Raw genomic sequence first — 144,179 nt, 5'->3', positions numbered from 1 at the left:
GTTCAATTAACGGGCAGAACCGAACCGTTACAATAAAACCATTATATACATAAAAATATGCTTCTGAAATACAAGCAGAGATGTATACGCTAAGCTTATAAAAACATACACTCCAATGATATGGAATAATGCTCAGGGAAGTAAGGGTGCTTAACTATATCTAAACCCTAATAAAAGATTTTCTTCAAAAAGGTATTTTGATGAAAATATAGGAGAACCTAGGGTTTTGCTCTTTCAATGATTTTTGCACAAATAAAATGTGTATGAAAAATGTGTACTATGTTCTCCAACAAAGATTTATGCAAATGAAAAACTACTTGGAGAATCTAGGAGTTAAGCCCAAGATATATATTTGTGCACTAAATAAATTCTCCCAAAATATTTATCATGAAAATAATCAGGAGAAATCAAAGTTATGCTCTCAAAAATATTTTCAAAAATAAAGCATAAGTGAGAGTATGCATGTGAAAATAAATGCCCCAAAAATAAACTTGCTCTCTTCAAGAGTGATTTTGAGATGAAAAAGTGGAAGAGAGTTGGAGAGGTTTGTTTAAAATATTTTGCCCCAAGAAAAGATTTTTGCAATGAAAAATTAATTTGGGGGAACTTTGATAAAAATTAGCCTAAAAGATTAGAGAGAGATATTTGGCTAATCAAAGTTGCTAATCTGAGTTGTGGAGGGGGTATTTATAGATTTTCAACAAATCTGACCATTGAGGGACACGCTCGGTATTTTGGAAAAAGTTTAATTAAATTTAATGACATTTTAAACACTTAAAAAATATTCCAACCCAAGAGCACCAGTCGACCAGGACAAGTTCGGTCGACCGAAGTTCTTGAGGTTTGGTCAACCAGGCATGAATTGAACTAAAGGTTTGGTCGACCGAACATCTAAGTCCGAAGGTGATTTTCCAATTTAGCGCAGTTCGGTTGACCGGGGCATTTTGAACTGAGACGTTCGGTCAACCAAGTAGATGGGGCATCTCCCGATGACCCTCGATCGACTAGAGCATTGGAGTACATTTTGGACTCGGTCGACTAGGTGGTCAAAAAGTTGACTCCAAGGGAGTTCGGTTGACCGGGTTTGAATGAACTGTCCAGTTCGGTCGACCGGGTCGTGGTCAAACTGTTGGCCTGGATCGGGTTCGGTCGACCAGGGCCAAAATGAACTACATAGTTTGATTGACTGGGTTGTAGTCAACTAGTTGACCTGGTCCGGGTTCGGTCGACCGGGGCATTTTGTACATGGTAGTTCGGTCGACCGAGTGTGCATATTTTGTGCATTTCGGTCCTGTTTGAGCCAACGATCACCCTATTTCAAATGACCAAGTATGGGTATGCATGAGTGAGTGTCCTAAGGTCATTTCTAGGTCATTTTTGAAGATACCAAAAAAATATGGTGTTAGTCAACCTTTGGTCGACCGAAGTTTTTGTAAACTTCGTTTTAGCCCCGATTTTGACCCTAAAGCTATCCCAAAAACTCTGTATGATTTTAGTCTTTTTAGAAAAAGGTTTTTGGTGAGATGTACTAGTCCCTAGGGTCTATCTACAGTCGTTCTGAGCATTCAAACACATCATGCAGATGTATGCATTATTACAGACCAAAGATATAAAATTAAATGCAATTACATATAAAACACAAATGTCTTCATCTTCTTTTGCTCTTCTGACTTCATGGAATGCTTGATTGTATAATATTTAAGTCCTGCAAGCTTCAATCACTGTTTCCCTATGTGTGTGTTAAATTAATGGACCTGTTCACATGCTAAATACACACATAAGAAACATGTGCTTTGTCAGCATCAAAATAGGGATCGGATTCAAAAAGTCAACAAATGGGCTTAATGTTGTTTTGAAGAAAAGTACGTATATTGATATATGTGATCCACAGGTTACAATGGAATTTTTATTATAGAAAATATATATGGTCTTCTATTTATAAATATGGTTTTAATAGTTGAATTATTAAATTAATTATTTTTATACCATGACTCATTTTAGCCACACACTGATAATAATCTAGTCCTTACTTACTGAGAGGTATCTCACCCAATTATTTTCATACATTTCACATACCTTTAGAAGCCTAATCGAAATCAGAGTAGCATAGCGAAAGTGTGGGTGGGATAGAAGAGTTTTTTAGAATAGATCTTAAATTAGCTGTATTTTTAATGTTTTAGAATTTTAAGGATGATAATATTTGATATTGGAGATATTGTTGTAACAAAAGGTTTTTAGTACTCTGGTAAATATATTTGAGATCTTCCGCTGTGCAAATATTCGGGTCGTCACAGTTGGTATCAGAGCAAATTTTTGGGTTACTACAATATATCTCCTATCTCCAAGAACATTCCCTTCCATAGGAAAATTTTACCAAATCATGATTAATTTGGTAAAGAATTTTTATTGCAGCTCAAATTTTGAGCATACCTTTAGTTTTAAGGGTACCTTCCCATTAGTGGCTAATCAAGATAACATGTAACCTATTACCAAGAGCATCGTTCAAAAAGCTTCATATACTCCTAAATTCTCATTGCCAAGTAGTAAGGACATACTTGTCATGCTTAATTCACAAGCATGAAACCATTGTGCTTATTTGGAAAATGTCCAATTATGAATATACTGAATTAGCAAATAGCTCTCTGACTATTCTCAAATCTGATAAACATCCCATGCCAAGGAATATATGACTCATTATTTGAATGCTGATCTAGAATCAATACCATAGTAATACAAGGAGAGGTTATCTTAACATAGGGCTAATCTACCTCTGGAGTAAGATCAATTTTAGTAAAACAAAATGACTTCTTTGAGAATTAAAAATAAAAATTCATACGTATTAAAGTTGACATGATGAAAAGAAATTACATATGCCTTTCAATTGAATAAACTGGTAATTCATCTTATCTTTATCTCAAAGCAATAATAGGTTCTCTAAATGAACATTAATGATTGACCAAGAACCTACTTACCCACACTCAACCATAAGCATTAATGTGTTTGTGCAATGCGATTTAGTTTCGAGCATTTGTAAACTTATGCTTGACTAAAAATTAAAGAAGAAAAATTTCTTCTTACACTCTTATACTCTTTTCTTTTAGTATCCTTTGTAAAAGAGTATCTATCCTTACTCCATTTATATGCTCTCAACATTTGATCAATCAATTAGAGCTTTATATTATTGAAAAAGTATCATTGATTATTCATGAGTAAGGAAGCCAATCTAGGCAAAGATGGTTTGGTTCTGCACTAAACCATCAATAGTTTGTCAACTGAGAAGGTTGATGCTTAGGTTTAGTACCATGGTTTTTGTCAGAGAAGTCACTTAAAACACACACAAAATCATCTTTAAGACACACCAAAATGAGCTTCAATTTCAAGTACCAATCTAAATCTTAAAGGTGAACACCTGCAATCACATACGAACACAAGCTAAATTGGGTAGAGTTAAACTTAGCCAGAAATCACCTCTTCTCTTCCCTCCTCCTTTCTTCTTGTCCTAAGCTCCTGGGGGATCCGCCTAGAATGTTTGGGAGTTTTGGTTATGCTTTTGAGTCTCTGGATGTTGTAGGTTCTTATTCCCTTGCTCTGGATTTCCCTAAGCGTCTACCTTGGGTGTCTTTCAATGCCCTTAAGCCGCAACGATTCTTTATTCTATATATGGTTTGGTGTAGAATTCTCCTCGGCTCTCAGCTAAGCAGAACCTCCACCTCTCTTTCCAATTCACTCTCTATGTTGGTAGAGTTCCTCTACTCTTGCTTGCTTTCTTTTCGCTCTTAATTTTTGTAGGGTAATTCTATGCTCTTTTTTTTTTTAGTCCTCTACAGTGCCGAGAACCTCTCTATTTACAGGGAGGTGGGGTGATCTTCTTGGTGCCAAAATCCTCAGCGTGGCCTTCTCCCAATAGAATTCCCCACCAACAGACTATCAGGAATAATCATACTCTCTTCCACGTGTTTTTTTGTTTTTTTCATTTTCTTTTATTTTTGGATTTCATCTGCTAACTAACTGTATCAACTCTCCCTTTTGTGCACAGGTGAAAATCCAAGTGTCCATCTAGGGTTTGCGAGCTTTTTGAATGGTTCTAGGTGGCAACACAAGGATGGTGGGTAGGATATCTGTTGCCTGCATTTTGATTTTTTATTTTCCTTTTTCACGACTAACTAACTTCCCTTTTTCTTTCCTCTATGCGCAGATACTCCAGATGGTGGCACCAGAGTGGAGGTCTTTTGGGAACCCCTAGGTGGCTGCCCCAGGATTAGAAGATTGAGCATCTGCCCTTTCTTTTTGTATATATTTTTTATTTACCTGCTAATGTATGTACCCTAAGTGAATTTCCTTGTAACATCCCTTCATACATTTTATGTAACATCCCACTACTACAACTCCCCTTTGGTATGTTCAAATTTGTATGTGCACACAGGCTCTCTAAGCGTGGTAAAATGATGTACCCATCCCTAAGTCACAAATCTCAGTGTTGACTTATTCTAGAATCGACAAATTTTGACCCGATCAATTGACTAATTTTGATCAGATTGATTGACCCATTTTGACCAAGTAGGTTGACCAATGTTGACCAAAATGTTTGACCAATTTTGATTGGATTTGACTAAAATGGTTAACTGATTTTAACTAAATTTCAACTAGTTTTGACCTACTCAAATAGGATATGACCTTATTCATCAAATGAAACCACCCCCCTTTTAAATGAATTAAGGTTTTAAAAACTTAAACCCAAATTTGGAAGATCCCGAACTCATGGAGATTTAAAAGCACCCAATTAACTAAGTTAGCTCTTAGAAGATTGAAATCAGATTTTAAAGGATGAGATCAGATTTTGGGTTTAACAGACCCTAATTACTATAAAGAATTTGAACTTTTGGGTTTAGAAACTAAAATTCTAGACCTTTTAAGAAAAACACGGGCTTTGAAATGAAACGACCCTTTTCAATCATGGGATTCTAAGTTAGACCTCGGGACTTTGAATTCAAAATTTATACACTTAGAACAAGAACTAGGCTCATTGTGAAGGATAGTCAACCCAAAACTTTTAAAAATTAAGTATTGGCTTACGAGCTTTTAGGTGTAGACTAAAACTTTGCGGGACTCAACTTCATGCTCCCCCCCCCCCCCTTTTTGGCTGAGATTCAGAGGACTCGAATGAAAGGTCAGGGCCTTAGTTTCAAAATTCAGGGTCACTCGAGGCTTAAAGTCAACTTTCTGTTTTGCTAAATCTCCTTGGAGTGGCCTGGTTAAAATTGGGGTGTCGACAAGATACAATTGAATTGGTTCAGACTGGAGTGGATTAGGTCAAATTAGGATTTAGTTTTATTTCTTTGAAGAAACATCTAACATGGAATATTACAAGTGAGATTGAAATTTCACAAACTTATCTAAGTGCCTTTCTTAGCTCTTAGGGATAGATCTTCCTCCCCCTTCTATGTACATGGGCACAATAAGTCTAATAGTGTAAAACTTAACATATAAATATTATTATCTATTAAAGATGCAGTAGAATCATATGTCAATGGTAGTTGCAAATACCTGATGGTATATGATTTAATTTCATCCAACATAAAAGCTACGATTACAAACTCAATTTGGAGGTATAGTGGTTTGCACGCTAAATCATCTTGACTCGTATATTTAGCTTATATAATATTCAATCAATCACCCAATCAAAACAGTTTAAAACTATTATTGTGGATCGATAGATTCAATGGTGTAATAACCCCAAAAATTGTATGCATGGAAATGTAAACAAATAATAATAATAATAAATAAATAAATAAATAATAGTAAATAAATAAATAAATAGATAAATAAATAAATAAATTATTATTATTATTAATTAAATAATATAATAAGATATAATGTTATATATATATATATATATATATATATAAGGATATACTAAAGTAAAGTATAATATTATATTAATGTTATATATATATATATATATATGTTGGTTACCTCCTGCAATTTCAAACTTGAATTATAGAGAGATCATCTCTCTCTCTCCGCCTCACTCTCCGTCTCTCCTCCTCTCCTCTCTCCCACTCTCCTCAATTTCTTGACAAATATTCAGCCGATCGGAAAATCGAAGATACTGCTGGGTTCCTATCTCCGCCACCGATATTCTTACCATAGCGAATTTGTCGTGGGAGTGACGTAGGCCCCAATCCTGGGGAAAGGTATACTCCCTCTCTTTCTTTAATTTCTCCTTTAATCTTCGGTTAAATCGACGATCGGGCACCAGCACGAGGTCCTAGTCTCGATCGTCGTCATTTTGCCTAGAGTGAATTTTTAATTTGGGGGTCTTAGGTACCACTCCAAAGCGAGAGTGAGATTTAGAGAATTAAGGAAATTGGTTGCTTGCGGGGGTTTAATTGTTATTTGAAATTTATAAGCTTAGGAAATGTTAAAATAATATTTTATTTAGGGTTGATTTGATTAAATTAGGATATATGATATGTAATTTTGTATAAATTGAATGGTGGATATATATAAATATATATATATTTATATATATATGGGTGCGTTTAAATGTGAAATTGTGTTGCAGATGATCTGAATGAGTTGGAAATTATAAAATATTGAATCGTTTGAGAAATATTGGAAATGCTTGCAAAAATATTGGAATTGTTTATGAAATGCAAGAGTTTGAAATAACGGCCAATGGCCGGGTATTGTTTGATTGGCCAAGGGTCAAGATTATTATTTAACGGCCGAGGGACAAGTTTTAATTAACGACTATATGTTGGGTTGTATTTTGTGGCTAGGGGCTAGGTTTTTGGAATAACAAGAAATATGAGTATGATGATTTTCTAGGAAATTCAATGTTTTACTAGGAATTTGTATATATGTAATTGTAGGATTTTGAGGTTGGTACGCCGAGGGTGTGAGGGTTGAATTGGAGGCAAGCCTCCCAGTCAGATAGGTAAGGGAAATATGTTATGCTAGCAGATTTAGAAATACTTACCAATAAAATATGATATATGATTATGGGTGTTCTTAAAGTGAGTAAATTATACAGTTCTACAGATTTCAGTACATGTGTTTTGTTTAATTAATTGTGTGGTATGAGAAATTATCAGTATAGTACAGAATTTATACAGCTTTCATGTTATTAGAATTTATGTAATTTTACATAGTTAAAATATTCAGTTTTCTCAGTACCATGGTTATACAGTTTATACAGAAAGCACGATATGCAGTATTAGCCAAAATTATGATTTGTACAAATTATGATTTTTACAGCTTATATAGAAGCATAACATTCAGATATATCTGTTTATTCAAATCAGTTTACTACAGCGTTATGGTTATTTCAGTTAAACAAAATCATGGTCAATCAGTAAGATAGATATATCTGTTATATATATATATAGTATTAGACCATGATGGACCAGATCAATTTTCAGAGCACGGTATCGTTGCTATTTCAGTTTATAGTGCAATCACATATCTCAGATAGTATATGGATTTTTAGCAGTCGATCGTGCCTTTGTTGTGGACAGGCTCCCCGTTAGTTAGGGTTGAGGTAGCTGATCTGACTATCGGAGTTCAATTGACTTATTCTGGTCAGTCAACCAGTGTTAAGTCCCGTCTATGGGCCGCACAACCCTGTCATGAGGGGCTAATTCATGACTTTCAGTTATCCATCCAAGGAAGTTTTCTCAGACATTATTATATATCTAGATTTACAAAAACCGCAATCATACCTGTAGATATTAAAGTATTTCAAATAGAATATTTAGGAAAACAATTTATAGTAAGCAACATAGGTGTGAGTTATACGGTGTTTTATTTATATGTGTTTTCTTATACTTAGTTATTTACAGCATACAGTATTGTTGACCTCATAGGTCACACCCAATTTTGATAATGACAAATACTCAAGTATTTGATGGCTATCTAGAAAATCAAATTGATGGCACATGAAGTAGAGCTTGAAGAGTCTGAAGACTATATTATGTTGTATTTCATTTCATTTCTTAATTGGATTTGTAATAGTAAATAGGAAATGGTTTGTAATAATCAATGCATTACAAGCATGATTAGATAGATAAGCTCAAAAAGACCTAGACTGACCTTAGGTCCCCCATGCATGCATAAAAGAGTGCCTTATTAAAATTAAGTTAATCATCATATAAATAGGGATAGCATTTTAAAGAGAAAATGACCGAAAATGCCAAAATTGGCATGCTCGGTCGACCGAACTCAATTACACTAAGATCTTCGATCGACTGAATCTCACTGGGTCAACAATTTAACCCCTTCCTCGACCAACCAGAAACATATAGCAACGTCCTAGTCAACCGAACCTCCATCGAGTCAACAAGTTGACGGCTCGGTCGACCAACTAGAAACACATAGCAACGCCCTGGTCGACCGAACCCCCACATGGGAATTTCCAATCGCCTGATCGACCGAGTCGCGCAAATTTGGAAAATTGCCTTTGAAATCCTCAAGTAAGGTCGACCATCGTTCTAGTTAAAAATACTCCCGGTCGACCAAACCCACACTCGATCAACCGAACCTTAAGTACGTTCAATCGGTGCCCTCAGGTTAGCAAATTTTACCGAGGTTAAAAACGATGTTATTTTTATTAACCTCACTTAATATTTTTATAATATGTCCTGAATGGTTATACTTCTGGGGAATTCACCCCTTCATTTGCAAAAATTAGCAACTGATTAGCAAACTTAATTAGCAAAAATCCTTTGAAACTCAAAAATTTCTACTCTCATTTTCAAGCATCCTACACTCATTCTTACACACTCTTATTGCTAAATTACTTTGTAAGTGTGCTTGATTTTTCTTCTCATTAGGTTTAAGCTCTCTCTTGTTCTTGTTGATTGAGATTATTTTATAAGATACCAAAGTTTTAAGTATCCCTAGGAGACTTTGTTAATAAGTCTTCCTTAGGAATATTTCATTGAGCTTTTGGGTTTTGCATTGTCATTGCAATACTCAAGGAGTTCACATTGTGTTTTAGTTGCTAAAAATATTTTACAAATAATTTTCAAAATATCTCTTGTGCTTATCTTTGAGAAGTACATTTGGAGATATTTTCTTAAGTGTTGAAGATCTTTGTTGCTATATCTTTTGATTGAGATTATCATCTTGATACAAAGATTAAATAAATTTTTACAAACCATTTTTGAATATCTCTTGTGGTTTATTTTGAGAAAAATTATTTGTTAAGATATTTGAAGTGTGCTTGTAATCTTTGTTGCTGCATTGTAATTGATACTATTATTTTGACACAAAGATCCTATCATATACACTCTCACGTACTGATTGCAATATTTGCATAAATCTTTGAGAGTAGACACTAAGACTACACTGAGCTTATCTTATCATATCATTCGGTAGTGTATTGATTACATTGGTACATAATCTTCTAAGTTAAGAAGCATATTGGTTGTACATAAATTTTATTGAGAAATCTGTTATATTCTAGGCATGGCCTGAGGGGGTGGTAATTCAGTCCGGTAAGGATTGGTTGTAAAGGTCAAGGTCAGCCCTGTGCTAATTGACCTGGTTGTTTAGGTGCTACTCCACCCATTAAGTGAGTTTATAGTGGTAATCTTTGTACTTGTTAGCCATGGCGAGGATGTAGGCAGTTTGCCGAACCTCGATAAAATTTATGGTTGTCATCTTTATTTACTACTTTATTGTGCATGTTTAGCTAAATTAATTGTGCAGTTTAATTTTCACCATATATTTATATTGATTTATTTTATCTGCACTAGATTGACCTTAGGCTTACGTAATACTGCTGTTAGTGGATTGACCTAGGAGATAAAATTTTAAAATATCAATTCACCTCCCCTCTCGAGATTACGGTAAAGCTAACAATTGGTATTAGAGTCACGTAGCATAGACTTCATAGTTATTTTGCAAAAGATCTAGGATGGCTCATAGCACCATGACCCCTTTCCCTAAGGGACCCTCTTCCACTTGACCTTCGATTTTCAGTGGTGTTAATTACACTTTCTGGAAACAGAGGATGCGCATCTACCTTCAAAATATAGATTGGAAGGTGTGGAGGGTTGTCTCTAAGAGAAATTATGTTCCTATGAAAATAAAGGGTGAGACTAGAGTTCCTAAAACTGAGGAAGAATATAATGATGATGATATGATAGTTGTTAGTTTGAATGCCACTACTATGAATAATTTGTATTATGGTCTTGATGTGAATGAGTTTAATAGAGTAATGGCATGTACTACTGCAAATGAAATCTGAGATAAATTAGAAGTCACATATGAAGGCACTAGGGATGTAAAAGATAGTTGGATAGATATGTTGACTAGTGAATGTGAGGCTTTTAGGATGAATGCAGGTGAGTTCATTCAGAGTATGTACACTAGATTCACACACATTATAAACTCACTACATGCATTAGGTAAGAATTATCCTATATATGAGATGATTAGGAAAGTCCTTAGAGGCTTGCCTCCTATTTGGGAAGCTAAGGCTACGGTCATTTCTGAGGGTAGAGACCTTAAGGCCATGACATTAGATGAATGGATAGGTTCACTAATTACCTATGAAATAGCTATAAATGAGAAACTCAATGAATATAATAGGGTGAAAAGGGTGACTGCATTAAAAACTTCCACTAATTTAGTGAATGCAACGAACCTGATTTTGAGGATGATATGGTCATGCTAACTAGAAAATTCAGCAGATTCTTCAGGAAGAATAGAAAGCCATACAAAAGATATAGGGAGTCTACATCTGATAAGGGAGAGTCGAGTAAAAGAACGGAAAATTCAAACGCTCCTACGTGCTATAACTACAACAAGGTTGGGCATATCAAGTTAGATTGCTCGCTACTGAAAAAGGATGCGAGGAAAAAGAAGAAAGCCATGAAAGTTAGCATTTTATGGGATAAACTAAGTAGCTGTGACTCTGACTCAAACCACAGCGACTCAGAGGTTGTTAATCTGTGTTTGATGGCACATCATGATGAGGTATCATCTTCTTGCTCTTTATCTTCATATTATTCTTCTGATGATTGTGAATCTGATAGTATGCCTACTTTTAGAGAATTGCAATTTGAATATATTCGTATGTCTAAACTGTTGAATAAAATGACCTAGGACAATGATGTTTGAAAAACAAATGCCAGAATTGGTCAAAATTATTTGAAATGGCAAAAACTTCTCTTGCTTCGATTCTTAAAGAAAAGGATTTGAAAATTGATGAGCTTGAAAAAAAATTGGAGGATAGTTCCAAAATTATTTTTAAATTCACCAAGGTTCAACGCAATTTTGAAAAACTACTTGGAGCCCAAAGAAATTCTCTTAGTAAAGAGGGTCTTGGTTTTAATGGCATTGAGAATGTTAGACGACCTAATCTTTACTTGGGACATTTCACACGTGAATCAAAATCTCAAATCCCACCTAAAGATCCTAAGTGAAGAATGAAATGTTTCAAATGCAAGCAAATCGGTCATATTCAATTTGATTGCCCACTTAGAAATAGACATGTAAAAATTAGAAAGGTGTGGCTAGTCAAGGGTGATCTAGTCACTAACCCCCATGGACCCAATAGAATTTGGGGACCAGTGTCAGTTACTTAGTCTATCTTGCAAGTATATTTGAGATCATCCTCCTCCAAGGACAAGTGGCACCTGGATAGCGGGTGCTCACGGCACATGACTGGCGACAAGGCAAAATTTGCTTTAATCACTCCCAAGGATGGAGGGTACGTGACGTTTGGTGACAATGCAAAGGGACGCATCATCGGCATAGGTAAGGACGATAAGGATCCTTCCCTGACTATTGATAATGTTCTATTAGTTGATGGCTTGAAGCATAATTTGTTGAGCATTAGTCAATTGTATGATAAAGGCCAGAAGGTTTCATTTGAAAATGACAAATGCATAATTGAAAGCAAATCAGATCATAAAATTCTTTTCACTACAGATCGCCATGAAAATGTATATACTACCACTTTTGAGAATTTAGCTTCACGACAAGTAACTTGTTTTTTTGCAATAAATGAAACTAGTTGGTTATGACATAGACACTTAGGACACGCTAGCATAGACTTGTTGTCAAAACTAGTAAGAAAAGATTTAGTGAAAGGCTTGCCTAAAACACCATTTGTGAAAGATAAAATATGTGATGCATGTCAAATGGGTAAGCAAACAAAATCTAGCTTTAGGAAAAAGAAATTTATATCTACCACTAGACCACTTGAAATGCTTCACTTGGATTTGTTTGGTCCTAATTATGTGCAAAGTCTTGGTGGAAAATCATATGATTTTGTTATTATTGATGACTATTCTAGGTTCACATGGGTGCTAATTTCTCTCACATAAAAATGAATCATGTGATCGGTTTACTAAGCTTTACAGGAGAATTCAAAATGAAAAAGGCTATAAGATAACTCACATAAGAAGTGATAGAGGCACTGAATTTAAAAATGAAGATATAGAAAATTATTGTGACCTAGAGAGTATATTACACAACTTTTCTACACCTAGGACCCCTCAACAAAATGGTGTGGTAGAAAGAAAAAATTGGTTATTGTAAGAAATAGGTAGGACCATGTTGAATGAGCATAAGCTACCTAAATATTTTTGGGCTGAGGTTATAAATACTGCATGTTATGTCATGAATAGGGTGTTGATTAGACCTTCACTAAATAAAACCCCTTATGAATTGTGGAACAACCATAGACCTAATATTTCCTATTTTCATGTTTCTGGTTGTAAATGCTTTGTGCTTAGGAATAATGAGCATTTAGGGAAATTTGATTCTTGATGAAGGCGTTTTCCTAGGTTATTTTCTTAATAGTAAAGCATATTGAGTTTTCAATAAAAGAACCTTAACTGTCATTGAATCTATTCCTGTTGTATTTGATGAATCTAATTTGTTTGCTAAGAAAAATGATGAAGATGACATTGACATTAGAAAATGTTTAGATAAGTTATCTATTGAAAACAATGCAAGTGAGAATTCAGAAATTAATGATAAATCATATGAAGATAATAACAATGACAATGAAATTTAGGAGTTGCCTAAGGATTGGAAATTCATTAGGAACCATTTTATAGATCAAATCATAGGTGAACCTTCCCATGGTGTAGCCACAAGATCTTCCTTGAAAAACCTAGTGAGTCATTCTACTTTCTTGTCTCAAGAAGAACCTAAAAATATTAAAAAAGCAATAGAGGATGAATCGTAGGTAATGTCTATGCAAGAAGAACTTAATCAATTTGAAAGAAGCAAAGTGTGGACCCTAGTTCCTAGGCCTAATGATCATACAATTATAGGAACCAAATGGGTATATAGAAATAATAAAGATGAAAATGAGGTAGTAACTAGGAATAAGACTAGACTAGTTGCCCAGGGTTATAAGAAGGAAGAGAGAATTGATTTTGATGAAACCTATGCTCCTGTTGCTAGGATGGAAGTCATTCGTATGCTTCTTGCTTATGCCGCTTTTAAAAACTTTAAATTATTTTAACTGGATGTTAAAAGCACTTTTCTTAATGGCTATATTAATGAAAAAGTCTATGTAGAACAACCACCCAATTTTGAAAATCATAGATATCCAGATCATGTATACCGGTTGTCCAAGGCTTTGTATGAATTGAAAGGAAGCTCCTAGAGCTTGGTATGAGAGGCTTAGTGGTTTCTTACTAGAAAATGGGTTTACCCGTGGCAAGATTGACACTACACTCTTCATCAAATCCAAAAAAGATGATATGCTTTTAGTTCAAATTTATGTTAACGATATCATTTTTGAAGCAACCACTGATGAGCTGTGTAATGAGTTTGCCAAATGCATACAAAGTGAATTGAAATGAGCACAATGGGTGAACTTAGTTTCTTTTTAGGGCTACAAATTAAACAAGCTAAAAATGGAACTTTTATATACCAATCTAAATATGTCAGGAACTTGCTAAAGAAATTTAATATGGAAGATAGTAAAATTCTTGGTACTCCTATGAGCTCTTCCATCAAACTTGATAAAGATGAGCAAGGAATCCCTATTGACGTGAAATTGTTTCGTGGCATGATAGGGAGTCTTCTATATCTTACAGCTAGTAAGCCTCATATTATGTTAGTGTGTGCATGTGTACTAGGTTTGAGGCCGCTCCTAAGGAATCTCATCTATTAGCAGTAAAACGAATCCTTGGGTATCTAGTTGGAGCCATAGAGTTAGGATTATGGTATCCTAAGCATACGACCTTTGAGATTGTTAGCTACTCTGATGTTGACATTGCCAGTAGTGAGGTTGACAGGAAAAGCACTAGTGGTACTTATCACTATTTAGGACAATCTCTCATTTCTTGGTTCTCCAAGAAACAAAACTCATTTGTCTTATCCACAAACAAAGCAGAATATATTACGGCTGGTAGTTGTTGTGCTCAAACTCTTTTTATGAAACAACAACTTATGGATTTTAGATTGCACTATGATGTTGTACCAATTAAATGTGAAAATACTAGTGCAATAAATATCTCTATGAACCCTCTCTCACATTCACGAACTAAATACATTGAGATTAGAAATCATTTCCTTCGTGATCGTGTGCAAAAAGGTGATGTGGCACTTGTGTGATACCCCGTGGAAGAAAGGCTTAAAAAAGATTGATGTTACTACCCATATCAACAAGGTGCACCTTTCTTTTCAAGAGCCTTCCTATAAGAACTCCACGGTTAAGTGTACTTGGCTTGGAGTAATTTTGGGATGGGTGACCTTTTGGGAAGTTTTTTCAGGAAATGTGTGAGAGGGGACAAAACACACTGAAAAAGACATGTGTTACTTTGTGGGGCCAGTCATTAGTCTGATAAGGCCCGTCTCCTGTTGTCTGGTCCAAGTGGAGGAGGAGAGATGCAGTGCTCCCTAGAAGACCCAAGTTGGGGCATTACAACTTGAGTTTGTGTGCATAAATGAATAATGGGCTGACATTTTCACTAAACCACTTCTAGAAGAAAAGTTCATACAAATTAGATGTGAACTAGGTCTTATGCATAGTAGAGATGCTTCCTTGATATTTGATGGAGTGCGTCAACTTAGGGGGTGCTTTCTAACAAATCTTAAGTCTAACAATTGATATCTTTTATTGGTTTGGACTTTATGAACTTGTTTATGTTTTGCAATGCATAATTCTTATATCTACTGCATGATAATGATTGTATTTATGTTTTACGTCTTGATCATACAGGAACTGTTTGGGTTAAGTAGTTGTGGATAAACTGTTAATTTTAAAACTCAAAACAAGTTATTTTTATACAGGCAGTTTTGGGAAAATGTCCTATTGTCAAACGGCATGCTGCCGAAATTTTTCAAAATTTCTCAAATTTATCTTGTGCATTAATGTATCATTCCCAATGCCTATGGCTATTTACTTCATAGCCCTTTTTGTTGTTGTCAAAAGAGGGAGATAGAGATGAGAGGCAAAATTTGGGTAGTAGTACTTAGTCCTTGAAAATTTTTCTTACATTATGCATACTGTCAGGGGGAGCCTTTTAAGGCTATACCCACTTTTTGCATGGTGTATTTATCATCATCAAAAAGGGCGAGAATGTTGACCTCATAGGTCAGACCCGATTTTGATAATGACAAATACTTAAGTATTTGATTGTTATCGAGTTTATGTGCAGGTATATAATAAAAAAATCAAATTGATGGCACATGAAGTAGAGCTTGAAGACCCTAAAGACTATATTATGTTGTATTTCATTTCACTTCTTAATTGGGTCTGTAATAGTAAATAGGAAATGGTCAGTAATAATCAATGCATTACATGCATGATTAGATAGATAAGCTCAAAAAGACCTAAACTGATCTTAGGTCCCCAATGCATGCATAAAAGAGTGTCATATTAAAATTAAGTTAATCATCATATGAATAGGGACAACATTTTAAAGATAAAAGGAGTAAAAATGCCCAAATTGGCAAGTTCGGTCGACCGAACTTAGTTACACTGAAATCTTCGATCGACCAAACCTCACTTGGTCATTCGGTCAACCGAACTTAGTTACACTGAAATCCTCAGTCGACCGAACCTCGCTGGGTCAACAAGTTGACCCCTCGGTCAACTAACCAGAAACATATAGCAATGTCCTGGTTGATTGAACCTCCACTGGGTCAACAAGTTGACTACTCGATCGATCGACGAAAAAACATATAGCAACGCCCTGGTCGACCAAACCCCCACGTGGGAATTTCCAACCGCCCGGTCGACCAAACCTCCTAGTTCAAAATGATCTGGCCGACCGAACCGCGTGGATTTAGAAAATCACCTTTGAAACCCTCAAGTACGGTCGACCATCATTCTAGTTCAAAATACTCCTGGTCGACCAAACCCATACACTCAATCAACTGAACCTTAAGTACGGTCGACTGGTGCTTTAGGGTTGGCGAATTTTACCAAGGTTAAAAATGCTATTATTTTTATCAACCTCACTTAACCTTTTTATAAAATGACCAATATTGTAACCTCCCCCTTAACTTATCACATAATAAACATAAATAATAACAATATCAAGCTGAACCTGTGGGTAAAGGGGACACCTGTCAATCACAGTGGTAACCTATGCAGCAGTAAGTATAAAATCTTAATCATCCAACCATAAAACATAATACCAGAGTCTATTTACACCAAAATAGCATACATATATTTTCAATCTCCCATAACGTTCCAATACAACTAGGACCTCATAACAAAATAATCCTGATCCTAGAACAAAATCTTACCCTCCTAGTAGGGTAACTTAATAAGCTCAACGGCGGCCACGACCCGCCGATCTCTCATGGTCTCCTGAAAAATATATTAAGTTTGGGGGTGAGACACATCTGAGTAAGGGAAAATAAACTAAATGCAATTGTGTGACAACATGAATATATAATGCAGTTATACATATACAATACATTTCATATATCTATAAACATTCGTCATAACATACTGAATCATCATATACTTTCATATTTTCTAGTAACTCATATCATTCATAAATTGTCTGTTATATCTCATAATACTGAAAACATACCCAGGATGAATAGCTAGCTAATGTCATGTATTACCCCCCATGACAAGTTGTGCAGCCCGAAGGCAGGACCCAACAATGGCTGGCCGACCACTACCAAGTCAAAAATGTCTGTAAGTACGATGGTCCCGCCGCACCCTGGTCTGAACTACTAGGTGGACGTCTACAACTCTACATTGAAAGCAACATTGACTATCCATCTCCCACCCCCTCGTGGGGTGGTTAGCACAAGTCTGAACATAGATATCTGATCTATATAGTTACGGTACCGAGCTCCTGAATCTGAACTAAACTAACATCCGAGTTCTGATAACATATAATATATGATACTAGAGCATCTTTCATAGTTTCATAATTACAGCCTCGTGCTGAACATTTCATAATTACGGCCTCATGCCGAACATTTCATAATTACGACCTCGTGCCAAACATTTTCATAATTACATTCTGAATATAAATCAATTATCATGTATTTCAAAATCATCATATACAGCATTATTACGTAATTCTTGAAAACATGCTTATTCATAAAATTGTCGTAACATAGTACATTTCATGAAAAATAATATTCATGCCACACAATGTACGTTTCATTCTAAAATCACAATCCGGTATAACAGTAGTATTTTCCCAATGACATACATTTTCTCAATATATTCAAATATAATACATATTCCCTGAAAATTACTTTGCAGATAATAATAATAATACGTGTGGAAAAATAACTACATTAGTTTATTCCCTTACCTGGCTACTGAGAAAGCCCCTAAAATATCCTAGTCTAACACCCGTAGAATTTCCTGATCAATACCCTGAAAATGAAAACTCTCAGTATTAAACATCAATATTTCCATGTGTATATCATTTCCTATAACTACCGCAAGACTAAATTTGGCTTAAAAAGCCTTACCTCAACTTAGGGATGAATTCCAACTTGTTTTCACCAACGATCCGCTCCGGCAGATTTGGAGAGAACTTCCCCAGGAGCATCGTGGTGGCTTCAGATTGTCGAACCGACGTAAATCCAGCCCAAAATCGAAGAAAGAAGGAGAGGGAGCCGAAGGGAGGAGAGAGAGGGAAAGAGTTTGCTTGATTTTGAAGTTAAAATCCAGATTTTTTATATTTATAGGGCTGGATTCGTCGACGAGCCACGTCATCTCATCGATGAGTCCTTCAATAATTTCAACCATGAAATCCACTCCTCGTCGACAAAATTCAGTCTACTCAAAAACCTCTCTCAGTATTTCCTCGTCAATGAAATTTGGCTTCGTCGACGAGGCCTCTCATAATTCTCCTTTCTCGTTATTATTTTAAATATCATTTTTATTCGGGTTGTCACATTCTCCCCTCCTTATAAAATTTCGTCCTCGAAATTTACTATTCATATAATTCATCATCCCTTATTGAGCAAAATGGTCTACTTTTTTTATTACTTACCCTCACTTATGGCGGAGGAATACCGTGGGTACATTTCAAGCTCTGGGAGATTACATATACTAAAAGAAACTTCTCCCAAAACTAAAATATCTCATACTACCTAAAACATTACATGTACCTGCACAAAAAACATTACATATTTACTCACATTTCTTATTTACATATGGACTTCTTGGAATAATTGTGAGTATTTCTGTCTGATCTGCTCCTCGAGCTCCCAAGAAGCCTCTTCTACTGCATGATTCCTCCATAGAACCTTTACCAGAGGAATTTTCTTATTACGTAATTCCCGTTCCTTTCGATCTAGAATCTACACTGGTGCTTCCTCATAGACTAGCGAGTCACTGAGCTCTAACTCACCATAGCTGATAATATGAGAAGAATCTGTGACGTATTTCCTCAACATAGATGCGTGGAATACGTCGTGTATCCTGGATAGTGTAGGTGGCAAAGCTAGCCTATAGGCCACCGGTCCCACTTTCTCTAAAATCTCAAATGGACCGATAAACCTAAGGCTAAGTTTACCCTTCCTTCCGAATCTCATAACTCCTTTCCATGGAGCTATCTTCAGAAACACATGATTACCTATATCAAATTCTAAATTCCTACAATGATTATCGGCCTAACTTTTCTGTCGGCTCTGAGCTACACTGATTCTTTCCCTGCTGAGTCGAACTTTATCGTACGCCTTCTGTACCAGTTCTGGCCCCACAACTCGCCACTCACCCATATCGTCCCAATACAAAGGAGATCGACATCTCCTACCGTACAGTGCCTTAAACGATGTCATGCCAATACTGGACCGGTAACTGTTATTATATGCGAACTCTACCAGTGGCATGACAAGTGTCCAGCTACCCCCAAAATCCAATACGCACGCACGGAGCATATCCTCTAGTATCTATATCGCCCTCTCAGTCTGCCCGTCTGACTGAGGATGGAATGTCGTGTTGAAAGATAGCTGAGACTTCCTGCAGACACTTCCAAAAATGTGACGTAAAACGTGGGTCTCAATCTGACACAATCAAAACGAGCACTCCATGAGAACAAACTATCTCTTGAATGTAGATCTCCGTTAAACAGTTAAGGGAGTAGCTAATCTTGATAGGTAAAAAGTGGGCGGTCTTAGTCAAACGGTCAACAATCACCCAGATGGCATTTTGGTCATGTGATGTCGTCAACAATCCTGACACGAAGTCCATAGATATATGATCCCACTTCCACTCTGGGATAAATAACGGCTACAACTGCCCTGCCGGCCTCTGGTGCTCAGCCTTTACCTGCTGGCACGTCAAACATTAGGCTACATACTCTACGATCTCTCTCTTCATACCACTCCACCAATATGACTCTCGTAGATCTCTGTACATCTTCGTACTACCGGGATGAAATGTATACAGAGATCTATGAGCCTCCTCTAAAATAGTCTTCCTGATCTCAGTATCGGCAGGAATGCATAATCTGGAATGGAACCGTAAAGTTCCGTCATCTGAAATGCAGAATTCCTCTCCCTGACCATCCTGCACTCTGTCCATTACCTCTATTAATTTTGGATCTTCTATCTGAGCAACTTTTATTCTTTCTTGCAGCGTAGGCTGTACCACTAGGCTAGAGATACACACTGGAGTATTAGACTCTATCAATTCAATGTCGAGTCTCTCTAAATCCATCATGATTGGGTGCTGGATCTCCATAGCTGCCAATGCTGGGCTCGCGGTCTTCCTGCTCAACGCATTAGCTACCACATTTGCTTTACCTGGGTGGTAACTAATAGTACAATCAAAATCTTTAATTAATTCTAACCACCTTCTTTGTCTCATATTCAATTCCTTCTGGGTGAAGAAATACTTTAAACTCTTGTGGTCGGAGAAAATCTCGCACTGCTCACCATACAGGTAATGCCTCCAAATTTTCAACATGTGTACCATTGCAGCCAACTCAAGATTGTGGGTAGGGTAGTTCTTTTCATATTCTTTCAACTGTCTAGACGCATACGCCACTACTCTGCCATGCTGCATCAACACACAGCCAAGTCCCTTAAAGGATGCATCATTGTAGATAGTATAACCCTCACCCCCAGACGGGATGATCAATACAGGCGCTGTGACTAACCTCCTCTTCGGCTCTTGAAAACTTTGCTCACAACTGTTGTCCCATTCAAATCTGGCATTTTTCCTAGTCAGTCATGTTAAAGGCCCTGCTAAAGCTGAGAATCCCTCAACAAAACGATGGTAATATCCATCTAACTCCAAGAAACTCCTGATCTCCGGGATGTTCCTCGGTCTAGCCCAATTCACTACCGCTTTAATTTTACTAGGATCTACAGAAATTCCATCTCTTAAGATAACATGCCCCAAAAACAGCACTTTCTCGAGCCAAAATTCACATTTACTGAATTTTGCATACAACTTCTTCTCCCTAAGCATCTGCAAGACCTGCCTCAAATGTATCTCGTGCTCCTCATAGCTCCTCGAATAGACCAGTACATCATTAATAAAAACAACTACAAACTGATCTAAATATGGATGAAAAATTTTATTCATCAAATCCATAAATATCGTAGGAGCATTCGTCAGATCAAATGACATAACAAGAAACTCATAATGCCCATATCTAGTCCTTAAAGCTATCTTCGATACATCCTCTACTCATACCTTTACCTGATGGTAGCCTAACCTGAGATCGATCTTGGAATACACTCGTGTATCCTGGAGCTGGTCAAACAAATCATCGATACGAGGTAGAAGAATCTTGTTCTTTATTGTCACTTTATTAATCTCCTTATAGTCTATACACATCCTTATAGTCCCGTCTTTCTTATTCACAAATAAAATTGGAGCTCCCCACTAAGATATACTAGGTCGTATGAAACTCTTATCAAGCAAATCTTGCAACTGATTCTTCAATTCTGTCAATTCTACTGATGCCATCCGATAGGGCTTTTTAGAAATTGGCACTGTACTGGAAGGTAGGTCAATTGGGAAATTTACCTCACGATCAGGTGGCAAGCTTGGTAACTCGTCTGGAAAAATATCTGTAAACTGTTTTACTACAAGTGTGCTAGCAAGTTTCAATTCCTTCTCTAACTTCTCCTTCACAATAGCTACAAACCCCTGACAACCACTCAACAATAGTCTTTTGGTCTGAATAGCTGAAACTAGCTGAGGCGGGGATTGCACTTGCGACCCTACGAACTTGAATTATGCTTCCCCCGGAGATCTGAATATCACTTCTCATGCACGACAGTCTATAATAACAGAATTAGCTACTAGCCAATTCATGCTGAAGATGATGTCAAACCCGTGCATATCCAACACCACCAGCTCAGCAGATAAAATTCTCCCCTGAACATTAACTGGACAACCACGGAGTACCCTACTACATCTCACCGCTTACCTGATCGATGTAGCCACTAACAGTTCAACATCTAATGTTTGCATTTCCACCCCACATAATTTAACACAACCCAAAGACACAAACGAATGTGTGGCACTTGAATCAAAAAGTGCGATAATTTTAAATGTAAACATGTTAACCGTACCTATCACCACATCGCCGGCCGCCTTAGCGTCGCTCGGTGTCAAAGCGAAAACCCTAGCTGGGGCCATATTCCTCTGCTGGCCTCCACGTGGTGCCTAGTAGCCTCCTCGAGCAGGTCTAGGAGTAGGAACAGCACCAATCTAAGTTGAACACTCCCTCTTCACATGCCTTGGCTCCCCACATCGATAGCAAACACCTCGCCCGACACGACACTCCTCTAGGTGCCTCTTCCCACAAGTCGGGCAAATGGGAGGTGGTTGTACACCCTGAAAACTACGATTCCCGATCTCCTGTCTCCGGTCTCTATAATAGCCACCTCTCTTCCATGAAGCACGACCGACTCCTTGCTGGGAACTGGAAGGTGCGGATCTCTTCTTCTGCCTATGCTCCCCAGCCTCCAACCAATCACCAATTTCTGCTATAGTGGCCCGATCAACCAACTAGTAGAAGTCCTGCAACTTCAGTATCGATACCTACTTGTATATTTCTCTCCTTAGGCCTCTTTCAAACTGTCGTACCTTCTTCGCCTCATCTGGAATGATGTACGGGACAAAACGAGATAGCTCGATGAACCTTGCCACGTACTGCTATACTGACAGCTGCCCTTGCTTCAGATTCAGGAACTCCTCGATCTTAGCCTCCCTGGACGAGGCTGGAAAATATCTGTCGAAGAATACTTCTTTAAACCGCTCCCACGTCATCTCCACAGGTACAGTCCTCTGCTGCTCTAATAGTCTCACTGCCAACCACCATCTCTCAGCCTCTCCACTTAGTTTATATGTGGCAAATAATACCCTCTGCTCCTCCGAACACTGCAGTACTGCAAACACTTTCTCTATTTCCTGCACTCACATTTTAGCGACTGTAGGATCTATCCCTCCTGAGAAAACTAGAGGACTTATCTTAATAAACTTCTCGATCGAGCTACCGTGGCCTACCGATGGACCACCCTGTTCCTTCGAACTCTTGGCAATTTCTTCCATAACCTGTTGTGCAACGCTGCATAAAACGGCATCTGAATCACTGCCCACAACACCTGAGGGTCCAGCACCCTCACTCCCACTAGCATGGGCACTACTACCACTAAGGTCCATCCTGAAAAGCAAATAACTTAACTCAGAATCCCCCTCCTTGTACATATCATCCAACTCATATAATATATTCTCCTAATTAATTCATCTCTCCTGATCTCAAGTCAAGGTTCAATCCTACAACCTAGATACCCAACCTAACGATAGTTTACAATGACTTTCCTGAAATCGTTACCCCAGGAAAATCACTTAAAACCCCACGAAAGTCCTGCATCTAGACTTCAGAACCAGACCTCAAATTCCCTTATCCTATACTCTGGTATTATTACTGCTGCACTCTAGAGTCTATAGAACCTAGAATCCTAAGCTCTGATACCAAACTGTAACGTCCCCTTTAACTTATCACATAATAAACATAGATAATAACAATACCAACCTGAACTCGTGGGTAATGGGGACACCTGTCAAGCACAGTGGAAACATAAGCAGCAGTAAGTATAAAATCTCAATCATCCAACCATAAAACATAATACCAAAGTCTATTTACACCAAAATAGCTTACATATATTTTCAATCTCCCATAACGTTCCAAATACAACTAGGACCTCACAACAAAATAATCCTGATCCTAAAACAAAATCTTACCCTCATAGTGTGGTAACTTAATAAGCTCAACGAAGGCCACGACTCGCCGTGTAATAACCCAGAAAAAAAAAATTTAAATAATAAAAATAAAAATAATTAATTAAAAATATTAATCAACTAATTAGTTAAACATTATTAATTAATGTATTAAATAAACAAATAAAAAGAAATAATATGAAAAAAAAAATAATTAAGACTAATTCTTAATTAATTAATTAAGTATTATTGAATTAATTAATTAAATAAATAAAAAGGAATAGTAAAAAAAATTGAAATAAAGATATATATATATATATATATATATATATATATATAAGGTTATTGTATAATATAAGTTTAAGTAAATATATATATATATATAATATTAAAATAATATATATTAAACGTAATAAGATGGAATTGGAATTTGAAATCCAATCAATCATCTTCTTCCTTGCATTTCTCCAGCTTCTCTTTGCGAGTCGCCGTCTCTGTCTCCGCTTCTCTTTTTCTCCTTAATTTCATCTGCCTAACGAGCACCAATCGGAAAACGGTATATTTATTTATTTAGAATTTATGGGTTTATGAAATATTAAAATAATATTTTATTTAGGATTAATTATATGGAACTAGAATTTTTAATTTAAGGGTTCAAGTGAGCACCACAGGCATCTTTTTGGGGTCCCTGTTGGCGTAATTCAAGAAACCAGGTAAGGGAAAATATATATATTAAACTAGAATTTTTATGAATTTAATAAAAAAATAAATTGTGTTATATATACGTGTATATGTTTCGGTATGGGTAAAATCCCAACGGTTTAAATTATATTTTTTCGAGTTTAAGGTTGTTTATTAAATATGTATATGCGAAAATGAACTGATGAAAGTGGGAAATATTTTCAGGATAATTATGTAAGAAATGAAAGGTATTTTCAATATATAAATATTAAATTTTGGTTGGCTTATTTTACAGGCAATGTATGAATTTTATTACTAAACTGTGTGACATGAGGTTCTGTGCAAATATATGTTAAATGTATGAGATGCAGGTTAAGTAAGTAATGCATTGTGAATAAAACATGATATGGACTATGCTACTTGTGTGTGTTAATGCAACCATGTAAACAGCTGAAAAATGTTGGGTAAACAGCTGAAAAATGCTGGGTAAAACAGCTAAAAGATGTTGGGTAAATGTATAACAGCTGAAAAATGCTGGGTAAAACAACTGAAAGATGCAGGGTAAATGTATAACAGCTGAAAAATGTTGGGTGAAACAGCTGAAAGATGCTGGGTATGAAATAAAATGAAACGAAATGAAAAGGGAAATGAATGGAATGCAAATGAAATATGAAATGTGAACAATGTAAAATGGGAAAGAGTCACTTAAAGTGAAATGAAATGCAATGTTTAAGCTATGAACATGAACGGATGTGTATGATTGAATAATGACAGAAAAGAATAATGTATTATGATATTAGAAGTATTTATGTATGTAGAACATGTTACGTTTGGGCAGGACGTACTCTTCGCCTGAGGGCTTGCTGAGTAAGGCGAGTGCACTAGTAGCTTAAGATGTGGCAGTAGCTGCATCACATACTAGGGCAGAGGGAACCTACTTGTATGGGCGGGTAGATTTCCCTATCCTTAGGGCCTTTGCCGGTAAGTTATTGTTAATCGGTGTGAGTACGAGATCAATCTAACACTTGAGGGCTTACTGAGTAAGGTGAGTGCCCTAGTATGCTTTATTAGTGACCTTAGGGTTACCTAAATATCATAGCAAATGGATGCTACTTGCTTGGGCGGGTAATCACCCTTATCCTCGGGTAATCTCATGGGTTAAATCTTTTACATGTGTTTGATTAGGATCAGAGAATGGTTTCAAAAATTGTCTTAACGATTTTTAAATGTTAAATATTATGAAATTAACATGAGGTTCTATGCAAATATATGTTAAATGTATGAGATGCAGGTTAAGTAAGTATTGCATTGTGAATAAAACATGATATGGACTATGCTGCTTGTATGTGTTAATGCAACCATGTAAACAACTGAAAAATGTTGGGTAAAACAGTTTAAAGATGCTGGGTAATGTATAATAGTTGAAATATGCTATGTAAAACAACTAAAAGATACTGGGTAAATATATGACAGCTGAAAAATGTTGGGTAAAACAGCTGAAAGATATTGGGTAAAATAGCTGAAAGATGCTGGGTATAAAATGAAATGAAATGAAAAAAGAAATTACTAGAATGGAAATGAAATGTGAAATGTGAACAATGTAAAATGGGAAAGAGTCACTTAAAGTGAAATGAAATGCAATGTTTAAGCTATGAACATGAACGGATGTGTATGATTGAATAATGACAGAAAAGAATAATGTATTATGATATTAGAAGTATTTATGTATGTAGAACATGTTACATTTGGGCGGGACATACTCTTCGCTTGAGGGCTTGCTGAGTAAGGCGAGTGCACTAGTAGCTTAAGATGTGGCAGTAGCTGCATAACATACGAGGGTAGAGGGAACCTACTTGTATGGGCGGGTAGATTTCCCTATCCTTAGGGCCTTTGTCGGTAAGCTATTGTTGAACGGTATGAGTACGAGATCAATCTAACATGTTGGCCTAATAAGGTGTTTCAATTGGTTTTGGCGATAACAAACAAAGGATGACTTAACTTGAAAAGGTTGAGTTTTGGTGTTTCAGGAAATATGGATCAAGTGTGGTTTAAGCAAGTTCAAGTATAGCTCAAGTATGATTTAAGAGGAGATCAAGTATGAGTCAAGAATAAGACAACTTCTCAATGATCCAAAGAGAGTCCAATATATTTGAAGCTCAAGCAAATTTTTCAAAGAATCTCAAGAGCAAAGCATGAGAGAGAACTCAAGCATGTCTTATGAAAGCTTAGGAAACATATTTGTAAGTATTTGAAAAGTTAAAATATCATTTGAATTATATTTTGAAGCTTTTTCAAGAGATTATAAAGATTTAAGGACCTATTTAAGTATATTGAATCAAGTTTTATACAAATCATAAGAGAGCAAAATAGTTTTTTAAAGAAAGATATTCTAAAAAACATGATCTTGGTAGTTCAGATGACTGAACTTCAAGTTCAGACATCTGAAGAATTACTTTAGATGTCTGAAAATTAAGTGCAGACGTCTAAAGATTTTATGAAACAAGACAGAAAGAGGTAGTAGCAGTTCAGACATCTGAACTCGCAACTTCACACATCTGAACTTGGAACCTCAAACGTCTGAACCCTAACTTCAAACATCTGACCCTATATCTAGTTCTATTTTTAAAGGGTTTCAGGAATTTCAGACGTCTGACCTTGAATCCTCAGACGTCTGAACACTATTCAACGGGCAAAATTTTAAAAATCTTATTTTTTAAATTATAGTCGTTTGAACCCCAAATTTTCTAACAACTTGGGAAACTCTTTAAGGAAACTTTTGCAATAAGGTTGTTTAAAAGCCTATAAATATATGTGTTTTGAGAATAAACAAATCATCCCAAGCATTGAAATTCTCTCAAAGCTCTCTTGCTCTCAAAATCTCTTGATCAATCTTTTGCAAAGTTGAAAGTACTATTGTTCTAATATTCTTGCTCATTAAATCCTGAAGAATTACTAATTTCTCATCTGGAGAAAAGGATTTTGGTGAATTCTTTGAATTACCAAGTGTGCATTTTGGTCCAGTTTTGAAGCATACAAACCCTATTCAGTTGCCTAACAAATATATGTGTAAATATGTGTGTTCTAGCGTCACTTGGGGTCCAATTTCAAGACACCGAATAAGTCTGGTGTCAGTCGACCGCCCTAAGGTCTTTCTAAGGTCACTTTTAGTTCGCATCTAATTTGAGCTTACAAAATAGATCATACATGTGATGTGTGTGAGCTTATTACAAACCAAATGTCCTAATTACTATTACAGACCAAATAGATATGAAATGCATTACAAAAGGAGATTTGGTCTTCAACTTCACTTTCTCTTCGTGCCGTCAATGTATCTGCTAATATAGACCTGCACAAGAACTAGACATTCATCAAATACAAGAGTATTTGTCATTATCAAAACTGGGCGTGACCTATAAGGTCAATAGAAAACATATTCCAAAAGAAAAGAAAGACATGACCGACTTAGATTATAAAATGTTTCAAATAAATGCAAGTGCTATAAATGCGTTATATTGTGCATTAGATGCTAATGAGTTTAATTGAGTTATGGCCTGCAAAACAGCTATGAAAATTTGGGATAAAGTAGAAGTAACTTATGAAGGAACTATTGATATTAGAGATAATAGAATAGACATGTTAACAAGCGAATACGAAGCATTCAAAATGAATTCTAATGAAATGATATCAAGTATGTACACCAGATTTACCCACATAATAAATTCTTTAAATGCCTTAGGAAAAACATATACTACATATGAAATGATTAGAAAGATTCTAAGAGGCCTACCCTCTATTTGGGAACCAAAGGCCACAACTATCACGAAAGGTAGAAACCTAAAGACTACTTCTTTGGATGAACTTATAGGTTCACTTCTTACATATGAAATGGCATTGAAAGAAAGGAATCCTGAACCAAAGCATAAAAGATCCATAGCTCTAAAAGCATCTAGCCATAACACTAGTGAAGAAGAAAGTGAAACAAGTGACATAGATCAAGATGAGTTGGCATTCAATACTAAGAGACTATGAAAATTCTATAGAAGAAATAAAAGGTTTCCTAGAAAATTTAATAAAAATAAAACTGAAAAGGAGAGACAAGTAGGAAAGAAAATAAAGGTAAGAATGAACCACCAATTTGTTATCATTGCAAAAAGTCAAGACATATCAAACCAAACTGTCCATTATTCAAGAAAGACAAGAAGAAAAAGAAGGAAGCAATGAAAGCTACTTGGGATGACTCAAACTTCAGCGAAACTGAAATTGAATCAAGTGAACAAGAGATGACAAATATATGCTTCATGGCGAACGACGAAGAGGTAAATTCTTACTACTCTTCAACCGAATCTCAAAATGAATCTTGTGATGAGTCATGTGATAGCTTATCTTCTTATAAGGAATTACAAACTAAATTATTCTCACTACATAAAAAATTTATAAAAGTCTCTAAAAGAAATATAACTTTAAAAGATCAAAATCAAGAACTAGTAAAGCAACTTGAATCATTCAAAGTTATTGAAGAAGAAAGAAATACTTATATTAAAAAGTTGGAAGAAGAAATAAACATAGCAAAACAAGAGTTAGATAAAACTCATAAAGATAACTTGAATAAGAAGGATTTAGAAATAAATGAACTCAAAAAAATAGTTGAGGATAAAGAAAAGATTGTCTATAATTTTACTAAAGGTAAAGAAAACTTTGAAAAAATGATTGGACAGCAAAGGCTTCGTGGAAACAAAGAAGAAATAGGCTACAACGGTAAAGCAAATAAAAGGAATAAAAAGCTATATATGGGATATTTTGTTAAGGAAGCTAAGTTCTATGCTAGCACTTCATCAAATAACAAACATGAATACATCACTTGCTATATGTGCAAGACTAAAGGTCATGTGATGTTTAATTGCTCATTAAAGAAAAAATATATTAAAGTACAAGGAGAATAGAAAACAAATAGTGGAACTAACAACAAAACAGAGAAAGTCAAAAGAATTTGGGTTCCAAAAACTAACACATAGTGTCCCTCATTGTAGGTTTGCCTTAGGTTAACAATGACAACGGACAAATGGTACTTGGACAGCGGATGCTCAAGGCATATGACCGGTGACAAGACCAAGTTCACTACCTTAAAACAAAAGGATGGGGGATACATCACCTTCGGCGACAATGCCAAAGGTAAAATTGTTGGTATTGAAAAAATTGGTAAAGAACCTTTGCTCACAATAGATAATATGCTGTTAGTGGAAGGACTAAAACATAATCTTTTAAGTATTAGTCAACTAAGTGATAAAGGGTTCGAAGTAATTTTCATGAAAGAGAAATGTGTTATCCAAAATCCTAAAAATAAAGAAATATTGTTTATTGCTCATAGAGTAAATAATGTTTATTGCATAAATCTTGAGAAATTAGTCCATCAAAACATAACTTGTTTATCCGCTATAAATGAAGAAAGTTGGTTATGGCATAGAAAGCTAGGACATGCTAGTATGGAATTACTATCCAAAATATCTAAGAAAAATCTTGTAAAAGGATTACCAAATACTAAGTACATAAAAGACAAGATGTGTGATGCATGTCAAAAGGGAAAATAAGTAAAAATAAGTTTTAAAAAGAAAAAATTCATATCCACCAAAAGACCCCTAGAACTCTTACACCTAGACTTATTTGGTCCAACTAGAACCTTAAACTTAGGTGGAAAACAATATGTTTTTGTAATAGTAGATGACTATTCAAGATTTACTTGGGTAATATTTTTAGCAAACAAAGATGAAACTTGTAATCAATTAATAATCTTATGCAAGAAATTACAAAATGAGAAAGGCTATAATGTAACAAGCTTTAGAAGTGACCAAAGGAGAGAGTTTAAAAATAAGGAAGTTGATAAATTTTGTAATGAACATGGAATAACTCATAATTTTTCAGCACCTAGAACTCCACAACAAAATGAAGTTGTTGAAAAGAAAAATAAAACTTTACAAGAAATGGCAAGAACAATGCTCAATGAAAATAATCTACCTAAATATTTTTGGGCAAAAGCTGTAAATACATCATGTTATATTGTAAATAGGGTATCAATAAGATCAAAAATAGATAAAACTCCATATGAACTTTGGAAAGATAGAAAACCTAATATTTCCTACTTTCATGTATTCGGTTGTAAATGCTTTATATTAAATACTAAAGATGATCTAGGAAAGTTTGATGCAAAGTCGGATGAAGGTATCTTCTTAGGTTATTCTACAAATAGTAAAGCTTATAGGATTTATAATAAAAGAACTTCTACAATCACGGAATCAATTCATATATCTTTTGATGAATCAAATAGTTATGACATTAAAGATATGAATGATGAAAAAGAAGTTATTTCTTAAAAAGAAAAAGACCTTGAAATAAAAGAAGAAAAGGATAATGATGCTTCAAAAGAAAACTTTTCAGAAAATCTGAAATTTCCTAAAGAGTGGAAATATGACAAAAACAACCTAAAAGAACAAATTCTTGGTGAAACATCAAAAGGAATAACCACTAGAGCCTCACTAAAAAATATTTGCAATCATTATGCTTTTTTATCCCAAGAAGAACCCAAAAATATTGAAGATGCTTTAAATGATGATTCATGGATTATGGCTATGTAAGAGGAATTAAATCAATTTGAAAGAAGTCAAGTATGGGAACTTATACCAAAACCCAAAGATAAATCAATTATAAGAACTAAATGGGTGTTTAGAAATAAGAAGGATGAAAATGGAGTTGTTGTAAGAAATAAAGCTAGGCTAGTAGCACAAGGATATAATCAAGAAGAAGGAATTGATTACGATGAAACCTTTGCTCCTGTGGCAAGGATGAAAGCAATTAGGATGCTTTTAGCCTACGCATCTCATAAGGATTTTAAATTATATCAAATGATTGTGAAGAGTGCATTCTTAAATGGATATATAAATGAAGAAGTATATGTTAAACAACCTCTAGGTTTTGAAAATTCTAAAAATCCAAACCATGTATTCAAATTGACAAAAGCCCTTTATGGTTTGAAATAAGCTCCAAGAGCTTGGCATGAGAGATTAAGTAAATTTTTACTTAAAAATGAATTTACAAGAGAAATGGTTGATAGTACCTTATTCATTAAATCCAAAAACAAAGATATGCTAATAGTTCAAATATATGTGGATGATATTATTTTTGGAGCTATAAATGAAGATCTATGTAAAGAATTTGCCACATGTATGCAAAAAGAATTTGAGATGAGTATGATGGGGAGCTAAATTATTTTCTAGGATTACAAATAAAGCAAGCTAAAAATGGAACTTTTATAAATCAAACTAAGTACATCATGGATATGCTTAAAAAGTTTGATATGGAACAAAGTAAACCTATAGAAACTCCTATGAGTACAACTACAAGTCTTAATAGAGATGAAAAAGGAAAACAAGTAGACATCACACACTATAGAGGAATTATTGGTAGTTTACTATATTTAACTGCTAGTAGGCCAGATATTATGTTTAGTGTGTGTATGTGTGCTAGATTTCAATCAGCCCCCAAGGAATCTCACTTAACAGCCATCAAGAGAATTCTTAGGTACTTAGTAGGATCACTTGATCTAGGTTTATGGTATCCAAAGGATACCGATTTTAATATGATAAGTTATTCCGATGCTGATTATGCCGGATTTAAGATTGATAGAAAGAGTACAAGTGACACATGTCACTTTTTAGGGCAATCCTTGGTATCATGGTTCTCAAAGAAACAAAATTCTATAGCTTTATCAACTGCCAAAGCTAAATATGTGGCAACGGGAAGTTGTTGTGCACAAATCTTATATATGAAACAACAATTAAAAGATTTTAATTTAGAATATAAAACAATACCAATAAAGTGTGATAACACAAGTGCCATAAACATATCTAAAAATCCAATTTCACACTCAAGAACTAAGCATATAGACATAAGACATCATTTTTTGAGAGATCATGTTCAAAAAGAGGATATAATCCTTGAATTTATAAATACAAGTGATCAATGGGCTGATATTTTTACAAAACCTCTAAGTGAAGAAAGATTCATACATATTAGGAGGGAACTTGGGCTTATCCATAAGAGAGAAGTGTATTAGAAGTAAAAATTCAGAATTTTTATGCACTTTAGACGTCTGATGTTCACACCCCAGACGTCTGAACACTATAGCAGAAGGGTTCAGATGACTGAACCTAGGACTTCAGACGTCTGAACTCATACTGACTTTTAAAATTTTAGGTTTTTACAACTTCAGACATCTGAAGATAATCTTCAGACATCTGAAGTCACTGGGTTTATATATTATTCGTACACTAAACCTTAACTTCATACTTTTGAAGTTATTTGCCTCATTCATTCGAACACCTTCCTCTCTTTTTTCTTTCATTCTCATTTCAATCCGAGGCCTTTATCTTAAAGAGATTTATTCTACGAAGCCTAGGGTGTTCACAATTTCGTGTTTTCATGCCTTGAACCAAGCAACTGCAAACAAGGGTTCTTCATCAGGGAGGGAGACTCAAAATATTGACAGATGGTTGGTTGCTTCTTGAGCTCGACTTCGTATCATAATTCTCTAAGCTCTATAGAACCACTTCTAGGAAAAATCTTGGATGTAACTTTCTTCACCACTGAATTCCCAAATATCCTTTCATTATTTCATGACATAGGTTGACTTGATTTCATCACTCAACAACCCAAAGGTTGTTTTCCTCATTTGGTGAAAATTTTCTATGCAAATATGACATGAAGATGAGATTTTTTCTTCAGAAGTTAAAGGAAAGAAAATATTGCTGAATTCTAAAATATTGTCTCCCATTTTCAAAATTACTCCAGGAGAATTTAATTGTCCTATGTTTGCTCAATCTTGGATCCTATAACAAGGATCCACTCTTGAAGCTTTTCTTCCACTAATCATGGAAAAAGAACCTGTCTATTTTGCACATCCTCCGTTGTATAAGCAACTGAATTTAAAAGGCCAAATTCTCCATAAACCAGTTTCAAACAATATTATATCAAAAAAAGGCTCTTTTGATCATCTTTCTTATATCAAATGCTTTGTTCTTTGGTGTCTGCTTAAGGGCAAGAACTAGACTTGGTTAGTTTGATTGTCCGCTGGATGTGGACCAAGTTGGAATCAAATCGAGTCATTCTTCCTTATGGAGGAATTCTTACTCTTCTCTTTACTCATCTTAACATTACCAATATCTCTGAGTTTTTCATAAAAAGAACTAGATATGATCTTTTTAATGAAACTTCTCTCAAGCAAATGGGATATGACAAGGGAAGTTCCGGATGGTATTTGAAAGCTTCAAGGACTACACATGCACCACCTACAACTGCAGCAGCTTCAGCTTCAGCCTCAGCCTCAGCCTCTGCACCAGTATCAACAACTGCTCAATCTTCTTCTACACAAGAACTTGGCTCATCTCCAGATACACCCTCTTGGTTCTTATCCTTTCAAAAGGATTTCTCTAGTTTTTCCTCTGAAGTATGCACTGGACTTCAGAATATCAAAGAAAATGTCACATCACTTGACAAACGGGTCACTCGTATAGAACAATATCATGCCAAATCCTCTAAGGGAAGTGATCCCATGGACATTAGCTCTGCCCCTCAGAGTGGAGATGATGATTCTGCAAAAAAAGAAGGAAATTCTAAAGAAGAAGAATACTAAAGAAGAAGGTACTCAAGAAGAAGGAGAAGAAGAAGAAGAGAAAGGAGATGACTCTAAAGAAGAAAACTAGGAAAGCTAGAAGTTATCTAGTTTAGGTTTTTATGTAACTTTTTGTTGGTCATAAAGACTCAAAACTTATGTACCTCAAGTTGTCTGTAAACATGCTAAAATGTAACTTTTTGTTGTATGGAACATATATATATTATCTCTTTACTAATGTTTGATGGTTCTTTATAATTGTATTACTCTTTTTGACTAATGACAAAGGGGGAGAGAGAGTGCTTATGCTTAGTCAAGATAAAGAAAAAGTAAAAGTAAATGAACTTTCAAGCTAATGGATAAATGACACATGTGAACTTGATCTTGATGAATGAACTGCAACATATCTTGATAAACCATATGTGAACTTGATGAATTTGATATAAATTTTTTTAAAACTAACACATATGGACATATGTGAATATTTGAATTTACATGAGAACTTGGTTCTTGGCGATATGTGAAAAATTAACATGGATATATGATAAAACTTTCTATGGCTTATAGTAAGGGGGAGTATTTTTCTTTGCTTGTTAATATTCATAGTAAGGGGGAGTAATTTATTTCATATAAAACCTTTATCTTTACTCCTTGTTTGTCATCATCAAAAAGGGGGAGATTGTTGGCCTAACAAGGTCTTTTAATTGGTTTTGGTGATAACAAACAAAGGATGATTTAACTTGAAAAGGTTGAGTTTTGGTGTTTCAAGAAATATGGATCAAGTGTGGTTCAAGCAAGTTCAAGTATAGCTCAAGTATGATTTAAAAGGAGATCAAGTATAAGTCAAGTATAAGACAACTTCTCAATGATCCAAAGAGAGTCTAATATATTTGAAGCTCAAGCAAATTTTTCAAAGAATCTCAAGAGCAAAGCATGAGAGAGAACTCAAGCATGTCTTAGGAAAGCTTAGGAAACATATTTGTAAGTATTTCAAAAGTTAAAATATCATTTGAATTATATTTTGAAGCTTTTTCAAGAGATTATAAAGATTTAAGGACCTATTTAAGTATATTGAATCAAGTTTTATAAAGATCATAAGAAAGCAAAATAGTTTTTTAAAGAAAGATATTCTAAAAAACATGATCTTCGTAGTTAAGATGACTGAACTTCAAGTTCAAACATCTGAAGAATTACTTCAAACGTATGAAGATTAAGTGTAGACATCTGAAGATTTTATGAGACAGGACAGAAAGAGGCAGTAGCAGTTCAGACATCTGAACTCGTGACTTCACACATCTGAACCTGGAACCTCAGACGTCTGAACCCTGACTTTAGACATCTGACCTTGTATCTAGTTCTATTTTTAAAGGGTTTCAGGAACTTCAGACGTCTGACCTCAAATCCTCAGACGTCTGAACACTGTTCAATGGGCAAAATTTTAAAAATCTTATTTTTTAAATTATGGTCGTTTGAACCCCAAATTTTCTAACAACTTGGGAAACTCTTTAAGAAAACTTTTGCAACAAGGAAACTTGTTTAAAAGCCTATAAATATATGTGTTTTGAGAATAAACAAATCATCCCAAGCATTGAAATTCTCTTAAAGATCTCTTGCTCTCAAAATCTCTTGATCAATCTCTTACAAAGCTGAAAGTACTGTTGTTCTGATATTCTTGCTCATTAAATCCTGAAGAAATACTGATTTCTCATCTGGAGAAAAGGATTTTTGTGAATTCTTTGAAAAGCTTCAAAATTTTATTTCATTCTTGATATTTTATCTTTTGAAGTACATAGTTTTGATTTGTACTAATCTTCTCTTCGTGTGAGCTTCTCTTGTACACCAGCTTTTGATATTTATTTTGTAGATTTTGGACAATACCAGGCTATTGGATCGTTGACCAAACAAGGGCATATTGTTTGGAGAAGGCGGGCTCTGGCCTTAGCCAAAGGAGTGGTCGTAAACAGGTGTTGTTCCACCCGGTAACGGAACTTCTATAGTGGAACCCTTTGGTGTTTTGCCAAGGTCGAGGACGTAGGCTGTATTGAAGCTGAACCTCATAAAAAATCTTGTGTCTTTCTCTTTGCTTTACTTTATATTCTGTACTTGTTGTTGTTGTATGTTTTAAAAGTGCAGGTTGTAGCTTTTTAAGTGAGAAAGAGATAAAGACTCTTGATATTTAGAAAGTACGTTTTGATTAACCGTTTACGGAAACCCAAAAGGGAGTACGTTGGTTAATCTGCAGAAATCTTGATCAAGAGAAGTGCATACTAAAATCTTACAGGGAAATCAACAAAAGCTCTAATATTCTTGGTTGAGTGATTGAGTTACTTTGATTTCATTAATTGACTTGTGAATTTAAATTTCAGTATTTTTTATCATTTGTTGATTGTTGTTTTTTGGATATTATAAACACAAGCTTAAAAATCATTGAAATTAAAAAAAAGAATCCAATTCACCCCCCCTCTTAGGAAGCTATTCCTAATTTCATAACACTTGAGGGCTTACTGAGTAAGGTGAGTGCCCTGGTATGCTTTATTAGTGACCTTAGGGTTACCTAAATATCAGAGCAGAGGGGTGCTACTTGTATAAGAGGGTAATCACCCTTATCCTCGGGTAATCTCATGGGTTAAATCTTTTGCATGTGTTTGATTAGGATCAGAGAATGGTTTCAAAAATTGTGTTAATGATTTTTAAATGTTAAATATTATGTTGTTATATACCTCATGTTAGCCACACGCTATGTTTAATATATGGTTTCTTTCCTTACTGAGATGTGTCTCACCCGAATATGAAATTATCTTTTTCAGGATTTCCTCGAGATCGAGCTTAGAGAGTTCGAGATTTTATAGCATTTTTGGACAATAGAAAGAGAAAATGGTATATTTTTATGTTAATTTGATATGTATATTTTATGTTTTATGAATTATGTTTTAAGTGTTATAAGATATGGATGGTTATGAAACATACTTGTATTTGTGGATAATGTTTTGGAGACATGTATATATTTGAATACAGGTGGATGATTAATTTATTATGGTTGGTGATTAGAATTAGTAAACTCTGGTATTATGGTATATGGAAATTATGGTTATGTTTTTCGCTGTGTATATTATGGATTATGGATTATCTGGATTTTATCAGGTATAACGCGTCGAACCCGAATTTAAGGGTTTGGGGCGTTACACACCGATCTCTCAGGGTCTCCTGAAAAATATATTAAGTTTGGGGGTGAGACACTTCTCGGTAAGGGAAAATAAACTAAATGCAGCTGTGTGGCAACATGAATATATAATGCAGTTATACATATACAATACATTTCATATATCTGTAAACATTCGTCATAACATACTGAATCATCATATACTTTCATATTTTCTAGTAACTCATATCATTCATAAATCGTCTATTATATCTGATAATACTGAAAACATACCAAGGATGAATAGCTAGCTAATGTCATATATTACCCCCCATGATGAGTTGTGCAGTCTGAAGGCGGGACTCGACAATGGTTGACTGACCTCTGTCGAGTCAAAATGTCTGTAAGTACGATGGGCCTGCCACACCCTGGTCCAGACAACCAGATGGACATCTACAACTCTACACTGAAAGTCACATCGACTATCCATCTCCTACTCACTCGTGGGGTGGTTAGCACAAGTCTGAATATAGATATATGATCTATATAGCTACGATACCGAGCTCCTGAAACTAAACTAAACTAACATCCGAGTTCTGATAACATATAATATATGATATTAGAGCATCTTTCATAATTTCATAGTTACGGCCTCTTGTCGAACATTTCATAATTACGGCCTCGTGCCGAATATTTCATAATTACATTCTGAATATAAATCAATTATCATGTATTTCAAAATTATCATATATTGCATTATTACGTAATTCCTAAAAACATGCTTATTCGTAAAATTGTCGTAACATAATACATTTCATGAAAAATAATATTCATGCCACACAAAGCTGAGTAAATACGTACGTTTCATTCTAAAATCACATTCCTGTATAACAGCAGTATTTTTTCAATAACATACATTTTCTCAATAATATTCAAATATAATACATATTCCTTGAAAATTACTTTGCTGATAATAATAATAATATGTGTGGAAAAATAACTGTTTTAGTTTATTCCCTTACCTGGCTACTGAGAAAGCCCCTAAAATATCCTGGTCTAACACCCTAAAATTTCTTGATCAATACCTTGAAAATAAAAACTCCCAGTATTAAATTTCAGTATTTCCATGTGTATATCATTTCCTATAACTACCACAATACCAAATTTGGCTTAAAAAGTCTTACCTCAACTCAGGGATGAATTCAAACTTGATTTCACCAACGATCCGCTCTGGCAGATATGGAGAGAACTTCCCCAGGAGCGTCGTGGTGGCTTCATATTGTCGAACCGTCGTAAATCTGACCCAAAATCGAAGGAAGAAGGAGAGGGAGCCGAAGGGAGGAGAGAAAGGGAGAAAGTTTGCTTAATTTTGAAGTTAAAATCTGTATCTTTGATATTTATAGGGCTGGATTCGTCGACGAGCCATGTCATCTCATCGAAAAGTCCTTCAATAATTTCGTCGACGAAATCCACTCCTCGTTGACAAAATTCAGTCTGCTCAAAAACCTTTCTCAGTATTTTCTCGTCGACGAATCCCCTGTGTTCGTCGACGAGGCCTTTAATAATTTTCATTTCTATTTATTATTTTAAATATCATTTTTATTCGGGTTGTCGCAAATATGTCCTGAACGGTTATAATTCTAGGGAATTCTATATATATACCCCCTTATTTGCAAAAATTAGCAACTGATTAGCAAACTTAATGAGCAAAAATCCTCTAAAACTCAAAAATTCTTACTCTCATTTTCAAGCATCCTACACTCATTCTTATTGACTCTTATTGCTAAAATCACTTTGTAAGTGTGCTTGAGTTTTCTTTTCATTAGGTTTAAGCTCTCTCTTGTTCTTGTTGATTGAGATTATTTTATTAGAGAGCAAAACTTCAAGTTTTCGTAGGAGACTTTGTTAATAAGTCTTCCTTAGGAATACTTCATTGAGCTTTTGGGTTTTGCATTGTCATTGCAATACTCAAGGAAGTCTTCCTTAGGAATACTTCAAGTTTCCCTGAGAGTTGTCTCATCCCAGTAATTTATCACTTTTCAAGTGAACCAGATAGACGAGCAGATCAGGCTTGGAGGTAGGGGGACTACATTATTGTCTTGTCTGTAGGGTGAGTATTTTTGGGAAAGATGCATTTTGGAATGGTCCCCAAGAGATCAGATAGAAGATTTTTGGGAATGTTCATGTTGTATGTATATTTTGGGAATACTAAAACTCTGGTATTGTAAATGTGGATGTATGCCTTTTTGTTTACCGCTGCATAGGAAATTTTATGGATGTTCAGGCTTCCTGGTCCCCACTTAGATCGAGATGATGTTATAGATTTTATTAAGGGTATCATGGTAGTATAATTTTATGGTATATATATATATATATAAATTAGGTCGTTGCAGATGGTCTATGAACACTTTTACCACTTCTAGTTTCATTTTGAGTAGTACTTTGCAGGATAAATTTGGACCTTATATTTGGAATTGTATGGATTTAAATAAAATATAAAACATAATTGTATTCCTTGTGTTTGGGTGCATGTATTTTAGACCTTAGATTTGGATTTGTGTGAGTTTGAGTTCTCTTTTTTTAACTAATAAGTTGGGAATTATATTTTGTTTCGATAGGATTTATTTTGTAATTCCATAGCACCAAAAAAAAAAATCTAAAATTCATACTCCCAAACATTACCATTGTGTTTCTTTCAAAAAATCTCTAAGGTCTAAAAGTCATACTTGCACTCACAAATATATGTTTAATGCTTCTCACTTATTTTAAATGTTATTGAACAAATACTCATTTTTGTCCTTGAATCCAACTACAATTAAAAAGATATGATTAAAACAACAAAAGTACAAATTAACACAAATTAAAAATATTATAACAAAAATAAAATTATTATAGATATTTTACTTAATTATTATATTTTAAAACTCGAAGAAAACAATCTTTCTGTACATGACACATTAAAAAAAAAAGTAAAAAAAAAAATTAAAAGGATTTTATTATTTATTTTTAAAAAATGTACATATATTTTTATTTTAGTTGCATTTTTATTTTTAGTTTCATTTATGAAATTTTTTTAATTAAAAATCATGTGTAAAACAAATGATTCAATCCATAAGAGTTAAATATTGATATTAACGTATTTTGATAATAAGTTGCCAAGATAACTAAAAATTGTAAAATTTATTTTTTATTTTTTTAAAAAACTATTAATAGAATTAGAAAATTAACAATGTAAATAAATGCATTTTTATAAATTTATTCACTATATCGAAACAAAAATGAAAAAAAAAACTAAAAATAATATCAAATATACCCTTACTTTTTTAAAAAAAAAAATTAATACTAAATGTGCTCATGCCCCTCACTAATATTTTATTTAAGTGCATGGAGTTGATCTATTTGTTGGATTATTCTTCATTCCATTTCATTTAGTTGGGCATCAAATTTTGTGGACCATTGTATTCTAATGGATAGTTTGGACTCCTGTGAACAGTTTGGATTGTGTTAGGGTAGGTTGGTTAGATTGGATGGTTTCACTAATATTGTTATTGCCAACACATTTTCATTTTAAATAGTGATCGAGAGCATGAAATTTGGACCTTGAATTTGGAATAATTTAGTAAATTTAGACAAAACATAACAAAAGGTTCTATTCCCTTCCATTTATGAGTATGAATTTTGGATTTTAAATTTGACTTATGTATATTTGTATAAAAAATTTAGCAAAATTGTATTGATTTTTTTTAAAATCAAAATGCAACCCTAAACTCCAGGCTCCCAAATACTACCATTGAGTTTGTTAGCTTTACTGTAATCCTAAGAGGGGGGGTGAATTGGTATTATAAAATTTTTCTCTCCTAGGTCAAATATCCATTAGCAGTAATTACACAATCCTCGGGTCAATTTAAGGCAGATAATAAAAAGAATTAATAAATGTAGTTGAAATTAAATTTCACAAGTAAATTACTCAAACATGGACAATAAAGCAAGTAAAGCAAATAGGACACCATATGTATTATCGAGGTTTGGCAAATGTGCCTACGTCCCCGCCTTGGCTCATAAGCACAAGGATTTCACTATGACTCACTTAAGGGGTGGAACAACACCTAAATACAATCAAGACAAATTAAAGCATGGATGATCTCAACCTTTACAATCAATCCTTCCGGGCTGGATTAACGCCCCTTCAAGCCACGCCTGGAATACAACAAGTAATCAATACAAATTTTGTGTACAAAATATGTGCTTCTCCAATAAGCAGATTTGTACCAGTATAATCAACACACTATAGTATGATAGGATATGACAAGTTCAATGTAGTTTAAATGTCTACTCTAAAAAGTAATGCAAGTATAGCAATCAGTACATGAGAGTGTATGTGTTAGGATCTTTATGTCAAAATAATAATATCAATCACAAAGTGCAATAACAAAGATCTTAAGCATACATGCAAATATCTCAAAAATATTTTTCTCAAAATCAACCACAAGAGATATTTGAAATCGGTTTATAAAAAATTATTTCACAAACAAACACAATACAAGCTCTTGAGTGTTACAATGATAATGCAAAACTCACAAGCTCTATATAGTTTTTCCAAGGAAGACTTATTAACAAAGTCACAAGGAAAAACTCAAAGTTTACTCTCAAATAAAATCAATCTCAATCAAACACAATCAATGAGAGTGTAAGTTTTATAATATAATCTCTAAAACACTCTTACAAAACGATTTTTGCAAGAAGGATGAATAAGAATGAAAGTGGTGAGCTTGAATGTTAAAAATAGGTGTTTGGAATTTCAGAGAGAATATTGCTAATGATGTTTGCTAATCCATTGCTAATCAAACTAAATAAGGGAGTATTTATAGAAACTCCAAAAAATATAACCATTCGGGACTCATTTGGTGTTTTTGGAAAAGTTTAAGTATGGTTAATTAAAAATAACTCCGGTTTTACCTCGGTAAAAATTGGCAACCCAAGAGTTTTCGGTCGACCACATTTTAAGTTCGGTCGGCTGTATTCGTAAGTTCGGTCGACCAAAGGGCTTTTGAACTACAGAATATGGTCGACCACATTCCAACGATTTTGGACCCTCCAAGGTTTGGTCGACCAAGATATGTTCGGTTGACCAAATTCAGAGGTTCGGTTAACCAGACCATTTTTCAATTAGAAGTTCAGTCGACCAGGGTGTTGGGAATCAACCACGAGCCAATTCAGTCGACTAGACAGCTCAAGTTCATTTTAAAAATGGTCGATTGAATAGTCAACTTGTTGACCCTGAGAGGTTCAGTCGATCAAATAGTCTATGTAGGTTTGGGTTTGGTCGACCGAACACACTAAAAATGTGCATTTAAGTCCTAATTGACATTTAAAGTCACTCGTGTTCACGTAGTTGTAATTTCTAAGTTATAGGGGCCTTGTCAGGTGATGTTTGGGGACCTAAAGTCAATCTATGGTCTTTGAGCTTATCTGCCTTATCATGCATGCAGTGCATTAATTATTACAGACCATTAATATTACAGACCCAAAATAAAGTGAAATAAAAATTACAACAATAAACGCTTTGGCTCTTCATTTTCTTTCAAGTCCATGTGCATCATATGATACTTCCAATTGATCATGTACACAAACTCATCAAGCATTAAATACCAAAGTATTTGTCATAATCAAAATGGGATATGACCTATAAAGTCAACAATCTCCCCCTTTTTGATGATGACAAATACATTATGCAAAAGTGGGTACAACCAAGAAGGGCTTCCCTTGACACATAATGAGAATTTTAAAAGATTTTAAAAGTTTAAACATTTTCCCAAAGTACCAAATTTACCCAATTTTGCTTAACTTCTCCCCTTTTTGGCAATAGCAAAAAGGGTCATGATAAATTTTAAGCATATAGGCAAGGCATTGAGTAAGAATCATTTAAATGCAATATATGGTTTGGGAAAGATTTTTAGAAAATTTGTTAGCATACCATTGGAAAATAAAGCATTTCTCAAAAATATCTATATAAAAATGACCTGATTGAGTTCAAATTTTTAATTATCCATAATAACTAAGTCAAACAATTTAGTATGGATCAAAACAGAAAAACATAAGTATAGATATCAACATGCAAGAGATATGATAGTCATGCATTGCAAACCACAAACAAATTTACAAGGTATAAAGCAATGATAGATTTATTAAAGTTTTTAGAGCCATATATTTCTATGTTGAGTAGCTTCCCCTAAGTTTGTGCACTCTATCAATTCTCTATGTGGTCTCGCTATTATGCATTAGACCTAACTCTCGTCTAATTTGTATAAACCTATCCTCCTAAAGAGGTTTGGTGAAAATATCGGCCCACTATTCATTAGTGCACACAAACTCAAGTGTCACATCCCCTTTCTGCACATGATCACGAATGAAATGATGTCTAATCTCAATATGTTTGGTTCGTGAATGTGAAATAGAATTCTTTGAAATTTTTATTGCACTAGTATTATCACATTTAATTGAAACCATATCGTAGTGCAATTCAAAATCCATAAGTTGTTGCTTCATGTAAAGCGTTTGAGTATAACAACTTCCAGCCACTATATATTTTGCTTCGACTGTGGATAAGGCAACTGAGCTCTATTTCTTGGAGAACCAAGAAACCAGAGATTGTCATAAATAGTGACAAATGCCGCTCGTACTCTTTCTATCTACCTTACTACCGGCAAAGTCAGCATTGGTGTAACTAACAATCTCAAATTTCGTATGCTTAGAGTACCATAAGCCTAATTCTAGAGTCCCAACTAGGTACCTAAGAATTCTTTTGACCGCTAACAGATGAGACTCCTTAGGAGCAACCTGAAACCTAACACACATGCACACACTAAACATAATATCAGGCCAGATAACTGTAAGATATAGGAGACTGCCAACCATGCCACGATATAGTTTCACATCAACAGGGATGCCTTGCTCATCTTTATCAAGTTTTGTGGAAGAGCTCATAGGAATTCCAAAAATTTTGTCAACTTCCATATTAAATTTCTTTAGCAAGTCCCTAACATATTTAGATTGGCATATTAAAGTTCTATGATTAGCTTGTTTAATTTGAGGTCTTAAGAAGAAACTCCGTTCGCCCATCATGCTCATTTCGAATTTACTTTGCATGCATTTGACAAACTCATTACACAACTCATCGTTAGTAGCTCCAAATATAATATCATCTACATAAATTTATACAAGGAGCATATGATCATTTTTAGATTTGATGAAAAGAGTAGTATCAATTTTGCCCCTGGTAAAACCACTATTTAGGAGAAAACCACTAAGCCTCTCATACCAAGCTCTAGGAGCTTGTTTCAATCCGTATAAGACTTTTGACAACCGGTGTACATGATTAGGATATTTATGATTTTCAAAATCGGGTGGTTGTTCTACATAGACCTCTTCATTTATATAGCCATTTACAAAGACACTTTTAACATCCACTTGATACAATTTAAAGTTCTTAAAAGCGGCATAAGCAAGCAACATATGAGTGACTTCCATTCTAGCTATAAGAGCATAGATTTCTTCAAAGTCTATCCCTTCTTCATGATTATATCCCTAGGCAACTAGTCTAGTTTTGTTCCTAGTTACTACCTCATTTTCATCCTTTTTGTTTCTATACACCCATTTAGTTCCAATAATAGTATGATCATTGGGCCTAGGAACTAGGGTCCAAACTTTGCTTCTTTCAAATTGGTTAAGCACTTCTTGCATAGACATTACCCAAGTTTCATCCTCTATGGCTTCCTTAATATTTTTGGGTTCTTCTTGGGATAAAAATGCAAAATGACTAACTAAATTTCTTAAGGAAGATCGGGTGGCTACACCACGTGAAGGTTCACCTATAATTTGATCTAAAGGGTGGTTCCTAATTAATTTCCAATTCGTAGGTAGCTTTTGAACCTCACTTTCAACTTTATTTTCTGCAATTGATTTATCATTAATTTCAAAATTTTTGTCCACATTATTTTCAATAAATAGTTTATCTAATCCTTTTCTAATTTCAATATCATCTTCATCATCTCTTTTGGAAAATGGATTAGATTCATCAAACCCAACATGAATAGATTCAATAAAAATTAATGTTCTTTTATTAAAAACTCTGTATGCTTTTACTGTTAAGTGAATAACCTAGGAAAATACTTTCATCAGATTTAGTGTCAAATTTCGCTAGGTGCTCATTATCTCTAAGTACAAAACATTTACAACCAAAGACATGAAAATAGGAGATGTTAGTCTACGGGCATTCCACAATTCATATGGAGTCCTATTAAGTGAGGTCCTGATTAATACTCTGTTAATTACATAACAAGCAGTGTTCATTGCTTCGGCTTAGAAATATTTGGGTAATTTATATTTATTAAGCATGGTTCTACCCATTTCTTGCGAGGACCTATTCTTTCTTTCTACAACGCCGTTTTTCTGTGGGGTCCTAGGTGCAGAAAAGTTATGTAATATGCCCTCTAAGTCACAATAGTTCTCAATGCCATCATTTTTGAATTCAGTTCTCCTATCACTTCTGATATGTGTAATTTTATAGTCCTTTTCATTTTGAATTCCCCTATAAAGTTTAGTAAATTGCTCACATGATTCATCTTTATGTGAAAGAAATAGCACTCATGTGAATCTAGAAAAATCATCTACAATGACAAAAACATACAATTTTCTTCCCAGACTTTGAACTTAATTAGGACCAAACAAATGTAAGTGTAGCATTTCAAGTGGTCTAGTGATGGATATGATTTTCTTTTTTTTTAAAAACTCGAACTAGTTTGCTTACCCATTTGACATGCATCACAAATTTTATCTTTCACAAAATGTGTTTTTGGTAAACCTTTAACTAAATCTTTTTTCACAAGTTTTGATAAAAGATCCATACTAGCATGTCCTAGGTGTCTATGTCACAACCAACTTGCTTCATTTATTGCGAAAAAACATGTAACTTGTTGAGAAGCTAAATTATCAAAGCTAGTGGTGTACACATTTTCATAACGTTCAGCAGTAAAACGTACTTTGTTATCAGATTTGCTCTCAACAATGCCTTTATCATTTTCAAAAGATACTTTATACCATTTACCACACAATTGGCTAATACTTAACAAATTATGTTTCAAGCCATCAACAAGTAATACATTATCAATAATGAGGGAAGGTTCCTTACCAACCTTACCTACTCCAATGATTTTCCCTTTTGAGTTATCCCCGAATGTTACGAATCCTCCTTCCTTAGGAGTGATGAATGCAAACTTGGCCTTGTTGCCAGTCATATACCGTGAGTAGCCGCTATCCAAGTACCACTTGTCCTTGGATAAGGACGATCAAGCACACCTACAAGAAAATCTAAGTAACTGATGCTGGTCCCCAAATTATGTTGGGTCCATAGGGGTTAGTGCTTGATTCACCTTTGACTCTCCATACCTTTTTAATTTTTACATGCTTATTTCTAAATGGACAGTTAAACTGAATGTGACCTATCGGTTTACATTTAAAACATGTTATTTGCTTGACATATTCTTTAGGTAGAATGTAGGATTTTGATTTATGAGTAAAGAATCCCATATAAAGATCGTTTTGCCTACCATTCCCAATTCCATTAAATCATAGCCTTCTTTACTAAGCAAGTTTCATTGCCCCTTGAAAAGTTTTTCAAAATTATTCTAGCCCTCGGTAAATTTGTAGATAATCTTGGGGCTAATTTTCTTTCAAGTTCAGCCATTTTCAAATTCTTTTTTTCTTGCCAAGCAGAACGAACAGTTTTTCCCATTTCAACAAGCTTTGATCAATTCTCACATTTCTTTTTCAAAACATCATTTTCCTTGGTCATTTTATTTAACAATTTTGATATACGAATATATTCATATTAAAATTTTTTATATGTAGGCATGCTATCAGAATCACAATCATCATCATTAGAATAATAAGAAAATAAAGAGCAGGAAGATAGTACCTCATCACTGTGTGCCATCAGGCACAAGTTAGCAACCTCTGAATCACTGGAGTCTGAATCTGAATCACTACTATTCTTTTTATCCCACGAGGTGCCTGCTTCCATAGCTTTCTTCTTTTTCCTAGACTCCTTTTTCAGCAACGGGCAGTCAGGTTTGATATACCCAACCTTATTACAATTGTAGCATATAAGAGTGTTAATTTTTCTTTTCTTTTTTTTTACTAGGCTCTCCCTTCTTAGATACTAAATCTCTAAACTTTCTATATGTCCTACTGTTCTTTCTAAAGAACCTGCTGAATTTCCTAGTAAGCATAATATTAGCTTTGGTGTAATCCCAAGAAGGGGGGGGGGGGTGAATTGGAAATTTAAACTTTTTCCTAGGTTTAACCTAAACAACAGTAGTATATCCACAACCTAGGGTCAGTCTATGTAGTTTCAAATGCGCAGATAAAAATAATATGCAAAAAATAAATCTCACGCATAATTCACAATATAACATACACATGCAGTAAATAAATTTGCGAAAAAGTAAATTGCACACATGATATGTTATCTGAGTTTGGCCAATACTGCCTACATCCCCGCCTTTAACTCGCAAGCCCAAGGATTCCACTAATGCTCACTTAACGGGTGGAGCGACACTGGTTACAACTAGATCAATTAGCGGGGCTGACCTCTACTTACACCTTACTAGGATGGTGCACCTAGCTTTTCTAACCGGGTCTAAGCCAATCTAGGACTATTCAACAGGGCTAGTCTCCTTCTTCAGACCCACGCTTAGAATACAACTAGTATAAAACTTTTCGTACAAATAAACGCTTCTTACATAAGCAAATATGTACCACTACGCATAATATAATTAATGCACCTTAATGATGTAAGAACTATAAGCTCAATGTTTTATGTGTGCAAACAACACTCAAGGTTATGTTTATAAACAATCAAGCACAAGAGTGTATCAATAAGATAATCCTTGAAACTTTATATAAAAATATTTCTCAATAACAAACTAGAGTTTCAAAGATTTTTAGCAAGTATGATCAAACAATATCAACCAATATTTTCTCAAGATGCTAGCACAAGAGATGTTTGAAAATAAGCTTGTGAAAATATTTTAACGCACACAAATATAAGCTCTTACAATAACAATGTAAAGACTCACTTAGCTAAAAAATTTTTTTCCCACACCCAGATTTATTAAATGAAATCGGGGGGAAATCTTTATTTTACTCTCACTTTGAAAATCAAACAACAATGAATATGCTGAAAGTATCTAGCAATAACAAACAATAAATGAACACTCACAAAGTAAGATTTCTCAAAGGAATGAAAGTATTTGAGTGTTATGGGGTTAGAATGAACAAATAGGGTTTAAGAAATTTGAGAGAATTTTTGGCTAATCTTATTTGCTAATCACCACTAATTTTTACAAATGAGCCCCTATATATAGAGAATGGGTAAATTATGACCATTGGGGGCATATAGGGTATTATTAAATTTGTTTTAAAACCAATTAAGAAAATTAACCAATTTTACTTAATTTTAACCTCGGTAAAAAATAAGCAACTTGAGAGGTTTCGGGTGGCTGAACCTTAGTTTGAACACCCGAATAAAATCAACTCAAAAAGCTATTTTTAAACGTTCGGTAGCTCGAGTCTAGGTTCGGTTGATTAAACAAAAGTCAGAAACTTTATGTCTGTGGTTTGGGTGCCCAAAGCTAAGTTTGGTTAACCAAATGCAAGTGTTCAGTCTCCCAAGGCCTATTTTGAACTAAAATCTTCAGTGGCCCGAGTTGGTGAAAAGATCCCTTTTAGGGGTTCGGTCGCCCATGGACAATAGGTTCACTTCTGGTTCGGTCACTCGAAGTCAGGTCAAATTGTTGACTTCCCAGCGGTTTAGGCGCCTGAGGTGTTTTGAACACTTGGGGTTCGGTCGCCCGACCTTCTACAAATATTGCCTATTCTATTCAATTTCATTTCAAGTTGATCCCCTGATTGTGAATGTGAATGGGGACTTTCTTACGTGCAAGTACTAGGACCTAGGGTCTGTCTAAGACCTTTTTAAATACGCTAAAAAAACCTGGCATCGGTCTACTAAAAGGTGATCCCTAAGGTCTCTCTAAGGTCTCGAGCTTATGGATCCTACATGCATGATATGCAAATTATTACAAACATTTTCTTAATTAAAATTACATACCCAAATAAAAAATACAATGAATAAATATGTTGGGTCTTCGCTTCTCTTCAAGTCGCCACATGCCATCAATATGATCCAGTTAGTATGATCCTACACACAAACTTGAAAGTCATCAAATACAAATAGTATTTGTCATTATCAAAACTGGGAATGACCTATAAGGTCAACATATAGCCATGTCATCTCCAGATTCAGGTTCACTGCACTCACTATATGTATTAGTAGACATTTTTAATGTAGTCACTTTTCTTATTCTATTGTGCTCATTCAGTCTCTCATTAATAGTTAACTCATAGGTGATAAATGAACCTATCAATTCATCTAGTGACATAACCTTAAGATCTCTACCCTCAGATGTGGCAGTAGCTTTTGCTTCCCAAACCGGTGGTAATCCCCTAAGGATTTTCCTAATCATTTCATACGTGGCCTATTTTTAAGTTATAGGGGCCTTGTCACGTGATGTTTGGGGACATAAAGTCAATCTATGGTCTTTGAGCTTATTTGTCCTATCACGCATGTAGTGCATTAATTATTACAGACCATTAATATTACAGACCCAAAATAAAGTGAAATAAAAATTACAACAATAAATATTTTGGGTCTTCTTTTTCTTTTAAGTCCATGTGCATCATATGATACTTCCAATTGATTTTGCACACAAACTCATCAAGTATTAAATACCAAAGTATTTGTTATAATCAAAACGGAATATGACCTATAAGGTCAACAAATTTTTTTTATTTTTATTTTTAAATCTACATAAATTCAATTCTAAGGCTTGAAACTCATACTCTCAAACACATCTTAATGCTTTTCAATGTATTTAAATTTTGATTGAATAAATGTTCATTTTTGTCCTCAAATCAAAACACAATTAAAAGGATATAGTTAAAATAATAAAAGTAAAAAATAATATAAATTTAAAATATTATAATAAAAATAAAATTATTTTAAATATTTTACTTAATTATTATATTTAAAATTCACTTGAAAAACAATCTTATTATATATGAGACTTGAAAAATAATAAAAATAGCTTTAAATGGCTTTATTATTTTTTATAATTTGAAAATTTATGGATAATTATATTTTAATTACATTTTTTTATTAAACTTATAAATATTTTAATAGAAAAATTATGTATAAAATGAATGGTTGAATTCAAAAAAGTTAATTTTAGATGTCAAAGTATTCTACAAATATGTTGTCAACATAATTAAAAATCATAAAAATTGATTTTTAATTTTTTTGAAAAATAACTGAATTGATAATAGAAATAAAAGATTAAAAATAAAAAAAAATATATTTTTATAATACATTTATTTATTATATAAAAATAAAAAATAAAAATATTATCAAACATACCTTTAATTTTTTTATTTTAATATTCAACCTAATCATTTCCGTCACTAATACTATTTTGCCACATAAGCTGTTGATCTTGAGTTGTTTTCCATTTCATTTCATTTCATTCAATTAGCCTTGAATTTCGTGGACCTTTGAGGCCCACGCCCCACGGCCCACGCACAGCCTCAACCTGTCGCCTGTTGGCTGTCGGGTCATTCTCCATTACTGTCTTCGACTCTCCACGCAACTCATTTTTTGTTGATATTGGGAACCCAATCGTCTGCTGCCTTAGTTGTTCTTCAGTGCCACTGCGTAGTTTTGGAATTCATTTATTTTTATTTTATTTTATCAAATTCATACTCCTATTCTGGTCTCATTCTCTCTTAAATTTGTCGTTTTTTTTTTTAAGAAATTTTTAATTTTTGAAATTTGTTGCTGCAAGAGGGCGTGAAATTGCCCCCAAAGGGGGGGGGGGGGGGGGGGGGGTGTGTTTCCGCGTGCAAATAATTAATTTTGGACAGTTGGGTTTCTTGATGGGTACTGCGTCTGCTCAGTACCCAGTTAGCATCAGTGCGCATTTTCATGGAAGATTGAAGGTTTCACCTCTTGGGTTGGATTTCTCAAGTTTCAGTTGCCCTTCCAATTGGGGATCTTCAAGAGTGAACTTGTACCCAGCTTCTGCTCCCAAGGTATTGTGAAGTTTTCTCTCTTCGCTTTCCGTACGTGGGCAGTGAAATTCTTGTGATTCTACCATAAAATTTTGTCATATATGTATTTCTGTGTCTTTATCTATTGTGTATATAATTATTTTGTGTAAACTGTAAAGCACTGCTAATTCAGGATAAGGTTTGATTTTGAATTGGCGGAAGATGAAATTGTTTTTATTTCACTTGCAGCAATTTTATGTTTTGATTTGACTCCCAATTCCCAAATTTAGTTTTATGATAAAGATTTTTTTTTTGTTAGGAAGACAGCAGAGAAGAAGATAAATGTGGGAATGGACCATGTGTGTGCAATTCGGATAGTCGTGATACCAAAATAAGCTATTTTGAAAATGAGTATGTAGTTGGTCCATTTCTAGGAGCTTAGGCTTATGGGGCAAGTGGTAGGTTAATGTGAGGTTAATGTGAGGTTAATGTGGTCTGGTTAGAGCTCTAGTGTTGGTAGGTGTTGGATTCAGACCAATGTTACTTAAAGTCTTAAAACATGGAATGTTCCTGTTTGTGAAATGGGAACTGGAATGGGATCGCAGTACTGCACATGCTCTAAAATGTGGAACGTTAGGGGTATAATCCATAGATATATTGGTGAAAATTTTGTAATGGCCATTGTATACTTTGGAGAGGATGTTAGAGATGTTCTAAATCTAGAAGATATTTTCTTTTGTGAAATAGATTCATTATGACTGAAAATAGAATTACAATGTGATGGTTCCCAGCTTTAACTAACAAAAAAACATTTTATGGGAAAACATTTGAATTAAAAATTTGGATTGTTAATATTTTGTGTTCTGGAACAAAAATGTACCACATTTATGGGTGCCAATATGTGGTTCGATAAGATGTTAGCATTTTCTGTAACTATGATTGCAATCTTATTACAATATCTGTCTTCTAAGTTCTAATTACATTTACACCTCTTAGCATGAACCAAAACCAAAATAAGACTAGAAGTTAGGATATTGACTAAGGAATGCTATAGAGTAAAATTCTACATTCAATTACGAAAAAAGATTAAAATTTAAAAGAAGGTAAAAAATCTTTGTTACTTAGGTTGTTTTGCGTTGATGAAACCACTTGGTAAATGCATTATCTCTAAATAAGATTTTTATAATATTTTGAAAATAAATGATTAATTTTAAGGCCTAGTATTGTTGAAGAATCTATCTCAATTGTGATTTTGAGGATTCAATATTCTATAATCTTGATTCCCTTGCCATAAATAGCTTCCATAATTTTAGCCTTTCCCTTGGTGTTCAACCGTGCCTTTTTGCCCCTTTTTGGTACCTAGGATAAGCAATTATATTTGTGGGGTATCACAAGGGGTGCCAGTCTGTGAACTGAATAAAGAGAACCGGAGTTGTACAATCAGAGATCAAATAAGTTAATCTCAACCCAACTATTGAGGACTGTTGTAAAGTTTCTAGAAATTATGAAGAACAAACTGTGCATTACTGAATTCTTCAAATTTTGTATAGGCAGCTCATTTCCTTCAAAAGCTCTCTCATCTCACCCCCTCCAAGGGCACCAGATCCTGCTGAGGCAATCTAGATTTGACAACCTTATAGAGTTCCTATTCCCCCTTGACCTTCCAACAATGGAAACAGTCTTTAAGCCAGCTGGCATGACCCCAAAGGCATCGAGACACTGCCGGCTTAGCTTCTAGGTTTTCCAAGTGAATTGACCCATTAACATAGTTGTTAGAATTGGTGTATTTTCAAGAGGGGGGTGAATTGAAATTTTAAAATTTATTCCTAGGTTTAGCTAATCTAACAGCAGTATATTCGCAACCTAGGGTCTGTCTATATAATTCCAAATGCGTAGATAAATATAACGTTCATAAATTAAATCATGTGCGACATTCACAATATAACATACACGTGCGATAAATAAATTACAGAAAAATAAAATGTACACACAATATGTTATCGGGGTTCGGCCAACTGTGCCTATTCCCCGTCTCTACCTTGCAAGCATGAGGATTCCACTAATGCTCACTTAACGGATGGAGCGACACCTAATACAACCAGGTCAATTAGCATAGGGTTGACCTCAACCTTTACAAATTCTCCTTGCGGGGTGGAGAAGACCCTAGGTCAAATTCACAGGGTTGTCCCTAACCTGATCCTTTCGGGCTAGATCAAGCCCCCTCAGGCCACGCCTGGAAATACAACAGATGAGTAATACAATTTTTTGCGTACACGAAAATATGCTTCTCACACTAAGCAGATATGTATTACAATATGCGCAAGTAATAATCAATCCACACGAAACATGTAAGAACTGTAAGCTCGGTGGTGTACATGTACAATCTACACTCAATATAATGATTATACTCAGTTAAGCACAAGAGTGTTCAAGCAAGTTAATCTTTGAAAGTAAAGTATATGTAATCTCAATATCAGATTAGTGTTTCAAAGATGCTAGCAATATTATTCAAATGAACTCAAAAATATTTTCTCAAATTGTATCGAGCACAAGAGTTGTTTGAAAACAAGCTTTGAAAAATATTTTGCACACAAAAATAATTACTTAAGGAATCTTGCAATGACAATGCAAAGATCCTCAAGTTAAAGAGTTTTCTCAGCAAAAGATTTATCAAGTTAAATCTGTGGGAAGAACCCTAGCCAAACTCTCAATAAAAGTCAAACAATACAAGTATCAATGAGAGTATAGGGCTATTAGGATAAAGTACTAATAATCTAAACACTCTCTCTAGGCTTGGATGTTCAAAGAAAACGAAGTAGAGGAGTATTTTTGGATAGTATTTGGCAAGATATTTTCTAAGGATTTTTCTTAATCATAAATCCTAATCCCCTGTTAATCTTTGCAAATGATGGGCTATTTATAGAAGTTGGAAAATTTATAGCCGTTAAGACATGTAGGATATTATTAATATTGTTTTAATCATTTAAACCCTAACTAACCTCGTTTAAATATTTTAACCACAGTAAAAATAATGGGGAAACTCGAGAGCACCGGTTGACCGAAGGAAGGTTCGGTTGACCGAGTTGTGCAAGTTCGGTCAACCGTGTATAAATTGAACTACAAGTTCGGTCGACCGGACATGGAGGTTCCAGGGCGATTTTCCTTTTTAGCGCGGTTCGGTTGACCGGGAACCTTTTGAACTAACTAGTTCGGTCGACCAGACCGTTGAGTTCTCACATGTGGGAACTCGGTCGACCAGGTGGTTGGCATGCATTTTAGGTTCGGTTGACTGGGAGGAATATACTGTTCATGGCTCGGTCGAAGGGCTTGTGGTCAAACTTTTGACTAGGTCTCGGTTCGGTCAACCGGGAGGATTTGTACTTGAGCAGTACGGTTGACCGAACATGTATTTTTCGTACATTTTAGTTCAATTTGATTATGTGATCACCCTTTTCATATGACCATGTATATATGTGCATGCATGAGTGCCCTAGGGTCATTTTAAGTCTTCTTTAGGACACTGAAAAAATTAGGCGTCGGTCGACCGAATTTCTAAGGTCATTTGATTTTCAAGTGATGTGTAGGGACCTAGGGTCGTTCTATGGTCTTTGAGCTTTGTAGTTCTACATGCATGATATGCACAAATTATTACAGACCATTCCTACTTAAATATTACATACCCGAATTAAAATTAATATAAATAAAACAATGAATATTCAACTAGGGTCTTCATTTTCCTCCGTGTCTCTGAGTACCATCATATGATATTGCTAAGATAAACCTATACATCAACTCGGCATACATTAAATACCTGAGTATTTGTCATAATCAAAACAGGGTATGACTCATAGGGTCAACAATATCTCTCTTTTTGATGATGACAAATACTTGCCTACTTCTCCCTTTTTTGGCAACAACAAAAAGGGCCTAGATAAATGTTTAAGTATATGTAGGCAAATAAGAGGAAAATATCATTTATATGCAATATATGGTTTGGGAAAATTTTAAAAGAATTTGGCAGCATGCCGTTTGAAAAACATATAATTTCCCAAAAATATTTGTATAGAAATGACCTGATTGAGTTCAAATTTTCAACTATCCACAACAATAAACTCAAGTAGTCCAGTATGATCAAAAACAGTAAACAGGAGTATAACTATCAACATGCAAGAGATATGATAGTCATGTATTTCAAAGCATTTCACAAAGCATGAAATATAGTAATGAGGCACACAACCTGTATGGCTGGTCATTGAAAGGTTCAAATGACATAACAAATATGATTAGACCAGAAATGTACACTAACCATTGCAGTTGAAACATATTATAAGACCCGTGAAAGATTTAAGTTAAAAGCACACGACATATGATACCAAATAGTAGGATTGAGCATAAAAAACAATCTAATTAGTTCGCATGCATTTTCATGTAAGATCCATGAACCAGTTATGCAACATCCTTTGTAAATTTTTAAACAAACAAAAAAAATAACTTCATGACTTAAAATTTTAAAGCATAGATACCACAAGTCATGAAAGCTTTTAGCACACAAGCAAGAACGAAAACATGTTTAATTTAAAAACATTTCTTGCTATAATACAGTAAATATATATAAAAAATATATACAGGTATTAAAAATATATCCCCTTTGATATTTGCAAAAAGTACTGGGGGTTGCTTGCAGGAAAAATAAGATTTTAATTTAAAGCAAGCAAGTACAAGTTTTCTGGTTTGTCCATTAAGCACATACTAAAATATAACCAAAAAATCACAACCACAATGATCCTAAAGATGTCAAACAATTTAAAGCAAGGATCACATGACAAACACAAACAACATGTGGCAAAGAAATATATATCAACTTAAGATTTTCACAAAGATCATTTCGGTTAAGCACATGCCACAGTGAGTTCACAATAGATCTAAGCTAAAAATATTTGTGAGCAAAACAAAATAGGAACTTATGTTTAGATGCTCCCCCTATCAATTTGAGTATGTGTTTAGATTCTTTAACTATTTATACTAACCAAAGATTAATTTCATTATGCTTAGTTGTATAAGCCATCAATCCAAATCTTAAAAATCAACAATACTTGAGTATTTGTCAATTGCATTTGTCACTTGATTAGTATAGTTGTCCCTATAGATCATAGATGCATCAGAGAGTATATATTGAGGCGTGCAATAATGTTCATGACCCAAGAACATTCCATATTAAATCATAAGCCTTTAAACACTGGATATAATGTTCAAGGATTTCATAAGAGCCTCAATAATTCAGTAGACGAAAGTGATGCATATGGATCATTTATGCGCTTCCTATAGGGATGGATATGAGCCTTTCTAAACGATTGATCATTATGTTAGGATGAAGTTTAATTATCTATTTGGTTTCACTCATTATTTCAAAAATGTTTTAATATTAATTTTATCATAATCATCTTTAGCACAAGGTTTTATTTTGGGAAAATTTTTGTTAAAATTTTGGTAGCATGCCGTTTTTAATCGGACATTTTCCCATAAAACCTGTACCTGATAGGTTCAATTAAACAATTTATAATTAAGTTCAAGGGACACGAGAGCCTATATCCACTATCAGCATGCAATTACACATCAACTGCATCCACCATGCAGGAGGCTTTCAATACAAGCATGCAATCCAGTAGTAATAAACAATTCATAAAATATAATCTATCCATTAAAGAATATAGAGAGCAGATGATAGATTTGAGTTCTGTACAGTGCGGTTATTCATTAAGGCATAAAGACATAAATGATATAAGAATATGAGAGCATTTTCATTTATATAGATATGAAGGTAGAGGCTCCCCCTGAGTTATGCACTTAACTCATTTAATGCCTTTTTCAATTTCTAATTTCTTTAGTCAAAAGTTATAAGATTTTCAATGGTTTAATTTTGGCGTGAATGCTTTAGGATTATTTGACCAAAAAGTCACAACGTATATTCGTTTGAGTGTGATAAGCTTATGTTTGCCTCCTTTCTAATAATATTTCAATACGTGAGAGTGGCTCGAGTTAGAATGACTTTCGACTTAAAATTGCACATGCATAGGTCTACTTGAATTTTACACATTCATCTAGATTGAGACCTAGGCGTTCATATTAGCCATTCAACTCATCTCTAAGTACATAAAGCTCTAAAGGATATGACTTAATGATTTGAGAGCTTGTGAAGGGAAGATAAATAATACTCTTTGAAAATTTAAATCACTAATGGGTACAAAAGAGTGTTTTGGTAGAAGCAGGACATTATACAAGGTAAGAATTCTAAAGAATATGTCCAAACTTATTTTGGAAAAGAGCAATGTGGAGTATATGAATAACTAATAATTGATGCTCTTTGGTGATTGGAATGTATCCTTAAGACATGATCACGATTTAGAGTAAGGATACAACTGGTGAGTAGAAGGGATGTCTTTTTAAACACGCACTTGTATAATAGGCATTTGTGATCATTAGTGCTTAAGCCTAGAGTAATGACTGCTACTTGTTCAAGGCTTTAAAGTTCAAGGATGGGTTTAGGATTAAATGATATATAGTGTGAGGTAAATCCCCTAAACCACATGCTTGTGTTATGGACAACAGTGACTTAACTTAAGATGATTTATCTTTAAGTATGAGTTAAGCATTTTAGAATTGTTTACCAAGCAAAAATGCTTTGTCCATTTTGAAAGTGAATTTTATTCAATTTTTGTATTGGCTTGGTTATCTTATGATTCTTAGTATGGCAATAGTGTATAATGAATACATATACTAAGATTTGAAACTTTAAGCATACACCACTTCCCGAGCCTATAGTCATCACTACCCCTTAAACTTAGGATCTAAGGGAAGATTAAAATATTTATATAGTTTCTATTGAAATTCGATCTTCCTTAGACCCTACAGGGTTTGCTTTCATGATTACCCACATCATTTTTTTTTCTAACCCTCTAGCACTTCTGGATGAGAAAATAAATCGGTTGTACCCTTTTCTTTAATAATGTAAGCAGGTTTTGTAATTACGTGAAAGGATATGCTTACAATTCTTATGATTGCTTGTTGAGGCATGATAGTGGGAATTATATGATAATCCTAAATCCTTTTTGAAAAGATTTTTCTTCTTAATCTCTAAGGATTTATTATGATTATTCTTCTCATTTATAACTTTGAGTGCAGCTTTAGAATAATCATCCATTTCTTCTTCTAAGTAGATAATTTTTAAGATCTTCTTAATCTTTCTATTTTCTAAGATGGCGTAATAATCTTTTATTTTTCCTAAATGCTTTGCCATGCTTTTATTTTCCTTTTTCAAAATGAGTTTCTGCTTAGATAACTTCGCTAGAAATTTATTCATTTTCAATAAGGTTTTATCTAGCTTTTCATACGAGGGCATGCATTCATTTATCAAATTAGCACATGACTCATCACACAATTTGACACAAGAATTATCATATGAATCAGTGCATGAATTTTCAGCCAAAACATCACATGAGCAATTAGATGATTCATCACAAGATTTTTCATAGTAAACATCGCATGAACCACGTACAATATTATCAACAGATGATTCAGTATATGACACATCACAACATTCATCAAACGAGCTAGAGTGAGAATCATATACCTCTTTGTTGATTTATAGCTCATGATTGACCTCCTTTTGATCATTTGAGCTTGGAGCATTTGGAGGAGTTACGATCTCCTTCTCCTCGGATTCTTTATATTTCTTTTCTAGTTCATCCTAGATTTCCTGTGGACTATGACATGCCACAAACTCAACTAGAATATTAGAATTTAATGCAAGATATAACATGTCTATGACATATGAATTTGCATGCATCAAATTAATATCATTTTCTACAAGCATACAAATTCCCTTATCAATCACCTGTCAGACCCTCCAATTCATAGATTTTACAAATATGTTCATTCTAGTTTTCCACGCGGTGTAATCAACACCACAAAATGATGGAGGACTGGAAAGTGATCGTCCCTCTCCGAATGGGGATACATCAAATTGAGCTATTGCGATCTTTTTACAAAAACGTTTAAGTTTAGTGCAACGAGACTTTGATACCAATGTTAGAATTGGTGTATTCCCAAGAGGGGGGGTGAATTGGAATTTTAAAATTTATTCTTAGGTTTAGCTAATCTAACAGCAGTATATTCGCAACCTAGGGTCTATCTATACAATTCCAAATGCGCAGATAAATATAACGTTTGGAAATTAAATCATGCGCGACATTCACAATATAACACACACATGCGATAAATAAATTATAGAAAAATAAAATGCACAGACGATATGTTATTGAGGTTCGGCCAACTGTGCCTACGTCCCTGCCTTTAGCTTGCAAGTCCAAAGATTCCACTAATGCTCACTTAACGGGTGGAGCGACACCTAATACAACCAAGTCAATTAGCAGAGGGTTAACCTCAACCTTTACAAATTCTCCTTGCGAGGCGGAGAAGGCCCTAGGTCCAAATTCACAGGACTGACCCCAACTTGATCCTTCGGGCTAGATCAAGCCCCCTCATGCCACGCTTGGAAATACAACAGATGTGTAATACAATTTTTTGCGTACACGGAAATATGCTTCTCGCACTAAGCAGATGTGTACTACAATATGCGCAAGTAATAATCAATCCACACCAAACATATAAGAACTGTAAGTTCGGTGGTGTATATGTGCAATCTACACTCAATATAATGATTATACTCAGTTAAGTACAAGAATGTTCAAGCAAGCTAATCTTTGAAAGCAATGTATATGTAATCTCAATATCAGATTAGTGTTTCAAAGATGCTAGCAATATTATTCAAACGAATTCAAAAATATTTTCTCAAATTGTATCAAGCACAAGAGTTGTTTGAAAACAAGTTTTGAAAAATATTTTGCACACAAAAATAATTACTTAAGGAATCTTGCAATGACAATGCAAAGATCCTCAAGTTAAAGAGTTTTCCCAGCGCAAGATTTGTCAAATTAAATATGTGGGAAGAACCCTAGCCAAACTCTCAACAAAAATCAAACAATACAAGTATCAATGAGAGTATAGGGCTATTAGAATAAAGCACTAATAATCTAAAAACTCTCTTTAGGCTTTGATAATCAAAGAAAACGAAGTAAAGGAGTATTTTAGGATAGTATTTGGCAAGATATTTTCTAAGGATTTTTCTTAATCATAAATCCTAATCCCCTGTTAATCTTTGTAAATGATGGGCTATTTATAGAAGTTGGAAAAATTATATCCGTTAGGACATGTAGGGTATTATTATTATTGTTTTAAACCATTTTAACCCTAATTAACCCCGTTTAAATATTTTAACCATGGTAAAAATAATGGGGAAACCCGAGAGCACCGGTTGACCGAAGGAGGGGTCAGTTGACCGAGCTGTGCAAGTTCGGTCGACCGGGTATAAATTGAACTACAAGTTCGGTCGACCAGATATGGAGGTTCTAGGGCGATTTTCCTTTTTAGCGCGGTTCGGTCGACCGGGAACCTTTTGAACTAACTAGTTCGATCGACCAGACCGTTGAGTTCTCACACATGGGAACTCGGTCGACCAGGTGGTTGGCATGCATTTTAGGCTTGGTTGACCTTGTGGTCAAAGTGTTGACTTATAGGGAGTTCGGTCGATCGGGAGGAATATACTGGCCATGGCTCAGTCGACCGAGCTGTGGTCAAATTGTTGACTAGGTCCCGATTCAGTCGATCAGGAGGATTTGTACTTGAGCAGTACGGTCGACCGAACATGTATTTTTCATACGTTTTGGTTCAATTTGATTATGTGATCACCCTTTTCATATGACCATGTATATATGTGCATGTATGAGTGCCCTATGGTTATTCTAGGTCTTCTTTAGGACATTGAAAAAATCCGGCGTCGGTTAACTGAATTTCTATGGTCATTTGATTTTCAAGTGATGTGTAGGGACCTAGAGTCGTTCTATGGTCTTTGAGCTTTGTAGTTCTACATGCATGATATTCACCAATTATTACAGACCATCCTTACTTAAATATTACAGACCCGATTTAAAAGTAATATAAATTACAACAATGAATATTCAACTAGGGTCTTCATTTTCGTCTGGGTCTCCGAGTGCCATCATATGATATTGCTAAGATAAACTTGTACATCAACTCGACAGACATTAAATACCTGAGTATTTGTTATAATCAAAATAGGGTATGACCCATAGGGTCAACAATAGTCTTGGAAAACAGTGGCATTATGTGTAAATGTAATGGTAAAAATATAGTGATGTGGTCATTTCAAATGTTACCAAATATGCAATGGATGTTGTTTTCGTGGATTTGTTTCTAGCATTAGAAAACTTTTTAAAACTTATGGATTGGCTCTGAAATCTTTCGTCCTCGTAAATGATTTTTATGAAAATTTTAAATGAAGATGACATAAATGAGTTCACAGTTCTAGAAAACCATGGCACTATGTGTAACAGTGATAGTAGTGGTCAAGGTCGTTTTGGATGTTAGTATATGTGGTGTCCGTGAATTCATTCATGGCATTAGCAAACTTGTTAAAACTTGTGGATTTTGTTTTCAAAATCTTTCACACTGTTGTATTAGATGATTTTATCAAAATCTTAAGTTAAGTTTCACACGACACACAAAATATGTTGAATGTTTAATTGATTTTTTTTTTTCGACATGGAAAAAAAAAATCTTGTTGCTGTTAGTAATAACTATTTGTTGCAGAATTGGTTGCCTTTATTTGAATACTAATTATTGAGTATAGATGTAATCTAAACCATGAACATGAAATGGTGAAACATAAATGATGAAACATAATTATATTTCATATTTCATAGCATAATCACATGAAAGCATAAACATCTAATGAAAAAGGAAGCCACATGGGTCAAAGATTATTGACTAATTGTCTTCAAATTTAAGTTCTAATCTGAATTTTTTGCCAATAGAAGGACGTAGCTGTGTCTTAGAAACATAATTTCCAACTAGTAGAAGGAAAAACTTCTAAAATATGATTTTTGCTCTCCCATGTTATAGAAAAATTGTTTATCTTCAACTAAGTTGACTTTAATTCTTGATCATTTGATGTCAAATAAGATGAAATAGGTAAAAATTTTGTTCAAGTTTTAAAAGCTTCAAATTTTTAATAAGCACAAATGTGGTGTAAAAAATTGTTAAAGCAATTCATAGGGGCACAACAGCTTGTAGTGGACAGTAGTGGCGATGGACCATAACGTTATGGCATCCTAGCAAACTGTATTGAAGTATAGACGTGAACTGGGGCACTCATGAGGATTCTATACTGTTATATGATGGTGATGGGCAATTTTTAAAACCATTTCTGTCAAGCAACAATTGATTTGGGATCTTTCAATCACTTTTATGCAAGAATTACCTATCAAAAATCACTGTGCCCCTGCTAACAAAGTTGTCTCCCATTAGAACAGCATGACATCTCCTGAGCAAAGAAGGCAAAAACTTTCTTGGGAGCCATGTCTTTCATAATTGCTTTCCAAGGGAAGGCATTGCCATCACCTGTATTTATCAAAGGGCAGAAGTTCTTGACTGAGCATTTTCTGCTTATCCATTTGACAGAAGCTTTGACATTGGGATTGACTGGCCAACAGATTCCAATTTCTTCAAGCTCCCAATCCTGCATGTCACTCCTGATAAGATCTTAGCTACTACAGCATACTTGTTTCTTGAAATGTTGTAAGCAGCTGGGAATATACATACATATTAGCATCATCTCCACATGATACATCCAGCCAAAATCAAACTGTATTGCCATTGCTCATCACGAAATCACTGAACTTGGACAAATCGTCCTTCATTGTCATTATATCTTTCCGCTGCCCTACCCCATGAGAAAGACTCGCTTCATGTGTGAACCAATCCCCTCCCAAGCATCCAAAAAAATTGTCAGAAATGAGTCTTTTAGATAATCTGTCATTTTATGTGGCAAATCTTTATAAACAATAGCATAGCAAAGCCTAATTGAAATCTTACAGCTTCCTCAATGTAAGGTTTCCAGAGTTCACAGGGGATCGAGCAATGCTCCAATTGATCAGATGATGTTAATTTACCCCGTAAAACTGCCCCAGGAAAGTCCTTTAGAATCTACTCAAGTCTTCTAGCTACTGAAGCTGGCATAGTGAACAAGGACATTAAGTCTGTTGGAAGACTATCAAGGTGCTCTTAGTCTGAGTGAGTCTGCCACCCTTGAACAAATATTGTCTCTTCAAACGAACTATCTTTTTTCTAAACTTCTCCTCTGTGCTATTTCTACAGCTTTTGATTTGAAATTTGCTCTAAGAGTTAACCCTGAGTTGGACGTTGGGAGTCTCACTGCTTTACATCCAATATTAGCCACAAGACAGCTCAGATTCCTCACTTTCATCCCATTGGGCCAAAGATTATTTCTTGATGCTCACTCTTAGCTTGAGATAGCTTCGAACCACAAGAAGACACTCTTATTTTGAATATTGCAATTGTTCTTAACACTGCAGAAAATAATGGTACTCTCAGCAAATAGAAGATGAGACACTTCCATTATTTCAATGCTTGTGTTTGATAAACTCACTTTAAAGCTTTTGCAAAGGCCACTTCCACTATCATCTTCAACATCTGAGATAGAATGTTCGTTGCCAAAAAGAAAAGAAATGGGAACAAATAGCGCCCGCACTGCCGCGACCTAGAAATAAGGAAGAAGTGTCTTGGAATCATGAATTGAGGATTGAAGGTGGCTTGTTGAATTGAGGATTGGTTCTTCAAACCGGTTCAATTTTCTATTTGGTATTACAAGCTTCAAAATTTAACTACAGTAAAGCCCAAAGTGAATGTGCCTATTGAAAGCTCACAAAGGCATTGGAGGCGCACAAGGGTAACATCAGTGTATAAAGCCCAAAAGGGGAGCTCATAACAGCATGTGAAAGATTGGGGGAGTGGCTGGGCTTTTATAGGGCTAGGGGGGTTTCTCTCCTCGCTTCTCTTTTGATGTGGGCAGGAGAACACCTTTGTCCACGTAGCCACACACCCGTGCGTGGCATGCATTGTGTAGATGTGCGAGTGAATTAGGATTTTTTTTTTTGGGTCTAGGCGTGGGGGTTTAACCAGTATTCCATCTGTATATGCACGATCACCCAAAATATTATGAAAATAAACTTAATAAATAAATAAAATAATAAAATGAAAACAATTTAAACTATCGGGATATAAATATAAAACATATATAACAGTATATAGTGATATATAAATTTTATTTATTTTTTTAGAATTTTTGGTTTTGTTTCTTTGGAACTAGAACTGAAATTGAAAATCAACATTTTAAAGAAAAGAAACAAAAAATGATCCTTGTGTCCATAGGTTGTGGCCAAGGGAAAAATAAAGAGCTTGGGAGACCCCTCGGCCTCTGAGGGCCTTGACTCTTGATATTATGGGGGGTTACCCCTTTATAATTTGCAACATTGATGGGTACAATGACCACTACTAAATGACATTCAAAGGCTTTTTTGGGGATACTTCTCCAACTCACAGGACAAAAGGGTTGCATTTGCCCCCATGTCCCCCACTCCCAAGCCTTGAAAGAAACTTTCAGTTTTGGAAGTATGTTTTTCGAAGGTTGCGTTTGTTTTTTCATAGTATATTTTTTGGTTCCTCAAATGCTCGGACTGAGGTGGCCTTTGAGCCATTTTTTTGTACCTCAGACACTTGGATAGTTGAGCGGCCTTTGGGTCTTTTTAAAGGATATTTCCCAAGGTTATTTCATCTTGCCTTAGCAGCAGTAAATACTTGCTCATCAAGGGCATTTCCAATTGTTACCACGTTGGGTCTTTAGACTAAGGTGGCCTACTTTTTCATAGGGTTGCCACCTCGTATCTTGGTAGTGGTGACTTGCTCAACAAGGCCTTCCGCCAAGGTTACCACCTTGACTTCTTTGGCTGAGACAGCTTCTTTTTATGGGCATTTCCCAGTGTGGCCACCTCAGGAGATGGCCTGCTCTTCAAGGCTGTTTACAAAGGTTATTTTGGCCTTTTGTACTTGGAATCATTTTACCAAATGGGAGTTAATATAGTAAAATTCAAAGATAAAATGAACAAGAGTGTGATTGGACAATAGGGGATAAGGTTGATGCAAATACTGTTTGGAATAAAATGGCGAATTCTATCGTAAGGATAGCAAAAGAGATTTTAGGTGAGCCCGAAGGGAGATACTTGGGTAGTAAAGAAAGTCGATGGTGGGATCAAGAAGTCGAAAAGGTCGTTAAGACAAAAAGAAATTGGTATAAGATATGGCAAAATATAGAAAATCTTGAAAAAATAAAGAAGCGACAAAAAATGCAAAATAGACTATCAATGAAGCTAAACATAGAGCTTATGATACTTTATATACTAAGCTAGATACAAAAGATGGAGAAAAAGACATTTATAGACTTGCGAGAGCTAGAGAAAGAAAATGCAAAGATTTAGATTTTGTAGAATGTATAAAGGACAGGAATGAAAATGTCTTAATTAGAGAAGAAGACATAAAAGAAAGGTGGCAGAGATATTTTGATAACTTGTTCAGTGGAAACCAAAATGAAAGATTGAACTTGGAAGTGACAAATGAAGAGAACATAAAAATAGGAGATTTATTCGTAAAATTAGAGTCCTTGAAGTTAAGATGACATTAAAAGAGATGAAAAGTGGTAGGACTAGATAAAATACCAATTGAAGTTTGGAAATGTTTATGAGATAAAGGAATTATTTGGGTAATTAGTCTATTCAATAATGTTATAAAAAACAAGAAAATTCTAGAAGAATGGAGGAAAAGTACGTTAGTACCTCTGTATAAAAACAAAGGCAACATTCAAAACTGTAATAACTATTGTGGAATTATTATGAACCATACGATGAAATTACGGGAAAGGGTAATTGAACATAGAATAAGATTAGAAACAAAGATTTCAGAAAATCATTTTGGTTTTATGCGTGGTAGATCAATAATAGAAGCTATTTATCTTTTAAGAAGTTTAATGAAAAATTTTAGGGAAAATATGAAGGACTTGCATATGGATTTTATCGATCTAGAGAAAGCTAATGATAGAGTACCCAGGGAAGTGCTTTGGTGGGTATTAAAAAAGAAGGGAGTTTGCAATAGATATACAGAGGTTATTAAGGATATGTATGATAGAGTAATGACTAGCGTCAGGACTGTAAGAGGAGAGTCTAGAGTGTTCCTAATCTCAATAGGTGTTGGTCAGCATTCTACTTTAAGTCTTTTTCTTTTTACTTTAGTAATTGAGGAAATTACTAGGAATATCCAAGATGAGATCCCTTGGTGTATGTTGTTTGCAGATGATATCGTGTTGATTGATGATAGTAGGAGAAGAGTGGAATCTAAGCTAGAACTTTGTTGAGTCACATTAGAGTCTAAAGGGTTTAGGATAAGTAGAAATAAGACTAAATATATGAAATGTAATTTCAGTAATTTAAGGAGTAGCAATACAGAAAATATTAAACTAGATAATCAAGAGATTAATAGCACTGATAGATTTAGATATCCTGGATCTATTATGCAAGGTGAAGGGGAAATTGAAGAAAATGTAGTACATAGAATTAAGACAGGTTGGGTAAAATGGAGGAGTGCGTCAGGTGTGTTGTGTGATTGTAGAATACTCTTAAAATTAAAAGGAAAGTTTTATAGGATGGCTATAAGGCCAGCTATGCTTTATGGTTTAGAATGCTGGGCAACTTAGAAACAACATATATAAAGAATGAAAGTTGCTGAGATGTGTATGCTAAGGTGGATGGGTGGTTTAACATTAAAAGATAAAGTAAGAAATAAACATATACACAAAAATTTAGGCATAGCACCGGTTGAAAATAAGATAAGGGAGGGATGACTTAGATGGTTTGGGCTTTTAAAACGTAGGCCTAGTAGAGCACTATGAGGAGGAGTGAGTTAGTTATGGTTTCTGACATGAAAAGGGGTAGGGGTAGGCCTAAAATTACTTGGAATGAGGTAGTGAGGAAGGATTTAATAGCTCTTAATCTAATAGAGGAAAATGCTTTGGATTGGCGGAAAAGGATTCATGTAGCCGACCGCACCTTGTGGGACTTAAGGCTTGCTATTGTTGTTGTTGGTCTATTTAACCTTTTTGTACATGGTCTTCTTGCTAAGTGGGCTTATTTGGCCTTTTACGCTTGGCTATTTTGCCAATTGCCTTTCTTCCAAATCCCTATTTGGCTTGTCGAACTTAGTCATTTTGCCAAGTGGACCTATTTGGTTGGTTTGGCCATTTTTCCAAGTTTCTTTAGGCGGCCTATTTGGCTTTTTGTACTAGTTTCTTTATGTGGACCTATTTGGTCTTTGTACTTGGCGGCTGGCCATTGTGCTAGTTTTCTTCAGGTGCTTTTATGCCTTGTGGGCCTATTTGGCAATTTTTTTTTATAAATAAAATCACAAAAGAAGATGAATTCATTAAGGAAGAAAGAATGTACAAAAAAAGAGAATAAGAGATCCTCCTAATCAGAATAGACAAAAAAGAGGAAAAACATCAATAAAGTCACAGAATAAAATCAGCCCCGTTGAATGTTAGAGAAGCTTACTCCCTTGAAGCAGCCCAAACCAACACCCTAGAGTGAGGCTAAATAGTGAATCTTATCCCAAAGTAAGGAAATATTTTAGTTTCTTCCCAATGTTTGGTTTGCAGAATTCCTATTTTAGGAATAGGCTAGGTATAATTAGTTGTATTTATATAAAAAAAAAATGTTGTTACCCTAAAGCAAATAATAATGTGAAACTTTTTATGAATTCTTAACAAGGAATATACATGGAATAACTATTCCCAAATTTCACTGTAGGACTGTCTATTCCTTTCTTATTACATATTGGATAAAACAATGTGGAATATAAAAGGAATATTTATTTTTAAATTTTTCAGTACATTCCATCTCATTTCATTGAATAGCTATTCCACAAACCAAATGTAACTTAAATAAATTTTTGCTCCAACCATGAACCCCACAAAGCTGCAAGAAAAAATGCACGTCTTATAATACTGCAGCGTCCTTCTTACTAGTAGAGCCACAAAATGGGATTACCAACAAATTCTCCACCAAGTTTAGCAAACCTGACTTCTCCCAATAAACCAAAAAGCTTGTTCCATGTTCCCAAGAAAAATCACAGTGCAAAACAAATGAGAAGCTGTTTCTGAACTACTAAAGCATAAAAAACAGACATATGGAGAAAGTGTCTTTGAAGGTCGTCTACTCTGCAATATGTTATTGGTATTAACCCTATTAAGCACAACCAACCAAATAAAAGCCTTAACTTTTGGGGGATTTTTGGCCTTCTTTTATAAAATGGAAAGGAAAAATTAGTGGTATTCAAAAAATCACAAAGAGATTTGCAAGAATAAACCCTTGAAGAATCGAACGCTTAACATTGACTATCTGCACCAGAGGAGATGCGACAATTATCCAACTCCGACAACAAGATAAGAGCTCATCAACCTCCCTATCGTTAAGAGGTGTGCGAAAATGGAAATACCAAGAAGACAAAGGTCCATTTGGGATAAAAAAAGAAGAAGAAGAAATATTACAGCATTATGTCCGGACTCAAATGATAAAGACAAGGAAAAGAAGTGGAAATGCTACATTGCCTATCTACTAAAAAATGAAAATGAAACCGTCACCTAGGATAAACTTAATATTAGGAATGAAATGGTGATAAATTTGAGAGATAGACCTCTACGGATTTCGTGATGAACATCTTAATCCTAAATTAGGATTCCAACCTTTTGTTTGCAATCCAAACTTACCTTTAATGACTTGTATGCTCAAAAGAGGAATCCTTTAAGGGGAACCGCCAAAGCCATTTATCTGAGAGGCCAGTGTTTTTAGACACCAAATTCCCAAGAATCAAGTCCCCTCCAACTTAGAGCAACATACCAAATCCAATTAATTAGATAATCCCTCTTCCTCTTGACATTGGATCAGAAAAACTCAGATTACTTTCTTTAGCTTAGTGGTGATACCCACAGGAATCCTAAAAACAAACAAGTGATATAAACAGATACTAGCAAGGCAAGCCTGAATTAGAGTATTACAACTTTGTAAGTGAAATAATGCGTCTTTCATCCCAACTAAATGCTTAGACAGCCTTTTTCCCATTGGATCCCAAAACTCCCCTCTGAGGATTACCAGGCCCCTAAATAAGATTAGGGCCAATCCAAAATACTACACCTTCCTAATGAGGCCGACTCCCTTATTGTATTGACACCCAGATTAGTAGTTGCTATACCACTCCTACTTGGGTTGATTGTAAAACTAGAAACTCATTCAAACACACAAAGGAGGCCCAAAATGTTCAAAAAAGAGTTGTGTTCACCTGGGAAGAACATAGGATCATTGGCAAACAAAAGATGAGACACAATCATCCCCTCCCTCCCCCCCTTCCAAACCTTTCATGACCCATGTATCCACCATCCTATCAACCAATCTACTCAAAACATCAACTATTGACACAAGCAAAAAGGGAAGAGCAGATCACTTTGTCTAATGCCCCTCGAAGCTCTAAACTGATATTTTGTTTCCCCATTTGCTATAATAGAAAAGAAAGCATTGGACATGCATCCCCTTATCCAAGAACATGAATTCTCCTCAAAACCCTTTCAGACATGTACTTTATCCTAGAAATTGCAATTGATTCTATCTTAAGCTTTTTCAAAACCCAATTAAAAATAATTCCTTTCTCTTTTCTTCTCCGAATGTCCTCTACCTCATTGGCAACCAAAATAGTATCCACAATATGCCTACTCCCTACAAGTGCACTTTGAGCCTTAGAAATAGTACTATCCGACATGATACTCGGCCTATTAACTAGCACTTTAGTAATATATACACACTAGAAACTAGGATAATAGATCTAAAATTAGTAATCTTGATAAATATACTTAGGCACCAAAATGATGAAAGTGGAATTAATGCTCTTACTTAATCTCCTTCCAATAAAATTTGTTACAATTCTTCAACAAATCCCCTTTAATCACATCCCTGCAATCTTGAAAAAAATCCATGCTAAACTCCTCAAGACCAGAGCCTTGTCTTTATCCATCTTGAACACTATAGCCTTCTCTTCATCCGCCTCAAAAAGTCTTTCCAACCAATATATTTGAGCCCTAGAAATGGGACTCAAATCTAAACCCCTCAATTGTAGGCCTACTAGTATCCTCTTTAGTGTAAAATTACAGAAAAACTCGATGATCTTACACACAATCAAACAAGGATCTAAAATAACCTTACCCTTACCCACGTCCAATTCCCTAATCAAGTTCTTCCTTATCTTTCCATTAGCTGATTTGTGAAAAAATTTCGAATTACAATCACCCTCTTTAGCTCATATAAATTTTTTCTTTTGTTTCCAACACTTACTTGAGAATTATACCTTCCAACTAATTCTTCGACAAAACATGACTTCCTAACTCTCTGACAGACTAGTAGCTTCTTCTTTCCTATCTAAGTAATCTAATTTGCCCAAAATGCTTGCTTGCCTGCTCCAAATATCACCAAACTCCTCCTTATTCCACTTTTTAAATGACTCTTTGATTGTTAGATTAGCACTTTACCTAAAATCTTGAGCTATTTTGTTGTGGGCCAACCAAACCCCGGCAAGGAATAAACTTCTAGTCCTTACATCTACCCTCCCAAATGCTCTTTGCAGCCCCCATTAACGCTTTGGAGCTTAGTTTCCTAAAAAGCACAATTTCCCCAATTAAACCTCTCTTCCTAAAATCCCTTGAAACCTAACATTCAAGGTGATTATCTTCATGATTTAATTCTTTCCCCCCTTCCCTTAGAAGATGCTAACTTTTTAAGTTCTTTCTAAACCATCTTTTCCTTTTTTCTATTTCTTTTCAAAGGTAATCCATTGCATATGAGTTGAAGGGCCAATGTTGTAGGAGTTACCCTTGCCTTCACCTCTTGCCCTAAAGGACTCGCTAACTTTAACCCTACGTCCTTAAGGAGTTTTAGCAGGTCTCTGTATTCTTTCTCACCCCTCCCAGAACTAGATACATAGGCATTTCCCTTAATAGACTCCTTCTTTTGGCATAAAGTATTAATAGTATGAATAGACTAAGGAAGAATATGGAGATAACTTGTTTAGAATTAGAAGTCATTGGAGCTGCCAAAGGAGCTTCTATCTCATCAAAGTTCACCCCCCTTATCAGAAATAGGATCATTGAAAGTATCAATGGAAGTTTGATGAAGAACAGGAGAAGTTGTTTGAGAATCCTTTAAAGTTAAGTCTATCACCTAGTTGTTTGCATTCTTAAGAAGATTAACACCATATGAGCATCCTTAGAGGTCTTCTTCCTCTCCAAGTGTTACTGATCATGCCAAAACACATCTCCGGTTGTGCTTGTTCATCACAATCAGTTTCAAAACCACAACTCGAGGAGCTCGATAAGTTATCCACTCATCCTCCCTCCCCCCGGGGAAATCATACTCCGCCCTCAGTTGATCTACCAACAAACCTTTCTCAGTCACATATATTGCTATGATTTTTTGAACCAAGAGACAAACTCTTATTCAAACCAACACCACCCTAAAATTGTGCCGCATCCCTTAGAATAGAGATCAACGAAGAGAAAGCCCATTGGACATGAATAATATTTTCACCAAAGGCATTATTGAGATCCTTCACAAAACTATTACTATCTCCTTATGTGATAGGATAGAGAACTTTTGAATTCTGTGTATCCATCAGTGACAAGTTTCCACCATGCAAACACTTCAAACCATGCATATCTCCCTTCTGAACTACTTCTAAATTTAGATATTCAACATTATCTCCTTTCTTCAATCAAAAAAATCCTAGCATTATTAGTACCAAGGCATTTCTAGCCTCAACCATCCATTTCTTTTTGCTAGGCTTGTTAGCTGTAGTGGGTTCGGAGGATGTTTCTTTACAACCCATTTAGGAATCATTTTTTTTATAAGCCCATTTGGAGGAGGCCCATTAGCTTAGGGCCCAAATTTTTCAAAGCCTACATACCCATCCTTGCCTTGCAAATTTAAACTACAATATCCTTTGCCATTAGATTAAGAAGAAATAGGAAATGCTTTAGGAAACTTCCTCGAATTCTTGCATTTTTAGACTCCAATTCTCCCAGAGTGCTCCTATATTTTAGTTGGAAAACTTTTGATGACATCGGTGAAAGAAACACTTGATGAGAGTTTTTGAATGTTTTTCACCCTTTTTCCATGCAAATCAACTCTCTAATGTTTTTGGAGCCACGATTAATATAGCAAAACTTAGGATCCCAATCGCTAGTAGACAACCCTATGAGTAAACAAGTCCTTCAGAGCAAGGAGAAGAGTCCGCCAATCAGAAACCTCTATTCCTTTGGTGTCACAATCCAAGCTTGTTCAAGGCATTTTGCTTGCCTATGACTGCTTAGCTCATGTGTATAGGAAGAGTAAACATCATGAAAATAGTTGTGTAAGTTTTATTCATTAAGTAAGATAAAGCCTTAGTGGAAGTAGTGAGTATGACTTCTTAATCACTTTGATGTTTCCTAGTGATATAGTGAGAATAGCATAGAAAGCTCTCTAGGGGAGTGTGAATGTTCATCAATCATTGTAAAACTAACTAGCTTTTGTAAATTTGTTTAGCCTACTTGCCTCCCTTGTTAAACACATGTTGCCTATGGAGGTGTGAATAATAATATGCTTTGCCTTATGGTTCACTACATGACTCATGTCTGCTTTCATGATTGCTTCCTGCTTCGGCTTTGATTTGATGATTTTGAATTTATTCATATGGTGAAATCACAGTTTGTTTTTTACTGACTAGTTAAGCTAGCGTGCTACAACTAGTGCCACACAACCCTTCACAAGGTGCGAAGTGTTCGGCTCGTGACAATTTGTACAGAGCTTGGTTAATTGCTTTGTGATTTAGTTGCCTTTAGATAATGAGATTGTGTGAAGCATTGAGAGATCCATGCCCCACATGAATATCAAGGGATTTGATGCACTAGAGGTGCAAGCTAAGACAACCAGCAATGTGGCTATAGAGACGACCCAACATTTGGAATGTGTTGATTTATTTAGGGATCCATAATCAACAACAATGTTCCAAGGAATTGTTGGAAGACTTCTATGGTCCGGTGGAAGCTCTACAACACCAAATGGGCAAGCTTTCTTCTGAGGTGAATGTGATGGTTTGTGCTATTGGCAATTCCAATTCTATAGGGATAGAATATAGAAAAACAAGGGTGCTGGAACCTAGAGTACATAGGGGTGCTCGTGATGCTAAGGAGTTGGAGCAATGCTTTCATGCAGTGAGGGCTGACTTAGAGGAGCCTAAGTATCCATGATGACAATGTACTTGAGTGGTGATTTAAGCTGGGTGATGGTGTACTAAGTATAATGAAATTTAGAATGGGCAATGTGTAATTGATAGTTGGGGATGTAGAAAAGGCCCAATTCTTTCCTAAAAATATTTAGTACAATGCTTGGTGCAAATTGCGAGCTCTTAAGCACACCAGTACAATAAGGCAATATGAGAAACAATTCTCTGCTTTGATGTTGGATATTTGGGCATGTCAGAGAAAGACAAGCTATTTTATTTTGTTGAAGGATTGAAACTATGGGGCAAAGGTTGAACTTTATTAACACAAAGTTTAAGAGTTGCTTACGCAATAGGTTCTTGCAGAATGCTAAACTTACTATGGTACAAAGATTAAAGAGTTCTTGCACGTCCAAGGAGAGTGGCATGTTGGGTGAAAATAATGGAAAGTCCTTAAAAGGGACAAACTTGAAAGTGGTGGAGTAGATGCCAACACATCAACTTCAATGGAAGGTTTGTTGTCTCAGTCTTTTAACACATCTAGTGGTAAGATTAAGTTGGCATGCTTTTTAAGTCGAGGCTTTCAAAGAGTTGCTAATTGCCTTGACAAGTCATCTTTCAATGCAAGCTTATATTCTGGGGGGAACACAAGGATAAGATGACAATGACGAAGAAACCTTGAGGATTGGTGCAATATGGTTACTTAATGTATTGGAGGGGCGGACAAAAGACTAAAATTACTGAAGTTGAAAAGGTTAATGTGTGTTGATTTGTGGATGGAAGAACATTGATGCAATGTTGGATACCAAGGCTACCCATAACTTCTCACAAGGGGAAGCACAAAGACTTAACTTACAGTTGGAGAAAGATTCAGGATGCATAAAAGCAGTTGACTCTGTAGCTCAACCTACTTTGGGAGTAGCCAAGCAAGTGACTATGAAGCTTGGACAATGGGCGAGATATGCAAACTTCACATCCTTTTTGATGAATGATTTCAAAGTGATACTTTGAATGGAATTCTTAAGGGACACTAAGGCGGTGCCGATGCTGTTTGTTAGTTCCCTTTGTCTGATGGAAGACCACTTTTGCATGGTGCAAGCAACTGTGAAGAAATTGGATGATGAGAAGTTCCTCTCAACTATGCAACTTAAGAAGAGATTGAGAAGGAATGAGCCAATGCATCTTGCACCATGGGTGGTGGATGAAGATGTAGGAAAATAGTGTGCGTTTTGTCATCTAAAGATGTGTTGGAGTAGTGCAAAGTTGTGATATTAGATAAAACTACTACACGACTTGCCTTTAGGATGTGGTGTAGAGCATGAGATCGAGTTGTTACTAGGGGTGAAGTCCCTTGCTAAAGGGCTATTTCGGATAACGCCTCCAAAGCTAGTAGAGTTGAGAAAGCATCTTGATGAGTTGTAGGAAGCTGGTTATATATGCCTTCCTAAAGTTCCATTTGGAGCACCTGTGTTGCTTTATAGGAAACATAATGGAGTATGCACATGTGTGTGGATTACTGTGTGCTTAATAAAGTGATCATATCCCATTTCATTGATTGCTGATTTGTTTGATCAGTTAAGACATGCTAAATACTTCACCAAATTTGACTTGTAGTCAGGCTAGAATTAGGTGAGGATAATAGATGGAAATGAGCTAAAGACTTACTTGCGTAATGCAGTATGTGGCATATTCCTGGTGATGCCCTGCACATTGATGAATCAGGAGTTTCATGACTACCTTGACAAGTTAGTCGTGGCATACCTATATGAAATTGTTGCATATAGTTTCGCTCTAGAGGAACATGAAGAACATGCATGGAAAGTGTTGTATAGAGGACAGCAACCTTTATTTGAAGAAAGGGAAGTGCATAGAATTATCACATTTCTTGGTCATGTGGGTGATCAAGGTTGTATCTAGATGCATATGGAGAGGGTGAGAGGTATTCAAGATTGGAAGATCCTAATGAAAGTCAAGGAGTTGCATTCCTTTCTTGGACTCTACCAACTACTATCGCAATTTTGTAGATGGGTACTTGAGAAGGACTCCATCGTTAACTAAATAGCCGAGAAAAGGTCATAGGTGGAATTGGACGAAGGAGTGCTAGAAATCCTTTGACAATTTGAAGGAAGCTATGATGCAGAATTCAGTGCTTGCTCATATGGACATCATGAAGCCCTTCGAGGTGCATGCAAATGCATCAAACTATGCCTTCGTTAGAGTCTTGTTACAAGATGGGCTTCTTGTTGCATATGAGAGTCATAAGCTTAGTGAAGCTGAGCATAAGGTACAAGTCAAGAGAAGGAGATACTAGCGGTCGTTCATTGTCTACATGTGTGACAACACTACCTACTTGTGTCTTAAGTCATGGTGAAAACAGATAATTCGATTGTCAATAATTTCTTTACACACCCAAAGTTATCCCCTAGTAGGCCTATTGGCAAGACTTTTTGGTGGGGATTGGTTTCTCTTTTAAGCACAAGGCTAGGCATATGAATCAAGTTGTAGATAAACAGAGCAAGAAGGCTGAGCTTTTGGCCTTACAATTGGTAAAACACTGATGGTTAGTAAGGTTGCCATGACAACATGAGAGCGCATTAAGAAGAACCTTGTCAAGGATTTAGTTGCCCAAAATCTCATGAAGTTGGTGGAAGAGGGAAAAGCACACTAGTTTTAATTAGAGGACAAATTTCTGTTGACTCATGATAATTGACTTTGTCTTTAGTTGGTGATTTGAGGAAGACACTATTGTAGGAGTGTCATGATATTGGGTGTGCTGGCCACCCACGAAGCATTGGACTTTGGTACTGTAGCAGTGCAGGTATTAGTGGCCACACATGCACGATAAGGTGGTTTGGTATGCTTGGACATGTCTCACTTGCCAGCAAGACAAGGTCGAATGGAAGAAGTTGTAGGACTGTTGGAGCCTCTTCAAGTTCCAACGAGATTGTGGGAGAGTGTCTTACTTGATTTCATCTCCAACCTGCAGCAGTTGGGAATGTAGGGTGATGCAGGGGCAGCATCAAGGTTTTGTAGCCATGGAAGAGATTAGAAAAAAATATAAGAGAAGAAGGAAGGGGATGAGAGGAGATACCAGGGGGAAACTAACGTTCAATTCCAATTCAAATTCAACAATAACTGCTTACACCATGGCTTTTACACACTATTTATGAGAAGTCTTTTTATATGAAATTACCTATAAACCCCTAAAACTACATTACATCAGAAACATATCCCTCGAAGACACAAATACTACAGGGAATCCCCCAAATACACATAATACTATTTGAGTGAAAACACATAGCAAATTACTAATTAAACCCAACAAATATTAATCCAATTCTTTGCAAGTATTCTCCAACAAGGATTTCCAAAGGTCTTGCTTCTTGTCCTACATCAACTCTCCCTCAGTCAGAAAAAAATTTGGCCTTGAATTTTGAAATGTTGGAGGATTAGAATTAAGAAGCAAACTTGGAATTTTTAGAAGCCAGCGCTTGAATGAGACAAGAAACCACATTCCATTGACGAACTCTACAATAGGGATGTTTGAAAGACTTTGGATGTCAAGTTGAGTAACTTTGAGATGATTAGTAATCTTGGATTCTTTGTCCTACTAGGTTGGTAGAGCAAGCTTCAAAATGATTTTATTGTCATTATAGTGGAAGGCATATGTGTTCTCATGTCCTTGAGTTGCACCCAAATCATCCAACCAAGGAGTATGTTTCCAATGTTCATGGCTGTGAAGTCACACCAAACATTATCCAAATAGTCGACCATCTGGATAGGAACCAAACATCTTTTACAAACAAACATATGGTAGTGTTATCAATCCAAGAAATGTCATAAAGCTTTGGATAGGGTTTCGAATGAAGTTAGTCGCATAAGAATGACTCCGTTTTTAGAAATTACATTCTTAGGACACCTTCTATCAAAAATGAATTGGCATACTTTTTTTGTTTTTTCATACTTAAGAGAGGTGTGGAATGGCTTGATATTTTTCCCAAAGTATGACAAAATCCATTCAATTTTCCAGTAAGCCGTCGCCATATTGCTGGATTTATTCGCATATACTGCAACTATATATCACCCAAAGCCTTAACACAATTTGCCCAGAAGTCTTGCTCCCAATTTCTCATGCAAACTGATTTGTTATTGCTGGCAGTGACAAATCCATGCTCCAAAGTGCCAATGGTACAATAATTCTTCAATTTCTAGTGTTTCTTGTCAAATTATTGCACTTGCTTGCGTTAAGTTGTGTCTGCAATCAAAATACCATGCTGCAAATCAAAATATGGTTGAGGAACACAAAATGTTGTGGCTGCAGGCAATTTCTCACGAAACTGGTAGTTGCAGGGACTCTGGCAACTTTTCTCACGCCCTTAGCCAGCATGTGAGGCATGTGAGTTGCTAGTTGTGACTTCCCGATGATATTTTTGAGGTGAAGGGAGATTGGGGAATGGGGAGTATAATGGTGTTGGTGGTGTGATGAGAAAAGCACAGGAGATTAGGGTTTTCGAAGTGCCAGCAACTGGAGCATGTTTGGCTGGCGCATGGGGCCACATGACTGGTCAGATGGTGATGCAATTTTGAGGGGAAGGGTTTCGGAGGTTTCTGTTTTCAATGGAATGGGTGGTATTGCAGGATGGTGGCTGGAAAATGGTGTTCAAACAAATGGAGACATGGATGGAATTTTTTGAAAAGTTCAGAGCTGTTTGAAGGTAATGAATTTGTTTTTTCAAACTGAAATTTTAGGGCAAAGAAAATGATTGAAGGGAATGAAATCTGGGGAAGAAGAAGAAGAAGCAGGAGGACCGAATCAGTACAAAGATGGGGAAGGAAGAAGAAGAAGAAGAAGAAGCAGCAGGGCAGAAGAGAACAGAAGAGGAAGAAGAGGGGGGAGAATTGCAGGATTGAAGGAATAGAGAAACAAAACCAGCAAGGCAGAGTTACAGAGAGGTTTGTGGACTGAACAGACTAGATGGAAGGAGGAGAAGGAGAAGAAAGACGGAAGGGGGAAGAACAAGATTTTTTGGAAGGAAATGGGCGGATTGAAATAAAAAAAGGAAGATCAAAATTGGGCTTTGATACCAAATGATGTAGGGGCAACATCAAGGTTCTATAGCCATGGGAGAGATTAGAAGAAATAGAAGAAAGGAAGGGGAAGAGAGGAGATACTAGGGGGAAACTCATGTTCAATTCCAATTCAAATTCAACAATAACTGCTAGAACATGGCTTTCTCACATTATTTGTAAGAAATCCTCTTCACATGGAATTACCTATAAGCCTCTAAAACTACAGTACAGTAGAAACATACCCCTAAAAGAGAAATGCTACAAACAAGCCCCCAAATACTGATAATACTATCTTAATTAGACTAAACACATAGCAAACTGCTAATTAAACCCAACAATTCTCTATCCCATTCTTCTCAAATATTATTTAACAAGGATCTTCCCAAGGTCTTGCCTTGGGTTCGTAGTTCTGGTTATAGGCAGGTTTTTGAAGTACAATACTTTCATAACAGCACCAAAATACTGTTCAGCATAGGAGATAATGCACTTGTTTTTTAAACATGTTATGAAGTATTGGGGTGTTCCCCAAGACATTGCTAGTGATTGAGACACAAGATTCACAAGAAACTTTTGTACATAAATGTTCAAAGCTCTTAGTTCACAACTTGACATCTCTTTGAGCTACTATCATATACAAATGGACAGACAAAGAGATTAATGGGTTGCATCATTTTGTCACCGCTAACTAGAAGAATTGAATGCAGCCACTTGATGTGGCTCAATCCTGTTTTAACTCCCAAGAGAGCTCAAAAATCAACAAGGGTCCTTTTGAGTTTGTAACTGGACAACTGTTGTTTATTCCATGCGGATGAAGGAGTGTGTAGATCAAGGGAGAAGATTGTTGCACTTGAACATGGGGATTGGTGCTTGTTAAGATCCATCTTTTACACATAGTGACTATGAGGTCAAGATAGGAGACTACTTCGCTAACACGAAGGACTAGTCCCCATCTTGGCTGAAGTTGAGAAGACCTTTTACAAGGTTCATCCTTTGAGTTGGATAAGGTGCATCTTGTGTTTTACCCATCTCAAACCATTCATCACTGACACTCAAGATCAAACCTGAAATCAGTCAATTAGAGCACTACTAAAGACCTTGCAGCCCGACAAAGGAGAGAAGTTCCTTGTAGACAAAGGATTTGTAACATCAAGGAAGAAGTGGCACGAGTTCTTAGTGAAGTGGAAGGGGGGCCTCAAAGATGAAGCCCTTTGCTCTTAGATCATAGAGGATCCAAGTATCCAACAAACTTCATCCTTCCTCGATAAAAGGAATGACAAATCCCTCCTTGTGAATTTCGAGATATGAATTGCAATATTATCAAGATGATCTGCATTAAACACCTTCTGCTCTACTTTCCATTTTGCCATGTGGACCTCTTTAGATTGCTGAGCTTGGCCATTTAATTTTTCTTCATGTGGGCCTATTTGACCTTTTGTACCTGACCATTCTGCCATTTTCTTGAGGTGGGCTTTTGTACTCGGCCATTTTTGCCACGTGGGCCTATTTGGGCGTGTTGGGCTTGGCTATTTTGCCAAGTTTCTTTAGGTGGGTGTTTTGACTTTCTAAAGCTAATACATTTAGTTTTAACTAGTTTTAATTAATATTGTTCTAATAAGACATACAACAACAACAACCAAGCCTTAAGTCGGTCGGCTGCATGAATCCTTTTCCACCAAATTTGTGCAAAATAAGACATACTATACTAGTTATAATGAAAAATATTAGTTTTACAAGGTAAACTATATGGCATATGATGAAAATTTATGATTCTCTTTGTTATCTTGCCTCTAGATGTGAAAATTTTCAAATATCCTTCTCCTTTTGGTTAGGGAATATTACTCCTTAAGCAATGTTTAATTGGTAAGTGATACACAATTGTTGATGATGCAGGCAAATTTTGGTCGGATATTTTCTCATCCAAATGATGGTTTCTTTCCAGGAAAAGCCCCAACACCCATTCTTGATATGGTTGACAATCCTATTAACTTGAAGAACTTTTCTCTTAAGGTTAAATATTGAGTTTTTAAATATTCTTTCTACTTGAGGTCAGTCACATTTCTTTACTCAGAAGGGTTTGTGCAGGAACTAAAACAATTAGCTGATGAAATCCGTTCAGAGTTATCTTTTATAATGTTGAAAACCCAAAAACCCTTGAAAGCCAGTCTGGCAGTGGTGGAGCTAACAGTTGCAATGCACCATGTTTTCCATGCTCCAGTAGACAAGATATTGTGGGATGTGGGCGAACAAGTAAGATTGTGATTCCTACCTTCAACCAGAAAGAGAAGCCAAAAAAAAAGAAAAAACTGTGCACTTAGTTTTAAAATTGCTGTTTATGATGAAAATTTGGTTTACAGTAGGTTTCTTCTTTCTATGGAGCAGACATATGCTCATAAAATTCTCACAGGAAGGCGGTCCCTAATGCTTACACTTAGACGAAGGAATGGTCTTTCAGGTTTCACATCTCGCTCTGAGAGTGAATATGATGCATTTGGTGCAGGTCATGGATGCAACAGTGTCTCTGCTGGACTAGGTAGTATCTTCTTTTCAAGTACTCCTTTTTGTTTTTTTCCCTTATGAGAGAAAACTAATTTATGCTTGTCTCCTGTTCCTACATACTGTCTTATGCAGGTTAAACTTTGCATCTTGTAACAATCTCTCTTTTTAATGTTGATTGACTTGTCTGTGAATAGAAATACTATGTCTACATATGCTTGGCTGATTTTATTTTATCTATTATTATTTTTTCACATCATTTAATATGATCCCCATGTCAATAGTAGAAAATTTTTGCAGCTTGTGTCTCAATTCCATCTCTAGAATCAAACTTGCAATTGAGGAACCATTGTAAACACTTATTTGTTTGTATCAGGTATGGCAGTTGCAAGGGATATCAAAGGGAAAAAGGAACGCGTAGTAACTGTGATCAGCAATGGTACAACCATGGCTGGTCAGTTGTATGAGGCAGCAAGCAATGCTGGATATTTGGACTCGAACATGGTAGTGATTCTAAATGATAGCCGTCATTCTCTACATCCAAAGCTTGAGGAGGGCTCCAAGACATCAATTAATGCCTTATCTAGTACTTTAAGCAAGCTTCAATCAAGTAAATCTTTCCGGAGATTTAGAGAAGCTGCTAAGGTATGCCTACCTTGATTCTTCCTCCAATCTGGACTGATCTATTGGGAATCTGACCTGTGTTTCACGGTTTCTCTTAAGAAAGATAAATTTCTAAAATTAACACATGATGATTTCAATTGTATCTAGCATGTGCATGATTTGTGTAAATGTAACTTCTTGGCTTCCTGATACATTGAGGTACCTTCTTGTAGTTTTCTGAATCCCCAAATTGCTGGATCTCTAAGCCACTCTCAGCAAATATAAAGTGCCCATTCTGCAGACGTCTTGTTATTTGAATAATATACACTATTTTGAAATATTAAATGTGCACTAATTCGAATGATTGAATGTGTAGTCCTTGTGCTTCATACTATGGCTTCAGATGATGAATTCATTTGTTTATTGTGGAATGCCATAGTAGAATGGATGCTTCTGAAGGGGAACCATGCCTGAAATGAACAGATTATCCCTGTCATGCATCTAAGCGTGCTTAGAATATTAAAATGAAACTTGCTTGATTTTGTCAGCTTGTGTTCTGAGGGGGATCAAACAAGTAGTGATGATACAACTATTTTATTGTAATATAGAAATAGAAGATAACACAGACAACAAAATTTGGTTTGTTTGTTGAAGGGTTGATAAAAGAGAGTTCCATTAACAGGATAAAGTAATTAATTATACATAAAGACATGAAGATTTGTTGTGAAACACTCTCATGCAGCAAATTGAAAAAAAAAAAAAAAAAAAAAAAACACAATGGTTTACGTGGTTCTGCAATGTGCCTATGTGATGCAAGACAGCATCAAGAATTGCAGCAAAGAAAGAAATTAGAAGAGATACAAGTGGGAAAGGAGGGGAAGAAGGAAAATACAACTTTCTAGCTTTATTCCTGTCATACCATAGGAAATAATACTCCAAACTCCAAAGAACACATTAATCATCAAATTCTTCGGGAGAACCATCTCCATTAAAATCTGAAACTTCTAGTTTAGTTCCATTACCCAAATGATCATTTCGGCTTTCACGTAACTCAAAAGTATGAGAGCAGCAGACATCCCACTTCTCTGTTTGGTTGGAAAATCCATGGGCCCCTCTTACCCAAGGCTGCAACTTCAATTGTCAGCCTATTCAAATCATTAGAAATAGTCTCCGCAGCATATTACAACTCATCATTAGTCACATGCTGCTGTCATATATATATATGCATGTGTTTATATATATGTTGCAAGTAGCTATCACCCATAACCCTTAACACAAGCGCCAACAATACTCAGTCAATTTATGCAAAACCACTGATCTTATTCCCAAATTCTCCAGAAATTTCTTCAATTCACCAATAATCTTGAGTATCATGCAGAAATTAAATAATATCACTCAGAAAAATCACAAAATGCAGTGACGTTTTCTAGATTTTCCTATCAAATTATTGCACTTGCTTGCCAAATATCATGCCCGCAATCAAAATATCATGCTGTAGATCAAAATATAATGGAAAATACAGGAGAGACTGGCAGTTTTCCGCACATGCATCGCTGGCATGTGGGGCGTGAGAGGGTGCCAGTGGTGACCTTTTGGCAATGAAGTTTGGAGCAAAGGTGCAGTGGTGGTGGTGTGCAGAAATAATCCCAAAAGCTTAGGGATTTCTAGGGGGGAATGGCTGGGGGGATTTTTCTCTGGTGTGTGAGCCCCACGGACAAGGTCTTAAATTTCGATTTCGACTCAAATTTTGAAGCTCCAAAAGTTTGGAAATTTCGACGTAAATTTTGATTTTGATGTCAATTCTGATTTCGATTTGAAAAAATAGTGGAAATCAGTAGTAAAGCGTGGAATTATTTTTTATGAAACTTTAGAAATGGTCAATAGATGTAATAATATAAGTTTTAGGACTAATATATTACAAGTTAAACACATCTATGTTGTGTATGAGGTGGAAAAGTTGTAAATTTGTAATATAATTTGTGTATCAAACATATATGTAAGATAATGTGCATTAAACATATTCAGTTAATACAAATTAAATTCGTAAATCATTTAAATATTATTTAATATACAAATAAGGATGATTTAGACAAGAATGGTTAGATAAAAAATGTTGTTGTAAGTTTATTTTTCATATAATTTCAAAAGTCCTTGCAATAATCTTTTTGTTTCAATAAAAAAATAAAATAAATTAAGAAAGAAATTTCACTTTGCTCCTAATTCTCTCATTTGAATATGAGGAAATTTCGTTCTATAGTTAAAATTTCGACAAGTTTCACTAAAATTTCTAGGTTTCGATTAATTTTGGATAATTTGTTGAAATTTCGATGGAAATTATGTAAAACGAAATCGACTGCCATTTCGATTTTGAGGGTGACAGAAATCAGAAATCTCGACAGAAATTTCAACAATTTTTTGGAAATTTAAGACCATGCACACGGCTGGCCAAACAGTGATGAAATTTTGGGGGAGGACTGTTCGATGGTCTCTGTTTTGTTTGGTGATGGTGGTGCTATGAAATGATACTTTGAAAGTGGTGTTTGAAATTTGAGGGCAGTGGCTGTAATTTCAGGTTTTTTTTTTTTCCTCTTGCAATGAACAGTGCTGCAGTTATACAGTTTCTGATATGCAGCGACAACTAAAGAATGATGAAGAGAAAGGAAGAAGATAGAAGAAGGGAGAAAGAGAAGAAGACAGCTAGATGGAACTTATGAAACAGAGGAGAAAGTCCAAAGGGAAATTCAGATATGGAGGACAGAAGAAGATAAGAAAAAGAAGAAACCATGAGAGTGAAAAATGGGGGATTGAAGTGGAAGAATAGAGATCGATTTTGGGCTCTAATACCAAATGATGCAGGAAAGCATCAAGAATTGCAACAGAGAAATAAATTAGAAGAGATGGAGGAGAGAAAGGAAGGGGAAGAAGAAGAAGAAGGAAGAAGGAGAGAGAGGGGAAGAGGAGATACACTTGGGGCGCAAAGATCACACGATAATTCACTACTCATTCAATAATAACGAACCTCCTACATGGCTTTCATACACTATTTATAAGAAAGCCTATAATACAAGAAATTGCACATATACCCCTAAAGATACATGAAACTAACAAACCCCACATTACACAAATATTACATGCAAGCCCCCAAAAAACATAATCCTACGACAAGCCAACTAAACGCACATAATAAACTAGCAATTAACTAAGCACATTTGGATTTAGGACCCAATAATCCATTGACCCTATTCTTTGACATGAGCCTCCAAATAGAGTCAAAATGATCCATCCAAATATGCTGTCCTACTTCACTATGTTCATGGAGCCTCTAAACAATCTCCACTATATTGTCAATGAAAACTGCCATCGGGTTTCAACCTAGTCTACAGAGCATACATGTATAAAGCTCCAATGTGAGGATCTCAAAATGCCCTCATACAACAAAATAAGACCATGCCTTGGCTCAAGATACCATACCAGGTCCCCAAGACTTCTGCGTGAAGCTTCCCACTTATTACTTGCTTTAAGTGGATAACTCTCTTGAAAATGAGCCACAGAATTCATTTTTTGTCATTCTACTCTAAATTTTCCTCTCAACTGGTCCCCACTGTGGCAGTGCCCTGTTTCTGAACAATTTGCCACATTGGCGTGCCCTCTGTGCATCATATTTGTGTCCTGCAACTGCATGTATGTAGCACTGTGGAGGGCGCACTTGGTGCCCTGCAAATAGTAATTGTCCTTCTGGTTGTGGTTAGTATCATTCAACAACTGTTAAAAAGAAGATTTTCATTAACAAGATATTTTGCAAATTTGAAAAATAAATTAAAGTATCAATGAAGAAAATACAGAACTTGGGTGTGTTTGGTTGATGACATCTTTCAGCAGTTTGGGATTGTCATGTCCATGGGATCCCATTCCCATGTTCGTTTTGAGACTGAAATTTGACCGGCGGGAATCTCACATTTTCACAAAACTTTAGAATCCCATTCCTATGCTTCCCTATGGGTAAAGATTCAGGGATTTTTTATCCCTGGACAAAATTGCCTCCACTATTTTGGCTGGTTGGACATTAATGCCCCCAAAATGTAGTAGTATTATGTGTTATTATTTTTAGGTTGTGGATTTAATTTGATATGTATTCTTAATAGGTTTTGGTACTGAAATTATGATTATTCTTCACATATTGTTGATACACAAGTCAAGGGTAAAAGCATAGTTACCAGAAATCGCTAAAACCTTAGCGAACATTCCAAAACATGGAACATTTTCATTCCGGAATGCTAAATCGCATGATCCAAAGTTTTAATTCAGCATCTTTCATGTAACATAACTTTTAATTAGTTAGAAGTGGGGAATCATCACATTTTAATTCTATTTCTACTATTATTAATCTATTTCTCAACATAAAATCTCTTATATATTTAGAAAGATCTCAACATTCTCTCCAAAATATACAAGCATCATTACACATTTTTTGCCAATATATCTATTTATATATATCCCTAACATTCCACATTTTAGAGCTTGTGTTGTACAACGATCCTGTTTTCCATTCCATAAACTAGATTGTTCAACATTCTAGGTAACATTGGGTATAAGAGTAGGATTCTTCCAAAGTTGAACCAAACATTGGCATGGGCATCCTATGTATATTCCTATGAAATATGAATCTTACAAAACAAACCCAAACAAAAATATTCCTATGAGGTTGACTTCCCATTCATAGGAATGAAATTTTGGGGAATTTGCATTCCATGGGAATATTTTTGATTCTATGAATCAAATGCCACCGTAAGGTTAGAGAGGGAAAAGAGGGGAGAAGAAGAGATTGAGGGGGAAGCCACAGTCAGCAGGAGGTTACGATGTCACATAGAGTTCCAAATATGTCCCCTTTATATACTACTAGATTACCACTTCACATAAAAGCTTAAGCTATTAGGTTGAGGGAAAAAAATGTATGTCAAGCCTTAATACTCCCTTGTATGTGCAAACTGACAACATCTGGTGATAAACAAATTATAAACAACACCCATTATAGGGAATAAGGAGGAAAACGCTCTTGATTGGGTGAATAGGCGGAAAAGGATTTATGTAGCCGACCCAACCTAGTGGGACTTAAGGCCTGTTGTTGTTGTACCCATTATAGGGAATAAGATAATTCTTAATAAACAAATAATAAACGTGGGCAACAAGACTAAAACCCAAGATCTCCTGGCAACTTGACTTTGATACCATGTTAGTTTACCGTTTTACCTAAAATTTTAAACATATATTAATTATGAAAGGATCTGTAGGACAATACCAGCACTCACACTGATTAATTAGTAAACTAATATGTTTCCTTTTACCAAGATGAAACTATGAAAGCCTTCATAGAATCGTAACAAAAAAAAACTGTCTATTTGTCAAATTATTAGTTCGATAAAGGAGAGTCTCAGGAGTAAATAATTTTATACATAATACATGCGACTGTATTCTATATTCTACATTCACAATTATTTTATGACATGTCCTAATCACGTCCATGCCTTTTCTTTAGACAATTTTCCACATAGGCATGTTCACTATGCATCATATTCGTGTCCTCTGGTGGCTTGTTGTAACATTGCAGTGGACACACTTGGTGCTTGGCTGGTGGCAGTTGGCCTTCTGTGTGTATTAGGTCTCCTGCTGATGATGTTGAGTCTGAGAATATCATGATAACATGAGAGCGTTGGAAAGTGTGGAGAATTTTTTTGTTGATCAACTAATTACCAAATCATCTATTATAAATTTGGGTTGCAGACTCTTATGTGAAATTGCATATAATTTGATTCTTTGAAAATTTTAGAAAATATAATGGTTGGCTTGTTCAAATTTGATGTATAGTGCATACTCCACATTGTGTTTGGATTTTTGTTGTCAATATATTTATCAGTTCTTTTTCAGGGTGTTACTAAAAGAATTGGTAAGGGTATGCATGAATTGGCTGCTAAAGTTGATGAGTTTGCACGTGGTATGATGGGTCCATTGGGATCTACTCTTTTTGAAGAGCTTGGGTTATATTATATTGGCCCCATTGATGGACACAATATTGAAGACTTAACTTGTGTTTTGAAAGAAGTTGCATCTTTGGATTCAATGGGACCTGTGTTGGTTCATGTTATAACAGAGGAAGATCTGGCAGTAGCTGAGAATAATCAAAGGAGAGAGATAACAAAGAAACATCAAGAAAGTATGCTTATTTTTTTCCCTTTACTTTTCTTCTCTAAAATTCATTCCATCATGAAATTTTGTTAAAAGTTCTTTTACATTGGGTTTGGGAGCATGGATTTCAGGTCATGGATTTCTATTTGATTGGATTTGGACAAAATTCAATGCAATTTTGATTACATATTTTTTAAATCCACACAAATCCAAATCCAAGGTGTTTCAAACATAGGGTTAGCTAATATGTTTATCTAATTATAAAGGATCTAGGATCAACTAATCCACAATCTTTATGTAACTTAAAAGTAGGGGAAAAATGAGAGGTTTGCAAAAAATTCATCGACCATCCTCAACTTCCAAAACATTACTCCAGCCTCCTTGAAATTTAAATACAATGACTCTTAACTCCTCCATTAGTTTACTGACTCCTATGTAAGCATAAAAATGTGCTTAAAAAAAAAAATATTTTGTGAGATTTTTGCCCTTCTTTGGAACTAACATCTCAATTGTGTAAATCTTGGCAAAAATGAACACAATAGCAAGTATTTGGTACATCTTTTCACCGTATGCATTTTCTTCTTCATAGGCATATCTTCCAATATGCTGGATTTGTATTGTCGGCATTGGTGTTTTGGTTGAAATTCATCCAAGAATGACACGTGAACTTTTTTCGCCATTTGCCTGTTGTGTATCACTTTGGAGGTCAAACTCATCATTATGACAAATGCATCATGCCGCCATGGGGATCAACTAATAAGTGCCATTCTATTTGTATGTTAAGGGAGGTTGATGGGGGACAGCTAACGAGTGTTATTCATATAAATGTCAGGTGAGGCAGGTATCATTTAAAAAAAAAAAATAGAAGTCCGTGTCTTTTTAGCCAAAATCAAGGAGGTTAGTACATTTTTGCCCTTAGAGTTCATGAATTAAAGATATGGTCAAAGAGTTCTTATCAAGTTGAAGCTGGACTAGTTGAGCCTTAATGTGGCTCTCGTCATACTTGTAAGCTAAATAAAAAAGGGATCCTCTGGCTACAAGGCTCCACGTTTTGCGAGAGTAGGGGGAGGGTTGTCATAATATACGCAGCCTTATCCTTGCTTTGTACAGACAGACTGTTTCCTTGGACTCAAACCCGTGACCAACCAATCTCAAGGGAGCAACCTTACTGTTGATCCAAGGCCTGCTCTCACTTGTACGATAAATCAACTTGCATTTTGGGCTAAGATTCTGCTTATCGGCGATCCTTATGAGCCAAAGCTTAGTTTCTGACACTGCATTTATTTTTTGTTCAAAAATTAGTTTCTTATCATTCTCTTTTCATCTTTTAATGGTATGTGAGTGCATGCTTACGTATGATTATATGTATCTTACTGGAATACACACGTGGGTCATGGAGGTCAGGCTTGACCCTTTCTAATGTTTCATGGAAGAAAACATACGGGGTCCTGTAACCTTATGATGACATCTTTCGGGAACTAGAGTTTTGCTTTCAATATGTTTAGTTCTTCTTCCAAAACTGGATCCTCTCCTTGAAGTTCTTTTTCTGAACTGGATGACATTCCAGCAATAAATCTGTCAATTCTCTTTTGTGAACTGAATCTTCCCTTCCAACTTTTGTGGAATCAATTAGGTTCAGTTAATGATAACTAAAATAAAAAGAAATGAAAGGGTAGCAAGTTCAAATATTCTCTCCTTGATATGATTTCTCGCCAAAAAATTTCAATAGTTTAATGAAAATTGAAGATCAAGTAGTAGTTGATCTACAATAATTATTCAGATGAGGGTATGGGGTACTGGAAATTTATGTCCCAAGGAATTGAATATCCAATTTTTTGGCTGTGTTTGAACTGTTTTTATTTATTTATTTATTTAAAATTTATTGTTTTTTGTTTTTCAGTGCATTGATTTACCTACTAGTTGAATTTAACACTTTAAAATATGTTATTGAAAATATTGGTATTTATGGTTACTTTGCTGCCACTGAGTTGATTCTCAAGACCATAAACCTTCCTTTTGTCTGTCACATGGAAGACTGAATGCAGTTCGCTCAAGTGAAAGATGAAATATGGGAAAGTGGAAAGCAAGAGTTGGGACTTGGGACTCGATGGAGAAGAGACCTGTTGAGTTTCTACCTTTTCTGTTCTTTTTTTTTTTTTTTCCCTTTTCTGTTTTTTCTTCTTCTTCTTCCTCCTCCTTTTTAGGCTGATGTAGAACAGTAATGGTCAACTGGCCATATTGCCGTTGGCTCTGCTACTTTCTCCCAAATTGCTAGGCACCAAGAACCGTATTGCTTGTAGTCATACCCACATAATCTTTCTAAATTAGAACCTGAAATCGAACTAAAAGAAATTGACCGAAGAGTATGCTTATCTATGTGTGCATGTGTGTGCGCATATTTGTACAAGCCGTCTAAAAACTTTGTGATTTGATAAATATCTAGTAATATGCTTAATCTTGTTATAGACATGCATCTGTCACCTGGAAGAAGAGAATGACTATTCATTGCACTTTTCTGGCTTGGGTTTAGGGCATGAAATCGTGTATTAGTTTGCGTGATGCTATCATTGTTTCTTGCATAAAGCAGGTTCATGTAACTCTGATTCATTATCCTGTAATATTTGCCCTCGAACATACAGCGACTGCTTTGTGGAAGCTTTGGTTGTGGCAGCGGAGAAGGACAAAGATATTGTGACTGTTCATGCAGGAATGGAAATGGAACCACCATTGCAATTATTTCAGGAAAAATTTCCAGACAAGTTTTTTGACGTGGGTATGGCTGAGCAACATGCAGTTACATTTTCTGCTGGCTTGTCATGTGGAGGATTGAAGCCATTTTGTATAATACCTTCTGCTTTTCTGCAGAGAGCTTATGATCAGGTTCACCCCTCCCCCTTCTCTCTCATTCTCTACATGTTTCTTTCTTGCACTTCCACATTTGTGGCGCATGTAAGTAATTTATATACAAGTGCATGTTACTTAATTGGAACATGGATGCTATGCAGAACGGGAATGTGTAGATGGATCATTGTTTACTTGATAACAAGGTTTAATAAAATATATCTATATAGATGCATGGATGTGTGGTTGGAGCTGGAAATTTGGAACACAAGTACACTAGTATATAAACTGAGAGGTTAGCTTGTAATTTTTAATGATTTTTTAGAATTTTTTCCCCCAATGGCGGTGGAAAGATATCTGATTTTGTAGTTATATACTTATATGTGCAAAAACCAATTATAAATAATGGAAGCAATTTTTTGATTTAATGACACTGGTATAGTGTTTTTTGAGAGGCTGTATAATTTAATTGTCAAGAAATCAGGTGCATGGAATTCTAGAATGCATGCAGTTTTCTTTGATACTAAGATACTTGATAGGAAATGATTCCAGTAGGGTTAGGAAACTATACTGGTACTGTTAAGATGGTTTATAAATTTGAATAGGAAAAAAGAAATCTAAGGCACAAGTGACCAAGTTGCCTAAAGGTGAGGTGGGGAATAATATACTTTATTTATATTTTATTTTATTTCATGGGATGTTGGCCGCTGGAGTGAAATTCTTCTCCCCTAAGATGTAGGGGCCCAGTCTGACTTGCATCATTTAGCTTGCTGTATGTTCCATTGGCGCATTAATGGTGATATTGAGGATGCTTGAGGATGGGGTTTGGCAGCCCTGCTGGGTCCAGTGGTCCTGGCCTGGCATATGAGTTTGCTTGGGCAGAGGAGTATGAGCCCGGGCTGGATTGGCTGTCCAATGTGGTCCAAGGAGAATACTTATATGAATTATGAAGTACAATTTTTGTATGTACTTGTACATTATATGTGTATATTTGTGTGTATTATGAATTTCTGATATATTTATACATTTTTAAAAAAAATGTGTGGGCAGGGTTGGGTTGAGCTGTTTTGGTGTGGCCTGATGAAGGCTTTGCCTGGCCTGGCCATTTGTTTACTCACAAACTGGTCTCCTTGTGAAGTTACACTTTTCTTCATGTGCTGATTCCTCTCCCTGGGAAAAGGATATGGTTTAAGATGGTCATGCATGCCTACTTCTCATTGTTCATTGTTTTATTTACTGCATGCATATTTTTACACACATGGGTCATTATTTTCAACAGTTCATGGCGCTCTATTTCTATGCATATTTGCTTTTGTGCATGTATAATCTAATGATCTATAATCATAGACATTCAGGGAGTTTTTAATTGGAGTTGAGAATTTTTCTGTGGTCCTTGTTATGATTCTCATATATACTCATGCTTAGTTTACACAAGTAATTCTTTTTTGATCATGTATGAGGCAAATGCATATACGTTTAAATATGGTTGATGGCCTTACTTCGAGCTGTAGAACTCTCCTTTCTTACACGCTTGCATGCATGCACATATATAATAGCTGATAGCACTTGCTTTGTAGAATGACAGCAGAAAATAATGATGATACATAGTTGGCAAACTTGTCAGCTATTTTTTTTTTTTGATCTTTTATCTATGCATTAAATATTTCAGATATCCCACAACCACTGGAAAAATGAGAAAGGCCTGATTTTTTACGAGTGTTTCTATGTTTTTTCGTGCATTTCTCAGGTCATTCATGATGTGGATCAACAGAGAATCCCGGTCCGTTTTGTGATTACTAGTGCGGGATTGGTAGGTTCTGATGGTCCAATGCACTGTGGAGCATTTGACATAACATTCATGTCATGTTTGCCAAACATGATTGTCATGGCACCATCCAATGAGGATGAGCTCGTTCGCATGGTAGCTACAGCAGCCCAAATTGATGATAGTCCAGTTTGCTTCCGTTATCCAAGGGGTGCCATTCCTGGGACAAAAAGTTCTTCATGCAATGATATTCCCATTGAGGTAATCCCTGGGTACCCTTATATCTCGTGTTTATGTTAAATCTCAGGCCTCATAATCACCTTTGTATAATAATTTATATTCTGTAAGTTATCTTGACAGAAGTTTGCAAATTGATAAGTGTCTCATTTATTCCAGATTACAAACTTTTTTAACTGATCACCTTCTTTTTAAGAAGTTTTTGAATAGTGCCAATGAAATTGCTTGTCAAGTTGATGTCACGTATTATTCCCAAATGGTGGCTAAATTGATTGTGACATTCTTGATGTATTTTATATTTATTCATCATTCTGATCTACCTACCTTTTTTCTCAAATGATTTTTGAGTTTAATGTATTTCTGTTACGGATTGATGCTTTATTGTAAAGCAGATTGGAAAAGGGAAAGTTATTAAAGAAGGTAGAGATGTCGCCTTGCTTGGGTATGGCATTATGGTTCAGAACTGCCTTAAAGCACAAATCCTTCTTTCAAAGCTTGGCATTGAGGTAACTGTCGCTGATGCAAGATTCTGCAAGCCCCTTGACATCGAGCTTGTAAGGCAGTTATGTGAAAATCATGAATTTCTCATTACTGTTGAAGAAGGTTCTATTGGTGGGTTTGGATCTCATGTTGCCCAGTTCATTGCACTAGATGGACAACTTGATGGAAGGATAAAGGTAATATAGTCTGTAAGGTATTTATTCAATAGTCTTTTTTCTACCAGTCAACATTTTTTTTAATGTTCTCAAATCTTATGTTTCTCTCCCTGAATTCCCTCTCTGATTTCTATTGCTTTATTGCGTTACATCAATTTCATATTAAAGCAAGCCACCATCACAGGACAGGCTGGTCATCTGCAACTTCCAGCCAAAATTACAGTTTGTACCACTCATTTTTAGAACTCCATTTTCAGTCCATACATACGTAATCTAGATCTTGAGTTCTTCAAAGCGTCCAAGATCAGCCGATTAAATCGTAGATTGAAGGCCCACAATATTTTGATGTCAGAAAGATTAAATCAGACTCGTCTTGCTGATTATTTTGAGCAGCAATTTCCAGTTTCTTGATTTTGATTGATGCTTCATTGGATTTTGTTGAAGGGATTTTTTGGGTTCAGCCGTTGCTCTCCGTACTAACAAATTTCGAAATTTGACGTCTTGGCCTTTGCCCATCATCCTCCATTCTCTTCCCTCTTAGCGCCATCGTTTTGGTGTTCTTCACGGTGGTGTCTTGTATGAGTTTCTTCGTCATCTTGTGTAGCTTCTCTCTCTTTTCTCTTCTTTTCTTCGTCATCCGGCTTGCCTAATATGAAATCTTGAGTTGTATACATACTCTTTACTTCCTAAAATTTTATTTTCTTGGAAGTGAAGATATTAAATCCTTAAAATTTTTTGCACTTTCATATTTTTTATCTCTCTAGAAATGATAAATTGAGAGCTCTTCCAAAGGATTGGGCCAATAGAATTTGGACTAAAAATATGAAAGATCACACATTTTATCTCAAGATTGTGCTGGAAAAGAACGTCTAGCTTTGATCAAGGTGGTTATGTGTAAGGGGGCGTGAATCCAGGGAGAGGTTATGTCGGCACCATTAACCACTGGACTCCATCACCAATCTTGAATTTGAATCTTGCATTTGGGTTGAAGAATTCTTGCAATCCCTTGTTACTTTAATATTTTTGGATTGATTCATCGTTAGCAACATCAAATTTTTCGGCACCAAAGGGTACTTAAGGTAGTATTTTCAGTTGATCGTTGTCATTGCCCTTTAGCTTCAGCCATCAGTGAGATCTGCTCCTATCTTGTAATTTTTTTTTCTTTTTTTTTTCTTTGTATTAGTATTATTTTGATTTTTTTTCCTCAATATTTGGTTAGTAGAGTAGATTTTGTTTTAATGATCTGGAGGCTTTACATATGCATTTTTGTGTTTTCCATTTGCAAATCTTGGAGTATACAAAATTTTTTCACAAAGTACTATGGCACAAATTTTTTGAATTTTAGCCTAGCTTGAATTCACACACCTAAATTGTATGCTTTAGATTTTTAAATGCATTGTATTGTTTGTGTGATTTCCGCTAGTTGTATGGTGTGATTTAAAAAATTGTCCATGTGAAACAAGTTTGCATTAAAAAAAAAAAAAACTCAAAGTTGTACTTCGCCTTTGTAACACAAATTATCTTTGTACATACATCCAGTACTAATTCCGGATAAAAGAGTAGGGTTGTGTTAGATAGTTGACAGCCGATGTAAAACTTTGTTAGATCTTTATATTATGAATTCTTACCAAATCCACCTGGGTAAAAAGAATAGTTTGGGTTATTATAGAAGGGAGAGGTCTAATAAGTTAGCACAATAAGCTAGGATTAGATTAGAAACTCGGAATATAGGGACTCCTGCGGGAAAAAGTATGGAAATAGTGGAAATAATGTTTAGAAGGAAAATTAACTTAATTTGCCTTCAAAAGACGAAATGGGTAGAGGAGAAAACTAGAGAAATTGAAAAATTAGGATTTAAACTTTGGTGTATTGGAAAAGAGAAACATAAAATGGGGTGGGAATTATTGTAGATAAAGACCTAAAAGATAATACAGTAGATGTCAAAAGAATAGGGGATAGGATTATTAAAATCAGGATAGCTTTAGGTTTGGAGATAGGGAATGTCATTAGCGTGTATGCTCCCCAAATAGGCTTAGCAGAAAATCTTAAAAGACAATTTTGGGAAGATATGGAAAGACATTTATAGGAGTTGATTTGAATGGACACATTGGAAATGATAATACAGGCTATGAGAGGATACATAGAGGCCATGGATATGGAGATAAAAATAAGGCTGGTGATACAATTTTAGATTTTTCCATATCTTACTTTGGTTATATTGAATAATTGCTTTATAAAAGAGAAGAACACTTGATAACTTTCAAGAGAAGGCATCCATAGTAGTCAAAAGTGCGCTTGAGGCGCAAAGCATAAAGGGGTGATGGGGCTAGTGCCTCACCATGGTTGAGGCGAGGCGACCTTCAAGACGTGCAGCAAGGGGCTGTGAGGCTCAAGGCGCAGTGAGTTGCACCTTGAGATATCTGACCTTTTAAATTTATTTATTTATTTTTTTTTAAGAAAGAAAACGCAATGCTTCAAAAGACGGACAGAATATCAAGCCAGAGCCTTTGAACCAGCCCTAGCCCTAGCCATAACCAGTAGGTCCAGCATGACAGACCTTGGTCTTCAAGCCTTCAAATCAGCACAACATGCCCTCATCTTCAAGTCTTTGAGTTTTTTAGCCTTCACTAAAGCTCTTCGCCTTCAAGATTTGAACCTTCGAACGAGCACAGCCTTCATCTTTGAGTCTTCGAGCCTTCTGCCAGCAAGAGAGCCTTCGCCAGAGCCTTGAAACAAGTGAGAGGCTTCGAACTAGTGAGTTATCATCACCTGTCTTCATGAGTTGTCAGGCTGCTTCAAGCAGGCAAGTCATCTTCTTCTTCTCCTTCGAGGCTCACTGATCTCTTCTTCTTCTTCTTCTTCTTTGAAACTAAATGTCAAGTAATTGAGATCGAGTCTAGACTCTTGACCATGATAGGCTTACTACCAGAGTGCCAGATCTTTGTGTTCCTTAGGGCTCAGTATTGTGCTGCCGCTGCCTGCTGATGGCTGGCAGGCTGCCCTGCTCTCGGCAAGTTATATATTCACTTCCATTAAGCCATTAAGTTAATATTATATAATATATAATTAATTATGTAGACTATAGTATTGTAGTTTAATGCAAGCTAATAATTAATATATACATTTTTTTTACTGAATTTAGCTGTAGTTTTGTTTGGAAATAAGGTATACAAACTATATATTTTCCTGAATTTAATTTATTTATCAATTTAAGTTTATTTCTGAAATATAGAATACACTGATTTAGGATAACAGGGCTTAAATCTTAAATGGATTCCAAAAACTCTGACTTTGCAAAGAAATATCCTGCATGGAAGTGTGCACATTGGATGATAAAAAAATAGAAATTATTTGACTTGTAATTTTTGTGGCAAAGTCACAAAGGGAGGAATATTTCGGGCAAAACAACTTTTTGTTGGACGATTTCGAAATGTATAAGAAGGCTCTAGGTGCCTTGCTCATGTTTGTGAGGAGATTAGGGTGTATATATTGAAGAAATATACAAAGGAGGAAAATGAGTTATTTCCTGACTTTGATGACATAGATTGTTATGGTGAATATGAAGAGGATGAAGTTTAGGAAATTGACCCTCATGGCAAGAGAGTGCTTAGTAGTGGAAGTGGAAGTGGAAGTTCATACCAAAAGGGGCCTATAGACTTGTTTTTTACTCTTGATCCAAAGAAAGCGGTTCAAGTTGGGAAAGAAGGGAATATGAAGCAAACATCAATAAATGAGGTGTGCTAGATAGAATTAAGACAAAAGGCAATGGCAGATTTTGCTAGGTGGACATATGATGCTGGAATACCATTTAATGCTGTACGTTTGGACAACTTTGCAGTGGCACTTGAATCAATTGGGTAATATGGTCCTAGAATAAAGCCATTTAGCTATCATGAAGTGAGGGTTCCTTCCTAAAGAAGGAAGTTAGTCGAATGAAAGAGTTGATGAAGATCCATAAGGAGGAATGGGAAAAATATGGATGCTTGATAATGCCTGATGGTTGGAGGGATTCAATTGCTAATAAGGACATAATGAACTTCTTAGTGAACTCTCCAAGGGGTTAATATTGTCAAGAGTGCAGATAAAATGTATAAATTACTTGATGAGATGGTGGTGGAAATTGGAGAATCAAATGTGATTCAAGTTGTAAATGATAATGCCTCAAACTATGTTGCAGCAGGTGAGAACTTATTTCTAAGACCATATTCTATAATGTATATATTTTTTATTTTAAGATTTTAATGGCTTCACTCTTTTATTTTTGAATAAATTGGGACTTGAGGTCCTAGAGATTTTGGATCAATAAGATCTATAGCACTGGTGGATGGCTTGATCATCACCTTTTGTTCTCTTGATGATGTTGATGAGTTCTGATGAGGTTGAATAATCATGGTAGGAAAGACATATGGGGAAGTTGAGTCTGCCGTAGATTCCTAGTCTTTTGGAAAGGAGATATGAACATCACCATTTTTCTTGGTTTTATAGATAAGGTCATGAAGAATGACCAGTTTGGGGATGTGATGTAGTTGTGCGTGCTTTATAATCTAAGACTCTAGAAGGAACTTGAGTAGCTCTTCCCTAGGTAATTGTCTCGGAATATGGATGTGGCTCGGGACAAGGGAGGTATCATAATTAACAAAGATAGCATCTTGGTTTTTGTCAATTCAAAGGAATAATTTTGGAGTCTATAGATCATCTGGTAATGGAGAGTGGTTGCAACATAATTAGATACTTGGGGTGCTCCAACAATCTAGACCCTTGGACTTTGAGAGCAATTTAGTAAATAGACAGACTTATCAGAGTCCTCAAATGAAGAAGATGAAGATCTCAGGTGCCATCAGATTGTCCCAAGGCCAAAATGTTCCCATATTCAATCTATCAACAAGGAGTGCTATCAGATTGTCCTAGGACCAAAATGTTCTCATATTCAACCCATCAACAATGAGTGCTATCCAGTAGCCTCAATAGAGGATGAAATTCGCAGTCTTTGTTCCATACAGGAATCACTGTCGGCACAATTTAAAAGGGGAGACTATGCATCACCATCTGCTCCTGTTTGGGTGCTAACTGATAAGTACTCATAACCAATTAAGGTCATTGCATTCTTCGATACAAGCAGTTTCCTAAACCCAAGCATCCTTTCAAAAGATAAATGGAAGCCATGCAATCAAGGATTCAAAGCTGCAAACAGAGAACATTTTGAGGTCAAATTAAAGAGTGTCCCGACTTATATTAAGCTTCATCCAAGATGCTTAATTAAAGCCACATTATTTGGATTAAATCTCTCTAACAAGGATCTACTTATTGAGTTTGATATCAGCCAACACTTGAACAAAGTCCAATGGAAGAGCTAAAGTTCAAGTTGTATCTGTTGCAGTGGAGCAAAACTCCAAATCTATTCCACATCACATTGACCTTCGAAAAAATAAAAATCTAGCTGATCCACATAAGCTGTGCGGATAGTCACAATGAATTCCTATAGGAGTGTTCAAAGCTGTTATGGAAGAACTTAGAGTTCTTTGTTAGCCTTTCAATCAAGAAAAACGAGGATATAAATCCAACAAAGGCAAGCCAAAAGGGAATGAATCCAGAACACTGCTCATTGGCCCAAAATGAATTATCCTAGCTGCAAGAAGAGGGATTAATTGAGCCCACCAAGTCACAATGGGCTCTTGAGGCATTCTATGTCAACAAGAAGGTTAAGCAAACAAGAAAGAAGCTCAGACTTGTTATTAATGATCAGCCCTTTAACCACTTCCTTGCAGATGAAAAATTTCCACTACCAAATCGGGCTAGTCTATTCTCACAACTATTGGGGGCCTATATCTTCTCAAAGTTTGATCTCAGAGCAGGCTTTTGGCTGTTGGGTATTCATCCAGAGGATCGGTCCAAGACACATTTTGTATCCCTAACTTCCATTATCAATGGACAGTCATTCCATTTGGGCTTAGGGTGCCCCCATCTATCTTCCAAAGGGCAATGATCAATTCCAGCCTATCCTTTTCCATGCTTTGATTTATATTGATGACATCCTCCTTTTTTCAAAGGATATGGTGTCCCATGCAAAATTGTTAAATTAGTTTTAGAAGATAATCACATACTATGGGATTATGCCGTCTAAAAAGAAGATAATAATTGGATTAGAAGCCATTGATTTCATTGGAATGAAAATCAGCCAAAGCCAAGGAAAATATGAATTGCAGCTACACATTGCGACACGACTCAGCACCTTCCTAGATGAACAGATGACGACAAAACAATTGTAGAAGTTTCTTGGTATAGCCAATTACATGTCAGACTTTGTCTAAAGCTAGCAATTTGCACAATACCACTCCATCAAATCTTAAAAAAGAAGGATGTCCTTCTTTGGGAACCCAAACACACATAGGCAGTAAAGTCACTTAAAGAAATGGCTATGAAGTTGCCACCACTCTAGATACCTGATAAAGGCAGAAGAATCTTGCAAACTAATGCAAGTGATAATTGCTGGGGTGTAGCTTTAATTGAAGAAAAGGATGACGGGATTGGACATGTTTGTAGCTAGTGGGGCATTCAAAAATTCTGAACTACATTATCACTCCACATTCAAGAAGATCTTGGCAGTGATAAGAGGAATTGAAACGTTTGAATTCCATTTGATTGGACATGTCTTTACAATCGAGATGGATATGTCATCTTTTTCAAAGATGATATGATTCAAGCAAAAGATCCTCCCACAGGGACAACTTCTCAGATGGGCAAACTGGTTCTCATAGTATTAATTTGAGGTGAAACCGTGAAACACATTAAGGGCAAGCATAACATCCTGAGTGACTTTCTCTCAAGGCCAACCAATCCTCAAGTCCTTTCCGTTATGTCATCCTCATCCTCTTCAGATTCGCCTAGTCTCACAAAGCAGTTCCATAACGTTCCCCATGAAATCCAAGACAACATCCTTCGTCACACCATTGAAAAGGGAGATAACAAAATGATTCATTGCTTTATAATTACATATATATGGGTAAGAGATCCTATCATTCATAGGTGGTGAGAAGAGGTTTTGAATGTGTCACATAAGTAACCATGTCTTCTAGAGGCATGATCACTCCATCTCATTCTCTCAATTTTTTCCCTAGACCCTTATCTGTTTTCAACCTAGATCGTCTTGACTACATGTATAAGGTAGAATATGTCCCTAAAGATGGCATAGTTCCTCAAACCCAAAATCCTTAGATCACAAATCCATACTACATCTATGACAAAATCAAGTATCCCTTCGCTCTCCTTAAGAAGATTGTTGGCAAGACCACTGTCCCAAGAGGTATTAAAGAGATTACCCAAGCCTCAACTTTTGATTCTCACCAGCTTATGGCAACTGAAGTAGAACAGTTAATTACCTTGGAGTTTCCTCCAAATCTTCCACGAAGATACCTCAACTAGGGGTACACCCGTCTTCACATAGGCATGGTCAAGTTATATCTTACCTTTTGTGGGAGAAAAGGTCTCCCAGCTTGCTTTAGAATTGCGCTCCTTGACTCAAAGTTTTGCAACTATGATCATTCTAACATTGCCACCATGCAGACGACATTGAAAGCAAAAACTATTAGCTTCATAGTCTTCCCTAACTTCTGCATGCACTTATCAAACCCGAATATAAGAACTACTCTCATGGTCTAGGTCTAGATTGTCAGAGCACCCTAGGTATCTAATTCTGTTGCAGCCACTCTCTATTACTAAATGGTCTATAGACTCCCAAATCATTCCTTTGATTTGACAACCCATCAAGAAAATTAAGATGCTCTCTTTGTTAATTATGATAGCTCCCTTGTAAGAGCCATGTCCATATTCCGAGATAGTTACCTAGGGAAAAACTACTCAAGCTCTTTCTAGAGTCTTGGATCACAAAGTTTGAACAATTGCATCACATGCCCAAACTAGTCATTCTTTATGACTTCGTCTATGAAACCATGCAAAATGGTGATGTTCATATCTTCTTCCCAAAAGACCAGGAATCTACATTAGACTTAACTTTCACATATGTCTTTACTACCATGATGATTCAACCTCATTAGAACTCATCAACACCATTAGGAGAATAAAAAGTGATGATCAAATCATCCACCAATGCTATAGATCTTATTGATCCAATATCTCTAGGATCTTAAGTCCCAACCCCGTACTTCAAAGGAGATGATCTTCCAGTCTACAATCCTATTATCAGAAATAGCCATAAATGGTTTGACGTTGATTGCATATGTGACGAATGCCTGAAGGTCCCCATCTATGATTCTAAGGAAGAAAGCAAAGGAAGGTAGAGAAAGAAGAAAAGTGTCCAGTTAGAGTTCAAAAAGAGATATGAAGGCAGAGATCCAACAGTCAGCTTGTTGGGAGAACCATTAGGCAAGTTTGACTATTATGTCTAGTATGGAGCTAAAAATGAACGTGATGATCTTCCCCAGGTGAACATGTTAAGATCTTCAAACTATGATGGTGATTTCCCACCATTAGAGTATGACGAGGTCAATAACAAAACTCGTGGAAGGTTGAAGATCCAATTATCATCAACTTGGATGGATCTACTAAACAAGCTTCTCTAGGTGAAGCAACTCAATTGACAATTAGAAAATGCTCTTGCATAGAAAAAGATGCTACTACAAATTGTTGATCACCAAAGGAACCTAGCCAATAAGGTTGAGAATAAATTCGATGTTACAACCATTCTTATTAACAAGTGCTCATATCTAGAGGGTTCATGAAGAGTTGATGCAAATGATCCAATGCATGTCGACATTTTCACATTCTTTCAAAAAGAAAGAAGCATAAGTGCAACATCTTGAAGCTCAAGTAAACTCTAAGCTGAACCAGGAACAACAACACAGACAGGTGAGAATTGGCCCCCTATTCCCAACATTGACTCTGGCATTTAGCTCTCCCCAACCAACATACTAGCCCATATCGATGTAGGCTTCCTTAAGGGGAAGCGACTTTTTCTTCATCTAAAAAAAGGCAACATACTCAGCAACCAACCCAAACTCAAAGGGTCGAAACAACAACAGCCTCTACGACATAGAAAAGAGAAAAAAAAAAAAAAAAAGGTTGGTGAGCCAAGCATTCCAAACCAAGAGCTGCACATTGGAATCATGGAGAAGGAGAATCAATTTCCAGATTGCTATAGAGATTTTGAATCCTTCATAGAGGAATTCCAAAGAAGTGTCAAAGGAAGAAAATTCACTTCCTACACTTCCCATCATGACAAAAGATGAACTATTTAAGTATTCATATGAAGAAGAGGTGCAACCCCTTAGAGCCACATGATGACCTAGCCATCTACTCATAGATCAGAATATGATGATCCCATTGATGATGAGGGAATAGATGACAACATCAATCTCTCAAAAAGCACCTTATCTGCCATCTTGAATTAAAGCTCAAGTAGTAATTGACCAACCGTCCTGTTAGAAGGGATTCCACCAAATCAATTGAGGAATGAAATCCTTAAGCTTCATGTCTGGTGCATAGTGAAATTGATGAAAGAAAGGATCACATTAAAAGAAGTCAATGGAAGGGTTGTTTCAAGTTCATTGGTAGATTCAGAATTTGGTGGATAAATCTTTGAGACTACCGACAATTACAAATATCACATGTTCCAAATCTTGATGACTTCATCGCCACAATCATTGTAGAATTCTATGGAGCTTGGGAAGACCATGTTACCCAAGCTAGGGAAGAATATATGAAGATCAAATGCTGTTTAGTCAAAAGAAAAATCTTGAGAAGCATTATAATCTCATCACAAAATGGTACTACACTTTTGCGGACCAGACGATATTAACCTCAAACAGGCATATTTCAACAGTTTGCCTGATTCATTAGGAGAAGAAGTTCTCTGAGAGTTCCAAATGAGTACTTCCCTTGGAAAGCTTTATCAAAGTGCTCTTATGAATTTGAATGCACTTTGCAAGAAGTATGATATGTACAGAAGAGTCTAGAAAGCAGACGTGAAAATAACCAAGGAATGCAAAAGAAAGGATCTTCTTATTAAGTGCAAATGAGATGAGCAATGCTCTTATTTTGTAGAGAAGGAAGAAGATTTCTATCTTCCTTGAAATTCTAGAATATCTAAGCACAACAACAAAAAATGAAAATATCTGAGAAAGAAGATGCATAGGAATGACCCAAAAGATCATTGATGCTACATCTGCAACCAAAGGGCGCATTATGCAAAGAAATGTTCTCTGAGGAGAAAGAGAGTTAAGCTAATCTAGATGCTGCATAAAGTCTTCAATTGGGATTTAGATGATGACATCAAATCCATATTCTCTCTTGAAATGAAGAATTCATCCTTGCTTTCCAGCAAATCGAACAAACCGACTTATCAGAGTCCTTAGATGAAGAAGATGAAGATCTCAGGTGCCATCAGATTGTCCCAAGATTAGAGTGTTCCCATATTCAACCTATTAACAATAAGTGCTATTCAATAGCATCAGCAGAGGAATATTTATTATAATAATAGGGGAGTACATGGGAGGAGAGGAGAACTTTTACAAGAGACACTCAGTTCTCGCTTGGTCTATCATCTAGCTAGAGCACTCCTTAGATAGAGGGGGAGATTGTGAATATGCTATAGTATATTCTTTTCTTATCTTTTATGCTAAGAGTGCTTTTACAAAACTTACAACGATATTGAAATAAATTTAAATACGCTTTAACCAAGCTGCTTTACTAAAAAAATTTTAGATAAAATTTACAATGACAACGACATGAAGTAATATAATAACATAACAACATAAAGGCTGATAAAGATAAAGTTGGTGCTGCCATGGTATGCAAATATAGGGACTCAACTTAAAGAGGACCGTATCCTTGTCTTGTATTCCTCTTCTTCTTCAGCAGAATCTCATGCCATTATTTCTAGGTCAACAATGGTCCTTTTGTTGCTTGGCTGGTCCACATGGTAAAGAGTCAGCCTGTTTGCTAAATAAGTCCTGTAGAATGGAGGGAACAAGACTGAGTAGTGATTGTTCATGACTCTTTTGTCATCTTGATACTGCATTGGGTTGAACAAGCTTTGTGGTAGCTTTTCTGGATCTACATTGTTAAGATAGCACATGCTTTTCCTTTCCTTGATACAATAAGGTGCTGCTAAGTGTGGTTCTGCAAATGGATTCTCCTTGAAGCTGCATATCCTTGTTACGGAGATAATTTAGTATAATTAGGCTGTATATAATTTAGTTGAAATATTTTAGTTTATATTTAGATTGTATATAGCAGAAAAGTAGGCTGTAAATAATGCTGAAAATCTGGCAGCATTTAAGTGCTGAAAATGTGCTGAAAATCAGGCACAAATAGTGTTGAAAATCTGGCAGCATTTAAGCGATGAAAATGTGCTGAAAATTAGGCAACAACTACATAAATCTCTTCTATATATAATGAAAGCAAACCCAATGGAAAGGGATTTAGACCGAAATTAACATGGTATCAGAGCCCCTCTTTTGATTCCGCCATTTTGGTCTTAATCACTGGGTGCGATTCTCATCACTGGCTTTTTTTTTTTTTAATAAATTTCTTTCAGTTTCAGCAAGTTCTTTCTTGCTTTTTGTGGGCGTCGGCCTTCTCTGTGGTGTCCACTTTGGTGGTTTTGAGTTTTGTTGGGGCCTGTCGGAATTTTTTTTAGTTACGCACGCTGTCCTTGGTCGTGGGCTACTCATCTCGGTGTTTTTCTCATGGTGACTGGGCATCTTTGTGGCTGTCGGCAGTTTCTGTGGTGGTCAGCAGCTTTGACTCCTGGCGTGTTCAATGAAGGTGCTGTGTTTCTTCCTCTGCTGTGTCGTTTTTCACAGAGGGCAGGTATTTCAAGTTAGGCTTTTGTGTTTGGTCTGGTTTATTTTTTTTTATTTCTACTGGGCTCTTGTAATCTGGTTGTCTTTGGACCTCTTATTATTTGGATTTGGACCTGATTTGAGTTAGGCTTGCTGTTTATTTGGTTGACTGCTTGGGATTATGTTTTTTTAGTGCCTTTCATCATGTCTATTGAAAAGACTATTGTTCGATTTACTCGAAAGAATTTCCCAATGTGGGAATTCCAATTTAAAATGTTCTTGAAAGGGAACAAATAATCAAATCATATTGATAGTTCTGTTCAAGTTCCCACTGATGAAAAGGAATTTGCACAATGGGAGGTCAAGGATGCTAAGGTAATTGCCTGGCTGTTGGGGACGATCGAGTCTCACCTTGTGACCAATCTTCGCTGTTTTACTACGGCTCAGGCTATGTTGGATTATCTCAATCGTATTTACCACCAAGATCATAGTGCTCAGAAGTAGTAATAACAGTCAAGGTAATTTACCTATTAAACAATTTTATTTTGATTTTATTAATCTTTGGAGCGAGTATTCTGCTATTGTTCATGCTAAGGTTTCTCCTATGGCACTCGCAACTCTTCAAGCGGTTCATGCTGAGAGTGAACGCAATCAGTTTTTTGATGAAACTTCGACCTAAATTTGAGCCTGTTCGAGCCAATTTATTGAATCGTAATCTGGTTCCTTCTTTGGATATTTGTTTGGGACATTTATTGTGTGAAGAACACCGGTTATCCACTCAGATGGGTATGACTTCTTAGAAGGTATTTTCTGATGCTGTGAATGTAGCATATGCAGCACAAGGGAGAGGGAGGAACAAGTTTCAGTGTTTCAGTTGCAAGGAGTTTGGTCATATTGCTCTCAACTAGCCTAAGAAAGTTTGTAACTACTGCAAGAAAAAGGCCATCTCATCAAAGACTGTGGAGTGCAGCCTCAAAATCGCCAATCCCAAGCTTTTCGTGCTACTGTTCAGTCTTTTCTTCTTCTTCTTTGCCACCCACTGTAAGCTCTGATTCGTCCGTTCTCACACCAACAATGATCCAACAGATGATTATGTTTGCTTTTACGGCCTTAGGCATGCAAGGTACGACTACTAACTCAACTTCATGGATTGTTGATTTGGGCGCTTCTAATCATGACTGGTAATATGATGGGTCTCTATGATGTTCGTAAGTATAGAGGCACACAAAATATTCAGATTGCTATTGGCAGTACTCTTCCAATTACTGTTGTTGGTAATTTGGGCTCTTCATTTTGCGATGTTTTTGTCTCTCTTGGATTGTCAACCAATTTGATTTTTGTTGGACAATTGGTAGATAATAACTTTGATGTTCATTTTTTTCATGGTGGTTGTCTTGTGCAGGATTAGATCTCGGGGACGGTGATTGCAAAGGGGCCTAAAGTCGTTCGTTTATTTCCTTTATAGTTTTCTATTCCTAATGTTGTTTCTCTTGCTTGTACGACTATTGCCAATAATGAAGTTTGGCATAAGAAATTGGGTCTTCCTAATTCTGTTGTCTTGGCTCATCTTATGAAACATGGCTTTTTGGGCTATAAAGATTCCTTTTCTTCTTCTCCTGTATCTTTTGATTGTGCTACTTGTCTTGGTAAAAGTAAAACTTTACGTTTTCCTGCACATGGTAGTTGTGCTTCTAATTGCTTTGAGATTGTGCATACTGATGTTTGGGGTGTGAGCCCTATTATTTTTCATGGTTAGTATCGTTATTTTGTGAAATTTATTGATGATTATAGTCAATTCCCTTGGATATATTTTCTCCGCTCTAAAGCTGATGTGTTTTCTGTCTTTAAAAAATTTGTTGCGTTTTTCTAGACACAGTTCAGTACTTGTATCAAAACTTTACGCTCCGACTCGCCCCCCGGGGGGGGGGGGGAGTACAGTCTCATCCTTTCCTACTCAAAGGATTTGTTTGTTATGATGCCTATGCAAACAAATTCCAGATCTTTTGGAATGTGATTTTCTTCGAAAATCAATATTTCTTTCAGTCTCAAGTTATTTTTGATACTCCTATTACTCTTCTTCCCGTTTTTGATGATGTGTCTTCTTCTATTGAGCGATTTAAACTAGGTGTGGTGTATCATTGACGTCCTTCTCTTTCTTTAACGCCCCTTCCAGACACTGATTCGTCATCTGATTCTGCAGTTCCTCGGCGCTCCACCCGGGTTACACATCCATCGGATAGGTATGGTTTTCCTCATACCTTGCTTACTGCCACTCTCAACATTGTTTTTGTTCCTCACTTATATACCTAGGCAACCACCCAAGCATGTTGGCAGCAGGGCATGCAAGAAGAAATCCAAGCTTTTCAAGATAATTACACTTGGGATCTTTTGACTTGTCCTTTTGGTGTCAAACCTATTGGTTGTAAATGGGTGTTCTCAGTCAAGTTTCGGTCTGATGGGTCACTAGACAGATATAAGGCTCGTCTCGTGGCTCTTGGGAACCGGAAAAAGTACTGTATTGATTATGAAGAGACCTTTGCACCTGTTGTCAAAAGGATTACTGTGCGGACTATCTTGGCACTTACTACGTCGCAATGGTGGTCTCTCTGGCAGATGGATATGAAGAATGCTTTTCTACATGGGGATTTGAAGGAAGAAATCTATATGTCTCCACCTCCCGGCATGTTTTTTACACCTTCCTTAGAGGTTTGTCGGCTTCACCGATCTTTGTATGGACTGAAACAGCCTCCGTGTGCATGGTTTGATAAATTTCGCTCTACCCTACTTGCTTTTCATTTTACTCAGATTTAGTTTGATTCCTCTCTTTTTCTTCACAAGACTTCTGAAGGAATTGTATTGCTTCTGGTATATGTTGATGAAATTGTGATTATTGGCTCTGATACTGAGTTAATTGAGCAATTACAACAGCATCTCAAGGCCTCTTTTCACATGAAAGATCTTGGTCCCCATAGTACTTTCTTGGATTTGAGGTGTAGCTTCCTTTGACTGGTATGTTGTTACACCAGCACAAATACATGCAGGAAGTGATTTCATTGTCTGGTATCCAATTGGGTAACTCTGTTCTTACTCCCTTGGAGGTAAATCTTAACCTTCGTTAGGAGGAAGGCTTTTTCTATCAGATCCATCCTTGTATCGGCAGCTTGTTGGGAGTTTGAACTACTTAACGACTTGTACTAATATTTTTTTTGCTGTGCAGCAAGTCAGTCAATTTATGTAGGCTCCCCAACATCTTCGTTTAGCTGCTGTCTGCCGCATTATCCAATATCTGAAGGGCACCTCTACATGCGGGTTGTTCTTTCCTAAGGAATCTTCCTTACAGTTGGTGGGGTATAGTGATGCTGATTGGGCCAGATGTGAGGATACTCATCACTCTGTTATTGGCTGGTGCATGTTCTTAGGCAATGCACTCGTCTTTTGTAAGAGTAAGAAGCAAGACAAAGTTTCCAAGTCCTCCATTGAGTCTCAGTATTGTGCTATGTCTTCCGCATGCTTTGAGATCACATGGCTTCGTGGGTTATTGGGTGAACTTGGTTTTTCTTAGCTTCATTCTATTTCGCTTTATGTTGATAATACCAGTTCTATTCAGATCGCCGCTAATCTTGTCTTCCATGAGCGTACAAAACATATCAAAGTCGATTGCCATTCCATACGTGAATCCTTTGACAAACAAGTGATTACTCTTCCAGACATTTCCACCGAACGTCAAACTGTAGACATATTCACTAAAGCTCTTTCTCGGCACCGGCATCGGTTCTTGGTTGACAAATTGATGCTTCTTGATCTACCAGCAGCATTTTGAGGGGGGATGTTATGGAGATAATTTAGGAGAATTAGGCTGTAAATAATTTAGTTGAAATATTTTAGTTTATATTTAGATTGTATATAGTAGAAAATTAGGCTGTAAATAATGCTGAAAATCTGGCAGCATTTAAGTGCTGAAAATGTGCTGAAAATCAGGCATAAATAATGCTGAAAATCTGGCAGCATTTAAGCACTGAAAATGTGCTGAAAATCAGGCAACAACTATGTAAATCTCTTCTATATATAATGAAAGCACCCGATGGAAAGGGATTCAGACCAAAATTTACAATCCTCTGGCATGGAGGGAAGATATTGAGGTATCTATTTCCCTTTTTCTGTTTGATCCTTGTCTCTAACATAAAATGTGAGCAGTAGGCATTGGGATTTTGTTATGAAGTCAAGCCAATCAATCCACTGCTCAGTTATGAAGGATAGAAACTAGTCTTTTAGATATCTGTACTGCTGAGGTCTTTGCCTTTGGTTCATGATGAATGCACATGTCCATGCCTTACAGAGAACCATACCAACATGGTAGGTTCTATCCATATACTGAAGGAGGAGGAAAGCCTTTTTTGGGAAAGTGAGGTAGGACGGAGTGTGGACCCAAAGGCCTTTAATGTAAGGACAAAGCATATGCTAGTCCATATATTTTAATGGGACATCAACAAATCCGTATTTGGAAAGGAGGATGGATTGGAGTCCTTGGATCATTTTGTTGTTTCCCTTTTCAATGGTGTGGCAAAGGATGTTGTCTTGAATTTCACTGGGAAGGTTCTGGACCTGTAAGACTGGGCAAATCTGAAGAGGATGAAGATGCCATAACTGAAAGTACTTGAAGATTGGTTAGCCTTGAGAGAAAGTCACTTAGGATGTTGTGCTTTCACTTGATGTGTTTCACCTTAAATTTATGCTATGAGAACTAGTTTGCCCATTTGAGGAGTTGTCCTTGCAAGGATCTTTTTGCTTGAATTGTACATCTTTGGAAAAGATGACATGTCCATCTCAACTGTAAAAACATGTCCAATAAAATGGAATTCAAACTTTTCAATTCCTTTTTTCACCACCAAGATCTCCTTGAATGCGGAGTGATCATGTAATTTAGATTCTTTGAATGCTCCACTCTTGTGGCGACATACGTGTCTAGTGCTATCATCCTTTTCTTCAATTAAAGTTGCACCCCGGTAATTATTACTTGTTTCAGTCTGCAAGATTCTTATGCCTTTGTTAGGAATCTGGAGTGGTGGCAACTTCATAGCCATTTCTTTAAGTGACTTTACTACTTGTGTGTTTGGGTTCCCAAGGGGGGATATGTTTCTTTTTTAAGAGTTGATGGAGTGGTGCTCTATAAACTACTAGCTTTGGGACAAAATTTGACATGTAATTTGACTATGCTAAGAAATTGCTGCAGTTGCTTTTCGTCATTTGTTCATCTAGGAAGGTGTTGAACTATGCTACAATGTGGTTGCAATTCATATTTTCCTTGGCTGATTTTGTTCCAAGGAAATCAATGCCTTCCACTCCAATTATTATTTTCTTTTCATATAGCATAATCCTATAGTATGTCATTATCTCCTTAAACTAATTTAACAGTTCTGCATGGGATGCCATTGCCTCATTTTAATATTGAAGGATATTGGAAAGATACCTAGAGTTTATACAACTTTGAAAAGGGTAATATTTTTGAATGGTTATATTTATAATTGTATTGGTGTGGTGAACCTGATAAGGCAATTCATTGGAGGGAAGGGGCTGCCAAGGCTTGCAGTTACAAGATTTGCAATTGCCTTCATCACTCTTCATTCAATACACCTTTAAAAGAACAATTTGAGGAAGATGTTTACTTTTGAAGATTGGAATACGAGTAAATGGGCAAAGGAGGTAGTTGACAAAAGTGTAACTAGTATTGTTTTGATGCTTACCTTTTGGAGTACCATTGTCTATGCTCTTAAATTTATAGACCCACTTGTTTGTGTACTTTGTTTGGCTGATGGGGAAAAGAAACCTACAATGGGACATATTTATGAAGCAATGGATAGGGCCAAGGAAGCCACAGATAAGGCTTTTCGTGAGAGAGAAGATAAATTCAAGGAGGGGTTTGAAATTATTGATATGAGGTGGGGATGCCAACACCATCAACCTTTGCATGCAACACACTACTTGAACTCGGAATTTTACTATTCAAACACCTGCATTTCGCAAGATGAAGAAATCATGGCGGGTTTGTACAAATGCATTACATGGTTAGCATGGTTTTAAATCGCATTAGCGGATAGCGTAACGCAACGATAACGGGTGTAATGGGAAGCGGGAGTAGCGGATGTTACATAACGGGAAGCGGGTGTAACGGTCGTGAATTTTTTTGAAGCATGCACAACCTTGTGCGTATTAGCGTACTTGCATGTTTTAAGCTTTTAGCCCTTCTTAGAAAGAGTTTTAGTGTATTTTGAATTATTTAGTTTGAGCAACTAAGTTATTTAGTAAGGGCAATAAGTTTACATTTGGTTTAAACCACCATTGATAGAAAAATTACTTGTGTGTGCATATTTAAACTTCTCATTATTCTTATCTGTGATAAATTCTTATGGGTGCTAAATTGATTAATAAAACAAAATATATTATACATTCCATTAATCTATTAGACACATAAGACATACGAATAATACAAATATAAAATAGTTAGAAAAGAAAGAAGGTTGAAGTTCAAAAATATAGAACATAAATATCACATTACTAATATTATCAAAATAAAATTTTTCCTAACAAGTTAGTATTTTCAAATTGTTAATTAATGCATCTATTGTGAGTATTTAAAGAAATAGTAAATTTTATATCATTGTCATCCTCTTTATAATCTTTTCCCCCTTTTGCCACTTGGTATATTGAGAATGATATATGAAAGAGAGGGAAAAAGTGAGAAGAAAAAGTAAAAAATAAAATAATTTTTTGGTGTAACATTCTTGTAGCGGTTACGTAACAGCTGTAGCAGCCTTTACGTAACGGTCGCGGTCCGTAACGGCCGCTACGACCGTGATTTTTATTCCCACCGATTTCGCGGTGTGTAATGGTATCGGTAACCCAAAAAACCATTACATAACGGCGTTATGTAATGGTCGCAGCCTTTATTTAAAACCATGATGGTTAGTGACAACCCTTGAATTGCAAGATAAAATTTTACATGAGTTGGAAAGTTACACTAGTGTTAGTGGGTTCTTTGGATTCGATTTGGAAGTGAGACAAAGGAAGATAAAAGCACCAACTAAAGTTGCATTTTTACTTCCTCTTTCTATATAAAATTATTTTTGCTACTTAGCTAGTAATTATTCATTTGAAATTTATTTAATAGCCACGTAATGGCATATATCCTTTGGATCATCAGCTCCAAACTACAAAAGTTTTCTGTGAAAATCCTTAGCCTCACATGTGCTACTTAGAATCATTATTTACTATATTACTTTAAACTTCTTGCTGCTTCATAGCAAAAGGAGAAATAGGCTAGCTGAGCAACGCTTGAATGATTTGGTATTTGTGAAATATAATCGAACTTCGAGGCCTTGATACAATGAGCGTGACACCATTCATTCTATCCTTTTTAAGGACATTGATGATAGTAATGAGTGGTTGATTGGTAGGATGGATGGCGATTCCGATGAGGATGATGAACTTGTGTTTGAAGAAGATCTTTTGACTTGGGGTTCTATTGCCAGAGCTGCTGGAGTAAATAACCCTGCATCGCACTATATTAAGAATTAGTGCAAATGTGTCATCATCTTCTAGAGGAAGAGCTTCAACTGCAAGGGGCCGGAATACAGTGTTGGAACTTGTAGATGAGGATGAGATCCAAGTGGGTAGTGTAAAGGAGAGAAGAGGAAGATGTTGGTGAAGAAAATTCTGATGATGAAGGGGAAGATGATGATATCTTGGCAAACTTAGTTGATGACGAGTGATGATTGAAGAGGATTTTTAGATTTTAGATTTTGGAATCTTTTATCATACTCTTTTCTTTTGATATTGAATTATGTTGATGCTTTTGGGCCTTGGGCTTGGCAATTTCATTTCCTTTGTAATTTGAAGCTTGAACTCTTGCATGCTTAATTGCTTATGCTGAACTATGTTTGTTTGCTTGGAACTTGGTACTTGGTAGTCATTAATTCTATGCATTTATATTTTGGTATTGAATATTTTGGCATTTTAAATTGTAATATTACTATTGATGTGTTCATGTATCAATTACCCACAAGTAGACATTGTACACAATTTTATTAATTGTGTGCCTCACCTTCATAAGGCGTGTGCCTTCGCCTTGCACCTCGCGCTTCGGCCCCTAGTCCCCTTTGCACCTCGATGCGTCTTGCACCTTTGACTACTATGTTCTTAACTAAGAATGGGAATTGTCTGTCTTGTAAGGATTGTAAAGTTATCCCAGGTAAAAGTTTGGCTACATAGCATAGAGTCCTATTATTAGATATGCATATTAAAAATGGAAGAAAAAGAGTAACATAAATCAACACAAGAGGACTAAATTGTGGAGCTTGAAGGGAGATAATACAAAGAGAGTGATTGGGCAGTAGGGGATGAGGTAGATGCAAATACTATTTGGAATAAAATGGCTAATTTTGTTGTAAGGATAACAAAAGAGATTCTAGGTGAGTAATGAAGCCAATCAAGAAAGAATTGATAAAACAAACTAGACTACAATTCACTTTACTTCAACTATAAAAAATTCACTTTATAATATTAGCAATAAGAATTCATAGATTTTTTGTGACTTATCCTCCTTGTCACAAGCATATGTATTTTACAAATTATCACAAATCCAAGTTATTCCAAAAAAGATACTCGAGTAGTAAAAAAAGTTGGTGGTGGGATCAAGAAGTCCAAAAGTAGTTAAAACAAACAGAAATGGTATAAAATATAGCAAAGTTGTAGAAATATAGAAAATCTTGAAAAAGCATAAAGAGGCAAGAAAAAAAATGCAAAAGATACTACTAATGAAGCTAAACATAGATCTTATGATACTTTATGTACTAGACTAAATACAAAAGAAGGAGAAAGAAACATTTACAAACTTACTAGAGCTAGAGAAAGAAAATGCAAATATTTAGGTGATGTAAAATGTATAAAGGACAAGAATAATAATGTCTTAATTAGAGAAGAAGACATAAAAGAGAGGTGACGAAGATACTTTGATAAGTTGTTTAATGAAAACCAAAATGAAAGATTGAACTTAGAAGTGACAAATGAGGAGAAGACTGAAAATAAGAGATTTGTTCAGAAAATTAGAGTCCTTGAAGTCAAGATGATACTAAAAAAAAAAAAAATAAATAAAATTAAAAGTGGGAAATCTATAGGACTAGATAACATACCAATTGAAGTTTGGAAGTGTTTAGACGATAAAGGAAATATTTGGTTAACTAATATTTTCAACCTTATTATAAAAACCAACAAAATGTCGGAAGGAGGAAAAGCACGTTAATATCTTTATACAAAAACAAACATGATACTCAAAATTTTTCATAGAATTAATTTGGTTTTATGCTTATGAGGTCAACAACAGAAGCTATTTATCTTTTAAGAAGATAAATGGAAAAGTTTAGGGAAAAGAAGAGTGACTTGCATATTGTTTTTATTGACTTAGAGAAAGTAGATGATAGAGCACCTGGGAAAGTCTTTTGGTGGGTCTTAGAAAAGAAAGGAGTTTGCCGTAAATATACTGAGGTCATTAAGGATATCTGTGATAAAGTAGTGACTAGCATTGGTATTGTAGGAGGGGAATCTAGAGATTTTTCAATCACAATATGTGTACATCAATGTTCTACTTTGAGTCCTTATCTTTTTACTTTAGTGATTGATGAACTTACTATGAATATCCAAAATGAGATCCTTTTAGTATGTTGTTTGCAAATGATATTGTGTTGATATGTGTTGATTGATGAAAGTAGGAGCAGAGTGACCTCAAAGTTAGAATTTTGGAGAACCGCATTAGAGTCTAAAGATTTTAGGATAAGTAGGAATAAGACAAAATATATGAAATGTAATTTCGATAACATAAGGAGGAGTGGTGGAGAGAAGATTAAACTTGATGATCAAGAAACTATTAGCATTAATAGATTTTGATATCTTGGATTAATCATGCTAGCGGAAGGGAAAATTGAAGATGTAATAAATAGAATTCAAGTAGGTTGGGTAAAATGAAGGAGTGCATTAGGCGTGTTGTGTGATCGTAGAATACCCTTAAAGTTAAAAGGAAAGTTTTATAAGACTGTTATAAGGTTGGCTATGCTTCATGGTTCAGAATGTTGGGCAAGTAAGAAACATGTATAAAAAGTAAAAGTTGTTGAAATGTGAATGTTGAGGCCGATGAGTAGTATAACATTAGAAGATAAACTAACAAATGAACATATGCGCAATAATTTAGGCATAGATCGGTCAAGACAAGATAAGGGAGGGGCAACTTAGATGATTTGGGCATTTGAAATGCATGCCTAGTAGAACACTTGTGAGGAGGGAGTTAATTATTGTTTTTGGCATGAAAACGGGTAGGGGTAGGCTTAAAATAACTTTGAATGAGCTATTCAAGAAGGATTTAACAACCCTTAATCTAGTAGAGGAAAATGCTCTCGATCGGGTGAATTGGAGAAAAAGAATTCATGTAATTGATCCTATCTAGTGGGACTTGAGGCTTCTTCTTGTTGTTTTTCTCAAATCTTATGTCTTGGTGGACTTGTATTATACTTTTTAAAGCTTTTGACAAGGAAGCATGCATGCTAGTTTTCTCTTCTAATTATATATTTAACTGGTTTTACTTATAACTGTTCCTACAAGATTTGTGCCAAAAGTCGGTAAACTCCAGCAAGTTTGAGTTGAGAAGTTTTCACATATATCTGCCTTGGAGCAAGTGAAACTTATTCATTAAATGATCCTGAAAACAATCAATTGTGAAACCAAGTGAACAGGCAAAAACAATCCTGTATAAATTACTCCATTAAGTAATGATTGGTTTGTTTTGGCTGGATAGTTGGCATAACAATAGTGTTTGTGCTAAAAAGAAGTGTCATTCGCAGTGTGCAAGGCTCCCACACCATGTTCATGTACAAATGAACACAAAATTTCATTATTCTATTTCATTAAATTGCAACATCTTTCTGTTTTTAGCCCATGAAATGCATATGACTCTGAAACTTTGCGCTGTCCACCCAAACATTGCTTGTTGAGTAATGCAATGTGCCATGAAGTGGACACTTGGTGGTCATCGAAGCATATGATTGAGAGGCAGCAGTGATAGGACAGTAGCAGCTGGATGGGTGAACACGTATAGATGATTGGGCCTGCAGAGAGTGGCTATCGAGTGTCTCTGACTCTTGACCATTTTAATTTTCTTTCAGTGTTTCATATTTGGCAGTGGCAAGAAATTTTAAGAATGAGTGAACAAATTGGAACATGATCTGAAAATTTGAGCTGAATTGGTTTCAAGCATGTTAGGTTGTTAATTTACCTAAAAGCTTAACTTCTTGGATTGCTGGACAGCAATATATATCGAGCCATAACACTACCATAACACTACCACATGTGCAGTCTGATTGCAAAAAGAGAGGCAAACAAATGATGGATAACATCATTACAGGAAATAAGATCATCTTCAGCGGCCACTCAAGAAACAAAACCATACTTTTGGTAATCATGGCTTAGATACCATGTTAGATTACAATGCTACCTGAAAGCTTAAATTATTAGATTGTGGGCCAACAATATTTGTCAAGCCTTAACAAAGTAATTTATAAGGTGTTCTTCTTATCAGTTTGACCCTGGTTAACAGCAGAGAAGTTTGGAGGACATAGAATATATTAGGAGAATTAGCAGCCAGCCAAATTCTTTTCTTGTGTTCGGGTTTAGTGGAGGAAGAAATCGGGACAGATATATATATATATATATATATATATTTTTAAAGAAGGGCGGCACCTCCAATTATTTATTGATAACCCCTCACTTTTGGCGGAGGAATACCGTGGTTACAAGACAATCAATGGGAGATAACAAAAGACAACACGTTAAAAACCTCCCAAAGAACAAACCCAACATCCAGCCAAATACCGGATTACAAGTCCAAACAAAACAAAACAAAACAAAACAGGACCTACAAAACAAACCTCATGCAACAAAATAAAACAAAAGATAATCATCATAAAGCATAAGCAAAAACCAAAAGGACATCAGCTAAACATACCTCTTATAAGCCGTTCCCATCTTCTCCAATTTATACAAACCATTGCAAACTCTAGGGAGTTGACTACTATTTGTAAACAAACTACAGATATGTTATGTAGCAGTTCCATAGGAATCCAGTGGAAGAGTTTGGTGCTAGAGTTCATTTCAGAGGTTTGTCCAGCAGATGATGAGGTTGTCCTGGAGGTGGGATATTTCATTATAACTTTTGCATCTGTCTGGCAAACCATACATGGTGTAACTTGTCATTCTACATGAAGATTTTGTTTACATTTTTCGAAGGCATAAATTTGTGCACGTGCAATTGTAGTCTCTACTCTTCAAAATTTTTTTAGATAGTTGTATGGATACGCATACTGTCAATGCATTGTTAATTGTATGTCATGCTGCAAATTCTTAGCAGTATAAAATTCATTTATATTTTGGTCCTAGTTTGATTCTTTCTCTGGATTTAAATTTTCAGTGGCGACCGATTGTTTTACCAGATGAGTACATAGAACATGCATCACCAAATGAGCAACTTGCTCTTGCTGGCCTGACTGGGCACCACATTGCCGCAACGACATTAAGTCTCCTTGGTCACACCCGTGAGGCCCTCCTTTTGATGTGCTAGAAATTTGATTTCTTCTTTGTATCTTGCAAAAAAGGATGCATTGATCTTAGCTGTCTGTCGGGAAAAAGAAATGGATAAGGTGGGTCCAAGCTTAACGCCAGCGTTGTGTTCAGTGATGTCTTGTAATTGTTGCTATAATCTGTACAGTTGTTTTGATTTGCTGCTGATATATTTTATGCAAATATTTGTTAATGGTTTTGGTGGCACGCTGAAAATACAACCTTGTGGGATCATTAATTTGCTCATCGCTGATACGTTTGTACGCTAAAACTGGAGCAACATAGATTCTGAGGCACCTAAAGCTGTGTTTGGGAATACAGAATGGTATCAGACAGTGTAAGGGTGACGAGAGATTTTTATTTTTTGGGGTTAATGTGGAGTGACTAAGGACCTGTTTGGTATCATTTTGTTTTCTATTTTTATTTCTACATAGTAAAGAAACATATTATAAAAATGTGCTTGCTTATGTTATGAGTTTTTTGTTTTTGTTGTAGATTTTCAGTTATTTGTAAAAAATAAAAATTAGATTTTATGATTTTTAGTTGTTTTGGTAACTTGTTAGAAATTTTAATAACTATCATGGAATTAAGATTATGAGTCATATGGTGAAATTATGGAAAATGTTAATTGAACAGAAAATAAGACAAAACGAAGATTTCATAGAATTAATTTGGTTTTATGCTTCAACAAGAGAAGCTATTTATCTTTTAAGAAGATAAATGGAAAAATTTAGGGAAAAGAAGAGAGACTTGCATATTGTTTTTATTGACCTAGAGAAAGTAGGTAGAGCACCTAGGAAAGGTTTTTGGTGGTTCTTTGAAAAGAAAGGGGTTTGCGTAGATATATTAAGGTTGCATATTGTTTTTATTGACCTAGAGAAAGTAGATGATAGAGCACCTAGGAAAGTTTTTTGGTGGGTCTTTGAAAAGAAAGGGGTTTGTAGTAGATGTATTAAGGTTATTAAGGATATGCATGATAAAGTAGCAACTAGCATTGGGATTGTAGGAAGGGGATTTAGAGATTTTTTAATCATAATATGTGTACATCAAGGTTTTTATTTTGAGTCCTTATCTTTTTATTTTAGTGATTGATGAACATATTATGAATATTCAAAGTGAGATCCTTGTTATTTGTTATTTGCAAATGATATTGTTTTGATTGATGAAAGTAGGAGTTGAGTGACATCGAAGTTAGAATTTTGGAGAACCGAATTAGAGTAGTCTGAAGATTTTAGGATAAGTAGGAATAAGACAAAATATATTAAATGTGATTTCGATAACGTAAGGAGTGGTGGAGAGAATATTAAACTTGATGATCAAGAAACTATTAGCATTAATAGTTTTTTTATATCTTGGATCAATTATGCCAGCGAAAGGGAAAATTGAAGACGTAGTACATATAATTCAATCAGGTTAGGTAAAATGGGGTGCAATAGTTGTGTTGTGTGATCATAGAAGACTCTTAAAATTAAAAGAAAAGTTTTATAAGAATGTTATACGGTTGGCTATGCTCTAGCGCTACTAAGAAACAACATATATAAAAAGTAAGAGTTGTTGAAATGCGAATGTTGATGTAGATGAGTAGTATTACATTAAAAGATAAACTACATTTAGGCATAGATCGGTCAAGACAAGATAAGGGATGGGCAACTTAAATGATTTGGGAATTTGAAACGTGGCCTAGTAGAACACTTGTGAGGAGAAGGGAGTTAATTATTATTTTTGGCATGAAAAGAGGTAGGGGTAGGTTTAAAATAACTTGGAATGAGGCAATCAAGAATGGTTTAACAACCTTTAATCTAGTAGAGTAAAATGCTCTCCATCGGGTGAATTGGAGAAAAAAAAATTCATATAACCGATCTCATCCGGTGGGACTTGAGGCTTCTTGTTGTTTGTTGTTTTTCTCAAATCTCATGTCTTGGCAGACGTGTATCATACTTTTTATAGTTTTTGATAAGGAAGCATGCATGCTATTTTCCTCTTCTAATTATATATTTAACTGGTTTTACATGTAACTGTTCCTACAAGATTTGTGGGTGAAACTCCAGCAAGTTTGAGTTGAGAAGTTTTCACATATATCTGCCTTGGAGCAAGAGAAACGTATTCATTAAATGATCCTGGAAACAATCAATTGTGAAACCAAGTGAACAGGCAAAAACAATCCTCCATAAATTACTCCGTAAGAAATGATTGGTTTGTTTTAGCTGGATAGTTGGCATAGCAATAGTGTTTGTGCTAAAAAGAAGTGTCATTCCCTGTCTGCAAGGCTCCCACACCTTCTTCATGTACAAATGATCACAAAATTTCATTATTCTATTCCATTATTTTAGCCCATGAAATGCATGACTCTGAAACTTTGCGCTCTCCACCCAAACATTGCTTGCTGATGATTCAACTTGGCATGAAGTGGACACTTGATTGGTCGTTGAAGCATATGATGGAGAGGCAGCAGTGAAAGGACGGTAGCAGCTGGATGGGTGAACACGTATAGATGATCGGGCCGTAGAGAGTGGCTGTCGAGCCTTCTCTGACTCTTGACCATTTTAATTTTCTTTCAGTGCTACATATTGGCGGTGGCAAGAAATTTTAAGAATTGAGTGATCAAATTGGAACATGATCTGAAAATTTGAGCTGAATTGGTTTCAAGCATGTTGGGTTGTTAATTTACCTATAAGCTTAACCCGTTGGATTGCAGGACAGCAACATATATCGAGCCATAACACTACCACATGTGCAGTCTGATTGCACATAGAGACAAACAAATAAAGGATAACAACATTACAAGAAATCAGATGATCTTCAGCGCCCACTCAAGAAACAAAACCATACTTTTGATAATCATGGCTTAGATACCATGTTAGATTACAATGCTACCTAAAAGCTTAAGTTATTAGATTGTGAACCAATAATATTTTTCAAGCCTTAACAAAAGTAATTTATAAGGTGTTCTTCTTACTAGTTTGACCCTGATTAACAACAGAGAAGTTTGAAGGTGTTGTTTATGGTGTGGCTCTTATACTTTGGATTTCATATACAAAGAAGGAAGAAAAACATGAAGGGACAACACAGTAGGGACTCGTCGACGAGTGCGCTGTGCTCGTCGATAAGTATATCCTAAGAGCAACAAAAACTCAAAGATCCTGAGATACCAAGAGTAGAAAATGGGTTGGTCGACGAATGCATGGTTCTCATCGACAAGTGTCATTCTCTGGATTGTTGACGAATCCCCTGTTCTCGTTGACGAGTCTTTCTGGGCTGCGAGCTGTTTTTTTTTTAATTTTTAATTTGAACGTTGAGGTGGTTGGGTAATTAGAGGGAAACCTCCGAGAGATTGTTATATATGTCATTCTGGGCGTGTATTGACAGAGAGTGTGATCATTTGAGAAGTGTATTGTGTATTTTGAGATTTCCTTAGTGAAATTCTTGTGTCATTTCTGCCGTCAATGTAGGCTTCACCAAACCATGTAAATCTTTTTGTTGCTCTTGTTGCTTATAATTTTCTGGTTGTGTTTCATTTGCTTGTTGTGTACTTATTCCGCTGTGCATTCTATTTATCCTATCCATATCATAACAAGTTGGTATCAGAGCGATTGTTGTTATGACATCGAGATGGTCTTCTGCAAGATTTGACATTGTCAAATTTGATGGAATCGGAAACTTTGGTTTATGGCATAGGAGAGTGAAAGACATTCTTGTTCAACAAGGATTGAGAAAGGCATTACTTGGTGTTCAACCGGATGGAATGATGAGGCAACATGGGGAGAACTGCAAGCAAAGGCCGCTTCTACAATACGCTTGTCTTTGGCTGACAAAGTACTCTATCGGGTGATGGAGGAGGATTCTCCAGTGGCTATATGGCGAAAGTTAGAGAGTCGGTACATGTCCAAATCTTTACTTTTTCTTAAGCAACGTTTGTATTGACTTAAGATGGTTGAAGGATCAAACCTAGATCAACATATTAATGTCTTCAAACAAATTATTAGTGATTTGATGAGAGTTGATGTTAAGTTCGATGAGGATGACAAAACTTTGATGTTGTTAAACTCTTTGCCCTCGACTTATACCTATGAAAATCTTGTGAGCACTGTTATGTGGGGAAAAGAAACTTTTGATCTTGAAGAGGTAACAAATGCTTTATTGAATTTTTATCAAAGATTGAAAATATGTGATGAAGGAGAAGGACTTGTCACTACAAAGAAACTGGTTTTTTGTGACGGTTTTAATTTCGTCACTAAAAGTGGGTATTAGTGACCGTCACTAATAGTGTGAGAATTAGTGACAGTTTTAGCAACCGTCACTAATAGTGTCGTATTAGTGACGGTTTTGAAACTGTCACTAATAATTTCATGAAAAAAAATTAATTTTCTTGCTCGAACTATCACGGGAAACCACTTTTTTCGTGTAAATTATCCCGGAAAAATATTAGCGACGGTTCTTGGGATATTAGCGACGGATATAAATCGTTACTAATTGTCATTTATTAGTGACGATTAAGCAACCGTCACTACTAGTCCATTATTAGTGACGGTTTAGAAAATTCGTCACCATTAATAAGGTATTAGTGACGACTTTGCCACCATCACTATTGGTTGTCTTATTAAAAAAATAAAAAAATAAATATTATTTCACACTATTAGTGACGATTTTTATTTTTGTCATTACTGATTCCTTATTAGTGATGATTTTCAGAATCGTCACTAATAGTCTTTTATATTAAAGAAAAAGTAAAAAAAAAATCATTTTAAAGTAGTAGTGACGGTTTTTTATTTTCGTCACTACTGGTCCTTTATTAGTGACAGTTTTCGGAACCATCACTAATAGCACTTTATTTAAAGAGAAAAAATTTAAGAGTACTAGTGATGCTTTTGTATTTTTGTCATTACTGGTTCCTTATTATTGACGGTTTTCAGAACCGTCACTAATAGTCCTTTTATTTAAGAGTAGTAGTGATGGTTTTAACAACCGTCACTGATGCTTAAAATTTGAAATCCCTTAACTAGCATATAATTTCCCACATTTCCCCAAATTTCCTTCTTTCTCCTCCCTCCTCCCTCCTACCGTCTCCCTTGTCCTCGCTCCTCCCTCCTGCCCCTCCCTCTTTGCTCCTCCATGCACGCAGCTTAGTCCTCCCGCCACTGATCCACTAGACATACATCGGACCACTGCTGTTTGAGCCCTCTTGGCCTCCAAAGCTCCTCCGGTGTCTTTCCCTTCTGCAACCACCGCCTCCGCTGCTCTTTGGTAAGACTTCTTCCTTCTCCTCTTCCTTCTTCTTCTCAAGGATCTTTGTGTCAAAACATAGAGGCCTCTAAAATTCAAGCTATCTTAAACCTTGCACAGCTTGTGCTTGTAGTTTTTCTTGATGAATTGATATGTGCTGAGCCTAATCGGATTGGATTCTTAAAAGCTCAGGTTTCTAAGGTTGAAAAGGATTGTTGGGGGCAATGATGGGTGTTTCCTATAGATTTTATTTGGATTAAGAATTTAGTTTGGAAGATTTTGTTTTAATATGATTAAAAAAACAAGAAAGTCTATTCGAGTGGCAATCGCCTGCCATAGTGAAAACAAAGCAACCAGAATATTGGCAATCGCCTGCCAAGACATAGGCAGTCACCTGACTTGGCCACCCAGGCGCCTAACAAGGTTCAGGCAGTCGGCTAGGACCCTACTACCTCCCAAGTTTAATTCTTTTAAATTTTGGCAGTTTATTGCCTATATTGGGTAGTTGCTTGGCTCTCAGAATTTTCCTCATTTACTTTGAAAACTTTTCTTCCTTTGAAACCTTTGTTACTTTGATTTAAAAACATTTTTTAAGGTCTTTTAAAAATGTGTTTCTTAGTTTCTTTTTATTTATAAGAGTTTCAATTCAATTTATATTGAAGTTTACATGAAGTACTTACAAAGAGACATCCTTAAAACTCTAATCTTTTGATCTTCAAGTAAATCCTTGTTCTTTCATGATCATATATCATCTTTGAGTGTTCATTCATCTTTCTATCATCTTTGAGCTTTCATTCATCTTTCTTTCTTCAAGATTTTGTACAGTATGTTCATCATGAGCTCTATTAACCTTTTGGTCTTTGAAATACTTGAGCTTTGCCTTCTTTCTGAAAGAGTTTAACTTGAAACAAACCATATCAAGCTTATCTTGATTTGTTATCATCAAAATAAGAATTGTAAGCCTTGTTAGGCCAACACCAATACTTACCATGCTTAATTACTATAGGATTTTGAGCAAAGCATTGGAGAACACTATTGACAAAACTGTAAGTACATAAAATTATAATTTTTTTTTTTTGACAAATATTTATGCTACACTAAGCATATGAACAACTAATATTAATGCAAAAACCCTCTTTCTTCCTTTTCATATAGTTATCAATAGAAAATTTTAAATTATCTGATAAAAGATTGTATACTTTTGTACCCACTTATCTTTCTAATTTTGATCAGACGGTGACATGGGGGATCTCGAATAGAAGCACAGAAATTGTATGCTTCCCCGAACTAACAGTACCTTATGTCTTTGTCCATGACATTAAAGAATGTGATATGAGCAATAAACTTACTGACTTCCAATTCTACAGCCACAAAACTTAACCTTACAAGTAAATCAAGTTGAATTTTTCAATTGAAACCATGCACAATAAAAGGAAATCCTACTTATCACGGGCTCCTTATGCAAAATTAATTATTGTCATTTCATGTGTGCATTGAAGCTTAGACCCGTTCAAGAATGATTACTTTACATTCATGCCTCATCGTACATGTGAGACAAATCAATTGTTAAAATTCAATTGATTATAAGTCATACTAGGTAGACTAATAATCAATTAAACATGTTGATTATTTGTTTCATTTACGATTAGTGTTGTTTGTATTTCAACCATTCTTGAATTGTCCAATGTGGACAGTTTAGGAAGTTGTATTTACATTATTGTCATCATTCACGTTAAGTTCATTGTCATTATATATTTCGAGTGCGTCTCTACTTGTGTTCTCTAGGTGCATAGTGGGGTGTGGTGACAATTTGTTAGTGATGGAAAACTAGCAGGTGATGTGCACTTCCCCCATCTCGTGTACTTGGAGGGCCATGGGGAGATGTTGCCGAAATTTATAATGACTACGACGAAGGAATTTGAGCGATTGATTGCAACGTAATTGCAACATTCTTGAATGGGATAGGATCCGTACCCTTTAGACAGAAAGTGGTTGATTATAGGATTCACGATACATGCGTCATAAACATTCTGAAAATGTAATCAACACCATTTACTTGAACATGTTATAAGGAATTAATGAACATGGATAAGAGTTGGATGAACACTCGGGATTGGTTTTTGCTAGAATACGTGAAAGGGGTACATGATTTTATAGGGTTCGCGTGTCCTCGTGCAGACGGTGCTAGTAGAATAAGGCGTCCTTGCAAGAAATATCAAAACATAACATTCAAACACATTGATTTGGTTCATACACATTTGGCCAACTGCCTACGTCCCCGTCTTGGCTAACAAGCACAAGGATTATCACTATCACTTGCTCACTTAACTGGGTGGAGTGGAACCTATACAAATCGAGTCAATTAGCACAGGGTTGACCTCAACTTTTACAACAATCCTTACGGGGCTGGATTACCACGCCCTCAGGCCACGCTTGGAATCACTCTGATTACATTGAAATGGTACAATATAAAAGTGCTTTCACGTAAAGCAGATTTGTACCCAAATGTGTTCAATCACATACACCACAAATGATTTAATATGTAAGCTCAGTGTGGTCTAAATAGTTCAACTCTCAAATGTATTTCCTATCAGTGTAGTGAGTACGTGAGAGTGTCAACAACAATCTGTGTATTTCAAAATATTCAATCAAACATGTTCACACAGAATATCAAGCAAGTCTCAAGAATATCAATCAGCAGAATATCTCAATCACGTGAATATGTATATGCTTGGATTGCAAAATATATAATCTTTGTATTTAGAAAATAATATGTGAGTGAATAAATATTGCAACTAACATGTTTCACCTAAAAAACAAATATCTCTTCAAATGATTTTCAAGATAAAGCTCAATAGATATTTGTAAATGAATTTGAAAATATTTCGCAACCAAAAGCAAATAAAAGCTTTTCAAGATGTTGTAACGAATATGCAATCTCAGAAGATCTAATAAAGTTTTCTTAGGATGACCTTATTAGCAAAGTCCCATAAGAATCCTTTTGGTTTGGCTCTCAATAAAAATGAATCAATCTCACAACAATGAGAGAGCAAACCTTCCTATTTAAACACTCAAGAACACTTACAGATGATTTAGTAACTTTTGAAAGTAAGCGAGAGTGTTTGTAGAAAGAGTATGAGTAGTAGAGAGTATTTTGCTTGAGAGAAAAATTTTGAATTTGTTTGCTTAATTAGCTCTCTAATTTTCCCAAATGAGGGAGTATATAGACACCCCATAATTTTTGACCGTTGGGAACCTATTAGGAATTATTAGAAAAGTTTAATGATCTTTCAAATGTTTTAACCCTGTTTAAAAAATATTTAACCACGGTAAAAATCAGGGCAACTCGAGAGGTTCGGTTGACTAGAACAGTTTTGGTCGACCAGAGTTCATATGGTTCGGTCAACCAGGAGGTTTTGAACTAAAGGCTCGATCGACCGAAAGTGGGCGATTTCCCATTTCTCCTAAGTTCGGTCGATCGGGCCATTTTGAACTGGCTAGTTCGGTCGACCACACCTTTGGGATTTTTCCCGAGGACCATTAATCGACCAGGTAGTTGGTATACAAATTTGGCTCAGTCGACCAGATGGTCAATTTGTTGACCTAGGGGATTTCGATCGACCGGGGCTTTTTGAACTACACTGGTTTGGTTGACCAAGGCCTTGGTCAACTGTTGACCCAGGCCTGTTTCGGTCGACCAGGGCAAAATGAACTGCCTTGGCCGGTCGACCGAAAGTGCATAATGTGTGCATTTCAGTCCAGTTTCTATACACATTCATCCTATTCAAGTTCCTAATACATGCAAGTGCAAAAATGAGTGTTCTAAGGTCACTTTGGGTCCAATTTTCAAGACACCAAAAAAATTTAGTGTCGGTCGACCGAAGGGTAAACCCTAAGGTCAATCTACGATCAGTGTAGATGTAATCTGTGTGAGTTTATATTTCCTAACAATTTATCCACAACTACTCAAACAGTTCAGGATGGTCCAATTAAGCAAATAAAATTTCAATACGATCATGAAGTGGATAAGTTGTGCATCACAAGTGATAATCAATATAGTCATGCGATATAAATATGAACTGTGCACACAATTAATAACCAACTTTCACAGAGTCTACAACAAGAAGATAAGTCAACAATAGAATTAGTTGCTAAGACTTGGAAAGTTCCCATGAGAGAGCTCCCCCTAAAGTTATGCAAGTTATGAGACATTTAAGTTTAGGAAGCTTCTCTACTATACATTAAGCCTAATTCACGTCTAATTTGTATGAATCTATCCTCGGGTAGTGGTTTGGTGAATATATCGGGCCACTGTTCATTAGTGCATACAAACTCAAGAGCCACATCTCCTTTTTGCACATGATCACGAAAGAAATGATGTCTAATCTCAATATGTTTAGTTTGTGAATGTGAGATAGGATTTTTAGAGATGTTGATTGCACTAGTATTATCACATTTAATCGGTATAGTTTCATATTGTAATACAAAATCCACAAGTTGTTGTTTCATATAAAGAGTTTGGGCACAACAACTTCCATCCGCAATGTATTCAGTTTCGGCTGTGGATAAGGCAACTGAGTTTTGTTTCTTAGAGACCCAAGAGACAAGAGATTGTCCTAAGTAATGACAAGTGCTGCTAGTACTTTTTCTATCAACCTTACTACCGGAAAAGTTAGCATCAGTGTGACTAACAATTTCAAAGGTAGTATGCTTAGGGTACCACAATGCTAATTCAATAGTCCCAACTAGATACCTAAGGATTCATTTAACACCTTTTAGATGAGATTCCTTAGGGGCAGCCTGAAACCTAGCATACATACATACACTAAACATAATATCAGGTCTACTAGCAGTGAGGTATAGGAGACTCCCAATCATGCCACGATATAATTTTACATCAATAGGTATTCCTTGCTCATCTTTATCAAGCTTAATGGAAGAGTTCATAGGTGTACCAAGAATTTTACAATCTTCCATATTAAATTTCTTTAGCAAGTCCCTAATGTATTTAGATTGGCATATGAAAGTTCCATGATTAGCTTGGTTAATTTGTAGCCCTAAGAAAAAACTAAGTTCACCCATCATGCTCATTTCAAATTCACTTTCCATGCATTTGGCAAACTCATTACACAACTTATCATTAGTTGCCCCAAAAATGATACTGTCCACATAAATTTGAACAAGGGGCATATCATCATTTTTGGATTTGATGAAAAGTGTAGTGTCGATCTTGCCACGGGTAAACTCATTTTCTAATAGAAAACCACTAAGCCTCTCATACCAAGCTCTAGGAGCTTGTTTCAATCCATACAAGGCTTTAGATAACCGGTAAACATGATTAGGATATTTATGATTTTTAAAATCGGGTGGTTGTTCTATGTATACCTCTTCATTTATGTAGCCATTTAGAAAAATGCTTTTAACATCCATTTGAAACAATTTAAAATTTTTAAAAGTGGCAAAGACAAGTAACATACGAATGGCTTCTAATCTAGCAACATGAGCATATGTTTCATCAAAGTCAATCCCTTCCTGTTGGTTATACCCTTGGGCAACTAGTCTAGCTTTATTCCTAGTTACTACCCTATTCTCATCTTTCTTATTTCTATATACCCATTTAGTTCCAATGATGGTGTGCTCATTAGGCCTAGGAACTAAGGTCCACACTTTGCTTCTTTCAAATTGATTAAGCTCTTTTTGCATGGACATCACTCAAGACTCATCTTCTATGGCTTCTTTAATATTTTTAGGTTCTTCTTAGGATAAGAAAGCAGAATGATTCACTATATTTCTCAAGGAGGATCTTGTGGCTACTCCACGGGATGTTTTGCCTATGATTTGATCTATAGGATGATTTCGAATGAATTTTCAATCTCTAGGCAACTCCCTGTATTTGTTGACGAGGCCCTATGTACAACTTCCGGGTTATTCCATCCAAAGTGTAATGTCATCGACGAAGCCTGCTGCCTCCTTCTGTTCCTGTTTTCATTTCCCTCCCTCTTTATTATTTAAATACCATTATTTTTCAGGTAGTTACTGAAAATCTCAATACAAATCTCTCACTGGTTATTCACCCTCTCTACACCACATGTTACATCACACACACACACACATATCTATTTATAGCAAAGGATGAATGGTAGGTTGATATTAATTTCAACGAAATTGGCTGGTAGGTGGAGTAGGTTGCCTGCAATTCATAAAATTCAACAATATTGGGTTGGGTTGCTGGAGTAGTTGCCGACCAAGTTTTGCTGCCACCGTCCCACCGTCAAGTTTAATCTTCAACATGCTGCTCTCTCTCTTTCTCTCTCTCTCTCTCTCTCTCTCCATTTGCAGTCTTGCATGTTGTTGAATATGTGCATGTGTGTGTCTGTGCATGCATGAGTGTATGGCAGTATTTCATGCATACGTAAGTATGTATATATGTTCATGCATGAGAGTGCATGCATGCATTTGTAACTACAATGTTTTTATACATGCAAGTGTGTGAGGTAGAGAATGAGTGAATGCATGGATGAGTGTGTGAGTGCATGCATGCGTGTGGTGTGTGTTATCATTAGTGCATGCATGCATGTGTGCACGGTAGGATGTTCATGTATGAGTGAGTGTGTGAAAAGGCGTGAATGCCTGAATAAGTGTGTTGAAGTGTGTCGACGTGTGTGAGTGCATGTGTTCATACATGTATGCTTGTGTATATGTAGTGTGTGGTAAAATGTGCATGCATATGTTGTGTGTGTTTCGACGAGTGCATGCATGTATATGTGCATAGTAGTGTGTTCATGCATATAAACGTGTGTTTTTATTGGTGCTTGCATGCATGTATGCATATGCATGCATACAGGTGTAAGTGTGTTAATGCATGAGTCAGGAATTATATGAATATGCATATGTGTGAATGCATATGATTATGCATGTGCATGTTAGTGCATGCAAATGTGAGCATATATGTTCTTTACCTTCTTCTAAAAAATGTGAGCATATATGCATGTTAGAGTGTGAGAGTGTGCTTCCATGCATGAGTGTGTGAATATGTGTGGGCTATGTGCATGCATGCAAGGATGAGAGTGCATGGATATGTGTAATATGTACAAGATTGCATGTGCATGCATGTGAGTGCGAGTGAGCATGTATATTGGTGGATGTAAAGGTGTGTTTCCATGCATGCATGACTATGCATATGAGTGTGTATGTGAGTATGTGGATGGATGCACTTGTGTTCATGTGCACATGTGATAGTGTGAGTCTTTGGGCGTGTGTGTATGTATGCAGGTATGTATTGGTATGTGCATGAATGTATGTGATTTGTAAGCATGGAAGTGTATTGCATGGATATGTATGTATAAGTATGTATATATAATAGAGCATGCATATGTATATATAGTTATAATATATATTTGAACATTTGTGTGCATGTATGTATTCATATATGTGTATTTATGTGTGATTATTAGTAATTAAGTACATATATCTATGTACAATATATATATATATATATATGTGTGTGTGTGTGTGTGTGTGTGTGTGTGTGTGTGTGTATGTTTGTGTATGTGTGACTCAAAATATATAAATATATATTTAAGAATATGTACATATTATGTTGGAATTCATAAGTATACAAGTGTTAGTGTGTGTATTTTGATATTAGTATGAACTAAACAAGTGTATTAGTTTGTGTTAGTGTGTGAGTATACTATTGTTATCATTTTCATTATAAAAAAAATTAATTTTTAGTGACAAAAGTATTAGTAACAGTTTTTTAAACCGTCACTAATACTGCACTTTCAGTGATGAAAATTAAAGCTCACTAATACTTCTGTCACTAAAAATAAGTTTTCCCGCTCAAGCTATTGCAGGAAACCACTTTTTGCACCCAAACTATCATGTGAAAATATTAGCGACCTTTCTTGGGATATTAGGGACGATTTCAAAGCGTCACTAATAAATGTTTATTAGTGACGATTTATGAACCATAACTAATAGTCTATTATTAGTAACGGTTGAAACTAATCATCACTAATAGTGTTGTATTAGTAATGGTTTATAAAATCATCACTAATAATGCAATTGTTGACTAGGCAAAAGGTCAAGAATATTAGTGACGGTTTTGATAAATCGTCATTAATACTGTTGTATTAGTAACAGTACACCGTCACTAATAATGCAATTGTTGACTAGGAAAATGGTCAAGAATATTAGAAACGGTCCTCATAAACCGTCACTAATAGTCTATTATTAGTAACCGTTCTAATAAACTGTCACCAGTAGTGTTGTATTACTAACGGTTTATAGAACCGTCACAAATAATGTAATTGTTCACTAGCAAAAGGTTAAAACCGTCACTAATAGTCTATTATTAGTAACATTTCTGATAAATCGTCACTAATAGTGTTGTATTAGTAACGGTTTATAAAACCGTCACTAATAATGTAATTGTTGATTGGGAAAAAGGTCAAGAATATTAGTGACGGTTATAATAAACCATCACTAATAGTGTTTTATTAGTAACGGTTTATAAAACCGTCACTAATAATGCAATTATTGACTGGGAAAAAGGTCAAGAATATTAATGACGGTTCTCATAAACCATCACTAATAGTCTATTATTAGTAATGGTTCTGATTAACCGTCAATAATATATAGTGTTGCATTAGTAACGGTTTATACAACTACCACTAATGATGCAATTGTTCACTAGAAAAAAGGTCAAGAAAATTAGTGACAACTTTCACAAACCGTCACTAATAGCCTATTATTAGTAACGGTTTTGATAAACCATCACTAGCTAGTAGTGTCGTATTAGTAATGATATATAGAACCGTCACTAATACAATTGTTGAATGGAAAAAAGGTCAAGAATATTAGCAATTGTTCTCATAAACCATGACTAATAGTTCATTATTAGTAATGGTTTAGAACAACCGTCACTAATAGTGTTGTATTAGTAACGGTTTGTAGAACCGTCACTAATAATGCATTTGTTGACTAGGAAAAAGGTCAAGAATATTAGTGACAGTTCTCATAAACCATGATTAATAATGTATTATTTGTAACGGTTTATAAAATCACAAATATTGCATATGTTGACTAGTAAAAAGGTCAAGAATATTAGTGATGGTTCTCATAAACCGTAACTTATAGTGTATTATTAGTAACGGTTCTATAAACCATTACTAATAATGCATTTGTTGACTGAGAAAAAGGTCAAGGATATTAGTGACGGTTTTATAAACTATCACGAATAGTATTTTTTATTAAAAAAAAATATATAAATAATTTTAATAAATATTAGTGACGATTCTCATAAGGTATTAGTGACACTTTGAAACCATCACTAATACTCTAAAATCTTAAAACCCTAACCCCACGCGGATTTCTCCCATTTTTGCCCCAAACTTCTTTCCTCCTCTCCCTTCTTTCCAGCTCCTTCCCCCTCCTCCGTAAGCCCGTTGTCTCTAGCCACCCCCACCATTGTTTCCTCCTTTCGCCGCTACCGTTGTTGCTTGCGTGAGCTGCTCTTGCCGCCGCTGCTACCGAGCCTCCCTCCTCCCTTTGGCTGTCTGTGTGTTCATGTGTGTGTGTGTGTGTGACATTGTGTGTGACTGTGTGTGTGTGTGTGTGTGTGTGTGAGAGAGAGAGAGAGAGAGAGAGAGAGAGAGAGAGAGAGAGAGAGAGAGAGAGAGCCTCTGAGTGTATGTGTGCGTTATTTTAATTTATATAATTTAATTGTATTGATTCTCGAACACAACTTTAATGGACAATTAATCTTTCATTTGAGTCAAATCATTTCCATTATTAGTGATTAGGTATTTGAGATATTATTATTCAAAATGAATGTTTGTTTTTAAAAATTCAGGCATTTCATTTTAGTTTGTCACTTCAAAATTTTTGTGGTTCCCTAACTTGAGAATCTAGATATCCATCTTTTAAAATGTCAATAAGGATGTTGGAATTTAAGACATTTGTGGGTATATATATGCACTATTTATGGGAAAGAGGTTCCTATTTACAAAACATGAACCAAATGTAGGAATATCCAATAATCAATTAGGATTTCCGAGAATTGTTGGTTTAATCCACGAACCAAATGCCATATAAGAGACTTCACCAAGTTAATAGCTTTAAGGTTTTTTAACGATCGCCCAACTCAACCAATTCGACCAACCAAATTAGATTGTTTCATTGGTAATTTCCCATTTTGCATAACGTGATTGTAAGGGTCAATTTGAAAGTTTAGTGTCTTGAACCTCCCAACCCGACCTAACACCTCTAATGCATATGTAATATATATATTAAGGCCTATAACTACTAGGGACCTATGAAAAAATGGGTAAGATGGATTAGAAAGATATGGATCTAGGTAGCAACAAAAATGCAAGATTTACGTGGTTCGACAATGTGCCTACGTTCGTAGGAGCAACAATTGAAATTTTCACTATCACAATGTCAAGCTTACAACCAGGGTTACAAATATTGATTAAATACGAACTATAAGCGTACAACAATCCCTGTAGCAATTCCCGGAGGAAAATCCTCTAATCCTCCTATCTACTGATCACTAAATTCAAAAATCGTAACTTACGCTGAATGAAACTGTCAATGATTTCATCCAAATCGTCGATGGTTTAAAGCCAAGAGCTGAATTTTGCAGACTGAACTAAAACCATCTATAGTTATAGGGAAACTTTCGACAGTTACTGCAACCAAATTCCTTGTTCTTCACTTCACGATGCTTTCCCCGGCATATGCGTTCCACTCAAATATGAGCCACATTTCCAACAATCTCCACCTTGGCGAATATTCACCACTTAGGAGAAATATGAAAGCATAACCGCTGCTCCACCTGAGATAGTAAATTGGGACCATCTCCTATCTAGCACCTGGAGACATTGATTAAGTCCAAGTTGTTGACGTTTTGAGTCTGATCCCTATTTTGATTATGAATAACCACAACATCTCACTTGTGTACTTAATGAATGTACAGGTTTATAATTCCGGGAGCACAAGTGAAGGATGCAAACTGGAAGCCGTAAATGCACTTCAAGCTCACACTAATTGGCATATTCCATGGGGATTTATAAGAGCAAAAGGCATGAAGACTTTATTTATTTTTTTGGTTGTAATAATTAATTATGTTTAATCATGCATGCATTCCTTATGATTTAATTTGAAGCTCAGTGACCTTAGATTGACCTTAGGGCACATAAAGTTTTCATGAAAACATTTTTCCAAAACAAGTTTCTTAAAAAAAAAAAAAAAAAAAAACCGCTTCATGTTTCTTTCGTCACATTAATGAGCACTTTTATCTTTAAAGTCTCCTTATCTTAAAAAGTGTCCAATATAAACGTTATGGGATTTTCTCTTAACTTTCCGTTGATATTAAGCACGTTCAATTTGGAGTTGCATAGAAAATGTTATGTTCAAAATACTAAATGATGTCTGTAGTAGAAAATTTTCCTTCATGTTTCTTTTGTCTCATTGATGAGAGATTTTATCAATCAATCATGCCTTATCTATTGAATTTTTGAGAAAGATCTCTATTTTGATGCTGACAAAGCACCAATATCTTATGTGTGGTTAAGTATGTGAACAGGTCTAAATTTCAGCACACATAAGATCAAGTGACTTGGAAGTCAGAAGAAACTCTAAGATCATATGTATCTGGCGCATTCCATGAAGACACACTAGCAAGAAGATTGAAGACATTTAATTTTAAAGTAAATGCATTATTGTTTTCTAATTATGGTTTGTAATATTTGCATATCATACATAATAAGTATTTATGCTTAAAAGACCTTAGAATGACCATAGGAACCATCACCTTTCAAACTTAAATGCCATATGCTTGTTCACACAGGGTTGATGAAGCACAGAGACCAAACAGGACTTCAATACACAATTTTATGTGGTCTCGGGTGACCGAACCCTTGGCATTATAAATGCCTCGGTTGACCGAACAAGTTAGGGGTCAACAGTTTGACCAAGTCTCAGCTGACTGAACATGATTTGAACACATTCTCCATAGTCGATCGAACCTTAGATATGACCATCTCCACTGTCCTTAACTGACCAAACTGTTAGTTCAAATTGATCATGGTCGACCGAAGTTCAAAACTTGGCAAACCGAACCTCTCACTGGGCCATCGAAATCATAAAGCCTTGGAAAATCACCTGGCTCAGCTGATCGAGTATGTCCACGGTCAACCAAACCCGAAAGTAGCTTTGGATTTGTGTGAGTGCTCGGGCGACCAAACCTATCCGCCAGTCGACCGAACCTCTTAGGTTGGAAAATTTTTACCATGGATAAACAAGGTTAATTTTAATTAAACCCTATTAATCTTTCTCCACAAAGACCTCCATGTCCCTAAGGACTATTTTTTCAAGGATGTTTATATATACTCTCTCATTTGTCTAAATTAAGATAAGATTAGCAAATATCATTGGCAAAAATTCTCTAAATTTTTCTATACTCATTTCGCTCATATTCTTTCAATATTTCAAAGCATACTACTCATTCCCCTTACACTTTGATTTGAAAAACTATTTTTGAGGAGAATCATTTGTTATATTCCTTGGTTGCAAACTAATTGCAACTTGAAAGAGAGTTTGATTTTTGATTGTTGTGCACATTTCATCCATCTTTTTGAAGCTTACAACTCTCCAATTTTCATTATCTGAAATTGATTTTTAGAGAGTAAGTTAAAGTTATTCCCGTTCTATTTTTTGATAAATATTATTCGGGAAAACTCATTCTTGCTTCCAAGTCTTGGTAGCCTTATTTCCAGATTCAAGGGCTTGCTTGTGCCATTTGATAAAATATATTTTTGCAAGCTTGAATCCCTAGTCTCGGTTATGCTTAATCTTTGAAAAATATTTGCTAAGATATTTGAATAGAAGTTCAAGGACCTTTGATTATTTGTTTGTTGAATATATTATCTTAAGTCAAAGGTATCACTCTCACGTATATACAATATATACACATTGGTTGAGAGATGACATATAGTTTGACCTTATCTTACTTGGGCATAAATTACTATTATCTGTGAGTGCATTGATTGTGCGTATTGGTACATATTTATTATTGGAGAAGCACATAAATTGTACACAAAATTTTTATTGATTATTGTATTTCAAGCGTGGCCTGAAAAGGGTGTACTTTGGCTTGTTAAGGAGTGAATTGTAAAGGTTGGGGTCAGCCCTATTAATTTGACCTGGGGTTTCCCTTGTCCAGTAAGGAGAGGGAGGTTGTAACTGGTTTCGCTCCACCCGCAAGTAAGTTTTAGTGGAATCCTTGGGCTTGCAAGCTAGAAGCGGGGACGTAGGCAGTATTGGTCAAACCCTGATAACATATCATGTGTCGCTTTCTCTTTCCATTATCTCTTTACCTTCGGTATATGTATGCTTGCACTTAAATTATTGTGAATGTTTTATCTAGTTTGAATTTATGCATACATATCTACTTGGGAAATATTAATTTTGCTATCATTGTTATAACTTCTACTCAGTCTTAAATTGTCGGGTGATTGGTATTTGGGTAGACAAACCGTAGGTTATGAAATACTGCTTGTGATTAGGATTTAACCTAGGAAGAATTTTAAATTTCCAATTCACCCCCCTCTTGGGATTACACCAATTCCAACATTATCTCAAAACATGGTCAACATGAAAGTTATGGGATTTTTTCTTAACTTTCTGTTGATATCAAGAACGTCCAATTTGGAGTTTAATAGAAAAAGTTATGTCTAAAAACCTAAAGGGCGTCCGAGCAGAAAGCTTTCCAACGGCCGAAAAATAGTTAGTTTTCAAATTAAATTATATTTCAATACCCCCAACGGCCATAAAATGGCTAGTTTTGGTTTTTGACCTATAAATACATGCCTAAAAACTTGAGAAAGATTGGAAAAACTCTGAGGAAGCATACTTGCATACTCTTTGATTCCCATTCATTTTTTATACTCCATTTTGAAGTTTAAATTCTTACTTCTCCTACTTTCATCTTCAAAAATCTTTTTGGAGAAAAAATTTTGGGGTTATACAAGCTAGGCTTTGAGCATATATCCATTTCATATATATTGCTTGAAGAGCTTCTTGTTCTTGAGATTTATAAAGTCAAATTTATTTGAAGAAATTATTTTCTACATTTCTCCTACTTCTCTTATTTGAAAATATATTTTTGGAGAAAACTCTTTGGATTTTTGAAGAAAGCCTTGAGTAATATATCCACTCATATTTTTCTTGCTTGAGAGGCTTCTTATATTTGAAATTGCAAAGGTCAATCACTTTGAGAAAAATTATTTTCCATACTCTCACTCATTTATTTGAAAAATATTTTGAGAGTGTTCCTCATACTCTACTGAGCTTCATTTAAAAATCATTTGAGAGTGCATATTAGGATTTTATTTGTACAAATCAGCTAATTTGAGAAGTTTCTATTTGTACGAAAATTTCCATATAATTTGTATTTGTGGTTCGGATTGTGAACCGTGGAGAGGTAGCTATGTCTCATGTAAGCAGCAGATTGTGGAGAGCCAACTACGCCTCAAGTAAGCAACGGACTGTAAAGAGGTAGCTACGCCTTGTGTAAGCAGTGGATTGTAAAGAGGTAGCTATGCCTTGGGTAAGCAGCGGATTATAAAGAAGTAGCTATGCCTCGGGTAAGTAGCAGATTGAAAAGGGAAGCTTCGCCCTATGAAAAAGTGGTTGTAAATGGAAGCTTGACTCACTCGAAAAATGAGCAGCTCGAAAGCTATCCTAAGTATAGGAGTTCTGTCGTATAATATTAAGCCCAAGGGGAATGCATTTAATCTCAAATGTTACGTTTGTCCAATCGAAAATAAAAATGCACTGAACTCGGTTCAGATTCGGATTTTCAAAATTTTGGAGATTTAAACAAAAACTTAAATTAAAGTCCTAAAACTAACATGCTTCAATTTAAAGAGTAAGGATGGAAACTCTAATCTACCTAAGGAAACATCAAACCACGCGCTAATTAAAAATGGTAACATTGATCATGGAATTAAAGCACGTAGTGGAAACACAAACAAAATTCAAACACAGATTAAAAGACTAAAACTTACAATACAAACCAAGAACTTGAACCAAAGTTTAACTATCAATTGACTTAAATGAGAATAAAACACAATAAAAACATAAATAAGAGGAACTAAAGGAATGATAAATAAATAAAAGGAGTTACATTAAATCCATCCAATCTAATAATAACATTAATTAAAAGAAACATAAATAAATAAATATTAAACTCCACTAAAACAAATTAAAATAACTTAACACCCATTCAAACAATCTTCATAATTCTAATAAACAACTAAAGGAGAGAAGAAATATATTGTTGCAATTGAAAACAAAAGAAAGAAAAGAAAAGAATAAAGAAGAGAGAGAGAGAGAATCCAACCATGGAGAATGTTCTTGGGTCAGTTGCTGGTGCTGGTAGAGAGGAGGACTCGCGGTGAAGGCTATGGAGTTGAGGATGCTGCGACGGGTGGAGTGGCCTAGTTCGTGGACTGCTACTCTACTGATTGCCGAGGGAGAATTGTGGAGGTCTGGTGCGTGGAGATTGCTATGTGTGGGTCTGGGGGCTGCTGGTAGGAGCTGGTGCTCGTGGTGGTCTGCTGCAGGTTAAGCAGGGGGGCCGTGAGGACTGCTGTGTGGAAGGCTTGTGCAGTAGCTGTTACAGCAGATGAGAAGATAGAGCTATTACAGAGGAGTTGAGGCTAGACTGAAAATAAAGAGAGGAATACAGGGAAGAGGAGTAGAGCAAGATGGAATGAAGCAAAGCAAACTAAATAAGAAGAAGAATAATAAGGAGAAGAGATGAAGAAGAAGAAGAAGAAGAAGAAGGATAAGGAGGAGAAGAAGAAGAAGGAGAAGAAGAGAGGAGAAGAGTGGTGCGCAGGGCACACCCAAAACAGGGGAAAAAAGAAAGAATAAATAGGATAGGGGGGAAGAAATCCTATGACCCACTGGAGCTAACTTGACCCAATTGGAGTTGACCCGGCAACTTGACCCAGCCCAAATTGTTATATTTTTTTTATTTTTTTCATTCTCTGTTCATCGCAAATCTGACTCTTATGGAGCCCATTTCTCGCAAAACTCAAAACACAAAAGTTGTAGATAATTCTTTCCTATTTCTCAAGAAATTTTAATCTCTCGATCGAAACTCGGACAAAAAAGTTATGCACAAAATACGAACAGGTGTCGGTTTTGGTTTCCGAGATTTTTCCTGCAACAAAAAATTACCAAAACTTCATAAATAGTGCAATAAAGTTCAAGAATGATGATTTTGGCACTTTATTAAAATATTGGACAATTTTGGACATTTAATTAAAAATATAAATCGTAAAGACCGGGTTAAAATGCCCAATTACGCAGTTTTCACGCGTAATCAAAGCTCCGCCCGATTTTAAGGAGCAGATAGTGGAATCCTTGGGTGGTTTGCCCAAGGCGAGGATGTAGGCGAGATTTGCCAAACCTCATTAAAAATTTTGAGTTTGCGCTTTCTCTTCCTTAATCTATTTAATTTCCGCACTCATATGCTTTCATTATTGTGCTTGCTTGAATATTGTTTGCATTTAAATTGTTATTGCTTTGAGAAGTGCTAGTAAGGCCCTAGGTTGTAAAATACTGATTGTGATTAAATTAGGATACCCGAAATAGGAATTTTTAAAATACCCAATTCATCCCCCCTTTTTTGAGGGACAATCCTTTACATATCCTCCACGATTTTATGGTGTATATTTTTTTTTTGTAAAATCAATAAATTGGAGGATGTGAAAAGTGTTTACTAAAAGGAATTTTGTGCCTATGAAGACCGTTGATGATATTGAAATTCCCAAATTATAAAATGAACAAATGAGCATGATATTAGTATGATGCAAGCAAATTCAAATGTCATGGATATTTTATATCGTGCTTTAGATTCTAAAATTTTTCTTGAAATCATGGTATGTAAATGTGCGAGGGATATTTGGGAAGAGCAAGAAAATATATATATAGAGGGACCAAGGAGAAGGAAGCCACCTCTCCAGATGTGATGCCTCAATTTTTCATACCATTTTTTCCCATTATTTAACAATTAGTTAATAAATAGACATCATCACACATCGATCACGTCAACACTTCTAATACCATATACACATCACCTAACCCAAAGCGGGTAGCAGGTATACAAACATTTTCATATACATAAACCTAACAGCGAAAGTCATTAAGTCATTATACATACCACAACGAATACACATACCAGAGTATCAACTATCCATAAATAAAAGTCTAACAAAAACTCTAGGTGGATCAAACCTCCCTAACGCAAAACACTCACCCTATTCGACCTGAGGCAAGTGTATTAAATAAATGAGGAAAATTTAGAAGGGTAAAAACTACAGGGCTCGTCAACGAGGCTTCCTTGCTCATTGATGAAGTTTCTTGTGCAGCTCAGCGACGAAATTTAGTAGCCCGTCGATGAGGAGATGTCGAGAGATTTTTGGAAATCCTGAAATCTCAGGCTCGTCGACAAGGCCACCTTGGTGTCAACGAACTTCCTTCTACAACTCATCAACGAGGACGCCGTCTCGCCGACGAGGCTGGCCAGGTCAAAGTCTTATAAATATCTTTTTCACTTGCTTAATGAGGAAGAAATCAAAATCCTTTCTCTCTATCTCTCTCTCTCTCTCCCTAGAACTCGAAACTTCTCTCTCTCTCTCTCTAGGATTTTAGGCTGCCAATTGTCGGAATCAACAATCTGACATTACCACATAGATCAGGAAGAGAAGCTCTATGTTTTTAGTGGATCAGAATCTCGTTTCGGAAATTTTCGAGCTTTGACCCAAAATTGAGGTAAGGGTCTGATTTCATTTTCGTTTCGATATATATGTACTAGTAAGAATTGTAAGGAAGTATTGTTCTTCATTGTTTAGGTTTTGGTATCTCGGTTCATAGTTTTGGAGCCATAGAGTTCGTATTTTGGTACTGAGGAAAAGGTAAAGGGATTCTGTTTATATTAGTTATTTTTGAAATTGGGATCGGTAAACCTATAGTTTACGAATGTATGTATGTTTTGGTTACTTATTTGGGAAAATCTATAGGGTGAAAATGTGGGATTTTCGGGTTATAGTTTTCAGGAAAATTCGGGGGTTTCGGGTATCATCTTTATTTTTTTGGAGAAATCGTATGTTTTTTAAAATTGTAGTATTGAGATAACCGTACCTATATTTGTATTAAATTGTATTCTTGAACTGAAAAACAATATGATTTGTTGAATACTCAAATAAGTGTGGAATGAAATGTTGTATGTAAAATGTTCCAGGTTTTGTAAAAACAGTTAGGGGTGGCTAATTACTGTACGCTGATGAGTATAGGGACATGAGTTCCAAAATTGTTTTAGGTTTTGTAAATCAGCTAGGGGTGGCTAAGTACCATACGCTGAATCAGCTAGGGGTGGCTAATTACCGTACGTTGACATCATGTCTCAGCTAATTACCGTGGGCGAGAGTGTTCGGCTCTATATCCGAGGGTTTGAAATATCGCCTGTTCTTTTAGGCTAGTCATCGATGGGTGTGAGTTGACACCGTAGTGGAAACGATATCACTATGAGGCTTCAGTTATCACAGGTTATCGGGTGCTCGTATTGGCAACGTTATCACTGTGAGGCTTCGGTTATTACAGGGTAATTGGGTGCTTAGTGTGACGACACTTGCCATATGTTTGGGTATCGTATGTACTGGAACTGGAGTGTGAAAAATACTGGAATTGTATTGAACTATATTTTAATGTACTGTATTATGTTATGTTTTATGTTGAAATAACACTCGTATGCCACACATTGATATAACCTGCTTTCTTTCTTACTGAGATGGGTATCACCCCGAATATGCAAATATTTTTTAGGTCCTTCGGGTAGTCGAAACTAGCATCCGGAAGTGTGGGTGTCGGTTAGCTGCATTTAATACCAGTGTGTGTGAGGGTTTGGTAACCAGGTTGTCATTATTGGGTTTTGTAGACACCCAGAGTATGTACAGTATTTTGGGAACGTATATCCTAGTTATGTATAGACTCTGGTATGGTATGATGTATGTATAGAAAGAACATTTCTGCTGCGTAGGTCTTGTAGACTTGGTTAGGCATAGCTATGTATACATATCGGAGTATAAGATGTAGGAAATGGGTAGAGTAGGTCGAGGGTTGTTTTGTTTCTAGATGGGGACTCATTGGCGGTGTTTTGTTTTTTTCCTTAAATGGCGATTTCAGTAAAATCACGGCAAACCATTGATGGATTCGTGTCGGTGTGGTAGGACAGACTTGGACTCGTGAGAGTGTAGTTAACATGATTATTTTTCAATTATTATATTAATTGTGTACGATATACGAATTCTGATCGATTGCTATCCTATTTTCAAAATGGAGCCTAAGGATAACAACTTGGACAGTGGTTCTAAGGGGACTGCGAGTGATAAGTCTCCTTTTGTGCCTCGGGGTTTGACGAGCCAAGTTATGTGGGAGACTGGGCGGAGTGTTAGGAAACGTGAGCACTCTCCTACTGCTACGGGTTGTACCATAGAGAGGTTCACCCGCATGCACCCTCTGACATTTATAAGAGTACCCGATCCAATAGTAACAGAGAACTGGGTGCAGAAAACTGAGAAGATATTGGAAGTTTTGCACTGCACCGACTAAGAAAAGGTTCTCTATTCTACCTTTCAGTTGGTAGGAGAAGCAGAAAGATGGTGGATGGTGGTGAGTCTGCTTGAGAAGCAGAGGGCTGATCCATCTAGTATGACTTAGAGCTGATTCAAGGAGGTATTTTTCGAGAGATACCTCCCAACTTCCACTCGTGATGCGGAGGCTGACAAGTTCTAGAGCTTGATGCAGGGAATCCTGATGGTGCAAAGATATGCTGCCAAATATATTGAGCTATCTCGTTTTGCACCGTACTTGGTATTGAATGAGTATAAGAAGGCTCGGAGGTTCGAGAAGGGTTTGAGGAAGGACATCTGCAGGTTTATGGGGATGCTGCAAATCCGAGAGTTTTCTATTCTGGTGGATAAAGCAACCATAGTTGAGGTTGACCTCTAGGGAGATAAGGTGGTACAAGAACAGAGGAAGAGGCCAGTATCTTCTGGTTCTCAGACTGATCCTCGACAGGGATAGTGGAAGAAGAAGAACTTTAGTTCGGGTTATTGCTAAAATACCAAGCAGCAGAGTTCTCAGGGGGATCTATCCTCCGCACCATGCTCCAAATGCCATAAATGGCACGACAGTGAATGCCAGCCGTTTTGGGGTAACTGCTACAACTGTGGCAGACTGGGCCACATATCTTGAAACTGTTAGGCATAGAGGAGTGACATGCCAGCACAGAGCTAGAACCGTGGAAGTAATTTGATGCCTCTGGGAAACTATTAGGCAAACACAGCTTCGGCGAGGGTGTACTCCTTTACTCCAGCAGATGCGGAACACGAGGGGAACATGGTGACAAGTACCATATTATTGCTTTTGAATAGAGCCATTGTTTTATTTGATTTGGGAGCAACCCATTCGTTTATATCTGCTAGTTTTGTGAAATTGTGTGGGGTTGAAACCCAAATAATGGATGAGTGGTTGTCTCTGGCTACACCGACTAGGAGTGTAACAATTTGTAGTAAGATGTTAGGAAACTGCTCAGTGATTATTTAGGGAAGGTAGCTACCGGGGAACCTAATAGTTTACGACATATGTGGATTTGATGTCATACTAGGGATGAATTGGCTATTCACTAGTTATGTAGTGATTGATTGTTGTAGGATGGTAGTAGTTTTTAGACCTTTTGGGGAGCAGGAGTATGAGTTTGTGGGATCGTGTTTGCATTTGACGTCATAAATTTTGTCAGCTATACAAACGAGAAGGTTACTTTTAGAGGGTTGTCAAGGGTACCTAGCTTGCGTGAAGGAACCACCTTGGGATGATTTGAAAATGGAAGATATCCGAGTGGTTAACGAATTTTTGAATGTATTCCCGGAAGACTTACCTGGTTTACCTCCTAAT

The 144,179-nt window shown here is 35.8% G+C and overlaps 1 protein-coding gene across 2 annotated transcripts; it reads left to right on the top strand.

The window, feature by feature from the left end:
- Nucleotides 1-50,787: 50,787 nt before the first annotated feature.
- LOC131152360 (probable 1-deoxy-D-xylulose-5-phosphate synthase, chloroplastic) lies at nucleotides 50,788-118,381 on the top strand. Of its 2 annotated transcripts, none has more exons than XM_058104199.1 (10): nucleotides 50,788-51,336; nucleotides 80,590-80,706; nucleotides 80,782-80,946; nucleotides 81,079-81,229; nucleotides 81,569-81,837; nucleotides 87,718-88,003; nucleotides 90,563-90,855; nucleotides 92,564-92,842; nucleotides 93,211-93,495; nucleotides 117,778-118,381. In XM_058104199.1, exons 1-10 carry the CDS (start codon nucleotides 51,181-51,183, stop codon nucleotides 117,925-117,927), a joined length of 2,151 nt encoding a protein of 716 aa, XP_057960182.1. In that variant the 5' UTR covers nucleotides 50,788-51,180; the 3' UTR covers nucleotides 117,928-118,381. The 2 variants fall into 2 exon arrangements, with proteins under 2 accessions (XP_057960182.1, XP_057960183.1); XM_058104200.1 differs by having other exon boundaries at nucleotides 50,793-51,336; nucleotides 80,590-80,667.
- The last annotated feature ends 25,798 nt before the right edge of the window (nucleotides 118,382-144,179 follow it).

Source organism: Malania oleifera, chromosome 3, assembly GCF_029873635.1.
Source record: "Malania oleifera isolate guangnan ecotype guangnan chromosome 3, ASM2987363v1, whole genome shotgun sequence".
Taxonomy (NCBI): Eukaryota; Viridiplantae; Streptophyta; class Magnoliopsida; order Santalales; family Ximeniaceae; genus Malania; species Malania oleifera.
Note: the sequence above shows the minus strand (reverse complement) of the source record. Positions and strands in the feature narration are given on the sequence as shown.

What these genes read in the sequence shown, in the direction of transcription:
- LOC131152360 (XM_058104199.1), top strand. Translation starts at nt 51,181, where the DNA reads ATGGGTACTGCGTCTGCTCAGTACCCAGTTAGCATCAGTGCGCATTTT. An exon ending in CAGTGTCTCTGCTGGACTAG is followed by an intron (nt 81,230 to 81,568) that starts GTAGTATCTTCT and finishes TGTTTGTATCAG; the next exon opens with GTATGGCAGTTGCAAGGGAT. An exon ending in TGCAGAGAGCTTATGATCAG is followed by an intron (nt 90,856 to 92,563) that starts GTTCACCCCTCC and finishes TGCATTTCTCAG; the next exon opens with GTCATTCATGATGTGGATCA.